The 137,845-nt window shown below is 43.2% G+C and overlaps 1 protein-coding gene across 1 annotated transcript; it reads right to left on the bottom strand.

Moving 5' to 3' along the window:
* Positions 1 to 17,136: 17,136 nt before the first annotated feature.
* On the bottom strand, positions 17,137 to 128,306 carry SHLD1 (shieldin complex subunit 1). The gene is made up of 3 exons (XM_030196301.1): positions 128,248 to 128,306; positions 124,010 to 124,193; positions 17,137 to 18,044 (listed from the first exon to the last, which is right to left on the bottom strand). The coding sequence occupies exons 2-3, from the start codon at positions 124,188 to 124,190 to the stop codon at positions 17,509 to 17,511; spliced, it is 717 nt and encodes a 238-aa protein (XP_030052161.1). The 5' UTR covers positions 124,191 to 124,193; positions 128,248 to 128,306; the 3' UTR covers positions 17,137 to 17,508.
* Between the last annotated feature and the right edge of the window lie 9,539 nt (positions 128,307 to 137,845).

The raw sequence follows: 137,845 nt of genomic DNA, 5'->3' as shown, positions 1-137,845 counted from the left end.
ACCTCATCCTGCTCCTCTCATTGAATACAAGAGAGAGAGGGAGAGAGTATTGGCCTCTTTGCTCTGCTTTGTGTTTTTCCTTTGGTTGTTGATGGCCAAGTTTGAGCAGATAGAGCACTAGATCTTCCACATTACCAGTGGCACTTTTCTAACCAGTGTTCCCGCACTGCAACTGACTGAGAGGACCATCATAAAAGGTAATATTGGTTTGCAGAATTATACTATTCCTATGACCAAGACTAAGGATTCTGTACTTTCCTAAATCCAGTATTTTCACTATAAATGACTAAACTACAATTTTCATAGGTATTAACGATTGTTTCTCAAGCTGTGTCATTGATGGTCGAGGTGCCTATTTTGCCTGTTTTAATGCATAGGTCCTCTGAACAAGGGTGAGCTTAAAAAGATGCAAATGTCTACTGACTGATACAAAGATTTTTTTAAATATGGATTGGGGGATAGGGGTATAAAAACAGAGAATAGCAAAATAATAAAAGTCTCCAATATGTGTTGACTACAAATATATGTTTTTTTTTTAAACCCACACACCTTTCTCTATCATATTGTTACACAGAATAATTACAAATCCTTGGGTGAAGTCTCTTCTTATAGGCAGTTAATAAATCCCAATAAATAAATATCAATTCTTACAGATAAGTCAAAGCTAAATAAAGTTCAGAAATAATCCTAGTACCATCATCTAGCCAGTATGATCACCTAGTTACTTTCAGAAATGTAACCATATAGTGTGTACATTTACTTGCTATTCAACCCACATTTAGTAAATAGGCCTCGCAGACAATAATGGGAACCGCAGTACATTTCACACATAAAAGTAACCAGAGAAAAACCACAAAAGTGGAGAAACTGGATCCACTAAGATTAGAGAAATAAGAGACAAAAGAGTAGCATAATCAAACCGACACCCCCCCCCCCCCCAAAAAAAAAAAAAACAGGGAGATGAACAATAAAAAATGATACTTTATCATGTTCTTCTGTTCGGCAACTTTGCTTGACTTGTTTCACGAGCTTCATTTGGTTTCCTCGTCTACGTAGCTCCATTCATTGGCTTTTGCTACATACAGACTCCTGAGGCAGGCATTTTTCACCGGGGCACGGCTCTGTGTCGAGTCTTTTATTACCGATAAAGTATCATTTTTTACTGTTTATCTCCCTGGTTTTTTGGGGGGTGTCGTGTTGATCACACATAACAGTAACACATGTTAAAGTGCAATAACACACATTAATGCTGTAACCTAGGTTCCTAACTCTCATCCGTAGCAGGCATGTTAAGGCTATTTGTTGGATTATTTATCTTCCTTTCCAAGAGATACTCAAAGCAGCTTACAGGAGCCTTAGAACTGCCCAGTTTTCTGGATTTACATATCTGGAGAAGATGCTAATGCTTTTCATTTTCCAGGCATCCAGGCAGACTCCTTTCCCAACCACAAAAGTACATGCATTGGTTTAATTATGGATTTGTTTAAAAGCCTGCCTTTCAAAGGGAATCAACAATTAAAAGCTGAATTTTCCCCCAGGTGAAACAAATATCTTTTGCCCTATCAGTTTTCTACAGCCCTAGTAAGCTCTAAAATAACCAAATGGCCTCTTTCAGGAGAAAGTTTTCCACGAAATGCACTTAGCACACAGGTTAACAAGATTGCAGCTGTTGGTTCATCCAAGTTAATTGTATTATGTTTTCATTCTGCTGTTGGTATAAGCACTGCAGCATTGAGCAAGATCCACATCTCATCCCAGACCTCCCTATATTACTTTAGTAAACAATTCCTTCTAATTGTGTTATGGACACATTATTGGTGCATGTGCTCAGTTCTGAGCCCTTAGTAAAACAAAGACCTTGCTTACCAGAAAACATTCACTGCAATCCAATTCTTTTCAGAATTAATGATTGAAATTTAGGGGACATGCTGGAACACACAAGTCCTAGACAGTTATTGAGATCTCAACTCTGCAAAACTGAAATCATCATGGGTAAACAAACATTTCTGGAAGGGAAATCTGGATCCATACTATCTATCAGTATTTGTTTATGCTGGTTGTACAGCTGTGCCCTTAAGAACATGTGCTAAATATGGATTGACCCTCATTTGCAATGATATGGGAAACATATCCTGTGTCGTCGTATGTCACTGTCAAAATGCACACTATTTGCAAAAAGGGCACCCATCGCACATTCGCAAACTATTGTGTATGTGTAAAACACTGTCCGTGGGCCAGATTCTATATATGGCACCTAAACAAATCTGCACGGTAAAGATTTCTGCCTAAATGTATTCTATAAGTGACGCCTAAATTTAGGCACAGTAAATAGAATATGCTTAGGTGGAAATCCTAGAACCTAAAACAATGCATGTCCATTTAGGCTAATGAAAACATGGCCTAAAAATCCCTGTGTGTACATTTACACGCACTGGACCATATTCTATAATTGCATGCAGAAATTTTAGAATGCCCATTTCCTGGCCTATAACCATGCCCCTTTTGAACTGCATGCTTTAGAATTTAGGCGCAGTTCATTACAGAAAACGTTTAGCGAGTTGTGCACGTAAATTCTAATGTTTGCAAATTAGTGCTCATTATTGCTTAAGTGCTCTTATCAATGCTGATTAGCTTGTTAAGCCAATTAAGTTACCTGCATTGTTATAGAATACACTTAGATTTTAGCACGGAACGCTAAGTGCACAGATTGTGCACTCAATGATTTTGCTCCTATGAGAAACAAGAAGAAATAAAACATGGAAATGACATGGGCATTGATAAGCAATGAACATTTTCTGGGTGCCCACCCCTAGTGCTAAAACAGGAGAAACTCTCTTTTCTTCCTGCAAGCATCAATTTCAACTCTCCCCTCTTCCCTTCCTAGATGATGATATGGACTATGACACCTGATGATATAGATTTTAACCTGACTATATAATTATGCAGTCCTTTTCCATTTAAGACTCACATGATGCCTGACTTAGGAATGGTCTGGTAGCGCTATACAAATGCTAATAATAATAATGGTTTTGTTAAGGATTGGAATTTCTTAGGTTCTCTATTCATCATTTTATGTCAAAGCACTATGCTGCTCTACAATTCTTTATTCACCTACAAACTGACCAGGGTTGTCAAAATGTGACTTGTTTGACAGACGTGTGATAAATGCAAGCCTGTAACAAGTTCTAACACTTTTGTTCAGGAGACATGCTTTTCACTGAAAAGAAGCATTGCGATTTATTGTCTGTCGCACCTAGCCAAAAATTTTCTATCTGCATGGTTTAGCAGCGTCCTTAATAACAGCATTCACAAAATGCACACAGTTTATGAGAGAATTTGCATCTTGGGCTTCTAGTAACATTTTCAAATTCCTTGACCTGTTGTCTCTTGGTTTATAAAAAAGCACCAGGGGCTGTTCTCTTATTATTGTTTGTTCTCTTATTATCGTGTGCTTTTACCCTCCCTTCTTCTGTTGTCTCTTGGTTTAATATCATCTTCAGGACGCCTCAGCTTCAATTATCTCCTTTTCACAGCTAGGGATAAAATGTTTATTTAGAGTATTTATCTTCACTGTTGTGCTTCTAGTAGCAAGGGGAACATCCTTCATCTTATTTTTCTGATTAACATTATGCTGGGCAAGTCTTTCAACATGCACTACTTATATCTTGAAGAGAGGAGTACTGACAAAGTGATATAGGGATTATAATACCCACCATTTCTGAAGTAATAGAGGGCCTGGTATGCAAAGCCATTTATCTGTATAACGACAGCTGGCTGTTCCTGGATATTCAGTGCCACTATGCCCCCTGATTCTATAATCTTAGTGTTTAGATGTAAGTAGCAGTTTCACACTAAGATTACAGAATACTAGCACTTATGCACATGAATGTGGTAATTCACAAACTTAAGTGCTATGTGTGCACAGCAATATACTAAGGGCGCAGCCAGACTTCGGCAGGAGGGGGGTCCAGAGCCTGAGGTGAGGGGGCACATTTTAGCCCCCCTGGCGCCGCCGCCGCCCCCCCCCCCATTTTTAACCCCTCTCCATTTTTACCTCCCCGCCGCCACCACCACCTTTGACCCCCCCAGCGCCAACCCTTTTGACCCTCTCTTCCCGCCGCCGCTAACCCTCCCCCGCCGCCACCGTTGGGTACCTTTGCTGGCAGGGGTCCCCAACCCCTCCCAGCCGAAGTCCTCTTCTCCAGCAAGGCCACGTTGCTGATCTGCAAGGGCAGGCTTCTGTTTCTGTGAGTCTGACGTCCTGCCCTTGCAGATCAGCAATGTGGCCACGTCGGAGAAGTGGACTTCGGCTGGCGGGGGTTGGGGCCCCCGCCAGCAAAGGTACCCGACGGCGGTGGTGGAGCAGGGTTAGCGGCAGCGGGAGGGGGGAGGTCGAAGGGGTTGGCAGCAGGGGGGCCAGGGCCAAATCCACAGGGGCCCAAATAGCTACGCCTCTGCAATATACGTAAACCACTTTGATTGTAACCACATAAAATCAGTATATCAAGTCCCACCCTCTTTCCTATACTATAATGTGAGCGCACGTTACATAGGGTTAGATTTAGTAAATGGAGCTCACAAAAGTGCTGAAAAAAATTGGCGCTCAATGCTATTCTATAAGGGCACTCAAAGATGAGCACCCATTAGAATAGCATTGAGGGTGCCAGGACTTACGCCTGCTGAAACCAGGTGTAATTCCTGGTGCCCAATTTGGGTGCTATGGCCACCGGTATTCTATAACACTGCGTGCAAATTTTAGGAATGCCCCTGAATATGCACCTCCCATGGCCATGCCCCATTTCTGGTTGCATGCTATGGGATTTGGGTGCACATTGTTATAGAATAGTGCATAGCAAAATGTGCACAAATTCAAATCGGTGCCAGTTAGCACCCAATTATTGGCACTCATTGGCTTGTTAGTCAATATAGTTGGGCATTGTAGAAGTACTTAGGTGGGCAGAAAATTACTAAGTAGCAATTATTCTGGACTCGTTTACTAGGAATATGACAGTACTTCTTATAAATGAAAGGAATAATGCCAAAATGGAAATATATTATTTATTATAAAAATAACAATATGGCAAAATGCAAAGCAAGTTACAAAAATATACTTGTGCATTACAAAATAATGATTATTGCACCATCAGATATATGAATATATATAAGTACATAAGTATTGCCACACTGGGACAGACCAAATGTCCATCAAGTCCAGCATTGTTTCCAACAGTGGCCAATCCAGGTCACAAATACCTGGCAAGATCTCAATACATTTTACACTGCTTATTCCAGAAATAACCAGTGGATTTTCCCCAAGTCAATTTAATAATGGTCTACAGACTTTTCCTTTAGGAAGCTGGCCAGACCTTTTTTAAACCCAGCTAAGCTAAGCGCCTTTACCACATTCTCTGGCAACGAATTCCAGAGTTTAATTACACGTTGAGTGAAGAAACATTTTCTTTGAGTTATACTAAATTTACTACTTTGTAGCTTCATCACATGCCCCCTAGTCCTAGTATTTTTGGAAACAGTAAACAAATGAGTCACGTCTACCCGTTCCACTCCACTCATTATTTTATAGACCTCTATAGGCGCATGTTTTGGGCGCGCACAGATCCATTTTCAAGCACACCTGTAAAAAAGGTCTTTTTAAAAATTTTGCCGAAAATGAACGTGCAGCAAAATTAAAATCGGCGCGCGTCTATTTTGGGCCTGAAACTTACCACCAGCCATTGACTTAATGGTAAGCTCTCTTGTGTTAACCGTGCAGTAGGCCAGCGTTACCGCCCGATTTTCACCGCACGCCAGAAAATAAAATATATTTTCTGGCACACGTAGTGGACACGCATCAAAAATGAAATTACCGCATGGGCCACATGGCAGCCGTGCAGTAACTACTACTACTTAACATTTCTAAAGCGCTACTAGGGTTACGCAGCGCTGTACAATTTAACATGGAAGGCCAGTCCCTGCTCAAGGAGCTTACAATCTAAAAAATTGACGTGCGTTGGGCATGCATAGGCACCTACATGGCTTGCTCTTTGAAGGATTTAATACTTAAAACAGTGTTTTTAGTAGCCATTGCTTCAGCTCGGAGTGTGTCAGAGTTGCAGTCTTTCTTGTAGATCTCCATTTTTGGAATTCTCTAAGGAGTGGTCATTCTGCGTCCGGTTCCTTCCTTTCTGCCTAAGGTCTTGTCACGATTTCTTGTCTCTGTCTTTAGTTTTCCCAGTTTTAGGTTCGTCTTCAGGTTCTGAGGATCTACGCTGTTTAACGGTGTTTGGATGTCAGGTTATTTTAATATTTCTCTTGACACCTTTTGTGTTTGCTACAAAGGTTGACTTGATCAATGGACCCACAGCAGGGAAAGAGTGGATGCTTTAAGTTCTTTCTCTAATAAAGGCAAGAAAGGACATACACCTATTTGATCAGTGATGAAATGTTTTCAAATGGTATACTGCAACTTTAAGTGACATCTTCAGCACAAATCATTCTCTGCTAGTCTAAATAGAATGTTTGACTGGTGCTCATCATTAGGATATTTTGTCTTGGCCTTTAAGTATTTTTCTAAGGAAGGCCACCCTCTGTCCAGTGGGGGAAAAAACTTTGATAATACCTACAGCTACTATTAGTTTTATATGGATCATAATTGTGTAAAAATTACAATTGCATGAAATTAAGGGTCCAGTCTTGATTGTCTGTAAACCATGTCCACTGCAAAGTATCTTATGATGTAGTTTGTGTAACATCTTTAAAAAAATAATAGCCATCACTTACTATAACTATTTCTTCTGAAGCCAGACTTCTTTGTGTTAGAATACTTCAGTTAGTAAGGTGTAGCAATTGTTTTTGGGGAAAACCGCTATGGTAAATACAAATCAAGGTCAGGAATACATATAAAGTAGCGCATATGTGTTTATCTTGTTGGGCAGACTGGATGGACCGTACAGGTCTTTTTCTGCCGTCACCTACTATGTTAATATTTAGTAAAAGGGCCCCTTTGTATTCTATAATGGAATCTGGACACCCAGATACCCCTATAGAATTGTGACTTTGAATATCCTTACAGACTGCCTCAGTGCCTATCTGGCTTAAGTTAGGACAAAAATTGTTGTTCTAACTTTATCTGGCGAGCCATCTAGATAATGGTTTGAATGTTGCTGCTCTCCAAATAACAGAAGCACTCTCCCCTCTTCATGGCTATTTAGATAGCAGTGCTGAATATCCATGAATATTTTAATGCTACAGTCAACTTTTAAAACAAACGCCAGCTGTGGGGTTTATATATCAACCTGGTAGCTCTTAAAAGAGCAAAGCAGGTTTACTCAGATATATTTCTACCTATCACTGTTATCTGAAAAAGAGAAATAGTAGATTTTCTAGCAGCATTCTGACCGATGGATTTTCTTTCTTCTCTCATTAATCAAGTAAAGTGCATGCAGGTACTTACATAGATTCACTCCTAGATGTTGCTACATCTTGGTTTCTGAAACCCAGGGCTTTTTTTGAGGGGGTACTGAGTACCGGCACCTTTTCCATTGTCTGCTAAAATTGACCCATGGTCCCCAAGTTTTAATGAAAGAGCTAAACTCTACACACCAATTCTGCCTTGTCATAGATTCTGTGACTGGTTGCAGGGGGCCTGGCTATTGTAGGATGGGTCCCTCAGTGATCACTCCACCCTGAATGGTGGCCTGGCATTTGAGTACCGGCACCTTTTTTGCTAGAAAATATGCGCTGCTGAAACCACACTGGTCTCTCCATCGGATCTTCACTGTGACAGCAGGACAAGGTGGGCAGACTTTATATTCAAAGAAGTCCACTTTTCTGTACTGTACATTGCTCATATTACAACAGTATAATCAGCAGATGATGTGTGGGAAAGGGCGTAGGGAAGAGAATGAGAAGGAAAATGCTAAAATGACAGAAGAGAAGTTGACAACTGAGAAATGACACATTAAAAGGAGAGAGTTTACTAAAAGGCAGCTATGAGGCTTCTGTTCTGTAGGCATAGTGTTCAGAGTCCAAGAGGTATTAAAGAGAAATGGAGGAGGAAGAAAATGTAACTACAGGGAAAGGGAAAGCTGAAGGGGCAGTGCTATGAAAAGAAAAAAGGCTTTGCAAATTGAAGTAATTTGAGCTATCAATCCTGTGCATCAAACTGCTATGTGCAAATTTTAAATGTTTTCAATGTTGTGCACTGTTTTGATTCCATTGTTTTAAGTATTTCAGTTTCCTCATTTTCCCCTGTGTATTTGCAAAAATTTCTATTAATATCGACAAGGGGCTGGTGTGTACATGTGGCTGCAGGGTTTTGCATTGCTTGCTGCTGCATGCCACAGGGATCTGTACTGGGATCAGTGCTATTTAACACATTTATAAATGATCTGGAAATTGGAACGACAAGTGAGGTAATTACATTTTCAGATGACACAAAACTATTCAAAGTTGTTAAAACACATGCAGACTGTGAAAAATTGCAGGAAGACTTTAGAAAATTGGAAGACTGGGCATCCAAATGGCAGATGAAATTTAATGTGGACATATGGAAAGTGATGCACATTGAGAAGAATCGAATCATAGCTACCTGATGCTAAGGGAGTCAGCACCCAAGAAAAAGATCTAGGTGTCTTTGTAGACAATATGTTGAAATCTTCTGCCCAGTGTGTGGCGGAAGCCAAAAATGCAAACAGGATGCTAGGAATTATTAGAAAAGGGATGGTAAATAAGACCAAGAATACCATAACGCCTCTGCATCACTCCATGGTGCAACTTCACCTACAGTATTGCATTCAATTCTGGTCACCGTATCACAAAAAAGATATAGCGGAATTAGAAAAGGTTCAAAGAAGAGTGACCAAAAGGATAAAGGGGATGGAACTCCTCCCATATGAGGAAAGGCTAAAGAGATTAGGGCTTTTCAGCCTGGAAAAGAGATGGCTGAGGGGAAATATGATTAAGGTCTACAAAATCCTGAGAAGTGAAAAATGTGTAGAAGTGAATCAATTTTTTACTCTTTCAAAAAATACAAAGACTAGAGGCCACTCAATGAAGTTACATGGAAATACTTTTAAAACAAATAGGAAAAACTATTTTTTCACTTGACAAATAGTTAAGCTCTGGAACTTATTGCCGGAGGATGTGATAACAGCAATTAGCATATCTGGGTTTAAAAAAAGGTTTGGACAAGTTCCTGGAGGAAAAGTCCATAGTCTGCTATTCAGACAGACATGGGGAATCCACTGCTTGCCCTGGGATTGGTAACATGGAATGTTACTAATTGGGTTTCTGCCAGGTGCTTGTGACCTGGATTGTCCACTGATGGAAACAGGATACTGGGCGAGATGAACCATTGGTCTGACCCAGTATGGCTATTCTTATGAATTTTTTCTTGGGCGCCTTGATCCTATTAAACCAACATAAGAACATACAATTTGCCTTCCAGCTCATGTGCAGGAAATTTGCTGAAGATGGACTGCATTATTCTAACAGGCACCTTTTCCCAATCAGAAGTGACAAAGAGCAGTCTAAAGATACTGGGCCAATATTCGACCAGTGGGAGTCAGCCCGCATAAGTGCCGCGGTCGGCGCTGACCCTGGATATTCAATGCCGAGCCATTTCCAGTGACTGGAATTGAATATCTAATTTCATTTTTGGCTGCCGGAATTTAACTGATTAAGCTAATATTCAGTGCTAACTGGTTAGGTTCCTAATGGTTAAAGATATAGGATTGCTATTTATGCAGTTCTATTTAATCACTAAACCCAATGCTGACTATCAGCGTTAACTGGCTATATCATGCAATACAACCGGTTAACCACTATGCACTAACTGCAAATATTCAGCAGTAATAATCAGCTACCTCCTGCTGGCTTAGTGGTTTGCTGGCTAAACACTATCTAACTGGCCAGGAGCCATTCCTGGCCAGTTAAATAGCACTGAATATTGGGGGGGAATGTAATAGCAGACCATATTTGTGTTAGATCCTGATTTCCTTATGTCTGCCTTAGTCTTAAAGGTTTGAACTACTTTTTACATTTTCTCTGCTAGACTGAATTTATTTACACTGCATTCTCTTTGTAATACCTGTACCATCACGTCCTGTTCTATCAACAATTCTCTACAGTCAGGCTGGAGAGTATTGCTCAGTGTGTAACTGATGTAACTCCAGACCAAAAGCTGTATGTTCTCCTCTTATTCCTCCTCAGTCATTCTTATCCAGTCTGATTACTTCCCAGTTCTTCAGGAAATAAAGAGCTGAAACTAGAGATGATTACGCCTCTCTACAGATCACTGGTGAGACCTTAGGAATATAGGAGAGAAGGAGGTAGGATATGATTCATTTTTTAGGCATATTTCACACAAGTGATAGCATCTGTTGTGGAGGGTCTATCTGGATGCATAGTTTTGTCTGTGCTTGTATGCATGCAAAAAGGGAGGAGAAACTCAGTGCAAATAGGATGGCAGGGAAATCAAACCCCATCACCAAAATAGAAGCCCTTGTGGCACCAAAAGAAAAAGGAAAGGGCCGCCTCTTGTGGTGGGTCTCATCAGGGATCTTAAGTCCTGCTGGAATGTGGAACAGATGGGACCCAAACCCTGATGGCTGAAGAGGAGGAGGAGGGCTGAACCATGGCATTGCAACAGCAGCAACTGCCACTGAGCTCTCCACTCCCTGGCAGCAGAAGAGGAGGGCTACAGCTGCAGTATTTACAGCGGCAGACACTGCTACCAGGGACCCCCAACAGTTATGGCAAAACAACAGAGGTGGCATAGCCACTGGTATGAGGGACCCAACTTCTTGCAGCAGAGTGTGGAGAGGAAAGCGGGGAAGAGAGACTGGGGGGTGAGAACAGAGGAGTGCAGGGAGGGTGGGGTAGGGAAGAGGAGAGAGAATGTAGGGAATGAGAAGGGGTGAACAGAGGTAGTGAGGGAAGAGGATGGCGAGCAGAGAGTGGGAGGGGATAGAGAATAGAGATAAGAATGGGAGGGAGGGGATAGAAAATGGGGTAGAGAGTGGAAGAGGGATGGGGAGAAGGAACAAGAGAGCATGAAAGGGAGAGGAATAGGTGACACAGTATAAGGAGCACGGAGAAAGAATGCAAGGTGGTGGGCGGTAGAGGAAATAGATGTGAAGAACACAGGGAGGAGTGCCTGGGGGAAGGGGAACAGCAAACCTATATGCTCACCCATATACACTCCTCCCCGACACATGCACACCCACCCAGCCACCGCACAATCCTACCCCAAAACTCCAAACACACTCAAAATAGGCATATCCCCCCAACACAAACATCCCTAAAGACAGATACAAATATACACAATACCATCCATACTGCCCCATATAACCCCACATAGTCACGTAGCCCCTGCTGATCTACTAAGACACACTTTACCTTGTCTTTTCCCTACCAAGTCCCACCAACATGCGTTAGCTTTCCATCATGGTAGTGGAGGAGTGGCCTAGTGGTTAGGGTGGTGGAATTTGGTCCTGAGGAACTGAGTTCGATTCCCACTTCAGGCACAGGCAGCTCCTTGTGACTCTGAGCAAGTCACTTAACCCTCCATTGCCTCATGTAAGCCGCATTGAGCCTGCCATGAGTGGGAAAGTGCGGGGTACAAATGAAATAAAATAAATAAAATCATTCATTCCCTATAAGATATTGGAAAATTGTATCTCAGTAGGTGGGATTCACAGCAGCTTGAAGACCTCATCTTCACAAGGCCAATTCACACTATAGCGTTTCTGGAAAGAATGCATCCAGCCCCCAAATTGCTGCTTTGTATTTCTCTTCACAGAAACACACGCCTTTATCTGACTAAAATTTAGTCATCACTCTGGTTAATTGTGCTCAGGAAAAATACAGAGGACTTCTACAGACAATCTTTATTATTAGGATTTATTTACCACCTTTTTGAAGGAATTCATCTTGCATGGTGTAATGTAACATAATAATAATATTATTTAATTACATATCATTCCAATTACATATTACAAAAATACAGTACAAACAATATATTTAAAAACATATGTTGAATTCATAAAACTGGCAGACCCTTCTTGCCACTGTCATACAAAACTAAGCATTATTCAGCTTTCCTAAGTAACCTCATTTTTCCCTGGTAATAGTATAATGTCCTCTTAAGATCAGAGTAAATTTCATCTCCTTTGAACACTAAGCAGTCAACATTTTAAATATTTATCTGGCCAAAACTGGGTGTTAGTGAGGTACATCTATATTGCTAAAAATATGGTCCTCCTAACCTGCTAAATCTGAGCAGTTGAAAACCTCAAGCTATACAAATATAGCTGCGTAACAGAAAGATCGGGTCAGAGGCATTCTTGGGATGGGCTACAAATTATCTGATTAATACAGGGGGTTCTCAATCCAGTCCACAGGACACACTTATCCAATCAGGCTTTCAGCATATCCACAATTAATATGCACAATATAAATTTGCATGCACTACCTCCATTGTATGCAAATCTCTCATGCACAGTCATTGTAGGTACCCTGAAACCGTGACTGGCTAGGTGCGAAAAAAAATGAGTAAAGATTAAAAAATAAACTCTGGATTAACATAATATTCTACTTATGGTTGCTAAATTCAGTCAGGTAGCTCCAAGTTGCATAAATGGCAATTCTAAATTTACTAAGAATATTTAAGTCTCACCGTTTTACACCAGAACTCAAATAATATTGGGTAATAGGAGGAAAGAGCCTAAACCTGGTTTGATCGGTTAAAGACTGGTAGTGTCTCTTTAAATTCTGGGCACCATCTTGGAACAATGTATGCCTATACGGCATGGTGGCTAGGAAGTAATTCCCACAGAAAAGGTAAAGGAATATTTAAAGGCTAATGTGTTTAATGAGTATTTCATGGTTTTCACTGTCAAAATGGATCACTTCTTTTTTTTGTGTGACAGAAAACAGCATATGGTCAATGGCAGCTCCTGAAGAAGCTTATTCTGGTGAAACGGAGATACTCTGTAGAGCTCGAACTGATAAGCTAAGTGCTTTGTAAAGCTATTATATTATAGAGGAATTATAAATTAGTGAAAAGAGAAATTAAAATTAATGCATAAAAATAAAAAATTGAAAATGTATGGAGGAGGAGGTTTTTTAAGACTAGTGATGTTTAAAACAGCTTAACCTGAAATATTCAATTGGCGGATGTTACACTGAAGTCTATTTCCTCCCGTTACCCAATATTATTTGAGTTCTGGTGTAAAACGGTAAGACAAATATTCTTAGTAGTATAGATACAATATAAGTCTCGTTGCTAAGAAGACTGAGTTCTAAATCTACCCATGTAAATTCTGAGTGGGTAGATTTAGCCAGATAGTCAGGTGCACAACTCATTCAGCAGCTTTTTGAATACTGACCCCTAAAATTGAGCAAAACTATTTCTTGATTAAAAAATATAAAATACAGAATTAAGCTTAGGACCAAAATTTGGGCCAGTTTATAGCACCATGTAATAAAATTTGCAGTAAAAACCAGTTTTAGCGTGCAACTCAGTACAGGTTTCATACGTATGATAAAATGGGACTTGACACAATATGCAATAAATTTTATTGAAGAATGCTAAAAAAAACTTACCCCCAATACCATGATCTTGATACTAAGGGTAAAGGGTCATGGATTTGATATACCAGCTTTCTGTGGTACAATCAAAGCAGTTCTACTGTGTAAAATGAGAATTACTTTGCCCAATAAGTAGTACTTAAGTGAAGAGGTGTTACAATTACATTGAGTTCAATGAATACTGCTTAGGTCATTTCTTGAAGAGCACTGATGGGATATGCAATCCCAATGGCATCTTATTTTACATACAGGTGCCATTTTTATTCTGTTTGTAAGCAGGCAGATAAAGTAGTTCCTGTGAAGATGTGAGTACAAGATATGATTGTTCTTTCTTCTTAACCAAATTTGTAGCTATTTGATTATGTTTTATATTTTGCAAGTGAATATAGCCAATTGCATGTTTTTTTGATATGAATATGAACAGAGAACATTAATAGTCCTGAAGAAGCTGCGAGGTGAAATGGCGGCCTCGTTGAGTACTATGATAAGTACTTTCTGTTTCTGGATTCTTAAAATGTCTATCAAGTTGGCTTATCACTTTAGACAATTAATGGCGGATAAATTAAAAATTAAAACATTTAAGGAAGTTATAATAGTTTTTTGGAGGTTTTTGACTGATGAGAATCCAGTATCACTAAACAGCTACTTTTAGTGACCAGTTTGGAATGCCTGATGTCTTTTCCTCCATTTAAAAATACTTAAAAAAATATTTGTAAATGCTTAAGCAAGATTGATTTGTTGGTGTTTCTGCACTTTGTGCCAAGTGGTTTTTATGTTCGATAGCAAAAGCAGTTTACACTTGTTATATGCTATATACTAATATGGATATTAACTTTCAAAAATTACAGACTATGATAACCAGCCTGAAGTGAGTGTGCCAGCTATCAGGAGGATTTCCTCCTGCCAATCCCGAAGTATTTTTCTAACATTCTCTTAGACTTCCACAGTTGGTGTCACAATTGTTGCGGTTGTCCAGGTCTTGCCGTGCCTGAGTAAGTAGAACTGACATTTTAGCCATTGTGTTGTGGCTGAAACGCCGGTTCCACTTACTCAGATGTGGCAAGACCCGGACAACTGCAACAATTATTTCTCTAACATTTATTCCATAATACATATCACTAAGAATCTAGGACATTTCTCTGGCTGGCTGAAGCCAAACAGCTTCCTTCATTCATGCAAAAATATTACAGATCTTTAAAACATTTCATGCAGATAAAAAATATGCTTCTTCACCAAGGCTGGGTACTATAAAGTCTAATATTATTAAAAGTAATATTACATTTACTCAACCTGTTAAAAATGTATTTTTTACTAATTCCAGAGGCTGTTTGTACTGTACAAACTGGTAAAATATTTGTAGATAAAGAACAATTGAGCAGATTCTGAATGGCAGTAGTCACTGGGGGCGTCTTTTACTAAGGCGTGTACATTGTTTTAAGTGCACTCTAAACCTTAGAGATGCCCATAGGAATGCATTGGCATCGCTAACGTTTAGCAAGCTCACAATTTCAGCGTGTGCCAAAAACGTGAGCGCGCCTTAGTAAAAGACCCTCTGCATTTATTAAAATTCCAGCAGCAGCCTTTAAAAATTACATACGTTCAGAATCACTGCAATATTGTTAGTGCACTGAGGAGCCCTTTTACTAAGCTGCGGTAGGGCTACTGTGCAGGTAGCACGTGCCAAATTGGGTATTGGGATGCCTGTGCTCAAATTACAACATAGAAAAAATTAGCTACATCAAGGATGGGTGATTCTCTTTCCTTGATGGCTGCAGGCAGGTCCAATTTTCAGGCTAATCATTATTAGCAAACTAAACATGTTTTCCACTAAAATGTATGAATCATGATGACCCATTATGGATACCTTAAAAACCAAAACTGATTGTTGCTGCCAAGGACAACAGCTTGCCATCCTGATAACAGATATTATAAAAAGCTTTTGGGTGGGAAGAAATTCCAGAACTACAGGCTTCTGAAAGTAGATTAAGCAAACATTTGGAAGATTGTGGGCCCACTAGGGATAGAGAAAGTACCTACATAAAATATATACACAAACTGTTTTGGTTGTATTACAAAAAAGGCGATATATCAAATCCATGACCCTTTACACAGGGATGCAGTGGATCCTGCCTGAAGAAGGATGGGCTAAATGACTTCTAGAAGACACTTTGCTAGATTTTATACTGCAAATCTGGGGTAATTAGGGAAGGAGGTAGAGCAAGAAGGAGGAAATCAAAGTTTATTGCTTCCCTAACCAGGGGAGTGGGACCCCTAGCTCCAAAACAATGAGCTTCAGCAGGTCCTGGACAATCTCCCATCAACATTATGTTGGTAAAATATCCAAAAATAATGATGGGATGGAGAAGAAATGGCACTTCATGTAACAAGGATGCTGCCCCTAGGCAGTTACTCATTTGTTCTATTGGGTAGTTCACCCGAGTTTGATATACTCACTGAAAAATAATTTAACAATCATTTATCCCATGTAAATCAAATCTTGGTTGCCCAATTACAAAATAATTCCTTCTGTGTTCTACCTTGGGGAAGAAAATTTGTTATATCTTTTCCAAATCAAAGGGACAATTTCAAGTCCCTTTAAGAACAACAACAGAATTCTTTTTCATAACAGCTTGATTTTTAGCAAATAGAAGAATCAGTAGTGCCAGGATTTTTTTCCTGTTTGTAGTGAAAAGTTTTTATAGCTCATTGAATGATGCTCAGTTGAGTAAGGAATACATGAAGAAAGACAGTGATTGTGCCAGCTATTAAGTAATGATGACAAAATATCATCTTTCTCTTAAGCTTCAAGTAATGGTGTCATTAAGCAGACTTCCTTGTGTGGTTTTGGAACTTCCTGTAACTTGATTTGAACTACATACAAATGAGATTCTAATAAACTATAGAATCTTCTAGCAGTTAGCAAAGTGAACTACAAGTCAGGAGAAATCCTGGGACCCATTCGTTCAAATTCCAAAACTCACTCTGTCCATCAGCAGCAGTTTTGAGAAAAATAGGTAGGGCTTTTGGACTGAGTTTTGCACAGAGTCATTAAAACATCATGGACTTGGTGAGTTTTGGCACAGCAATAAGCTACACAAAGTGAATCTTGCCTTGATGAACGAAATTAACCGCTTAACACAACACTGATAAAAAGTGGATTGAATGAGTTTTGGTCATGCTCTTCTACACTTGTACTGATTCTCCATGACAGCAGATAAGTAATTTTGGGGCCCTTTTAATAAAATGTGCTAAAATTTTCATTTAACGCAGCTTAATGCAGGAATTTCTCATGCGCATTTGCACTTCCTAAAGGCCATTTTCCTTTTTGTTGTTTGCAGGTTGTGCGTTGATACTGCCATTAGTGTGCGAGACCTGCAAAAACGTAGCGTAAAAGCACTTGGTGTCACCTACACAGGAGGCAGCACGTGCTCCTGCATTAATTCTGTGTTAACTGGTTAACCATGCTAATCATAATGCGCCAGCTGGTTAACACAAACACACACACATTCCCCGCCCATGCCACACCCCTTCCCCCCAAATATTTTTATAAAATTAGTCCCATACTGTTCAGTGCACGAAAACATGCAAAATACAGCACAACACTAACGTATTTATGCAGTAGTCTGTTCTCATGCATTAAGGGCTTAGCGGCTTTAGTAAAAGAGCTCCTTTATCTCCCTGTGTACCTTCTTGCCCATCTACAACTGATTGATTAAAATAGCATTGATCCTTATTCTCTCTCTCTTTTGGAAGCTGTCTTCCTGATCAAAACATTTGTTAGTCAAGATTTTTCATTCCAGATATGGAATGTCCTGGAAGAATAGCAAATGTTAAATTACATTTACATAATGTCTGGAAAGGGTCAATATATAACAATAAATTAGTATTCACAATTCATCTTCGTGTTTAAGAAAAGCCTTAATCATTCTTCATATATTGCTTCCAGAGGAAATGCATGACATCTTCTGACAGTCCAGGGGTTGTTTTTTCTAATACAAAACGTGTGTTGGCTGATGCTGAGAAGTGCAAATTTTTGGAATAAGTTGGAAACACTCCACATCCATCTCGGTTTAAAATAAGCTGGGCCATCTGAAGACTGAGAAGTGTGTATCTATGCCCACCATCCCTTGTGAGGTCTGTAGTTTTACAGGAAAGGTGTTGTGAAATGGTCTTGTAGTCTACATCCCCTTCAGAAGGTTTCGGCTTGCAGAACATCTTGTAGAATGTATCCAGAGATTGTCTAAGGCTCTTGCTATTTCTGCTGACATCTTCATCCCAACATGTTAAAGAATGCCCATTAAAGCTGCTCACACCAGTAGGTTGAAATGTGCCCCCGGTCAAGTATTGGGGTAAATCAGAGTTATTGAGTTCAGTTTTACTCTTCTGCTGATACCCAGGCCAAAATCCTACGTTACCTGCTGAGATGCTTCCTTGAGATACTGGGCTGTCAGTACCTGTAGGAACAAAGAGAATAAAATGATGTTATTATAATTCAGGAATGCAAAAAAAAAAAAAAAAAACCCAGAACCAAAGAATGTACTTACTTCATTGCAGACTTCAAGAACAATAGATCCTACAGAAATGAAAACCAGAGCCTTGAATGAAAACAATCCTTGGCATTTGATTTTCTAGTAGAATTCTAGTGTAAAGTATTTTCAGAGACTCAGCAGGCCAGCTAGACATTTTGTATGCAGGGATGATGGGACAAGAGAGCTGAATCATAGAGTAAAGGATAAAGGATAAAGGGTAATGGATTTGATATACTGCCTTTCTGTGGTACAACCAGAATGGTTTACATATACAACCCTAGATTCAGATTTCCACCTCACAAATAACATGCAAAATTCTCTTCAAGCAAACAAATCCAGATATTGCATAGGAGATAAAAGGAAAAATTATCACTATGCTCTGACAACAATTTCTATTGAGCCTGAAATCACCATCAGCATAAAAACCCTTCCGCTTCTCTATTGAAACCACTTATTGTTGAAAATCCATTAGTTATTTATTTACCTTTTTTTTAGCTAATTGAAAGCCCAGCACTTATCTTTTTAGTGTGAAATATATTTTTTTTCAGCCATTTGCAACCATGTCAACATACAAAATAGTAAAGAACAGATATTATTTCCTGTTAACATTTATTATGCTCTATATAGCTGTTTTATTTATTTATTTATTTATTGCATTTGTACCCCACATTATCTCACCTTTTTGCAGGCTCAATGTGGCAGAAACAATCTACCATTACCTATCCCATCCCCCCTCTCCCCATCGCTGGCTAAGAATGGTTGAAGATATCAGCACCTTTTACATAAAACTAGTATGCAGCTGTCCCATCCTCCTACCTTCCCACCCCCACCCCCTTCACTCCCAAACTGAGGATGCTTAACCAAGTCCAAAAAAAATCTAATTTATGACACATCCAAGTCATTTAACATCACAGAACAGACTCTTTGGGATAGGGTTCCTAAATATTCAAAAACCTCTTCTTCACTATTCGTCCCCTGAGGATAGCTGTCATCTTCTCCATCCTTAAAAGCTCAAATATCTGATTACGCCACTGGGCGATCACGGGCGGGCCTTCCCTGATCCATTGTAACAGTATACAGTGCTTTGAAATTAAGCAGGTCTTTTGCAGAAGGAGCACCGAAAAGGCCACGCCCTCTACTATACCCTCCATATGATCAAGGAGAGATCTATGAGGAAGTGCTGTCCACGTTCTTTCACACATTACGCTTAGATGTGACCATAGAGTCACCCAGAAATTCTGTATTGGAGGGCAGTCCCATATACAATGTCTATAGGAGGCATCTGGTGCAGAACATTTTAAACACATATCCGTGGTAGGATAACCCATTTTCTTAGCTCTATGAGGACGGATATACATTCGTAATAAAAATTTGTAATGTAACTCTCTATATTTTGTACTTTCTATCCATCGATTGCTTAATTTTATACTCAACAGGAGTTGATCCAGGGAATAATTTCCAAAATCCTGGGTCTACTTAGCCACCACCACCATTTCATACGGGTGTTTCCCCAAAACTTATTTTTATAACTGCTAGCATAGCACCCCACCAACCCCCTCGTGACCGCTGGTAAAAGCCAGCACTCATCGAATGAATTCTCTTCAAAATGAATTCTATAATCTTTTATCAGATTACACACATAATGTCGTAACTGCGCATATTAATACCAATGATTAGGGTTAATGTCATATAGTTCTTTATCCGGTAGCATAATAGGTTCATCGTCCTCCAAAAGATCAGACACCCTTTTTAAACCCTTAAGTGTCCACTTCTTATAAACCTTATCAGTCATGCCTGGTTCAAAATCTCCATTACCCATCACCAGCACGTATCTTTTTAAAAAAGACCTTTCTTCAAATTCCTTCTAAATCAAGGCCACATCCAACGACGACCAGTGTTTTGCAAAGCTGCTTCAGGACTCTGTGGACCCAAATTCTTTTTGGTTTACATTTATTATATGCAGATACTTTCCTCTGTCCCTAGTGGGCTCACAATCTAAGGGGCCTTTTTACCAAATGATGGTAAAAGGTGGCCCACAGTGGCGTTGGTGCGTGGGATCGCTATGCACTGAGGCCACCTTTCACCGCTGCGGGTAAAAATGTTTTTTTTTAAAGGGGAAGTAAATGGCTATGTGGTAATTAAAAAATTGCCGCGTGGCCATTTACTTCTGGAGCCCCAATAGGAGGCGGTAAGGGATCCGGTGCACACATATGCACATAAATGCAAATACTCTGCCTAAGCACCATTCTGCAAATATCTACTTAACTTACAAAGTACATATTTACAAGAGGAATGCATATAGGAGCGGAGCCCCGATGATCAATTCCCTGCATGGTTCCGAAACAACAGCCTAAAAATAGCGCTGGAACAGTGCGGGGAATTAACTCCCCAATGATCAATGCTAATAACATGCAAATTTAGGCGCATTATTAGTGCTGATCATCGGAGGGGAAAGTGGAGGAGGATTGTGCAAGGACATGTGCTCAGGCACAATCGTCATGCAGCAATAGCCCCGAACCTGTCAAACATTCAGCTGGAAGTCCATAGGACCCTCCGGACTCCCCCAAAGGCAAGGCCCTGGTGGCCTAGTGCCCCCCAAGCTCCCACAACCCCCTGACCAGCGACACAGGGGGCTTAAGGTCCGGTGGCCCTCCAGCCCCCAACACCTGAGAAGCCCTGCCCAGCGCATCCCAGGATGCACTGGGAAGGGCAAAGCACCGCCGTTTTGGAGGAGGTGCTGGAAGGAGGATGGAGTCCTACTCCCTCCTCCGCTAATACAAGGTATGGGGGGTGGGGGTGAGGGGGCCCACTGGGTCATCAGGGAGCTACTTTTTCTGTCAGGCGGTTAGGGGGCCTAGAGGTCCCCTGGACCTTCAGCCCCCTCCCCCATGCCCTCGTGTTGGGGCGGGGTCAGAGGGCTGTGGCGGGACTAGCCTGGCCACCAGAGCCTCAGTCATTGGGAGATCTGGGGGTCCATTGGACCCCCAGGACTGAGAGTAACAGCCCGGGCTGCCTGGCATAGACGTGGTGGGGGTGGGGGAAGAGCCTTAACCCTAACACCAGCTCCGAGCTAGCATAAGGTTACGGCGTTATTTAGCCCGTACGATCAGAATGCAGTGCTCTGATCATACAGGTGGAATACTGGAGAACTAAAATTAAATATAATTTAAATGAGCTCTGCGGTATTCCCTGCACGCTTGCGTCAGACCCCCTCTGATCATCCATGCTGGGTAAATGCAGGGGCCAGTGGCCTCTAGCGTCCCCATTTACTTTTGATCATTGGGTCCTCAGTTCCTTTGTAGAATAGGTTCCTCCACCCTCAGAGTGCCTAAATGGAGGAAGTCAGTTATAGAACTGCCTCCCCCCCATGTGCTTATAGAAAATAAATATTAAAATATTACTACGTATTCTTCTCTGGATCACATTTTACTAAAGATATCTGCCTTGTTACACTTACACAGACTATATCTATGTATCAGCATTTCATTTTGCACTGGAAAAAATGAAAAGGGTGACAGTTTAATATTTTTTCCTGGCACAAAACTGAGTACAAATACCAATGACATGACAACAAATTCATCATTCAGTACTATGTACAAAATTCAACAATTCCAGTATAGCACAGCTGTTGATGAAAAAGCTATAAAGCAATATCCATTCATCATTAGTGGATATAGGAAATACGTTATCACACTAACTTGGTGCTTCGAAACTTGGTCGAGGATACTGGCCAATATCTCTGTAATGAAGGAGATCTGCTTGACTCCTAATATATGGAAATATATCTCATCTATATTCATCGCAGTTATCATGAAAACCAGCCATGTATCAAAATGAAGCTGTCACACTCCAGTAGCAACAAACACAGAAGCTGTAAGTGTGTGCAGCTGACAAAACAATTAATGAGGGTTTAGGCAGCAGATGGAATTACTAACACCACACTCCAAGGGCAGTATAATACCAGAACTGTACAGAAGACTCCAGAAATGATTCGAAAAACAAGCAAATTAATGAAAACAGAGAGCTTCTCACGCCATTACAGGTTTGTACAGACTGGGTGTGCTCATCTTGAAATCTGATGGGACTGGTCGATAGTCAAAATGATTTAACCCGCCAGAAACGGCTGCTGACCAGAAAAATCGCTTGCTCAGGGCTATTATCACCGCTGAAAATTAGCGGTTAGTGCCTAAAGTAAAAGACGGCTATTTTGGGGGTGTTCTAGGGGCGGAGATGGCACTTAACCAGCCAGGGTGACCGCATAATGGGACTACATAAAACACAGTCCTACCTTTATGCTGTAACCCATGGATGCTTAAGTTCTGAATATCGACTTAAGTAACCATTTGTTAGCTGGTGTCACATAAACTGAATATTCAACGCCAAAGCCTGGACATGGCCTGACATTGATTATCTAAAAATAACGCCTGTGGCGGTCAGCAAAACACTAACTGCCGCTGGCTGAATACTGACCCCAGAATGTCCAATACAGCAGTGTACAGCACTGCATATGTCTAGTAGCGCTATGGAAATGATTAATAGTAGTAAGGTGAGTGCTCTTCTACTCAGAGCCTTTTTAACACCAGAAAATTGTTTTCTTCTGGAATTTGATGCAGCAACCTTCCAAACTTCATTTTCTAACTACTTTGATGGCTACAAGCAAGAATAATAAGCCTGATCAACTCACATTACCTTCCCAGAGCGGGAAGAGGGCTAAACCAGAACGAAGCATGTCGGAAAAAATGGCCGCAAAAACTTTGGAATCTCAACTAGATCTGAACCTTAAAGAAATGTGATTGTTCAAATCTATAATGACTGAACAAGTTGGTTACTAAAGCTCTTTACAATGAAAGTGAATCTGTAAATGACCAATTTGCAGATATTTACATTCATCTGGATTCTTTGGAACTACAATCTCAGGGTTTTGATGAAAAGTTGTCGTACATTGAAAAACACGAGTAGGACATTAGAATGCTGCAAAAAGATCTGGAAGACTTATCCAACAGGAACTGCAGATTTAACATAAGAATTTTAGGATTACTCGAATCTTCGGAAGGCTCTGACCCTATTACAGTTTTAATGGAGTTGCTCCCTAAACTGCTCAATCTTTAGCTCTCTCCTCTTTTGGAATTTGAGATCGCAGACTGAGTTCCTTTCAAGGCCTATACCGTCCGCAAAATTTCCGAGGCCAATTGTTGCAAAACTTCTTAGGTATCAACATACACCGGTTATACTGACAGCAGCTAAAATCTCACCACACTTATTATATCAAGGTAAACTCCTTCTTATTGTCTCCAACCTGGCAAAATCCACCACACTGAGATGCAAAAATTTGCTTCAGCTCCAACAGCCTTTAACAGATATTGGGGCCAAATTTGGACTTCTTTACCCCACCAGAATGAGAATAATCTACAATAACCTCAGCTCAAACTCTTCCTAGAATCACTCAAAATGCAATGCCGCTTTCTCTACTCTTCTCATAAATACAAGAAAGATTGGAACTGCAAGTTTTTTTATAGTACTCTATGCTACTGATTCAGGCATCATGAACGTTCCCATTTTGCTGCGTCTTTTGGGGATTTCTACTTCCCCCAGACATATCTCTCTATAAGGAGAAATTTATTAGAACTACTTCTTGGCTTCTGTTAGCGTGAACACCCACAGAGCGATCTCTCGGACTCCGGTCCAATCTCAGCCACAATTTCCATACTTTCTTTTGTTACTGTTGCATGTAATCCTGCCTATTACACTGGATTACTTTTGTGTTGTTTCTGGGGAACCTGAAATTTATAGGGTTTACTACTCCAATATGTCTATTAATGCTGCTGCTTTATTTTCTATCCAAGCATTATTGTTCCATATATCATGTTACTCTTGTTTTTGTGATTTGTTCATTAATCAATGTCAGATCTTCACATAATAACTTATAATGTTAGTGGGTTAAATCACCCAATTAAGAAAAAGAAAATTTCTAATTACCTGAAATCTTTGCACCCTGATATTATTTTCTTGTAGGAGATTCATTTGTCTCCTAATGAATGTAACAAGCTTTTCATTCCAGGTTTTACTACTGCTTTTCACTCTCCTGTGAATGGAAAGAAAAGAGGGGTTTCCACTCTACTTCATATTTCTTTAAATGCTAAAATTACTAAAACTATATCTGACTCTGATGGTAGATGGTTATTAATATGTGTCAATATTCACTCTGCTGATTATACATTCGTAAATATGTATGCTCCAGAATTTATTAGATCTTTGTATCTGACTATTTTGCAGCATCAATCTGGTTCCTTAATAATTGCTGGTGATTTTAACCAACCTCTTGATATCTACCTGGACCAATTCTCCTCATGTAGTCCCTCTAAATCAAAAGTGCTTCTTGAATTGCTTAATTTACTGTCAAATGCTAACTTGATGCCTGGCATGTTCTCCACCCATCTGATAGAGACCATACTCACTTTTCTTCCCCACATAATACCTATGTTAGATTATTTTCTCATCTCTGCACCTCTTTCCTTCCTATTGTCCTCTGCTATTATACATCTGATTCATGCCAGATCATGCAGCTGTTTCCCTACATCTGCATGTCCACTTGAAACACCAGTCTAAATCATCAAAGAGACGTAATAATGTTATCTTAAATGATAAAGATTATATTACCAATATTGTAGATTTCAGTAAGGAAATTTTTGCTAGAAATGATTCTCCAGACTTATCTCCTACCACTATATGGGAAGCTTACAAAGCATCCCTTCATGATGAAATTATAAGCATGATGACCTGGAAATGCAGGCAGAATTCTATTTAAAAAAAACAAGCATTGGAACAGGATATCAAGCAACTTGAACTTAGCCACATGATGAATCCCCCCACTCCTTCCACATATCATCAAATCCTTAAAGCCTTTATTCTGTATTAGCTGAGGGTCAGTTCATATCGCATGTCTACATGTGCATGACCAAGGTAAATAATTCTGCCAGTACAGTGGTTGTCAACGTTTTTTCTACCATGACATATCAGACGGACAACACTCATGTGTGTGATATATTGCACATGGAAGCATCATAAGAGTGTGTGTGGGGGGGGGGGGAGAGACTTCTAATGACACAGTAGGCCAATCCTCTCTTATACACACTGTCACACATTTGGGTTGCCTCCTACCCTCCTTTATAGCCCCTCTCAGGCTCCCTCCCTCTCCCTTTGAAATCTTCCTGCATCTCCCCCTTTTTAGCTTCTATTACACCTAGCAGTAGCTGCCTGCAGCCATGGGGAGGAATCAGGACCCAAGATTTCTAGCACAATGTAGTGGTGAAACAGTGATAAGATATAGAATCAAAGATTTCAAAGATCCAATTTCTTACTTTGCACTCTTTTCTTTTAGTCAGCAGGCACATGTGGCTTTTATGGAAGATGTGGGATTGTTGTATGTGTTAAATATTTGGTGACATACCTCCCAATTCTTGGCGACACAGTGTATTACAACACCCTGGTTGAGAACCACTATGGGAGCATGTAGTTCCTGTGTAGGAATCTGTAGCAGGAATGCTTGTTCTATCTTCCCAATAATGGGTGTACTGGTGCTCTACAGCCCCATGTAGAATTTACAGTCCTGGGAGTTAGTACCATTATGGTAAGTTTGTTGTATAGGTCCTGAGCATCTTTATGCAGGATTTTGTATTACTGTTCCTAAGATGTCACCATCTTTGTGCTTTGTGGCTGTAAAGTTGAACTAAGCGCTGGGCTATAATTGTGTGCCATGTTTAGGGCCCCCGCTTAATAATTTGATTAAGTGACTTTTTCAAGGTGGTATATTTAACTCCCTGACGGTCATGTGTATCACGTGTCCCCTATGCAAGTGTCATCCATCAGATGTATCCTGATGAAAAACGATAGAGAACCACTACTTTAACTAGATACAGCTCGGCTAAATATTGGAATCAGCATGCCTACACAAAATTCAAGGCGGATCTCAAAATATGGTGCTTTACACAGGACTTTCAATTAAGTCAGTCGGAGTATCTAAGTATGACCACTGACCCACCTGGCTGCATCTGATATAATGACCGTCCAAGTTCTGTCCTTCCTTGTGGGTCTCCTTGTTTTCATTTCCTTCCTGATCCTATACCAAATTTTACTATTGTATATTGCTTTGGAGTGTTGCTGAGGAAAAGGGGTTAATCATATCTTCCAAGAAAATAAATAAATGTTCTAGTCTTGAAGTCCTTTCTGAGGCAATACTCATAAGTTACCAGCAAGTCTTAATTTAGAAACAAAACTGGCTGACATGACAAAGCAATGAGAAATCAGCTATTCTAAGCCTGCAGGAGATAGCAGGATAAATACATTTGATGAAATTAAATCTCTGCTTCCACTACAAAGGTACTTCTCACTGGAGGAAGGTGAATTCTATAGATTACATTCATAAAAATACAAATGAACTAATAGGATATAGTACAGTAGGTCTATCTAGACAAAGAATGAGAGAATTAGTCTTGCAGCAGACGTTGTCTGCTCTCTCTAGTTTAGGTTCATTTGATGTGTTTATTTAATATTCTATTTACACAGTCACAATAACGAAAGCCCTTCCACAATCACAGACAAGCAGATGTCCAATAATACGGCAATTTTAGAACCACACAGAGAAACGCTTTCACATCCACTTTCCTTGTCAATACCCGAGGCCACCATAGTAACAAATGAAAGCTGATGAAAAAGAGCACAGCTATCTTCCTTTAATGATTTGTAAAGTCACAGATCGAGGCTTGATCTAAAGTCAACAAAGCTTGTAATTCCTATAATTCAATCAGTTCTCACTCACCCGTTTGCTTTTTGGCTGTTTCCAATTTCCCTCAAATTATATGTGGATTTGTATAAAGAAAGCTGATACCTGCAGCTACACTGTGTGCCAATAAATTGTATAAGTACTGCCATACTGGGAAAGACCAAAGGTCCATCAAGCCCAGCATCCTGTTTCCAACAGTAGCCAATCCAGGTCACAAATACCTGGCAAGATCCCAAAAAAAGTACAAAACATTTTATACTGCTTATCCCAGAAATAGTGGATTTTCCCCAAGTCCATTTAATAATGGTCTATGGACTTTTCCTTTAGGAAGCCGTCCAAACCCTTTTTAAACTCCGCTAAGCTAACCGCCTTTACCACATTCTCTGGCAACGAATTCCAGAGTTTAATTACACGTTGAGTGAAGAAACATTTTCTCTGATTCATTTTAAATTTACTACATTGTAGCTTCATTGCATGCCCCCTAGTCCTAGTATTTTTGGAAAGCGTAAACAGACGCTTCACATCTACCCATTCAACTCCACTCATTATTTTATAGACCTCTATCATACCTCCCCTCAGCCGCCTTTTCTCCTCATAGGGAAGTCGTCCCATCCCCTTTATCATTTTCGTCGCCCTTCTCTACACCTTTTCTAATTCCACTATATCTTTTTTGACATGCGCCGACCAGAATTGAACACAATATTCAAGGTGCGGTCGCACCATGGAGCGATACAAAGGCACTATAACATCCTCATTTTTGTTTTCCATTCCTTTCCTAATAATACCTAACATTCTATTTGCTTTCTTAGCTGCAGCAGCACACTGAGCAGAAGGTTTCAATGTGTCATCAACTACGACACCTAGATCCCTTTCTTGGTCCGTGACTCCTAACGTGGAACCTTGCATGACGTAGCTATAATTTGGGTTCCTCTTTCCCACATGCATCACTTTGCACTTGCTCACATTAAACGTCATCTGCCATTTAGACGCCCAGTCTCTCTGTCTCGTAAGGTCCTCTTGTAATTTTTCACAATCCTCCCACAATTTAACGACTTTGAATAACTTTGTGTGATTGGGGAAAATTACTTTGGCATCAGCCAGGAGGAACCCTCTTCCACCACCAGTGGTAAAGGTCAACCATAAAATGGACTATTTGTATCAAATGTCTAAAATGACTGCAATTCGAGGTGGACACACTACACAATTCTATAAACAATGGGACAAATATGTCACATGGAGATCTCAAGCTGGGATTGATTTTGGAGGAACATCTGTATACGTCAATTTGAAGACCCCTGAAGAAGGCTTTTTTGGCTGAAACACGGACTGTGTAGGGTCCCAATAAAATTTCCTTGGTGCTCTTACTATCTGTGGTTTCAGTCTGTTCTTTCTGGATTTCTTCCGCTTGATTTGTTGTTTTTTTGTTATTGATTTGGACACCCCCAGGCTGATAGTTACACCAATGTGATGGTTTGGCTGGCTGATATACTTTAAGACTCCTGAATGATGGTCATTGGTTGGATTATATGACTCATAGGCTGGGAAGGGTGGTGAGGGGAGAGGAGGGGATTTGATGATACTGTTAATATTCAGTTGTTGCCATAAATGTATGATATGTGATAGCTATTTGAATTTAAAACTTTAAAAAAAAAAGCGAGGGAGAGGCACGTGGGATCTCTTGGGGAAAGGAGGAGATGGATGGGCTGCCGTCATGTTTTTATGTTTCGGGGTTCAAGCATCACAAGGGGCCCCTCTAGCAAAGATGAATGGTATCATTGAGGCACAGCTTCAGGGAACCTGGCACTGGCTCGACCTACTTCTTCATTTCTGCCCTTGCTTAAGTGTGTCTAGCTTTGGCCCTAACCTGCAGTGATCCCATCCTTCTTCCCACTGTCTTCCTTTAAGTAAGGAATCCAGTGTGTGTGGGGGTGGTGGTAGCGGCAGAGGAAGTGCAATTGCAGGCCTACAAACCATGCCAACTCCCAGGTCCCATGCTGATTTTCTTTCTAGTGAGTGTAGTGTCATCCCTCATGACATGCTTTGAGCTCTGGACTAGCAGTACCTACAGGGCTAGACAAACTGCCTATGTGAAAAACATAGTAACATAGTAGATGACGGCAGAAAAAGACCTGCACGGTCCATCTAGTCTGCCCAACAAGACAAACTCTTATGTGTATACCTTACCTTGATTTGTACCTTCCTTATTCAGGGCACAGACCATACAAGTCTGCCCAGCAGTACTTCCCGCCTCCCAACCACCAGTCCCGCCTCCCATCACCGGCTCTGGCACAGACTGTATAAGTCTGCCCTCCACTATCCTCACCTCCCAACCACCAACCCCTCTTCCCCCCACCTGCTCCACCCAATTTTGGCAAGCTTCTGAAAATCCATTCCTTCTGCACAGGATTCCTTTATGCATATCCCACGCATGTTTGAATTCCGTTACCGTTTTCATCTCCACCACCTCCCGCGGGAGGGCATTCCAAGCATCCACCACCCTCTCTGTGAAAAAATACTTCCTGACATCTTTCCTGAGTCTGCCCCCCTTCAATCTCATTTCATGTTCTCTCGTTCTACCGCCTTCCCACCTCCAGAAAAGATTTGTTTGCGGATTAATACCTTTCAAATATTTGAATGTCTGTATCATATCACCCCTGTTCCTCCTTTCCTCCAGGGTATACATGTTCAGGTCCGCAAGTCTCTCTTCATACGTCTTGGAACGCAAATCCAGTACCATTCTCGTAGCTTTTCTTTGCACCGCTTCCATTTTTTTAACATCCTTCGCAAGGTACGGCCTCCAAAACTGAACACAATACTCCAGGTGGGGCCTCACCAACAACTTGTACAGGGGCATCAACACTTCCTTTCTTCTGCTGATCACACCTCTCTCTATACAGCCTAGCAACCTTCTCGCTACGGCCACCGCCTTGTCACACTGTTTCGTCGCCTTCAGATCCTCAGATACTATCACACCAAGATCCCTCTCCCCCTCAGTACCTATCAGACTCTCACCGCCTAGGTTTGTGTTAATTTTTTTGATCACTGTGATGGTAATGCCAGTTTGCTATTTTGTTTTGCAGTCTACTGTCTTTCTTTTTAAAATATAATATGGTCTAGCTGGAAGAAACTTTACTAACTGTAACAAGGGCCTGCTCAGCTTGGACACTTGATAGCATTTGGACCTCAAAAGCTAAAATGAAGCCTCAGATTAACTACTAGTAACATATAAATATTTTACTATAACAAGAAGTCAATAAAGAAGAGTCAATATTTTTATACACCTCAACCGTATAAATTCATCTTCTTCATTGACTCCTGCTCATACAAGCTGAATCTGAAAAATAAACAAAGATGTTTCTCAAATGTTTGAACCACCTTTCCCCAATGTCAGTTACAGATTATGCAACAATACGAGAAAATTAAGTAATAAACAATTTAAACTAGTCAAGAATAACCAAGCCTTACTATACTTTTGGAACACAGAAGGCTTATTCAACAATTTCTGTTCCAGAGAGATACGGTTTTGCAAGAAAGACTCTCCAGTTAGTGGGTACTAGACAAATGCTCCAGAGTGTACAGCAGAGCTTGACCAATAGAATGCAAGCTTTGGGTCAGAACATACTGCGGAACACATTGTAACATGGTGTCAGAATTATTGATTATGCTGAATCAGATATACCAATATAAAAATGCAGCTTTTAAAAGATGTATTGAAACTGCATTTCAATACCTTCTTTCCCCTTTTTCCTGGGAATTTCTGGTAGCAGGGCTAATCAATTACAAACACTTAACAAAGACAAAAGAGAGAGATATAGCTTCCTTCTCCTCCCACTTGAAGGACTGTTTAACAAAAGCATGACTAAGGTGGGTACCTGAAAGCTCATCCAGACATCTCCGAAAACCAAAGACCCAAGAGACAGAAAGTCTGGAGAACCCAATGACAACAAAGAACTCAGAGGAAAACCATAAACAAAACATTTGCCTGTCATCAGAGGTATACCTGCCCCCTCCCATCAGCTATCAGACAAATGGACGCCAGGACATCTGCAGAAAGGAAAGACTTATAATGTGATCAGTGAACAGACTACAATAACCATAATGCCTTGCAAGTTATCCAGTGCAGACCAGAAAGCAGGTGCTGGGACTCTGTGATCATATCCTCCTGCAAGCTTGCAAGAGTATAAAAGATAGAAGCTGTTCCAGACACAAGCAAATGCTTCCCTTCAACTGCAACACAGATTCTTCTCTGCAGATTCTCTCTTCAGCTGCAACTCAGATCCATTCACTGCAGAAGCCCTGCTCCCTGCTCCAGTGACCACATGGCTCATCACTCTGCTGAACAATAGAACTTTTCCAAAAGACTTTCTCTCAGCTTCAACAATCCTACAACAAAGACTGTTCTGTAAGTTATAACTTTTGATCTAGATTTGCTACTTTACTTAAGCACAGATTATCTGTAAAGATCTCTTAAAAGAACTCTCGTTTATATGATTGCATTAATCATATTGTAACTTAATAAACCTTTTGAATCTAAATATACTAGTAAGAAAGGTCCGTTTCTGAGGCCAATGAAACGGGCGCTAGCAAGGCGCTTTCGTTCCCATCCCCCTCCCCTTGATGCTGGACTTACCCTCCATGCTTCAGGGTGGTCGTAGTCGTGGTCAGCCCGCACCGCCCCAGCCGGCGACCTGCCCCGTGATGTAGAGAGTGGCTGGCTGGCTCCCTCGCTGCCTGTGACGTACAGCCTGCCTGGCTTACTCCCTCCAATCGTCGTCGCGTAGTACATCGATGTATGCCCCGCCCTCGCGTCAAACGTGATGACGTTGAGGGCGGAGCCATGCGATTGGTCAAGTGTCATAGCTCCGCCCTCAATGTCATCACGTTTGACGCGAGGGCAGGGCAAATAGTAATGGGGCTAAATTCCGATCTCTGGCACCTCACAAACCGGAAGTTGCAGCTTCATTAGAACGTTGAGGTAGGCAATTATGTGCAGAAGGGGCATGGCTGTGGGTGGGTCTATCAGTGAGAGTGGTGCATGAGTGACAGTGAGTGGTGAGTGGTGACAGCCTAAGTGCAGGGCTCCAGGGTTTCCCTGCCACAGAGTGAGCTTCAGAATGTTTGAGGTGAGAATTATTAATATAGATAGTGTTCTTGTCCTTTAGACCTGGTAATGCAGGTTAATGCAATCCAATAAATACACTTAATTCCTTTTATTCTTGAATTGTTCTTACCTTGTGGGTAAGTGGTGGAGAAATTTTAGCGAGTGCTCTTAAAATATTCCCCTGCTCTTTGTTCTTAAATATCATATTAGGACTGTGACAATTTTGTAACATTTTTAATGGATATTAAGAACATTTAAATTATATTTTGTAACAACATGTGCACAAATAAAATGGAGTTTTTCCACTGAGAACTCTAAATGTTATAAATAAAACCAAACTCAATCTCTTGATAAAAGGCAGCCCAACACAATGCCTTAAATACTCGTTTAATGTGCTTATATATACTTACATCTGAAACAATATGTTCCACTGTATTTGTATCTGCTGTAATCTCTGTAATTGGCATTTACAAGACCAATATATAGAATGCTGGACCAATCTAAGGGATTCTTTTACTAAGCTGTGGTATAAAGTGGCCTTAACGCAGCCTTACATGAGTTTTTCCCACATACTAAGGCTATTTTTACCACAGCAGTAAAATGACCAATACAGATGCATTAATGATGCCATTAGCACACGGCCATTAAAAAATATTAGCATGTGAGCAATTACCAATACATATTTTGCAGGCAGTATGAGCTCATGCGCTAATCCTGCATTAATCAGCTAGTACATGGTAATGTAATTGTGCTAACTGATTAGCACAGAAACACCCACTCTCTGTTCCCCCAGACACCCCCGCTCCGTGATAAAATAAAAAATATTTTTTAGCATATGATTTACTGTAAGGGCATGCTAGTACTTACTAGCTTAGTAAAAGGGCCCATAATTGTGTAATATTTAAAACTTGAATGACTGTAAGCAAATAAACCTTATCCAGATATGAACATAAATATTGAATATTCCAAAGAGTATAAACAAGATTTTTCAACATAATCTATTTGCTTAAAGTCATAAATGTGTCTAGTCAAACACCCAATACCATTACCGCCTCACTAAGAGTTAAAGGCTCATTTAACTTTTTTCAATCACTCTTTCAATTTACAGTCTCTACACAATTTGACTCTGTTATACAATATATCTTGATATCATCAGCACACACACATTTAATCTGGGCCACTTCAAAAATCTGTGTAAGACTGAATATAAAGATAAAATAGAACTGAACTTTGGGGTACTCCTGATATTAATAACCACAGCTGTGACAAGTCAATTGTCCCAATGGACCTAAATCAGTTTAGGGCCGTGCCCCTAAATCTACTAGCATAAGAAGTGAACGCATTAGCTCAAGATCTTGTGTCACAAGCTGCTAACAGATCTAACAACATAGAAATGCCGTCAAACCTGTATCTAAACTTCTATGAAGATCAACTATCTGCGACGAAAGAGCAGTCTTGGTGCTATGCTCAGCCTGGAACTCAGACTGCCTACTTCCAGAAATTTCTACTACCTGTGCAATGATATTTTCAGTTCTCTTGCCAATAAAAAGCAGATGACAGATAGGTCTAAAAACTCAGCCCATCAGCCACTGAAGAGCCCTTTTTAAAAACTAGATTAACTACTGCTTCTTTAAAGTTACCAGGAAATGTATCTTCCCTGAGGAGTTTAATATAAGTAACAGTAAAGGTACAAATGGTCAAAACTCAGACCCAGCGATGATTGTTTTCTTTCAAACACCACCCGTAGAATTTAATAAAAAACAATATGCATATTTTGGTGTGTGTGTGTGGGGGGGGGGGGGGGGGGAGTTATCAACATGAGCTACTGTTAAGTTGGGTTATTTTAGCACAGGCCCCGTTTTATACAATGAGACCTTGTGCCAAAAAAGCACAACTTGTGGTAAAATAACCTAACTTAACAGTAGCTCGTGCTGATAACTTCCCCCCTTAGAGTTGCTGACTAGATAGATGGCAGCACTGAATATACACAGACACCACTTGCCACTGGTAGCTATACATATAGGTGGCAATTCTGTAAATTAGCACCTCTTTTTTGGTGCTCCAATGTGTCCTGATGCCAATACAAAATACTAGAGCAAACCCACATTGATGCACTCGCTTAAGCCAAGTTAATGGCAGGCATAGGAAGGTGCACTTACATCCATCAATCAACGTGTGCATCTGATAGTATTCTATAAGACGAGCGCATTGATAGGTGACACGCCCATGACCCACCCATGCTCCTCCCACATGTACACCCCCCCTTTTCAATTGTGCACTATTCACATACGCACGAGGTTACAGAATGGAGTTCTGGGAAAGAGCACGCTTATTCTGCTTTAATGCCCGCCAGACATGCCTTATACAGAATTGCTCTCATAGAGGGTAATCTTATAAGGAGCCAACTACTTTTTGGTCCTAACACATGCAAAATATTAGTATAATAGTCATTTACATATGTAAATGACCTCTTACAAAATACCAATTAGAACGAAAGAGGGAAAGCCGGTGCTAGGCAGACTTCTACTCTCAGTGCCCCGATCGAGGCTGAATAGATTTGGATGGGTTGGAGTGGAGCTATTCAGAGGTTTTTGACAACAACTTCAGAAATTTTAGAATAAGGCCAGTGCCGGGCAGATTTCTACGGTCTATGCTCTAAAAATGGCAAGGATAACTTAAGATCAGGTATACATAAGATGTATCACTTCATACCATATGCAATGAGTTTATCTTATTGGACAGCCTGGATGGACCATACAGGTCTTTATCTGCCGTCATCTACTATGTTACTATGAAAGAATGCGCATAAGTTTCATGGTGTATACTTTCATTGTGAATATGCACAGGGGGCTTACCTATACAGACAGAGGCTAATATTGCTGCTATCCTTATAGCTAGGCAAAACACTCATGCTTCACACATGAACTATATAGTGCTGGAATAGCCAGAGGAATTTTTCTTTTCTTTTCTTTAAACTTTATCAATTTCCCAAAATACAAGCAAGCAAAATAGCCAGAGGAAATTTTCAGCAGCATTATTCATACAAAATGCCAATGAAAATTAACGACTAGAGGACTTATACTTTTAGCAGCAACTACAAAGGTATGTTTAAGCAATAACACACAATATTCGCCACTTAATACGTTAACCAATAATAATATTTGCTACATTATCATCATGAATGTTAGTTTAAGTTACTACAGGAAATATAATGAAATGCAAAGCATACAGAATATCTCATTATTATTTAAATTGAATAATGTAGCTTAAGCTGCACTATTCCAGGAAAAATAATATCAACTCAAAACTGGTGTTATTTTTCCTCCCTGGGAACATCAGGGTGCTAACAAAGTGGCCTGATGCTCCCATGGAAAATGTCTTAAAAGGGACTGCCTAAATAAGAAATACAAACTTGGTCTGGCAGACCCCCCTCCTTCTTCTCCTCTCTTCCTCCCAGTAAAGACACCCCCCCTGATGCTAACCTCTCCAAGTCCCATCTGCATCTCACCATCTGCTCCCCACCCCCCATAGGCCCCAACTTGAGCCTACCTAAAGAAAGCATTGGTGGTCCAGGGGAATGGGGCTGGAATGAACTCTGCCAGTGGGTGACCCCTAGTGATAGTCTCAGAGAACTACAGCTAGGTATCAAGCTGCTATATATGGGTGTCTGGATACAGACATATTTATGACTATGAATAAGTAAATAGATTATGTTGTAAAATCTTATCTTTGGAATATTCAACATTTAAATTCATATTTGGATAGGTCTGATTTGCTTAAAGTGGTTCATGTCTAGTCTTTGCTAACACCAATTAGGGAGATTACAGCAGACACAAAATACAGTGGCACATGTTTCAGATGTACATAAGTACATAAGTACATAAGTAGTGCCATACTGGGAAAGACCAAAGGTCCATCTAGCCCAGCATCCTGTCACCGACAGTGGCCAATCCAGGTCAAGGGCACCTGGCACGCTCCCCAAACGTAAAAACATTCCAGACAAGTTATACCTAAAAATGAGGAATTTTTCCAGTCCATTTAATAGCGGTCTATGGACTTGTCCTTTAGGAATCTATCTAACCCCTTTTTAAACTCCGTCAAGCTAACCGCCCGTACCACGTTCTCCGGCAATGAATTCCAGAGTCTAATTACACGTTGGGTGAAGAAAAATTTCTCCGATTCGTTTTAAATTTACCACACTGTAGCTTCAACTCATGCCCTCTAGTCCTAGTATTTTTGGATAGCGTGAACAGTCGCTTCACATCCACCCGATCCATTCCACTCATTATTTTATACACTTCTATCATATCTCCCCTCAGCCGTCTCTTCTCCAAGCTGAAAAGCCCTAGCCTTCTCAGCCTCTCTTCATAGGAAAGTCGTCCCATCCCCACTATCATTTTCGTCGCCCTTCGCTGTACCTTTTCCAATTCTACTATATCTTTTTTGAGATACGGAGACCAGTACTGAACACAATACTCCAGGTGCGGTCGCACCATGGAGCGATACAACGGCATTATAACATCCGCACACCTGGACTCCATACCTTTCCTAATAACACCCAACATTCTATTCGCTTTCCTAGCCGCAGCAGCACACTGAGCAGAAGGTTTCAGCGTATCATCGACGACGACACCCAGATCCCTTTCTTGATCCGTAACTCCTAACGCGGAACCTTGCAAGACGTAGCTATAATTCGGGTTCCTCTTACCCACATGCATCACTTTGCACTTGTCAACATTGAACTTCATCTGCCACTTGCACGCCCATTCTCCCAGTCTCGCAAGGTCCTCCTGTAATCGTTCACATTCCTCCTGCGACTTGACGACCCTGAATAATTTTGTGTCATCGGCGAATTTAATTACCTCACTAGTTATTCCCATCTCTAGGTCATTTATAAATACATTAAAAAGCAACGGACCCAGCACAGACCCCTGCGGGACCCCACTAACTACCCTCCTCCACTGAGAATACTGGCCACGCAATCCTACTCTCTGCTTCCTATCTTTCAACCAGTTCTTAATCCATAATAATACCCTACCTCCGATTCCATGACTCTGCAATTTCTTCAGGAGTCTTTCGTGCGGCACTTTGTCAAACGCCTTCTGAAAATCCAGATATACAATATCAACCGGCTCCCCATTGTCCACATGTTTGCTTACCCCCTCAAAAAATGCATTAGATTGGTGAGGCAAGACTTCCCTTCACTAAATCCGTGCTGACTTTGTCTCATCAGTCCATGTTTTTGTATATGCTCTGCAATTTTATTCTTAATAATAGCCTCCACCATCTTGCCCGGCACCGACGTCAGACTCACCGGTCTATAATTTCCCGGATCTCCTCTGGAACCTTTCTTAAAAATCGGAGTAACATTGGCTACCCTCCAGTCTTCCGGTATTACACTCGATTTTAGGGACAGATTGCATATTTCTAACAGTAGCTCCGCAAGTTCATTTTTTAGTTCTATTAATACTCTGGGATGAATACCATCAGGTCCCGGTGATTTACTACTCTTCAGCTTGCTGAACTGACCCATTACATCCTCCAAGGTTACAGAGAATTTGTTTAGTTTCTCCGACTCCCCCGCTTCAAATATTCTTTCCGGCACCGGTGTCCCCCCCAAATCCTCCTCGGTGAAGACCGAAGCAAAGAATTCATTTAATTTCTCCGCTACGGCTTTGTCCTCCTTGATCGCCCCTTTAACACCATTTTCGTCCAGCGGCCCAACCGACTCTTTGGCCGGTTTCCTGCTTTTAATGTATCTAAAAAAGTTTTTACTATGTATTTTTGCTTCCAACGCTAATTTCTTCTCAAAGTCCTTTTTTGCCCTCCTTATCTCCGCTTTGCATTTGGCTTGGCATTCCTTATGATCTATCCTGTTACTTTCAGTTGGTTCTCTTCTCCACTTTCTGAAGGATTGTTTTTTGGCTCTAATGATTTCCTTTATCTTACTGTTTAGCCACGCCGGCAGACGTTTAGTCTTTTTTCCCTTTTTTCTAATACGTGGAATATATTTGTCCTGAACCTCCAGGATGGTGTTTTTAAACAGCATCCACGCCTGATGCAAGTTTTTTACTCTGCGAGCTGCTCCTTTCAGTCTTTTTTTCACCATTTTTCTCATTTTGTCGTAATCACCTTTTCTATAGTTAAACGCTAGCGTACTTGATTTCCTAGTTTCACTTCCTTCAATGCCAATATCAAAACCGATCATATTATGATCACTGTTATCAAGCGGCCCTCGTATCGTTACCCCCTGCACTAGATCATGAGCACCACTAAGGACTAAGTCTAGTATTTTTCCTTCTCTTGTCGGCTCCTGAACTAGCTGTTCCATGAAGCTGTCCTTGATTTCATCAAGAAATCTTATGTCCCTTGCGTGTACAGATGTTACATTAACCCAGTCTATATGCGGGTAATTGAAATCCCCCATTATTATTGTGTTGCCCAGTTTGTTTGCGTCCCTGATTTCCTTTAACATTTCCGCATCCGTCTGTTCGTCCTGGCCAGGCGGACGGTAGTACACTCCTATCACTATCCTTTTCCCCTTTGCACATGGAATTTCAATCCACAGTGATTCCAAGGAGTGTTTTGCTTCCTGCAGAATTTTCAATCTATTTGATTCAAGGCTCTCGTTAATATACAATGCTACCCCTCCACCAATCCGATTCACCCTATCACTACGATATAATTTGTACCCCGGTATGACAGTGTCCCACTGGTTATCCTCCTTCCACCAGATCTCAGAGATGCCTATTATATCTAATTTTTCATTTAGTGCAATATATTCTAACTCCCCCATCTTATTTCTTAGGCTCCTGGCATTCGCATATAGACATTTCAAACTATGTTTGTTGTTCCTAAGTACATCATGCTTAGTACTTGACAGTATTAATTGGCAATCTTTTGTCTGATTTTTATTGTTATTTAAAGATACCCGATCTACTACAATCTCTTTTGCAACCTCACTATCAGGATACTCTATCTTCCCTGTTATGGTGATATCTTTGAAAGATACCTTATCCCGAACCATGCTCTTTTGAGCGACTGTCGGCCTTCCCCCCATTTCTAGTTTAAAAGCTGCTCTATCTCCTTCTTAAACGCCGATGCCAGCAGCCTGGTCCCACTCTGGTTAAGATGGAGCCCATCCTTTCGGAATAGGCTCCCCCTTCCCCAGAATGTTGCCCAGTTCCTAACAAATCTAAAGCCCTCCTCCCTGCACCATCGTCTCATCCACGCATTGAGACTCTGGAGCTCTGCCTGTCTCTTGGGCCCTGCGCGTGGCACAGGTAGCATTTCAGAAAATGCTACCCTGGAGGATCTGGATTTCAGCTTTCTACCTAAGAGCCTAAATTTTGCTTCCAGAACCTCTCTCCCACATTTTCCTATGTCATTGGTACCCACATGTACCAAGACAGCGGACTCCTCCCCAGCACTATCTAGAATCCTATCTAGGTGACACGTGAGGTCCGCCACCTTCGCACCAGGCAGGCAAGTCACCAGGCGATCCTCACGTCCACCAGCCACCCAGCTATCTATATGCCTAATGATCGAATCACCAAGTACAACAGCTGTCCTAACCTTTCCCTCCCGGGCAACATTTGGAGATATATCCTCGGTGCGAAAGGATAATACATCCCCTGGTGGGCAGGTCCTGGCTACAGGAGTACTTCCTACTTCACCAGGGTGATGCTCTCCTTCTAGGAGACCTCCCTCCTCCAAGGTAGCACAGGGGCTACCTGACTGGAGGTGGGACTTCTCTACAACATCCCTGTAGGTCTCCTCTATGTACCTCTCTGTCTCCCTCAGCTCCATCAAGTCTGCTACTCTAGCCTCAAGGGAACGGACACGTTCTCTGAGAGCTAGGAGCTCTTTGCATCGGGCACACACATATGACACCTCACCAATTGGGAGATAATCATACATGTGACACTCAATGCAAAAGACTGGATAGCACCCCTCTCGCTGCTGTAACAATGGCATTTTGACCTCAGGCATTAGTACCTCAAGACTACTGCTAGGTGTTGCCAGCGCCACTTTGAACTTGGTGCTGGCAGCAGCAGAAGCGACTGGGTATCATTCATGCACCATACCCCGGACCACCAACACTCTCTTTAGGTAGACCTGGATTGGGGCCGGGAGGAGGGCTTGGCATGTCCCTAGGAAATTTGCATTAGCGGCCTAATTCTCTCAGGAAATGGAATAACACAGCTTGCAAGGTTGATCACAACATGCATTATTCCTTCACTACCAAAGTCACTAACTTGTTGTACTGTACTACCTATATGAAATTGGAAGAGATCAAAATTACTGCAAAGTGTAAATGTACTGTACAACCGCAAGTTAGTGACTGCCATAGTACAAGAAGGTGAAGTAAAAATGCCAATTTCTGCAATTCATAAGAGAGATCTGCATGCAATGGAGGCAGTGCATCCAAATCTCTTTCACGAATATTTATTGTGGACATCCTGAAAACTTGACTGGCTGGGATACCTCCAGGACCAGGTTTGGGAACCACTGCCTTAATCCCTCCAGTAGTCATCTGGTTATTTGGGGCAACTTTTGGTCAACGTTTAGTCGTGATTGAAACAGGTCTAGTCAAAAACGTCTTAATTTTGGCCCTAGACATTTTCAGTTTGTTCTATTATTGCAGAAAAATGTCTATCTTTTGGCACCGCCCATGTCCCGCCCAAAACATATCCCCACCGTGCCTTGAAATTTGAACAAACTGTGGAGCAAAACCTCTAAAATCGGGGTGTCAAAAATCACAACTTGGATGTTTTTGAGAGAAAAAAAAAGTCCTTCTGCTACCTTATGACATTTTTAGGACATTTTTTGTTTTGAAAATGAGTTCCATACTCTGGTAAGATACCTGCAGCAAAAATCAAACAACTTGATGGTGACAAAAATTCCCTACATGCAACTGCACCAAGCTAAGGTGAAAAAAAAAACTTGAGAACTCAACAGAAAACTCAACTAGGGTACCAGGAAACTCATGAAAGTGAACCACAAGAAAGCAACAGGACCTATAGCATAAAAAACCTGAAAACATGAAAAATTAGGCATCGAGATGACCATGTGAAAAAAGAGGTCCAATCAGCTCTGCAGAAAAGTTTTGACTGAGGAGGTCCTGCAGCATAATGGCAGGCAGGAACAGGTATATATACATGATGAGCTTATCTAAAGGATTTTATAAAACGTTGTTGCTGGGGTACTGCTTCTCATGCTGAGCTCTGTTAGTGATGTCACCCACACATGAAGATTTTACAGTCCTACTTGTCTTTGGAGAAAATAAATATTTTTTATTATACTCCTCTAAGCCTCCCATCCAACTATAAAGACTCTTCGTCTGTCATTTTCTTTTTCTATAGAAAATGTCCCTCCTTGTATATTCTGCTAAATGTCTACATATTTCTATCATATTCCCCTTTGTACTTCTTTCTTCCAGTAAGAATATTTGGGGTTCCTTAAGGTCTTCATTTCATACCTATAAAATTGCCTTTATTTTCCCAATGAGGACACAGAACAGTTTACATCAAGAACATAAAAATAAGACATTGAAGTCTCAAAAATAGAACAAACCCAACCCCCATTCTCAATACAGTATGACTAGTGTGTTTCACATAACTAGACACAAGGAAATAACTCTTCCTAACCTACAATAAAAGAGTAAGCAAATCACACAAATTATCCAGGAACTACCTTCTAAAACCCCATATCCAGCCCAGGCCACTAATTCTAGTCCTTCTGGTCAATGACAAAGGAGCTCCCAAAGTGCCTATCCTTTTTGGTTCGCCCCTTCAAGAGTGACATATCCCTGTGGCAGGTCTCAACTTTAAAATCAACCCTCTATGTCAGGCTTCAGGGCTATCACAGCCAGCAAGTCCATGTGGGACATTAGTCATTAAGTGAGCTAGACAGTTCAAAAGGAACAAGAAAATGTCCCTCAGCTGGACCCTGCAGCAGTCATCCTCTCAAGTGACATGCTTCTCCTCTCCTCCTGGGTGGGGTCTGTCATGTCTGTTCTTGTGAGCTTTGTGTTGCAAGCCATTTACTGTTTTGATAGCACTTTTCTGAATTCCACCTTTTCAGTATTTTTTTAAAGGTATTGCCTCCAGACATGAACAGTGTACTCCACGTATACCAAGACAATATTATCTCTTTTTTCCTGCTGCTATCTCTCCTTAGATACCTGAGAAAACTGTTAGCTTTCTCTACTGTTTTATTATGCAGGCAGCATTCAGGTCATCCAAGATGATTACTCAGATGTCCCTTGTTTGGCATTTAGCAGTTCTTTTCCTCCTGATTAGTGGCTAATAGGTTTTTGCATCCCAGATACATGATCTATAGTTTTTTTTTGTGTTCTAAGTCCAGCTTCCAAATTCTGGGGTTTTTTTTTTTTTTTTGGGGGGGGGGGGGGGGGGTTTCATTTTTTTAAATATTAGAGTCTGGGTATGAAACAGGAAACAGCTAACTCTACATGATTACAGTCTGTTTGTCAAATACAGTAGCATTGTAAAATCAAAAGTAAACTACTGCACTAAAGGACAGAACAACTTATTGTATTGGATCCATAGCTAGATGGCACTTTTTGCATTACAAATGAAGAAAAACTAATTACACATCTCTTACATGTCTAGAGATTGGTATGATGTTTTCTGGGAGACTGTAGTAATGGGCATTCTGGGGTCTGGGAGCATAATGGTAATCTCTATCTTTAATTCTTCTTCCTATTACAACTGTAAATCCTTGCTATTTGTTCTTAATTAAATTTGTTGTAAACCGCCTTGATGGCTCATCTGTAAGGTGCTATGGGGCTGATTTTCAAAGCACTTAGACCTACAAACTTCTATATGGAACTTTGTAAGTCTAAGTGCTTTGAAAATATGCTTCTACAGTAAATAAATCTGAAACTTGAAATTCATGCTCTGGATATGTGGTTTGTGTGGAGTACAAGAATTAAACTTGATCATTGTTAGTGCTATTTATTTTTTGAATTATGCAGTTCTAGAAATGGACTACTGAGAAGTCCCAGTGATCATTTGTAACAGTCAACTGGGCAAACGTCAACATGATTAGGCCTTGTTCGGGGGTGTTGTGGAGAGGTTGGTCCAGGGTAGGTAGGGGGCGCAGAGGAGTTTCCAGCAGTTAGAGAGCAGGGATGCCTACTGTTCATTTTTAAAATTGTTTCAACGTTGCTGGTTGGGACTATTCAATGGCAGGGGGACAGGTTGAGTGCTCATGGGAGTTTAGGGGTAGATCAGGGCAGGAGGATCTAATATAGCTAGAGGGTGCATTGCTCAGTAGTCAGTCAGGTGTTAGCCTACTACATATTTCCAACCCGCCAACCACAAGTCATTATACTGGCCACATCCCCCACCACCGCCGCTATTGTATTTTGTTCCCTGCTATGCTATTTATTTTGTTACAGCGGTGTATGGGCCAATTATTGCATCCAAAGTCTACAAGTTTTATATTTATGAACTGCCACTAGGGCTTATGAAAGGGAAGTTGCTTCCACCAAAGTACCTTGGCTCAATGGAGTGTCAAGCCTAAAAGGGGGTGCATTCCTTTGCTAGTAGTACGGCAAGGAGTACAACAATGGGTACATGGTCCCTGTGTTTTGAGATGGCTAAGCTAGAGTTGGCTGACCAGCTAGCAACAAAGAGAGGGGGAGCATGGACTATAATGGGAGGTGCATTTAATTCGTAAACCATTGACTTAAGGAGTTTGAGCAATGTTTCATAAGTCTTCAATAAATCTGAGACAGCTTTTTTTCCCATGATGATTTGTCCAATGTGGGGGGGGGGGGGGGGGGGGGGGGGGGGTTGGAGGGGGAGGGGCAGGCAAAGGGTGACATTTGGAGCTCATTAGAGAATCAGGTAGTTCTGATCCCGTGCTGGCCGCCTATGTTATAACAATTTTCCCAAAAGAGATGTAGAACTATTGACAGAACACATGTTTGTCAATTATTTTCTGCTTTCTTATAACTGTCCTAAAGACTAATTACATTTTTCTCTCTGTATATCATCACTCTGTTCAATTCACTCCATTTGAGGCTGAAGGGAAGCTGATGAATAAATGACAAAAATTGTTATTCAAAGCTAGAGCAGTGAGTGCACAGGAAGCATAATAATGGAAATTTCAGTAAGAATCTGATTACATTACAGATTCTTCTGGGTGATTTTGTAAGGGAAGAGAACATTTTTCATTCTATTTCATTTGATTGCCCTCCAAAAAGAGTTCTCTCTCCCTACCCTCCTCTTCTCAACAGGAGGGTAGTGTGTTTACCTGCGTGGATGGTGTCATTGACACCATTTCAGCTTCCTGGACCATGGGATGATTTTCCAAGGGCTGCTGAGCAGAGATGCTGTCTATCTATCAAAGAAGGGAAGAAGTGTCTTAAGCAGCAGACCGGATAATCTACTGAAGAGAGTTTCAGACTAGAATCATTAGGGCTGAATGATAAACACTCCCAGGTAAATAAAAGCACTCAGGTAAGTGGAACAATAAATACCTCTACACAAATCAGAAAAAAGAGCAAAATCTGGAAAGCAGTGTATACTAATACCCGTAATATGGGAAATAAAGTTCTGGATCTAGAGCAGTCATTCCCAACCCAGTCCTCGGGGTACACCTAGAGGGGCATAAACGAACGGGGCACCCAAGTTTTCCTGGGGCCATCCTCGCAGGACGGCTCCATGAAGGGGTGGGGAAACCCGTATTATCGAAATAAAGTGGGCGTCCATCTTTCGGGGATGCCCAAATCTCAACATTTAGGTCGACCTTAGAGATGGTTGACCTAAATGTTGAGGTCGACCTTAGAAATGGCCATCCCCGGTTTTCGGCCACAATGGAAACCGAGGAAGCCCATCTCAAAAACAACCAAATCCAAGCCCTTTGGTCATGGGAGGAGCCAGCATTCGTAGTGTACTGGTCCCCCTGACATGCCAGGACACCAATCGGGCACCCTAGGAGACACTGCAGTGGACTTCACAAATTGCTCCCAGGTGTATAGCTCCCTTACCTTGGGTGCTGAGTCTCCCAACCCCCCCCCCCCCCAAAACCCACTCCCCACAACTGTACACCACTACCATAGCCCTAAGGGGTGAAGGGGGGCACCTACATGTGGGTACAGTGGGTTTCGGGTGGGTTTTGGAGGGCTCACATTTACCACCACAAGTGTAACAGGTGGTGGTGGGGGGGGGGGGGAATGGGCCTGGGTCTGCTTGCCTGAAGTGCACTGCACCCACTAAAACTGCTCTAGGGATCTGCATACTGCTGTCATGGAGCTGGGTATGACATTTGAGGCTGGCATAGAGGATGTCAAAAAGGTTTTTTTAAAGTTTTTTTTTAGGGTGGGAGGGGGTTGGTGACCACTGGGGGAGTAAGGGGAGGTCATCCCCTATTCCCTCTGGTGGTCATCTGGTCAGTTTGGGCACCTTTTCACGGCTTGGTCGCAAGAAAAAATGGACCAAGTAAAGTCGGCCAAGTGCTCGTCAGGGACGCCCTTCTTTTTTCCATTATTGGCCGAGGACGCCCATCTCTTAATGATGCCCCAGTCCCGCTTCGCTACAGTGCTGACACGCCCCCGTGAACTTTGGTCGTCCCGCGACGGAAAGCAGTTGAGGACGCCCAAAATCAGCTTTCGATTATGCCAATTTGGGTGACCCTGAGAGAAGGACGCCCATCTCCCGATTTATGTCAGAAGATGGTCGCCCTTCTCTTTCGAAAATAAGCCTGCTAGTCTCATCGGGTTTTCAGGATATCCACAATGAATATACATGAGTTAGATTTGCATGCAATTGAGGCAATGCATGCAAATTTCTCTCATACATATTCATTGTGGATATCCTGATGGACTTGGTTCAGAGGGTGACTATTAAAACGGTCAGTGGTCTCTGGCATAAAGCATATGGGGATAGACTCAAAGATCTCAATATGTACACTTTGGAAGAAAGATGGGAGAGAGGAGATAGCATAGAAACATGTAAACACCTCTGTGGTATAAATGCACAGGAGGCGAGTCTCTTTGATTTGAAAGGAAGCTCTGTAATGAGGAGGCATAGGGTGAAGGTGAAAGGGGATAGACTCCCCCCTTTCCAGAGGAAATACTTCTGCACAGAAAGTGTGGTGAATTCATGGAACGGCCTCCCAGTGGAAGTGGTGGAGACAAAAACAGTATCTGAATTCAAGGGAGCTTTGGACAAGTACATAAGATCTCTAATGGAGAGGAAGAAATAGCGGATGGCATGGATGGGCAGACTGGATAGGTCATATGGTCTTTATCTGCCTTTGTTTTTCTTTGTTTTTATGTTTGCTTCCTGCATTGGCAAGCTTCTCTCTCACAGTTTACATTCCATGTAGGAATCAACATTTCAGGTGAAGAAAATATCTTGGGACCAGATGCTGACGGATTAGGTGGGAATGTTGGATCACTGACGAGAAAGAGAAAGGTTCTCCACCTGACCCAATTTTCCTTGAGAGAAAATAGCCTTGGGGCTTTTTTTTTAGGATCACCACAATATCAAGTCCCTAATAATAAACACATAATGAGTCATTTCGGAACTATCTGACTCAAAGACAGGTAGGGGGAAATTCCCAACACGTTACCTAAATTTGGGCAATGAGATGCTGTGCACTAAATGCGGATTCTGTATCAGCAATTACTTGTGTAATTGCTGCTATAGGATTCTAGTGTAAGTCTGTATTTATGAGTCTAACTTTAAGCACTTAGGCCATGTCAAAGGCTGGTGTAAATGCTTGTGCATAACTGATAGTACCTAAACCTTAGCACGTAAGTGCCGGACACACCAATGAACTGACCATTCCCCTCCCACTCTACACTCCCTTGCAGTTGTACACTAAGGTTATAGAATATCAACTAACAGCAGTTACATACATAACTGCAAATTATCACCAATTAACTCCAATTATAGCTAGTTATTGATTGCTAATGCCAATTAGTGCCTAATTTAACAAGTTACACTGTATGTAACTGGCAGTATTCTATAACCTAAGCATGCAATTTTGCATGCTAAGTGCAAAAATGGGTGTGAAAGATTATAGAATTAGGAGGATAATGCATAGTATAATGAAGCAATTTTTGCATTAGCCTGATCATCCCTTTAAAAGAAAGTTGAATAGGTTAAATTAGTCCCCTGTAGAAAAAGACAAAGAAATCACACTAAGCATGTGTGGGCTGCAAAGTCAGTATGAACTACTACTACTACTACTTACTACTACTACTTAACATTTCTAGAGCGCTACAAGGGTTACGCAGCGCTGTACAAATTAACGAATAAAGACGGTCCCTGCTCAGAAGAGCTTACAATCTAAAAGACGAAATGTCAAGTTGGGGTAGATGAGATTTCCTGAGAAGAGATGAAGTGATTAGGTGCCGAAGGCGACACTGAAGAGGTGGGCTTTGAGCAATGATTTGAAGATGGGTAGGGAGGGGGCCCGGCGTATGGGCTCAGGGAGTTTGTCCCAAGCATGGGGTGAGGCGAGGCAGAAAGGGCGAAGCCTAGAGTTGGCGGTGGTGGAGAAGGGTACTGAAAGGAGGGATTTGTCTTGAGAGCGGAGGTTACGGGTAGGGACTTAAGGGGAGATGAGGGTAGAGAGGTAAGGAGGGGCTGCAGATCGAGTGCATTTGTAGGTGAGTAGGAGAAGCTTGAACTGTATTCGGTATCTGATCGGAAGCCAGTGAAGTGACTTGAGGAGAGGGGTGATATGAGTATATCGGTTAAGGCGGAAGATAAGACGTGCGGCAGAGTTCTGAATAGACTGAAGGGGGGATAATTGGCTAAGTGGGAGGCCGGTGAGGAGTAGGTTGCAGTAGTCAAGGCGAGAGGTAATGAGAGAGTGGATGAGAGTTCGGGTGGTGTGCTCGGAGAGGAAGGGGCAAATTTTGCTAATGTTATAAAGGAAGAAGCGACAGGTCTTGGCTATCTGCTGGATATGTGCAGAGAAGGAGAGGGAGGAGTCGAAGATGACACCGAGGTTGCAGGCAGATGAGACGGGGACGATGAGGGTGTTATCAACTGAGATAGAGAGTGAAGGGAGAGGAGAAGTGGGTTTGGGTGGGAAAACAATAAGTTCAGTCTTGGCCATGTTCAGTTTCAGGTGGCGGTTGGACATCCAGGCAGCAATGTCGGATAAGCAGGCCGATATCTTGGCCTGGGTTTACGCAGTGATTTCTGGTGTGGAGAGATAAAGCTGGGTGTCGTCAGCATAAAGATGATAAGAGATCAGGGAGCCTAAGGAAGAGGTGTAGATTGAGAAAAGAAGGGTCAGTATGAACTAAAGGCAAGATGTCAAAAATGACTCCCCATAATTCAAGTTAATATAACTCAGTTCTTATATTCTGCTGTTTCCACAGCTGTTACCCAATCAACGCACATTGTAATAAATAATAAGCACATTAATTTCAAAACAAATTAAATATAGAAAAGTAGAAGCAGAGAGAGATAAACCTGCTTGGATCTGTGGTATATAACTTTTTGTAGACAAATTATTCAATTTTCCTATATTAAAATCAATATTCAAACTGCCTCATTTGCATAATTTTTCTAGTGCTTATGTGCACTGTCTCCATAGGAATAAATAGGGAAATCCCAGCTCTCACATAGTAGTTTAAAGAAAAAAATACACTACATTTATTTATTAGTATTTATTTACCACCCTTTTGAAGGAATTCACTCGAGGTGATTTACAATAAGAATAACTCAAACAAAAGGAATACACAATTACAGAAGTAAAAATATTCAAATAACAATACAAAGTATGGCATAGTGTACTACTTACAACAATGTCAACACAAAACATAATAAAATATTTTAATAGACAGCGTAGGCATAGGAGCCAACTTTTCAAAATTATTGGGGGTGCTAAACCTAATGGAAAGTACCTCTCCCTGGACACAGTCAATGACTTTGCTCTATATTGGGGGTGCTCAAGCACCCACAGAGCTGGCTCCTATAAGCGTAGGGTACAAGCAAAGATGGAACATATAGATAGGTAAGAGAGTAAGAGGAGTTAGAAAATAAGGGGACTAAAGAAAGTTGCACATGAGGTCAGAGAGGTGATTAAATATTATCTCAGCTAGGATAGGAGTAGACAAACGTGTCCTTTTGCCATATGTGCAGCCCATGTCACTCCTTGTGTGTGTGACTGACACAAACAAGTTAGTTACTTCTTCCATTAAAGGCCTGGTTGAAGAGCCAAGCTTTCACCTGCTTCCTGAAGTACAGACAGTCTTGTGTTAAGCAGAGCCTTTCAGGGAGTGCATTCCAGAGTGTGGGGGCTACACCGGAGAAGGCTCACTTGCAGAATCACATCGTGTAATGTCTTTTGGAGACGGTGTGATTAGGGATACTCCTTGGGTGGACCTTAGTGTCCTTGGAGGTGTGTAGAGGTGATTTTGTTCTTCAAGTACTCAGGGCCATATTCTAAGGGCCTTGAAGATCAGAGAGTTTAAAATTTAGCCCTGTATTGTACTGAGAGCCAGTGAAGATTTTGCAAAAATGGTGTGATTTGGTTACGTCGCTTGCAACCTTCTATTTGTCTCACTGCAGCATTTTGAATCAATTGGAGCTGGTGCAAACCCTTTGTAGTCAGATCAGTGTAGAGTGCATTACAGTAATTCAGTCTTGATGCTATCATGGCATGCACAACAGGGATAAGATTTGCCTTCTCAATGTAAGGAGAGAGGCAGAGTAGTTGTCGTAGATAGAAGCAGTTCTTGAAGACTGCTTGGATTTGGGGAATCATAAAAAGTGTCAAATCTAACTGTATTCCAAGGTTCCTGACTTGTGATTTGAGAGGGAGTTCATACTTCCCAAAAGAGATTTTGATATCAGTTATGTGTCCACTTGTGTTAGGGACCCAGAGAAGTTCGGTTTTACTTGGGTTCAGACAAAGTTTGCTGTGTTTAGCCCATTCTTGAACTGATATTAGACAGGTATGGTTTATTCAGGGCTATAGGTAAGTTAGGTTTAATGGGTATAAGAGGATGCACATCATCCGCAAAGATGCAGAACCGAGTGTCCATCAACCGAATCAGCTCGGCTAGTGCCTTGAGGTAGATATTGAACAGAATAGGTGACAGTATCAATACTTGTGGTACCTCACAGATCAGTGCCCATGGTGGCGATGAGGTGCTGCCAAACATTATAGACTGATGCCTGGGATCTGAACCAAGCAAGTACTGTTCCACTGATACCTGTTTCTACCACTAGTGCTAGAATGATATCATGATCCACAGTGTCAAAAGCTGCTGAGAAATCTAGCAGTACTAATACCGAGGCAAATCCCCTGTTTCGGTTTCTGTGAAGATAATCTAGTAGGGATACAAGGACTGTTTCTGTTCCATCACATGCCACATTATCTTAGCAAGCTGTAATGCATGAAGAAAGGACTCAAAATATAAAGAGGAGAAAAGTAAGCCCCAACAGTTGATAGCTGCCCCTCATTGCTAGGAACACCCAGAAGTCCAGATGTAGCTGTTTGAGAGATCCAGACTGAGTGTGTGTGTGTATGTGTGTCTTGTCTGTCTGTCAGCAAGTGTCCTTTCATATAATTTCTGGGCCCGATATTCAGCTGGTGGTGATCAATGTTTTGCTGACCGCCACCGGCGTTATCCCCAGTAATTCAATGCTGGGCTATGATCAGGCTCCAGAGTGAATTTCCAGGTATATGGAGCCAGCAAAACCATAACCAGGTTAAGTATGATATTCAGCACTTAACTAGCTATGGTGAACCATATAAAGATAGGATTGCATAAAATCCAGTCCTATTTATGCTGATAAGTGTTGAATATTGGCACTTAACTGGTGAAGTGCCGACTCTGCCCCTGGAATGCCCCCAAAATAGCCAGTTTCACTGTGGATGCTAGCTAGACATTTTCAGTGGCACTGTCTGGTTAAGTACTGCTGAATATGACTGGTTAGCCCTGAACAAGCTATTAAACCAGCTAGGAGATGTTTCTGGTTGGTTAAATTACTTTGAATACTGACCCCTCTGTCTAATATGCCCGTGTTTCCCAAGTCGGTCCTGGAGCATCCCCTTGTCAGTCAGGTTTTCAGGATATCCACAATGAAGTCTCACATACCATATGTAATGAGTTTATCTTGTTGGGCAAACTGGATGGACCGTACAGGTCTTTATCTGCAGTCATCTACTATGTATGTGCATTACTATGTAATATGCACAAGATTGATTTGCATATTTTGTATACATTGTATGCAAATCTCTCTTATGCATATTCATTGCGGATATCCTGAAAACCTGACTGGCAAAGCGGTACACCAGAACCGATTTTGGAAACAATGAAATATACTAATGTGGCCCCTGCTGTGTTCTTTCTTCTTATTTGTGTGTTTCACCTTTTACCATACTGCTTGCTCTCTCCATCAGTTCCTCTGTTGTGCACTATGGCATTGCTTCCTCCCTGTGCTTTGGAAGTACTCTTGTGTGCAGTATTTTTGCTTCAATTTATATAACACTTTTCCAGCAAACACTTAGGGTGGTAAAAATTCAAAAGTAAAAGAATAGAAAGAAAGAAAACCTCAAATATTATAAAAGTACAAAAATAGTAATAAAATATAATACATAAAAATCATGAAATACAACAAAAAAAACTATACATAGTAGATGACGGCAGAAAAAGACCTGCACGGGACATCTAGTCTGCCCAACAAGATAAACTCATATGCGCTACTTCTTGTGTATACCTTACCTTGATTTGTATCTGCCATTTTCAGGACCCAGACCGTAGAAGTCTTGCCCAGCACTAGCCCCACCATCCAAACACCAGCCCCGCCTCCCAATCTCGACTAAGCTTTTGAAGACACAGACCGTAGAAGTCTTGCCCAGCACTAGCCCCATCATCCAAACACCAGCCCCGCCTCCCAATCTCGGTTAAGCTTCTGAGGATCCATTCCTTCTACACAGGATTCCTTTATGTTTATCCCACGCATGCTTGAATTCCGCTACTGTTTTCATCTCCACCACCTCCCGCGGGAGGGCATTCCAAGTATCTACCACTCTCTCCGTGAAAAAGTACTTCCTGACATTTTTCTTGACTCTGCCCCCCTTCACTCTCATATCATGTCCTCTCGTTCTACCGCCTTCCCATCTCCGGAAAAGGTTCATTTGCGGATTAATACCTTTCAAATATTTGAATGTCAGTATCATATCACCCCTGTTTCTCCTTTCCTCCAGGGTATACATGTTCAAGTCAGCAAGTCTCTCTTCATACGTCTTGTAACTTAAATCCCATACCATTCTCGTAGCTTTTCTTTGCACCGCTTCCATTTTTTTTACATCCTTAGCAAGGTACGGCCTCCAGAACTGAACACAATACTCCAGGTGGGGCCTCACCAATGACTTTATACAGGGGCATTAGAACCTCTTTTCTTCTGCTGATCACTCCCCTTTCTATACAGCCTAGCAACCTTCTGGCTACGGCCACCGCCTTGTCACACTGTTTCGTTGCCTTCAGATCCTCAGATACTATCACCCCAAGATCCCTCTCCCCATCCGTAACTATCAGACTCTCCCCGCCTAACACATACTTCTCCCGTGGATTTCTACTCCCTAAGTGCATCACTTTGCATTTCTTCGCATTGAATTTTAATTGCCAAACCTTAGACCATTCTTCTAGTTTCCGCAGATCCTTTTTCATGTTTTCCACTCCCTCCGGGGTGTCCACTCTGTTGCAAATCTTAGTATCGTCCGCAAAAAGGCAAACTTTACCTTCTAACCCTTCGGCAATGTCACTCACAAATATATTGAACAGAATCGGCCCCAGCACCGATCCCTGAGGCACTCCACTACTCACCTTCCCCTCCTCCGAGCGAATTCCATTCACCACCACCCTCTGGTTTCTGTCCGTCAACCAGTTCCTAATCCAGTTCACCACTTCAGGTCCTATCTTCAGCCTGTCCAGTTTATTCAAGAGCCTCCTGTGGGGAACCGTGTCAAAAGCTTTGCTGAAATCTATGTAGATTACGTCCATAGCATGTCCTTCATTCAATTCTCCAGTCACCCAGTCAAAGAATTCAATGAGATTCGTTTGACACGATTTCCCTTTGGTAAAACCATGTTGTTTCGGATCCTGCAACTTATTGGCTTCCAGGAAATTCACTATCCTGTCCTTCAGCATCGCTTCCATTACTTTTCCTATAACCGAAGTGAGGCTTACCAGCCTGTAGTTTCCAGCTTCTTCCCTATCTCCACTTTTGTGAAGAGGGACCACCTCCGCCGTTCTCCAATCGCACAGAACCTCTCCCATCTCCAAGGATTTATTAAACAAATCTTTAAGAGGACCCGCCAGAACCTCTCTGAGCTTCCTCAATATCCTGGGATGGATCCCGTCCGGTCCCATGGCTTTGTCCACCTTTAGGTTTCCTAGTTGTTCATACACATTCTCTTCCGTGAACGGTGCTAAATCCACGCCACTCTCACATGTACTTTTGTCAGTCCATCTTGGTCCTTCTCCAGGATTTTCCTCTGTGAAAACAGAACAAAAGTATCTATTTAGCAAATTTGCCTTTTCTTCATCATTTTCTACATAGCGGTTCGCAGCATCTTTCAGTCTTACAATTCCCTTTTTAGTCATTTTCCTTTCACTAATATACCTGAAGAAATTTTTGTCACCCCTCCTTACCTTTCTAGCCATTTGTTCTTCCGCACGCGCTTTCGCCAGACGTATCTCTCTCTTGGCTTCCTTCAGTTTCATCCGGTATTCCTCTCCGTGTTCCTCTTTTATAGTTTTTCTGTATTTCTGGAACGCCAACTCTTTAGCCTTTATTTTCTCAGCCACTTGCTTGGAGAACCATATCGGTTTCCTTTTTCTCTTGCTTTTATTTACTCTCCTTACATAGAGGTTTGTGGCCCTATTAATAGTTTCTTTCAGCCTGGACCACTGCCCTTCCACTTCTTGTACGTCCTCCCAGCCCATCAGCTCCTTCCTCAGGTATTCCCCCATTTTACTAAAGTCAGCATGCTTGAATTCCAGGACTTTCAGTTTTGAGTGGCCACCCTCCTCTTCAGCCGTCATATCAAACCAAACCTTTTGGTGGTCACTGCTGCCCAGGTGGGCACCCACTCGGATATTTGACACACTATCCCCATTCGTGAGTACCAGATCTAGCGTCGCTTCCTCCCTCATGGGTTCCGTCACCATTTGTCTGAGCAAAGCACTTTGAAAAGCATCCACGATCTCTCTACTTCTTTCCGATTTTGTAGATGGAACCTTCCAATCTACATCTGGCAGATTGAAATCTCCCAACAACAGCACCTCTCTTTTCTTCCCCAACTTTTGAATATCAGCGATTAGATCTTTATCTAGTTCCTCCAATTGTGTCGGGGGTCTGTAGACAACACCCACATGGACAGAGGTTCTATCCTTTCTTTTTAAGGTGATCCATATTGCTTCTTCCTTATGTTAGCAATCTGGAAATTCAACATAAAAGACGTAGTTCAGAAAAGGTCTTTAAACATTAGTTGCAGCTACAACTGAACAGAACTCGCTACAAAACCAACAAATTAGCAGGTCCTTAAATTGTATGAGCATGGAAATACAACAGGGGTCTTTTAGACAGGCAATATAAAAACTGATTTAAAAGGAATTAAACAACACATCCCAATCTTTCTATAGCTTGTTGTACTCTCGAGGAAATACTTTTCCTGAAGTGAGTTTCTCAAGTCTCTTTTTGCCAGCATTACATTCCCATAAACAAACAGTGAACAAGCCGACATCATCATCAGAGAAAACTTTTCACCATCAAGGCCCTAGCATTCAGGAAGGGTCCTGAGCCAGATGGCTATCATTTAATTAAAAAAAACAGATACTCATGTTTCTGTATCTATTTTTGAAGAGATCTTTTCTCATTTTCAGAAGAGAGGATCGATCCCGCTTCTCCTTACTGCTGGATGCTGTCATTACTCTTATCTACAAAAGGGGGACAGATATATCCAATTTGGATTCATAGTCTTTTAACGCAAATATAACAATCTTTGCAAAAATCCTGCAACTCTGACTGAAAAACAATCTGGCTTTTGTTATTTGAAGAAGGACCAAAAATGACATTGATTTTAAAAGGTGATACATATAAGGAAGAAAAACACCTGTAACTGGGAAAAGCTTAGTCTAGTTCTGATGAAGCTGGAAGCCCTAAGGAGCAAGAAAAAAATGCTGGCCAACAAAAAATACAAATACAAATTTTAAAAATTATCCAGCGAAGATGATGATATACAGAAAAGCATTTGAGAACAAATATCTCCTCTTTAAATGTGGCCTGTATGATCTCAGCAGCTTACATCATCATCTCAATTCTTATATTACTCCTATAACAGATACTATGACCTGGAAATAATTCCATTTTGCAACTACATCACATATCTACACAGAAATCACTTTAAAATAACTTTTCTTCCTCATTTTCAAATCAATAGCTATTATTTAATTTCATTATACAGGCTTGGAAAAAAACAGAGGGGAAAGTCTAGCATGAAGCAAAACAACCTGGGGAAAAGCTCTGGGTACTAGAAATAAATTACATTTAAAACTAAAGGCAAATTCTATTAAAAGGAGTGGTTTGTTACAAAAAGACTTTTGGCCATGATAAGTATCAAAGTAAATGACATTACAGTTATAATCGAAGTACTCACTTGTATAATTGTAGAGAAGTGGCAACATTACACTTTCAATTGCCTTTATTGCAGACATAAGCCAAAAACACTGCTTAACTTATCAGAATGAAAAGAGGCAATTAGTTTGCTGTGGATGTACTGGTAAAAGCAGTGCTAGGATATAACCACAGATTTTATCATGCTGTTTTATGAACAGCATCTGAACAATTATTATTTTCAGGGTCCAGGCTTCAGATAATCTTTGCTGAGCAGTTCAGAGAACTGTATCTAATTACCTGTTATATATCACTGTTCTGGTTCCCTATCTGGAACATGTAATACTAATAACTGCTCATATCTGAAAAAGTAAGTTTAATTTCCTTTCTAGAAAGTTTTCAAAACATGTTGAAGATTAGAAAAGCAGATTGATAGACTCTGCTTGAAGATGAGAAATAATATTTTCCCATTTAAGATATTTCATATGTATAATAAAATATTGCTTCTTGGGGACTTCTAATGTCAACAATAGCTACAAAACCATTCAATGAAAAACTTCAGACACTGATTTAGCTACAGTATTTTTAAAATATTCCAAATGCTTCTTATTATCATCAGCTAAATGTCTGAAATCTTAGCCTACTTTTAAATAACACAGGGCTTTTTCCTGCTCTTAACGCCCAAAAGGATTGTCTTTAGGGTAAGTATTACTGTATGATCCAAAACCATGATGCTCCTTTTATTGAAATACATGTAGGACAGAAAAAGTAAACCTACTAACAAAGAAAAATGCTTTGATTCCAGCACAAAAAAAAGAATATATTTGGCAAACCTGTAAAAAAAAAAGAGGGAGGGCTTGCTCGGAAATCTTTGCAAAATGATGCCAAGTTATTAAACTTACATACTAGTTTTCAAAAATCATGCAATGTGAAGAACAGGAGTCACATGATGACTGCGCAGCGAGGGGATGTTGCTTGGGGGAGCTCCTCGTCTCCCACTCATAAAACCCCATCTTTTATAGAGGAAAACCAATTGGATTGTTGTGGTGAAACAGTTTCTCTTTGTGTGTTTGCTCATTGGTGATGGCTGGAGTACCCATTGAAGGTTCAATTTGTGGGCGATGAGTGTAAAAACAAGGTGGCTAGTCTTGGAGTGTGGAAAGCTGACCCCGACCAAGATGACCAAGATGGGGGGGGGGGGGGGGGGCAAATCAGCCAGTTCTTATTATGTCGGATGAAGTGGCAAAATAGTTCACACAGTGTGTCACAGTAGTGCTTGAGGACAAACCTTCGCAGTTTCATACTACCTTTGCAGGACCTGAAAGATTGCTTGGCTACACAAGCTACTAAGATTGCTGATAATACACACTGCATTGAGGTGCAGGAAATGGCCACCGATCAACTTTGAGGACAGCTGAGCACATCTGCTATGGCGTAATGTTGAATTCTCAGATCGCATTGATGAGCAAGAGAATTGTAATCGGAAGAATAACCTTCAGCTCACTGGCCTTCCTGAATCTGTGACAGATAAGGACCTTATGGCTTTATTTCAGTGGGCCTGGTTGGTGAGGTGCTGGCCGCACTGTGGTGGAGCAAGCTCACAGATTGGGACAGCACGTGGCTCAGGGTGCCAGGCCTAAGCCAGTAAATTTTTGGGTCCTGAACTACGCAGACAAGATGGCAATTCTACAAGCCTATCATGCCAGGAAGGGCCTCAAACTGCGCAACTCTAAGGTATTGCTGTTTGAGGATTTCTTTGCAACAGCTGCAGCTCAGTGGAGGGAGTCTGCCCCCTTATTGTTCCCAACTCTTTAACCTTGGGGTGCGGTTTGTACTTCAGTATCCTGCCCAAGCTCGAGTGTTCCATCAAGGTGTGGTGAAGTTTTATTCCACCGTGGCTGATTTGAAATCTTCTCTTGGCACATTGAACCGTCTTAAAGACCCTGTGTGAGTGGTGTTTCCCGTTTCCCCCTGTTGGGGATGAACTGTATCACTTGTTGCTGGGTTGCCCTTTCCTTTTGGAGCCTCTTTGGAGGGGAGTTGTTTCCTGCTAGAGAGGAGCCTTTGTTGTACTCATATGGTACTAACCCTTTCGGGGAATAAAGAACTTGCATATTGTGAGCCCTCCTTTATCTGATACCGTTGTTGCACTTTTAGTGCGAGTTGTGTGGAACCCGGCTGGCTCCTAATGTTGGAATTTGTTTCATCCGATTTGATTCTTTGTTTTGTGTTTTTGAGTTTCCTGTTTTGTTTGTGTAGAGTGGGGGGGGGGGGGGGGGAGATGGGGAGCTGCCTGGGCCTTAGGTTTATGGAGGAGGCACTGTGAATTTGTTGCATATAGGGAGGAAGGGTTGGGGATGAATGTGTGGGTGTGGAAGGGGGAAATGAATGGTGTGCGAGTATGGGATGACTGGTATGGTGTGGGTGGTTGATGTGTTTGGGGTGGGGGTAGGGGTACTGGTGAGCGAGGCCTTGGGGATATGTTACTGTGACTTGGTGCAGGTGATAGGAGGGTTTGGGCTAGGGCCTTCCCACTGGCTTTTCTTCTTTCCTATTTGGGTAGTATGGTATATTGACCTTTTGTTAAGGGTATTTTGAAAGTTTTGTCTTTGAATGTAGATGGGATCCATTCTTCTGTCAAGAGAACTAAAATACTCACATTCCTTAAAAAGAAGTAGGTGGAGGTTGCTTTTCTCTAGGAAACCGATCTATCTGAATTGGAACAGAAAACGTTGCACAGAAATTGGGTGGGGGAGGTTTGGGCCTCTGCTTTTAATGGACGGCAGTGGGGGTGGCTATTCTATTGGGTTGATTTTGTGGCCCATAAGGTCTTGCTGGATGCTCAGGGGTGATATGTAGTTGTGGCAGGGGAGGTTATAGGGGTTAAACTGTTGCTCACTAATATCGACACTCCTAATGTGTATGATCACTCTTTCTTTTCAAAGTTGTTGGAGCTCCTGGGCCAGTTTGAGGGTTATTTTTTATTACTGTGTGGGGACTTCAACGTAGTGGTAAACCCCTTAGTGGATTGTCAACTGTCCCATCCACCTTCTTCTGCTCATTTTAGTAGGGGAGTCAATTTTATGCTTTCACACCTGAACCTCTTGGATGCTTCGCATGTCTTGCATCCTCTGGACTTTGATTTTACTTTTTATCCTTGGGTCCATAATGTGTACTCTAGAATTGATTATTTTTTGGTCTCCGACTCTCTTTTTCATTTTTGGCTTCAGCCGACAATGTTTCCATGGTTCTATCAGACCACTCTGATTTGGAACTGGTTTTTCATTTTAGTGATGTTTGGGCAACCCGTATCTGGCACTTGAATCCTGTGTGGTGCCAAGATCACCACTTTCAACAGTTTGCGGGCAAAGCTTGGCAGGAAGTTTTAGAGGATAATGGTGGGGGCAGGAGGGCTGGAATGAGGGAGCCATGTGTTAATGCCACCAATTTCTGGGAAGCGAGCCATGCTTGGAAGAAGAGGGATGCTTAGTTGCTCGCTCTTACTATCCACTATCAGTCGTTGTATAAGAGGCATATTACCACAGTTAGTGCTGTGGAGAGGGAGGAGCTGACCTCAGTGCAGAGGGTAATTGGACTCTTTGTTGGCTCAGAAAGCTAAGTATAACATCCTCCTCTATAAGTATAAATTATATAAATAGAAGATGAATCACACTGGAAAATTGTTGGCCAACTTGGTTCGGTCGAGTAGAGTGCGGAAATATGTCACTAAAATTCGGAAGGGAGGGACTGTTTTGATGGGTCAAGCCCTTATTAGGCAGGCCTTTTTGGATTTTTATCAGCGTTTGTATAGCTGTGAGGCCTCTAGCAATGCTGCTAGGGAGGAGTTTTTAGTGGGCCTGACTCTCCCACAATTGTCCTTGGCTGAGAGGACCCGCTTAGATCGCCACATTATGATTATGGAAATTAGGCAAGCTATCAGTCATCTGAAAGCTGCTAAGACCCCGGGTCCTGATGGGTTCGGGGTGATTATTATAAGACTAGTAAAAAAGGCCCGTTTCTGACACAAATGAAACGGGCGCTAGCAAGGTTTTCCTCGGAGTGTGTATGTTTGGGAGAGTGTATGTGAGAGTGACTGTTTGAGAGTCAGAGTGAAAGTGTGATTGTGTGAGAGAGTGAGTCTGGGTGTCAGTGTGTTTGTGAGAGAGCGTGTGTGTGAGAATGAGAGTGTGTGCAAGTGTGTATGTGAGAGACAGTGTGAGTGAGAGTGTGTGTGTGTGGGCGAGAGAGAGAGAGTCAGAAAGACATTGTATATGAGAGAGAGAGTGTGACCCGTGCCCTCCCAATCCATGGCCATCCATGTTACTCTGTAACCTGCCCCCTCCATTCATCCCTATCCAGCATTTCCCCTCTGTGCCTGAGGCCTGCCCTGCAATCCATATCCATCCATGCCCATCTGTCCCCTCCATTCATCCCTATCCAGCAATTCCCCTGTCCCTGAGTCCTGCCCTTCCAATCCATGGCCATCCATGCTCCTCTGTCACCTGGCCCCTCCATTTTTCCCTATCCAGCATTTCCCCTCTGTGCCTGAGGCCTGCCCTGCAATCCATATCCATCCATGCCCATCTGTCCCCTCCATTCATCCCTATCCAGCAATTCCCCTGTCCCTGAGTCCTGCCCTTCCAATCCATGCCCATCCATGCTCCTCTGTCACCTGGCCCCTCCATTTTTCCCTATCCAGCATTTCCCCTCTCTGCCTGAGGCCTGCCCTGCAATCCATATCCATCCATGCCCATCTGTCCCCTCCATTCATCCCTATCCAGCAATTCCCCTCTCCCTGAGTCCTGCCCTTCCAATCCATGCCCATCCATGGTCCTCTGTCACCTGGCTCCTCCTTTTTTCCCTATCCAGCATTTCCCCTCTCTGCCTGAGGCCTGTCCTGCAATCCATATCCATCCATGCCCATCTGTGCCCTGTATTCATCCCTATCCAGCAATTTCCCTGTGTCCCTGAGTCCTGCCCTCCCAATCCATGGCCATCCATGCTCCTCTGTCCCCTGCCCCCTCCATTCATCCCTTTGCAGCAATTCCCCTCTCTCCCTGAGCCCTGCCCTTCCAATCCATGGCCATCCATGCTCCTCTGTCCCCTGCCCCCTCCATTCATCCTTTTCCAGCAATTTCCCTCTCTCCCTGAGCCCTGCCCTCCCAATCCATGGCCATCCATGCTCCTGTGTCCCCTGCCGCCTCCATTCATCCTTTTCCAGCAAGTCCCCTCTCTCCCTTCCATGCCCCACCCTCGCATCCATGGCCCCCCCCTTCGCATCCATGTTCCCCCCCTCTTCGCATCCATGGCCCCCCCCTTCGCATCCATGTTCCCCCCCCCCTTCGCATCCATGTTCCCCCCCCCTTCGCATCCGTTTTTTTTGTTTTTCTTCTTTTAAAATGTACCTCCGTGGCGGTTCCGGCAGCGAAGCGTCAGGGAAGTAGGCGGCGCTCCCGACGTGTAGCTGTCCCTTCGCTGTGTTCCGCCTTCTTTTGACGTCATCCTTGACGTCAGAAGAAGGCGGAACACAGCGAAGGGAAGGCTAGACGTCGAGAGCGCCGCCTCCTTCCCTGACGCTTCGCTGCCGAGCGATGCGATTGGTTGAGTGTCATTGCTCCGCCCTCGACGTCATCACGTTTGACGCGTGGGCGGGGCAGACACAATGGGATCTCACCCCCTTCACTTAGAATGTTGGCTAACAGAGGCTTCATTAGAACGTTGGAGGTGCGTTTTATATAGAGAGATGATGGTGGACTTGATAGCAGAGCCCTTGCGAGCTGTTTCAAGAGTTTGTTACCTTGGGCTCTTTGGGTCCCCATCAGAACAGTGCTCATGTTGTTTTGCTTCCCAAACCAGGTAAGGATCCTGAGTTGGTGGTGTCTTATCTACTCATCTCCCTTATTAATCAGGACCTTAAATTGTTAGCATCTGTGTTGGTGTCCAGGCTGAATGAGACCTTTCCCACGTTGATTCATGTGGGTCAAAACGGGTTTGTCCCGGAGTGCTATGTCTCCACTAATGTTCTCCACGCCTTGTTGGTGTTGAAAGGAATGACTGGTGAGGGGGCGGGGGGCTCTAATCAGCTTGAACGCCAAGAAGGCTTTTGATAGGCTTGCATGGGATTTTATGTATTGGGTGTTGGAGAGATATGGGATCGGAGGAACCTTTTTGCAATGGATTAAGGTATTGAACGCAGCTCCTGTAGTGTGATTGCTGGTGAATGGAACAATTACGGAACCTTTTTTGTTGTCAGGGAACTCGACAGGGATGCCCTTTGTCCTCCCTTCTTTTTATTCTAACTTTGGAGGCCCTGGTGATCAAATTGCATGCCGATGCTTCTATTTCTGGCATCTGTCTGGGTGATGCGGAGCAAAAAATCTTTTTGCTGATATGATGCTGCTTTTTCTGGGCAACCCTGTATGCGACTTGAAAGTGGTGATGCAACCACAGATCACTTTGGCATGTTTTCCAGTCTCAAAATAAATTATGATGTCACAAATTCTATGTAAGAACTCTTTCGATAGAAGATGGTTGCCAATGGTGTTACGATGGCCCCGGGGGTTATTATTTATGGATTTATCTCTGTGCTGATGCAAAGTACTTATATAAGTTGAATGTTCTTGATCAGCTGAATAAGATTAAGACCCTCTGTGACCATTGGAAAGATCTTTCTATGTCCCTCTTAGGTTGTATCCTTTATTTAAAATGGTGGCATTGCCTAAGCTCCTTTACCAGCTTCAGATGGTTCCTCTCTTGCTTACCTGCAAGGATGAGGGCTGGTTCAAGAGTATATTGCAACCGTTTCTGTGGCGGGGTAAAGGAGCTTAGATTAGTCTTGCTAAATTAGCACTTCCTTGGGATAAGAGGGCTTGGGCACCCCTGACATTTGTTTATATAATGTAGCCACACATGCGCTGGGTCCATGAGTTATATAATGGCAATCAGAAGTTTTCCCCTCTAAAATTCACAGTGTCCTGACTAATGGATGTGACCCCCTGACCTTGCTTCATGGCAGTGGTAGGGGCGGGTTGCACCTCGGTGTTTCTTTTGTTATCATTCCTCTTTGTCAGGCGTGGAACTGGTGGCTGCATTTTTGGTGTCGCTCCACCAAATTGTCCCCCTTTTTGGCCCTTACTGGGAACCCTGGTTTTGAGCCGGGTCTTGGTCTGACGGGTTTTCAGATTTGGAAGTCACGCGGGTGTGCTCGACTAGGTGACCTTCTTCAGTCTGATTTGGCGACCTGTCCTTCTTTTGCTCAAATTAGTGAAAAACGTCATCTTCCTAAGATGCATTTTTTCTTACACTTGCAGGTGCGTCATTATTCTTTTACATTGCTGGTTAAGGAGGAGAAGGTGGACGACCTTCAAGTCATGAAGGTGGATGAGGACTTTCAGGCCTTGCCACGGCATTTTAACAGTTTGTCGGTGGTATGGAGATGGGCAATTTTATAAGTCAGACACCTTTTTGGATGGGGTAGCTCGGGAGTGGTCTGAGGATCTGGCTTTGGACATTACAGGGCCTGAATTGGTTAAAGTGTTGGTGACAGGTTCTAAATTGCTTGCTAATGCTTATTTTCAGGATACACTCTAAGATTATTCATAGAGCTTATATTACCAGTGTGCATGGCCATCACATGCAATTGTGAATGGATGAGTGTTGTTTGCAGTGCAAGGTGGGGAGGGGAATTTGGATCCATACCTTTTTGGAGTGCCCTCATCTTGAAGAAATTTGGCAGAAGGTTCTTGTTCTTTTGGGGTAATTGGTGGGCATTCATATGGACTGGACTTATGATTTGTTGAAGCTGGGCAGCTGGGAGGATCATTCTTGGGTGCCCACCACCCAAAAACACCCAAAAGTGGAGGAGTGGCCTAGTGGTTAGGGTGGTGGACTTTGGTCCTGGGGAACTGAGGAACTGAGTTCGATTTCCAGCACAGGCAGCTCCTTGTGACTCTGGGCAAGTCACTTAACCCTCTATTGCCTGCCGCATTGAGCCTGCCATGAGTGGGAAAGTGCGGGGTACAAATGTAACAAAAAAAAAAATTATGTCTGCCATTTTTACACTGCATAAACTTATTTTGCAACATTGGACCAATGAAGGGGGAAAGGGGAAAGGGAAATGGGACTTGATATACCGCCTTTCTGAGGTTTTTGCAACTACATTCAAAGTGGTTTACATATATTCAGGTACTTATTTTGTACCAGGGGCAATGAAGGGTTAAGTGACTTGCCCAGAATCACAAGGAGCTGCAGTGGGAATCAAACTCAGTTCCCCAAGATCAAAGTCCACTGCACTAACCACTAGGCTACTCCTCCACTCCCCCGACTTATGAACCCCGGCAGAATCAATTATATCAGGTGGCCGTCTATGGTGTCCAAGAGGTGGTTGTGGATCAAACTATTGTCCCTTACTTCATCTGGTGTATGGGATCTTGATAACAAAGACTCCTGAAGTGTTTTTTAGCCATGGTATATAAGGCCCTGTGTGGCATATTGCTCTTACTTTGTGCACCCTTTATTTATTTACTAGCCGTTGAGCCCGTGAAAACGGGCTACTTTTGGAATGGGAGGGGGGGTTCCGAGCCCCCCCCCCCGAGGTCAGCGCCGCCCCGCCTCCCCTCCACCCGGCCCGAGCAGCACTGTAAACTTACATCATTCAGCACGCAGCAGCAGGCACATCAGCAAAGCTGCCTTCAGGGCGGGCTTCCTTCTCTGCCAGTGTCCCGCCCTCGTGTGACGTAACGTCGGCGAGGGCGGGACAAAGGCAGAGAAGGAAGCCCGACGGCAGCTTTGCTGATGTGCCTGCTGCTGCGTGGTGATGTAGGTTCACAGTGCTCGGGCCAGATGGAGGGGCTGCGGCGACTCCGGCGGAGGGGGGGAGCGGTTCCGACGTCTGCAGCATGCCAGTAGAGACTTCTCTCTCTGTCCCGCCCTCGTCATCATGTATTGACGCGGGGCGGGACAGAGAGGGAAGTCTCTACTGCGCATTTGCAAGTGAGTACGGTCACTCGCCGTTTATATGTTTGATACTTCTTTTTCTTTCCTTGGGTTTCACTCACCTGGGGAGGTGTGTGTGGGGAGTGTGTGCATCTGGGTTCTTGAGGATAAAAATGGATGGCAGGAGGCCTAGGCCTGGTCTCTCTCTCAGATAAGAACCGAGCAGGAGCTGAGTTTTGAGTTTTTATATTACTCTGTACCCTGGAGTATTGCTGCTTTGCTTGTGCTCGTTACGTGTAACATTTTTCTGTCTACTGTGTGGCCTTTTGCTGTTGGTATAAAGTTTTTAAAAAATCATGCATTGCCTAAAAAGTTTTAAATTTGACTGCTTTTTACAGTTTATAAAAATGTTTGTCTTACATTGTATGAATTCTGCAAAACATTCAACACAAAACGTGCAATTTTCAAGTATATACTGCAACTTTTTTTTCAAAATCAATCTAAAGGTTTAGTGTTTCATTTGCACCTCACAAAAGTGTTGGTTATTTGAAAGTACCCGTGAAGCATGGACATTAAGGGGTAAAGTGAAGTTTTTGTAATTATCACATTGCATGGGAGGAAACTGAGGTGATTAAGGTGAAAACAGAATATGGACAACAGTTTGACCACATTTAGTTTTTTTTTTTAAACTCAGGGGCCCTTTTATTAAGCCACGGTAGGCACTAATGTGTGCATGCAGAAAAAGCACTGCCAAGGGACACGCTGAGGCATCCTGTGGTAGTGTGCCAATTAGTACATGCTAATCCCACGCTAAAAAATAGTTTTTATTTTTGGTGCAGGAGGCATGTCTATGGGCAGAAAGTAGGTATGCCCTGCGCTAACCGAGTAGTGGGGTACATTGTCATGCACTGCCCAATTAGTGTGGGATCCCATACCGCTTAGTAAATAGGTGGCGGTAAGGGCTCCCATGATAATGGTCATGCACTAATCGGGAAATTAATGTGTGGCCATTACAGGAAGGAGTCTGCTAATGGAGGAGTGGCCTAGTGGTTAGGGTGGTGGACTGTGGTCCTGGGGAACTGAGTTTGACTCCCACTTCAGGCACAGGCAGCTCCTTGTGACTCTGGGCAAGTCACTTAACCCTCCTTTGCCCCATGTAAGCCGCATTGAGCCTGCCATGAGTGGGAAAGCGCGGGGTACAAATGTAACAAAAAAAATGCAGCCATCACACTAAAAGCGTGCAGTAAACCCATGCACTACAAACGGTACCGGCCACTTTTAACATAATAAGTGACCACAGATGAAAACCTGAATGGTCCATCCAGTCTGCCCAAAAGTTACATTCATTATCAATTCAAGATTAAATCAACAATGAACATGGTATAATATACTTGATTATGGTGACCTTAGTTGATACAGCCAGAGTTGCCATCTAATCATCACTTGGCATGCAAATACACATGCAACACTTTACGTTTTGTTTTTTATACCATTCATTTTCTAATTTGAGATCTTCAGTGTTCATCCCAAGCCTTTTTGAATTCCGCCACAGTTTTTTCTCCACCACCTCACTTGAGAGGGCATTCCAGGCATCAACCACCCTCTCTTTGAGAAAGAATTTTCTAACATTACTCCTGAGTCTACCACTCCGCAACCTCAATTCATGTCCCTAGTTTTACCATTTTCCCTTCTCTGGAAAATATTTGTTTCTATATTAATACCTTTCAAGTACTTAAACGTCTGTATCATATCTTCCCTGTCCCTCCTCTCCTCTAGGGACAGGTCTTCCAGTCTTTTCTCATATACCTTTTGGCGCAAGCGCCATATCATTTTTGACATCTTCCTCTGGACCGCTTCAAGTCTTCTTACATCTTTAGCAAGATACGGCCTCCAAAACTGAACATAATACTCCAGATGGAGCCTCACCAATGACTTGTACAGGGGTATCAACACCTCCTTTCTTCTGCTGGTTACACCTCTCCCTATACAGCCTAGCATCTTTCTGGCTACAGCCACCGCCTTGTCACACTGTTTCATTGCCTTTGTTTGTCTGTTCTGCCTGTCTGGACGAATAAAGAGTCCTGGTGGTTTGTGTGTTGGGTCTGTGAGTGCTTTCTGGAAACTGTGGGACCACTGGGAGTGTGGCTCCGGTAATTTAGAAATCACTGGGGATAAATGGAGAGTGGGAGACTCGCCCAGAGGCTGTTGTGACCTAGTCTGTGGGAGGAGGGTGCTAGTGTAGAGCACAAGCAGCAGGTGCAGGCGGACCTGAGTTGTGCTGCGGATAGACCCTCTAAGTGGCTGTGGGTAACTCCAGATGGGTGGCTAGGCATTTCGTGACAGGAGGACTAGGAGGAGGATATGTTTCCAGGGTTGAAGGATGCTGGGAAATCAGACTGGGAGGTGTCAAGGGGATTGGATCAGGGGAGTGAAACCACGGCAGATCTGTGCACAATTATTTATTTTTATTTGGGCCACACACTGGGTTACCTGCAGTGGTAGATAGTGCAGTGCCAGCACTATCTGGCACTTCATGTGTAACTCGATGCTGTGTGCTGTCTGCCCTGTGTACTAAATGCAGGGCAAATACTGGACACACCGTGCACTTACCGCACAGGCTTTGCAACTAAGGCATGGTAAGTGCAAAACCTTATTAGCATTTTAAAAGACAGCCCACCTAGAGTACCTAATATACTTGCATTATTACGTTTCTCAAATAACTACCCCTGAAATGCGTACACATAGAAGTTCCTACTTGCCAAAATGAACATGATTGGTATGTTCAAGTTTTCTCATACAGGACAAAATTTGCAAAGAGAAGGAAAAAGAAAAAGCACAGTTTAAACACCTGCCTTCCCCTTTGATTTTTTTCATTAGGTAACTGATAGATGAACAGACAAAAAATGTTCTTTTCAGGATCATGTTCTCATGGTTAATGCATATGAATTCTCTGTAACAGTGCCTGGCTTTTTTATTTTAAGAGCTCCAAAACATCCAAACTCTTATCACAGAGAAAGGATTTGAGGCCAACACTCCAAGTGAGAGGGTACATACGGCAGCTTGAGCCCCCTCTCTGCTCTGAGATTAATTATTTAGGAGCTGAAGCACAGGAGGCTCATAACTCAGCAGTCAGGCTTCTGGCTCGATGAAAGATCACTACAGCACTGTGTATTAGGAAACTGGCTCATGCTGCTGCATCATTTTGAAGAAGGAAAACTTCTCCAGTGAGCTGAGAGCACCAAGGACATTGTGTTTCATCTACCAGATTTGCTTATATGGTGTTCATTGATTACAGTATTCGTACTTACCTAAATGATACTATATATTAGTTCTATGTGCAACATGATACCTTTTCCCCAACAGTACTTCTCATATTTCTTTCTTTCTTTCTTTCACTATGTAGATTATAGCAAGATTTTTAATGACAGATTTATTAAAATTAAATATAATTTATGATTTGAGAAAAATGGCAAAAATACAAACTTGGCTAGCATGGAATCCAAAACTATTTAAAAGCAGCTAATCAGGCATGTCTCTCTCTCAATGCCCCCCCCCCCCCCCCACCCAGCCTATCCCCAGTAGTCTCACACTCTCAGTCATGTCTCATCATCCCAACCCATTCCACCATGTCACCCTCTCTCTCAAACTCCAGCACACAGCAGAAGCCTTTTAAGCCTCTCATTCTTCCTTTGAAAATGGATCTTGGCTAGGCAGCAGCTCTCCTAGAGACACATGGCCACTGCTTGTGTCTCCTAGCTAGCCCCAGATGATATCAGTGACAGAGATGTATTTATCTTCATTTTCACCCTTTCTCTCTAACCTGTCGTTGTTCCTCTTCAGCCGGTGTGGGCTTGCCAACTCTACCACTTTTGCACCATTTGTCCACATCAGCTGGCACTCCTTCCTACCTCATCTCCATCACAGGCCCATTCAAGAGCTTCCTCCTCTCCAGTCACATGAACCAATGATGATTCCATTAGTCACACACCAACTCACCAAAACAAATCATTGAACAGTCAACTGAGGCTGCACCAGAGGTCCAGAGGGGCTGCTTACAAGCATAGCATAGAAGAACACTGGTCTACAGAAGGGGTTCTCAACCGAGTCCCCAGGACACACCCAGCCGGTCCAGTTTTCAGGATATACATAAGAGAGATCTGTATGCACTGCCATCATACGTAAATCTCTCTCGTGCATATTTCATTGTGGATATCATGAAAACCTAACTGGATATGTCCCAAGGACTGGGTTCAGAGCCACTGATCTACAGAAATAAACTCCATCAAAAGTAAGTGATGCACGAGGATGAACATAATTGCAATACAGTGGGGGGAGGGGGAAGTTATCAATGTGCGCTACTGTTAAGACATGCTATTTTACCACTAATTCGTGCAATTTTAGCACAGGTCCCATTTTATGCAATGAGACCTAGTTAGTGATAACTGGGGTTAACAGTAACCTACACTGTACATCTATAATCTCATTTTGTTCTTTACAAAACTGCTAGTCAGCGTTCATGTGTGCTGTGTACATGGGAGGCCAATTTTTTAATAGGATACAGCTGGGTTAAAAAAAAAAGTGGGCCAACAGCAGGGATGAGTCAAAGAAAGACAATATGCATGTATATTTGATTTTCAAATATTGTCTATTTTCCCACTTGCTCCACAGGTGAAGCAGGTGCAAAATCTACCAGTATAATTTGTACCACTTACTTTGTAGATCATTTTCAAAAGGAAGCTACCAGGAACCTGGCACTTGTGGGCAGCGAGTAAGAACTACCCCAGTATATGAAGTTGGAATTTCAGGAATATGCACAATGATAGCTAAATTTCTCAAGTCATCAGTTGGTCTTTCTTGCTTCTATTGTTTTGCCCTTCTTTATTACTCTATTTTCTTTACTTCAGTGTATACCTTTTATCATGATATCACGTAACCTGCTTTAAAAATTGTATATCCCAGTGTTTTTCAACCGGTGTGTCGCAGCTGGTCCGCAGGTGAGCCACGGAAGTTGAGGGTCATTTATTAGTAGAGCCAGCTTAATTTGTGCCGGAATGGAGTGTACCTTTTAAAAGTTTCCTTCTCTCTAGCGGTAAATGCCAGCAAGCAGCGATTCATACAGCATGCTTGCGCCAACCTCGGAGCCTTCTCTCGGATGTAGCTTCCTGCTTCCACATAAGTAGGAAGTTACATCAGAGAGAAGGCTCCGGGGTTGGCACAAACAGCCTATATGAATCGCTGCTTGCTGCCGCCAACCTTTGGAGACAAGAAAACTTTTAAAAGGTAGATTGAGGGGAGGAGGTCAGAGACAAGGGAAGATGCCTGGTCAATGGCTGGAGAGGAAACAGGAGGGAGAGATACTGGACTATTTTTGAGGATTGAGGGGGGTGGAAGAGAAGGTAAATGCTGGATTATTTAGTGGGGGGGGGGGGAGAAGGTAAAATGCTAGACCATGTGTGGGGGTGCAGGTGGGGGAGGGAAGAAAGGAAAATGCTGGACCATGTGTGAGTGGCAGGGGAGTAGAAGGTAAAATACTGGACCATTTGAGGAAATGTGCCTTGACAATTTTAAAGCAATGTGTGTCGTGAGACGAAAAAGGCTGAAAATCTGTGTTCCCATTTCATTTTTCACTATCAAGAAACACAAAGACCAAAAATGCAACTGCCAAAACTTGAGGAACTGCCAGCATGGAAAATCACCAGGTGTGGAAACATTGAAAAACACGTTTTCCTAACCATGCAATCTTTACTCTCAATAACTGCTAGATTACTGCCAAGCACATCTTTCTCTTACATAGACCATTCAATATTCCAGTCTTGTACAGATTTTTATTGATTTTGGGTGTCTTCTGAAATTTATACAGAATGTTAAACTGTGGCTTCGAAAAAAATAAGAGATCTCTTTCCTAAATAGAATGCAATTAAGTGAGATTCAAATAACAGTTTTTGGTGGGATACCAAAAGTAGGAAACAAAATGTATTTATTTATGACATTTATATCCCGCCCAAGTAGAACTCAGGTTCAAAGTGGATTACATAACAATTAGAAAAGCATGAACATGTTCAAAATATATTAACAGAAATTAAAATATATCATATAATGTTTGACCAGTAAAACTTGAGTTAGGAACAGATGTAATTAAATACTTAGGGGGTCTTTCACTACATATTAGCTCGCGTTATCTGCAGCAGTGCCCATAGGAATAAAATGGGCGCTGCAGTAGATAATTCAAGCTAAATTTTAGTAAAAGACCCCCTTTAGTGATTTAAGCTACATAATTGATATTTGGAGGAAAAAGGTAAAGGCTAGGATTAACTGGGATAGACAGGAGTAGTGGGAGGTTGAATGAGGTAAAAATTAATTCCATGAGTTTATTTGAGAAGAGTGCTTATTTCCTTAAAGGCTAGACTGAAGAGTTTTCTTCGGAATAACAAATAATTCGGTGCATATGATGGTTTTAGGTAAGGAGTTTCAAATTTTAGTGCCTTGATATGAAAAGTTAACAGTATGCATTGTTTTGTAGGTTACTTTCGGGAAATGTAAGATAAGATATTCTCTAGATCAGTGGTCCCCAAATCTGGTCCTGGAGGCACACCAGCCACTCAGGTTTTCAGGATATCTACAATGAATATTTATGAGATAGCTTTGCATGTAGTGGGTGTAGTGCATGCAAATCTCTCTCATGAATATTCATTGTGGATATCCTGAAAACTTGACTGGCTGGGGTGTTTCCAGGACCAGGTTTGGGAATCACTGCGCTAGATGATTTAGAGCCATTACGTGAGGATAATTCAATGAGGCTGTTCATCTATCATTAGAGTGGTCATTTACTAACAGCATCTCCTAATGCCATTAACACACATTATTTATCGCAGGGCCCATTAAAATGGGTTCGGTCATAAATAATACATATGAAAGATTTTAGCCCACATTGTTAGTACTGCACTCAGGGGTCCTTTTACTATGCTGTGTTAAGCAGTTTTACTGTAGGATGGATGTTAGTACAGACTAATGCTGCATAGCACAAATTCAAGCTAGCTGCTTAACGTGCTGTGTGGTTGTGACAGGGCGAAGCAAAGGCATGGTTGTCTGTGACAGCTAGTGCACGAGTGCCGTCCCCTGATATCTGATCCCCCTCCTGATCCTCTCCCCTCATTTGATGCTGTCCTTTCACACCCCTTGCACAATGGAGGTCCTCTGATCCCCCTACACACACATACAATGAAAGGCTCTCCGATTCTCCCACTTCCAAAGTGAAAAGTTCATCGATCCTCCCCCTCCCACAGTAAAAGTCCCTCCAATCACCCTCCTCAACTAAGACCCTGGCCCCTAAGATAAAGTCTCACTTCCCAGACCCCAAGCCTCCCTCCACTCCCTGATCCCCCGGGACCTATCCAGGGGTGTCTTTGGAGGTTTCATGGTGGCTGTGCAGCAGCTAACCACCTCTGCTGCCACTTGGCTCTGAGCCCGGATCCAAAATTGCCCCCATGAACCCTAGTGGTCATCTCAGGGTACTACATCTTCTCTTTCCCTCCCCACACGCATCCCTCAAAACTGTCATTGGAATGCTTTTCATGTTTCACTTATACATATTTTGATATTGTCATCTTTTGCTCATATCTGTCCTGAAGAAGGTGGCTCTGCCTTTGAAAGCTTATCAAAAATATATTAAGGGCTCCTTTTACAAAGCGGCACTACCAATTAGCGTGGAATGAATGCGAAGAAGCCCATTTAATTCTCATGGGCTTCTTTGCATTCAGCACATGCTAACCGGTAGCGCCGCTTTATAAAAGGAGTCCTAAGTTAATCCAACAACAAAGGTATCATCTTATTTTCCTTTATTACCTTCAACTCAGGATGAGTACTTGGGGTTACATACAGATGTTTGCTAGTAATGGTTAGGTCTAGATAACTTCATTCCACTAATACAAGAGTTACAGTATATTTATAAAACATTTTTAAATAATTTCTTATTTATTACAGTATTCTGTTTCACCCTTGTTAGATTTAATTAAAAAGTCACCTTTAGCAAAATAAAGCACTGTAGAATAGACCACTTGGTATGCCAGAAAGCAGCAAAATGCTCAAAGGTAATTAATTTCTGTGGGAATTACTGTGTTAATTTTCTAATTTCAAGCTCTCTCCAAGACAACAATTGGATAGAAAAGCAATTTTGAAATCGAAGGGAAATTACTGCTAAGTTACAATGCATTAGGAGATGGATCCCACGGGCTCCCCAGCTTGTTTGCTTTCAATACAAGAATATAAAAATGCTTCTGGAAAACAAATATATGTATGAAATGGAAATAAATGTAAAATAAAACTTCTAGATTACTTTTAAAACCCAAATTATGCTATTTTTTTGCATAACAGAAGAGCAGGAGATAAAAATTTACTTATTTAGACGTAACGGATACTACACAGAGAGGATGTGTAGCTTAAGCTCCTGCAGCAGACCTCCTGTTTTACCTGTCCTGGTAAGGATTTGACTCTTCCTCAGTCCTATCTACCCATCTCTCTTCTCTGCTATGAAACTAAATTGTTGGCAAAAATTCTAGCTAATCACCTTTCCCAGGCTCTTGGGATTGTGTGTGTGTGGGGGGGGGGGGGGGGGGGGGGGGGAGGTAGAAGGAAAATTAAAACAAAATAAGGGAAGGTAGTTTTCAAGGACCCCCCCCCCCCAGGGGGGTGGGATAGGAAGGGAATTGTGGGGCAATAGTTTGCATTGTTTTCATTGTTTCTTATAAAAGTGGAGTGAATTGTTTTTGTTATATGTTTGCCGGATCCTACATGAGTTGTGCTATTCACTCAATAAAGAGAATTTTCATAAAGGCAGCTGAAAGCAAGCACAAGGTATTGCAGACAGAAGAGTCCAATTTGGGGGTCCTACATGCTAAATGACAGGTTAACATTCTCTTTGATGAGGAATTAGAATTCTTATATGGGAAATCTGTTCAAAAGACTTATGCCCAGTTGGGGGAAGCAAGCCACAAATCACTTAGACATGCAATAGTATTGGGATAATGGTTACCACCTCAGGTGACATTGAAGCTCAATTCGTAGATTTTTACACAAACATATATGCTTCTGAATTAAGTAATACAGATGACCAAATTCATTTATATTTAGTGCGGTCCCATGAAACAAATTGATGGATAAAGGGCATGATGCATTATACACCAGTATCATGGAAGAGGAGATCAGGAGGGCTATTAATTCCTTATCATTGGGGAAGGCAGCAGGTCCAGATGGGTTTCCTAGTGAGTATTATAAAACTTTTAGGGATGTGCTGGCCTCCCTTTTGACCACGGTCTTTAATGGGGTAATGCAGGGGAAGGTTTTAAGCAAGTTATTATCACTATCATCAAGCCTCCCTCGTGCACTGTTTATCATGTACGCCCATATCTGTGCTCAACACAGATGCCAAGCTGTTAACTAAAATACTTGCAAACTGTTTAAATTAATATCTAACTGCAGTCATTCACAGGGACTAGACAGGTTTTATTACCAGGGCTGTGGAGTCGAACACAAATTTGGGTGGAGTCAGAGTTGGAGTCGAAAAATACTTTGTGTGTCAGTGCATGAGACAGGACCCCAGATGCTGTGATGCCAGGATCGGCACATATTCAGGAAATGATAAAAATTCTCCTACAAGAACTTCCAATCTCAAAAGACATTTGCAGCACTTTCATCCAGAAGTACTCAAAGCTGTGAAAGAGAAAGATGACAGCAAAAGCAAAGAACCAATGTCCAGTACTTCCACCCAGGCAAAGGACCAGAAAACCTAACAGACATCATAAATGCGGTGTTGTACACACTCTGCAGCTGACAATAAGGACATGCTGCTGCTCTGATTGACAGGGTGAGGAATGTAGTTATTGCTGCCAGAAAACCAAGTTGTTTCCATTTTGAAGAGATGTGCCAGAATTGTGGCAATTACTGATCAAGCCATACACTGGGGCAGTATCTACTTAACATCAACTGAGGATGAATTTGATTTTAAAAGATACCTGGATCAGAAGGAGCGTGCAAAGCATCTCTGCATAGAAAAGGATTCCATTGAACCCACAGAGAACAAATTGAGTAAATCTCAACTAAATTTCTCACTTACACTAAAAGTCTTACTCTCATTTCTTCATAATTTATTTCCTCCATGTGCCAATAAAATTATCTGTCTCGCTCCTTTCTATAGTGTCTATCTGCAGCACTTCCCCACCCCATTGGCAGCACAGGCAGGAAGTGTCTCTATCCTAGGCGGCTACAGAAGCTCCCTCCTCTCCCTCCAACCCATCAGACACAGCCAGCCAATAGGCTGCAGCATCACTCTCCTCTCACTAGGCCTACTGGTCAGTCACAACTAGCCAATAGGCTACAGCGGGAGGTGGGAGCAGTAGCTAGGCTACAGATACTTTCCTTCCTCCCTTCCCCTGTAGCATGGAATTTTGTTCATGAATTTATATTTTAAAAAATTGTCAATGTCAAAGAAGCTTTCCATGGTCAGCTGTATTTGATCATTTCACCACCACTCAAGATGGAAAATATTGTGTGTTGTCAGTGTACGACACAGGACCAGATGAAGACAAATGCTGCGATACCAAGATCAGCACATATTCAGGCAATGATAAAAATGCTCCTACAAGAGCTTCCAATCTCACAAGACATTTACTGCACCAATGGTGTACCTACCTACCTCTCGTTTATAGGCACACAACTTTGGAACTCACTACCCAAAGACCTGAAACTCACAGAAAACTACCTACAATTCAGAAGTCTTTCCCCCCTGGACCTGCCTAATCCCACACCACCATACATCACGAAAAGTTAAGAAATAGAAAACAATAATATTAACCTCTCTCACAATATGCTAATATATTAACCTAAGAGTTTATTGTACTTCTGTATTACGTACTAGACTTCTACAAATCTAAATTTTGTAACCGCCTTTTTAGCAATATGTAAACCACATTGCACCTGCCATATGGTGGGAAAATGTGGGATACAAATGCAATAAATAAATAAATAAATAAATATGGCAGTTAGAGGAGATGAGATATTTAGGTATCAAGCTCCTTGCCAAAGTAATTGATCTGTACAAGCTTCATTATCCACTCCTCCTTGATGAGGTCAAGAGATTTAAATTGATGAAGATATTTGGCAAAATCCATTAACACTAGGATGAATGTGCTCAAAATGAATGTAAACCACTGATTTTTTTTTTTCCTTATGTCTTTACCGTGCATTCTCTCAGATATCTTCTTTGACGCCCTTCACAGAGCCTTCTTTCATTTCATTTGGTCAGGATGCAGGCCTAGGGTACAGCTTAAAAATTTAGTTACTGCAAGGGGGTTGGCCTTGCCAAATTATAAAAAAGTATTAATGGGCTGCACGACTTCATAATGTTTATTTTTGGAGCAACACTGGGTGGACCCAGAGGAACAAGTGACCATGATCTGGTCCTGTAGGCTGGCTTCTATTCCCTTCTTAAACTGCAACAAGGCATCTCAGTGGTTCCTAGATCATCAGTCTATAAAAGTATGGAGACAATCTGTCTGCTTTCTGGAGCTCTCTCCCTTATCTTAGATAGTGGGGAATCCTATGTCACACTCCCCCCCTCCCCCCCCCCAGGTTTTGAGAGCCAGACCCGCTTTAGTTGGCTGGAATGGAATGGCTTGACTAAAGTTATGGATTTTATTAAGGACGGGAAATTCTTGAACAGGGAACAAATTATAGAGAAGAGCTCTACTCCACCATATCCGTTTGCCCTTCTCCAGTTGGAATATTTTCTCTCCTCTCACAGACAAGTAGTCACCTGTGCTATAACCAAGACACCCAATACAAGGCCATCACATGGGTCACTTTGTTGGAGGTCGTGTGGGGGTCAGGGTTTTTTTCCAGTGTATGTGGTGTGACCACCCAAAATTAAGTCTTTTTTGGAATCCGTTTGAGATTATATCACCCAGTTCATGGATTAGCCCTTACCTTGCAGTTACTCCTTGGCCTTATTTCATTCATATCAGAAAGAAGAGCTACTTATGCTTGACAGAACTAATTTGGTAGCTATATGATACTGGCAGCAAGGCTACACACACACAAATACTTACAGACTGGTGGTTGAAACTAGACAAAATAACTACAAGGGAGCGATTCCCAGTAATGTCGCGCAGTATGGAGGAAAATTAGCAACATCTCTGGCAGCCGCTTCTTGACAGACTGGAAGCTTTTTAAAAAAAAGACCTCATACTGGACCCTACTTAAAATTATTAAAATAATTATTAGAATTCTTACATTCTCAGTGCTGGATTATTCTGGGTCCCTCCTTAATATTGGATATTCATACTCCCACCTTATCAGCAGTTTGCAAGTAATATCCTTATTTCCTAACAAAGTGCGCTCACACACTCTTATGTATTGCTTCTTTTTCTGATTTCTTTTATTTTATTTATTGCATTTGTATCCCACATTATCCCACCTCTTTGCAGGCTCAATGTGGCTTACAATTCATCATGGATATTGGAAATAGAAGAGAATATCCATTTGGTTTTACAGAGGGTTTGGGGTTACATGGTGGTGATTTCACTGTTAGACTTTATGAGTGTTTGAAGTAATTGGTGCATGGTGGCAATACTTTCAGTTTTGTAAGATATAGGCCAGTGATGGCGAACCTATGGCACGCGTGCCAGAGAGGGCACGCAGAGCCCTCTCCCTTGGCACACGCGCCAGTCGCTGGTCCGCTCCGCCCACTCTCCCTCCCTCCCACCAAGCACCACGCCGCTTGCCCTCGCTGTCTCGCTCTCAAGCTCTGGTCCCACCCTCATGGGAGGGAGGAGAAGGGAAGTGCGCCGAGTGAAGACTACGCTTTTCATTGCCGCTGCCGACGGTGCCTTAACTCGGTACGTTTTTTCAATTGCAGAGGAGGAGGAGGAGGGGGGCCGTGGCGCTGGGAGGGAGGGAGGAAGGACGGGCGAGCTGATGTTTGTTTGGAAGAGGGAGGGAGCGAGGGCAAGCAGCGTGGTGCTTGGTGGGAGGGAGGGAGGTCGGCCTGGTGCTGGGTGGGAGGGAGGTAGGCCTGACGCTGGGTGCTGCTGGATGGGAGGGAGGCCTGATGCTGGGTGCTGCTGCGTGGTGGGAGGGAGGGAGGCCTGATGCTGGGTGCTGCTGGGTGGGTGGGAGGCCTAATGCTTAGTGCTGGGAGGGAGGCCTGGTGTTGGGTGCCGCTGGGTGCTGGGTGGGAGGGAGGGAGGCTTGATGCTGGTTGCTTGGTGGTTGGGAGGGAGGCCTGATGCTGGGTGGGTGGGTGGTTGGGAGGGAGGGAGGCCTAGTGCTGGGTGGGAGGCCTGATGCTGGGTGGGAGGGCAGGGGGGAGAGGAGGGTGGCTGGACATGGGTGGCTGGAGAGGAGGGTGGCTGGAGGGGAGAGGAGGGTTGCTGGACATGGATGGAGGGCCAGAAATGAAAAAAGGAAGAAAGTAAAAAAATAAATGGAGGCAAGAAATAAAGAAGAAATGAGGAAAGTAAAGAAATAAATGGAAAGGAAGCCCTGGAAATGGAGTTAAGAGAACAGATAGAGAGCAGCAGAATCAGCGACTAGGACCAATATGGAAAGAAAAACAAAATCACCAGACAACAAAGGTAGAAAAAAATCATTTTATTTTCATTTTAGTGTTTGGAATATGTCCAATTTGAGAATTTACATCTGCAGTCTTATTTTGCACTGGGTATACTGGAGCTGTAACAACTTACAGAAATGATTTATAATGAAAGAAAATCATGTTGTTTTTTTCTCCTATACTAGTAAAATATTTTCAATGATGTCTGTTTATATGCGCCATGGCTGGTGTAAGGGGGTGTGGCTATCATAGGGGTGGAGTCATATGTGGTGACCCCGCCCATAATGAGTACCGGCACTTTGCGATAAATAATTAGATTTTGGGTTGCTGTTCGGGCACTTGGTCTCTGAAAGGTTCGCCATCACTGATATAGGCGATATGGGTTTTCTTTAGCACAATTTGGCACTTAGATTGTTTAACTGTTTGTGCTACCTGTATATGATGGCCAATGTGCTTACTCTTGATTTGTAATCTAACTTATATCTTCACCTTGCTCTGTATATGTTTTTTTTGAAAAATACAAAAATTTCAAGTTAAAAAAAATTATTTTTTTTTTAAAGGGCTGAGCTCATAGACAAGGAACATTAAAATCAAAGTCCTCTTATGTTGCCAAATGCAGAAACATGTAACATTTGAGAAAAACATTTCCTGCACAGCTTCACAATATATAATCCTAATAAAAGATGATTTGAAATTCCTTCATGCACTGGAAATATTAGCAATCAACATGCACAAGCAGGCATCTGTTTTAATTTGCTCTCCTGTCCCTGAAATCCTCTGCCTGAATACAAAAGTAACTACACAGCTTGACAGTATTCCAGTTCAGTAATGATGAAAATTAGGTCACTAGCTGGATCCTCTCCCTCTGCATTCTTGGGCCCTTTTACTAAGCGGTGGTAAGCCCAAAGCGGGCTTACTGCTCAGCAATCCGGAACTATCGTCGGCCGTAGTTCCACCCCCAGCGTGCGGCATTTCCGGTGCTAGCATAAACATTGGAAAAATATTTCTGTAGGGAGTTACCACCGAGTTAGCAATGGGTGGCAGTAAGTGCTCCCTCCCCCACATGACTACACGATAAGTTCAATCTTACCGCATGGCCACTTCTTTTTCCAGCCTTTTTACCCGCTGCAGTAAAAAGGGCCTCAGCGCACGGCAAAAATGGCTACCGCCACTAGCACAGGGCCCTTTCTCCCGCAGCTTAGTAAATAGGCCCCTCAGTAATTCAGTTAAGGCATTTATATGAGCTCATGTAGCCACTGAAATTTTTCAGATTATTATGCTTTTGATTCAACAAAAAGTTGGTAAATGCAAACAGCTTTCATTAGTAACATTTCACCAGATGCTATAGGAATTTTGTTAAATTATGTATAGTGAATTTTGAAATAATTACTGGAATTAACTCTTGCATGAAAACTTCAAATGCACACAGATAAGAAATCAAACACAACAAAAAGGAAATAAAAGGAATACAACAAACAGAATTTGATCACCCTGTAATGTATTTATCGAAAAGACCCCCACAAAACAAAAATCAAAACTGAAATCACATCACATTCTACTGTTCCCAAACAGAAAAAGGAAAAAAAATGGCAAAGGCAGAAGGTATGCATATTTTGGCCCATATTTTTGGGCAGGCTGGAGGACCAGGCAGGTCTTTATCTGCTGGCATTTACTATGTTAAATAATCAAAAAATGAAAAAAAAAACATTAAGAAGCCTTATATTACTAGCAAGTACTTAAGACCTCCCACCCCAAGCCCAAGTAAACAAAATAAAAAGCTCAAACACCTCTTCTGTAATTGCTGAGGATCATAGAAAGCATACTCAGTGATCCGAAACTTCAGGACACAAGGAAGGAAAATAGTAGCTCCCAAGGAAATTGAAGCAAAATTAAATATGTAAGAGAAGCAGCCTCCAATGTAGCTGGCAGAATGATTCTAAACCTGGAAGAACATCGCAGCACTGCATCGTGAAATGAATCCTTCGGTGGCCTTCTCATACTGTAAAGATACATTTTCCACACCAATTGGTTAAATGTTTCTTCCACTCTAGATGAGGGATCATCCACACGTTAAGGAATTTCAATCAAAAAGAAAAGACAAAAAGCATGTATTTTAATCTCTCCCTCCCTCTCATTCTCCTTCCCTTCAATTCCACCACCAAAATTATAATTAAAGCCTAAAATCAGACACGCTAACCAATAAATACCAATGAATTGCACCAAATGCACAAAATTTAGGGACCCTTTACTAAGCTGCGCTAGTAAGTAGGTTTAGCGTGCCCTAACATGGGACTTTCTGGCACGTGAAGCCCATTTCTAGCGTGGCTGTAAAATAGGCATTTGCTGTGTTGAGTTTCTGGCCTAGTGCTATGTTAGCGCTAGCGCATGCCCATTGTAAAAATTTTAACATAGGAGCACCTGCCAACACCTATTTAGGAGGTGCTAATGAACTCCTGTGTTATAAATAAGTTAATCATTAAGGGCCAGGTTCTATATAAGGCGCCTAAAAAACCCGCTCGATAAACATTTCCGCCTACGCAAATTCTATAAGCGGCACCTAGATTTAGGCGAGAAATGTACAATATGCTTGATATCCCAGCGCCTAAAACGTTGCGTCTCCATTTATACCAATGAAAATGTGGCGTAAATCCCTGCATGTAGATTTACGCGCACTGGGCCATATTCTATAACTATGCACGTACATTTTGGAATTCCCATGAAACATCCATAGCCACGTCTCTTTTGAACTGGGAGCTTTAGAATTTAGGCACAATTCATTACAGAGTACACTTAGTGAGTTGTGCGCATAAATTCTAATTATTACCAATTAGTGCTTATTATTGCTTAAGTGCTGTTATCAATACTGATTAGCTTAAGCCAATTAAGTTACGCGTGCTGTTATAGAATACGCCTGGATTTTTAGGCACGCTATGCAGAATCCGGGGGTTAGTGCATCAGTGATGTTAGTGTGCTAGTTCAATAGCGTTTCTATGAACATTCTCTACCCCTGACAAGCCCCCTCCAAAAAAACATTTTTAAAAATAAATCCTGTGCACTCAGTTTTGCTATCTGTATGCACTAACACAGAAAACTTTAGTGCATCCTGCACTAAGCATGCATTAGCATTCAACATAGCTTACTAAAAGGGCCCCTTAAATAGGTGTTTGGATCATATGTTTTGCTGACCAGATTTGTATGTTCGTGTTGTCCATCACAAAGGTCTCTCTCAAGACCATCAGACTGATTTATTTTGAATATACCAATTCTAAAGATTTAGAAATCCTTTTATTAAGGAGGCTCCTGACGCAGGCCTTTTAGGCTGAAACACAGCATTGTGTCGAGTCTTCGATCAATAAATCTCCCTAAGCACCAGACTGTCCTTTCCGTCTCTGGAGTCCGTGGTCATTCTCCCATGTCTTTCTTCTGTTTGTTTACTGAATAAACACAAAAAACAATTCCCACTTTCCTTAATACTCTCACCTCTTCCCTGACTTGTATCCTCCATTCAGTTGTTGTGCGAGAAGGAAAAAAGCAGCTACATTTATAAATTTATGAACATCTTAGAAAAGAAGCTTTACTTAGAAGCAAAAGCTTAATAACTGATTTAAAGTATACTACCTTTAAATAAAATAGGACTTCAGCTAAGAAATGTTTTAGCTAAACTGGGAAAAGGAGGATTTTTTTCATTATGTTTCGGTACAATGGAGAGATGCTAGAATCTAAGGTATCAACATGTCCACCTGAGGGAGCAGAGACAAGGAAATGTCATCAATTAAATTTCTGTCCACTTTGTCTGTGAGGGAGGCCTGTCTATCACACCAATGTAATTATTTCCTCTTCCCAGATCAACTCACAGTGCCTCTTCCTTACCCTGTAGGCCCTGCAATTTGTGTGGCTTTAATATTATCTTATTTTTTTTTCTCTTTTTCTTTGGAAGTGACAGTCTATTCTAGAATTGGTTTTCTGGGGTTAATATTGCTCTATAGGCCACTGGGAAGTGGTCAGAAGTGTGTTCAGAGCAATATCATTATTCAGTATGCCTTTTCTTTTCATGTTTTATCATTCTAGGAGATTTAAATCAGCACCTAGAAGATATTTCAGAGCCAAATGTTTAAAATTTTCTTCTTTTTTTTTTTGTTTACATTCATTGCAAATATCAGGTCATGAAACTCGAATTACTTATGAGAAGGGTCATACCTTAGATTTTGTTGCTCATTTTCAGCATTTGTTTAAACTTTGATTTAATATCTGGAATGAAATGGTCAACAGTACCATGGACTGATCATTTCTTACTAGATTTTACCCTTTGTTTACCAACCTGTAAAGATCAGAATATGATTCTAGCTCCTTATACTCTCAAATAATACCTATGATGTAATCTTTGCTTACACCCTATACTATTACATTTTTTTTGTAATGCATATTGTGTTGACATTGTAATGCAGTATACTGTGCCATACCTTGCACTGTTATTTTAATATTTTTACTGCTGTAATTATCTATTGCCTATATTTGACTTATTCTTGCTGTACACTGCCTTGAGTAAATTTCTTCAAAGAGGTGGTAAATGAATCTTAATAAATAATAAAGAAAAATATATGACAGAAGGAGGTAGAAACTGATGAATGAGCCAGGAAGCGGGTGAAATCTAATGCATTTTATTATTAAAACCAGAACATTGATATCAAGAGGGCTAGCCACAACTTTCTGTTAATCTGCCAAGATAGGAGGATAAAGAGAAAGAACTGCCATACATTATTATTGTCAGGAAGTCCGAGCAGCCATAGCATGACTGCTGTTGTCATCGTTTCTTTTAGCTAAGAGAGGTCCACCAAAGAAGACAATGCATTTGGCTGTATGTTTCAGAAAAATGATTTTTTTTTTTTTTTTTAATTCCTTAAAAAGCCAGACAACCTGGGAGACAACCTGGGTTTAATTTCTAGGTCAGGTTTTCAGCTCCCTAGTATTGATGAATGCTCCTGTGGCATGTCTAGCTTCATGGAGCTTTTGCTCACATGGTCTCATCTAATGATCATTGTGGTCAAGATAAATTTCATGTCACAGATTAATCTTATTTCTAAATGTCTTACCAGACCATCCTGAATTATTATTTTGGTGGTCATTTTAGAAGCTCTATTCATGATTTAAATGTACACAAACTGGCATTTAGAGATGTATATTAGGACTGCATAGGAGTGGCCTAGTGCTTAGAACACCAGTCTTGACATCCACAGGTGGCTGATTCAAATCCCACTGCTGCTCCTTGCAATCTTGGGCAAGTCACTTAACCCTCCACTGCCTTAGGTACAAACTTTGATTGGGAAATACCCAGTGTACCTGAATGTAACTCACCTTGAGCTACTACTGAAAAGGTGTGAGCAAAATCCAAATAAATAAAATAAAATAAATAATGAATACATGTCTAAATTCTGATTTTGGAAAACCAGGATGCACATCGAAAACTCAAAAACACATGCATTTAGCCAGGGGTGCAGTCTAGGCAGAACAAGGGTGGGCTGAAAGGAAAAAAGTGCATTCCCTATTTCAGATGGAGAATGTACGTTTTAGTCCTGACAGAATTCTATTTAAAAAAAATTTTAAATTCTGTGCAAAAATGTTCAAAATTCTATGCACAAAGTTTGCAAATTCTGCAAAATTCTCCGCACAGAATTTTCAAATTTCTTTTGCAGCCTCTTCCCTCCCACCCACAGCATCCCTCCTTTTTTCAGCCCCCTCCCTCCCACAGCATCCCTCCTTTTTATTTTTACAGCCCCTCCCTCCCTCCAGTCACCCCTGCACTCACTATGAGGTAGGAGAGGAGGAGCTGCAGCAGGAGAACCTCTTCAGGAAAAGGAAAGAATCCCACTCTTTTCTGCCCAGCTGCTGCTGCACTTTTTGAAAAAGCACGGCACCAGCAAGAGAGCAACGGCAGCAGGGCAGGAAAGAGTGAGGTTCTTCCCTGCCCCAGAACAGGCCACTAGACCATCAGGGCATTCAGTGCTCAGGTAGGGCAGCCAGTGGGTGAGCAGGCATTCTGCATAGAAATTGTGAATTGTGCGTGACTGGGGAATTCTGCACAAATTCTACGCTCTGCAGTCATGCAGAATTTCGGCAGGAGTAACATTTATATCCAACAATGTGAACTCAAGGACTTACTCCTTACTCCAAGGACTTACTTGGAGATGTCTAGTTTTTACAAAGTGGCTCATTTTGTGCAGCATTCCACTTTAGGGATTAGGGGGTGGTCTTATTTCCACAGTTTTTTTTTTTTTGTTCCCCTTTAAAAGGAATACGGCAAGTGATATTGGACGCTGACAGACAGCTTTGGAACAAATACCTGTGTATGTTTCTAAAATAGCTGATATAAATAGGTATGTTCTAGCACAAACACATATGTGCTCTGAAACACCAATATAAATGTGTATATGCAGGCACCTAAATGTTAATATTGCTGTTCCAACGCCATTCCTCAGTGTATCTTACAACAGGTTCTATGTCATAAGATCTGGTTCTAAAATACTGGCAGAACTTGACACATCCTGACCTGTGCATCTCAATCATGATTTATACATTCCTTCTTAAATCTGCCTCTTTATGTCTAGAGGAAATGAAGCAGATGTTCTCTGAGGACAGTAGGCCAAGTATTCTCACAGATAGGTGATGTCAACCGACAGTGTTTAGTGCGGACGCTGACTAGCGAGATCAAGAACTTTCTAGCAGTGGCCAACTGCACATGAGCTGGTGCCTTCCTGCTCGATGCATGAGCACAGGTCCCTCAATCATTGTGAAAAGCAAAAGACTTCAACTCCAAAGACAGGTGGGAGAGTATGTGAGAATACTTGGCCTGCTGTCCTTGGAGAACATCTGCTACAGGTGAGTAACGTTACTTTCTCCAAGGACAAGCAGGCTGTTGTATTCTCACAGATGAATATAAGAGTAGCCATACTCGGTCAGACCAATGGTCCATCTAGTCCAGTATCCTGTTACCAACAGTGAGCAAGCCAGGTCACAAGTACCGTGCAGAAACCCAAATCGTGGCAAGATTCCATGCTACGCATCCCAAGGTAAGCAGTTGCTTCCCCATGTCTGTCTCAATAGCAGACTATTGACTTTTCCTCCAGGAACTTGTTCAAGCTTTTTTTAAACCCAGATTTGCTAACTGCTGTTACCACATCCTCTGGCAAAGAGTTCCAGAGCTTAACTATTCGTTGAGTGGAAAAATATTTCCACCTGTTTGTTTTAAAAGTATTTCCATGTAACTTCGAGTGTCCCTTGGTCTTTGTACTTTTAGAACAAGTAAAAAATCGATTTACTTCTACTCATTCTACACCACTCAGGATTTTGTAGACCCCAATCATATCTCCCCTCATCCTCTTTTCCAAGCTGAAGAGCCCTAACCTCTTTAGCCTTTCCTCATACGAGAGGAGCTCCATTCCCTTTATCATTTTGGTTGCTCTTCTTTGAACCTTTTCTATTTCCACTATATCTTTTTTTGACATATGGTGACCAGAACTGAATGCAATACTCGAGGAATTCCTAGCTACCAGGCTCACTTAAAATAACAATGTTAGGACAATAGGGACTCGAAACGTTGAAACCTAAAATTCAATCAACCTGAAACAATTTGCTTACTAGTTGTGGAGGTGCAGCCTGGAACAGAAGAAAACTGGTCAGGGGTGGAAGGAGGTTGGATTTTAGACACCGAAGAAGTCTGCAGGACTGCTTGCCCACATCAACTGTCTTGTCGGGTATCCAGCTCAAGGCAGTAATGAGATGTGAATGGGAGGACAGATGACCATGTTGCACCTTTGCAAAACGCATCTATGGAGGCTGACCTTAAGTAGACTACTGATGTAGCCATGGTTCTGACATTATGAGCCTTGACATGACCCTCTAGAGTCAGCCCAGCCTGGGCATAAGTAAAAGGAGTTGCAATCTGCTAACCAATTGTAAATTGTGCAGTTGCTGATGGCTACCTCCATCCTGTTTGGGTCAAAAGAAACAAAACGTTGGGTGGACTGTCTATGGGCTTTAGTCTGCTCCAGATAGAAGGTTAAGGCTCGCTTGCAATCCAAGATATGCAGTACACTCTCACCAGGATGGGCATATGGTTTTGGTAAAAATGTTGGTAGAATGATTAACTGATTAAGATAGAACTCAGACAGGAACTTAGGGCATGTGCAGAGAACTACTCTATTATAGTGAAACTTAGTGTAAGCTAATAGGGCTAGAAGCTCACTGACCCTGCAAGGTGAAGTGACAATCACCAGAAATACAACTTTCCAGGTCAAATACTTCAGATGACAGGAATCAAGTGGCTCAAAAGGAGCTTTCATCAGCTGGGTGAGGACAGCGTTTAGATTTTGGTCATGTCATGTAATTTATCCCCCCCCCTCCCCGTCCCTCTTCAGTATAGACTCTAAGCCACCTAGCTGTCGCTCTCAATGGATGGGATAGTATTTTCTACAATCCAGCTTCTTGCTGGCCAACTAGCGAAGCTCTGCAGCCTGATCCTGTGGGAGACTATCTGCAAGACTTAGTGTATTGCGGACCAAAGACTGCAAGTAAAGGCTTGTGTAGAGAAGGTAGGACTGAATGTGGGCAAAGAGCATAGAGGCCTGAAAAGCTTCCCTCCGAAATGAGTCCAGGGTCCTGGACTCTCTACTTGGGGGCACCGAGGCATGAGTCCTGGAGCTCCGAGCTTGTTTGAGAGTGGATTTGACCACCAGAGAATGGTGTGGCAGTGGAGTCCTCTCAAATCCAGGAGCCTTTTGGATACAGTACTGCACATCCACCTTCTTAGGTGCAACCTGCACTGAAAGGGAAGATTCCTAGTTCTTCATCATTGCATCCTTAAGGATAGGGTGCAATGGCACAGTGACCCCTTCTTCAGGAAGAGATTCGTAGTCCAGGACAGTTGACATCTCCACCCTGGGCTTTTCCTTCATTTCTAACATAAATGGGATGTCAGAAGCCATATCCCTGATAAAACTGGTGAAAGAGAGATCATCAGATGGAGATTTACATCTCTCTTGAGGTGAGGAGGAATCAAAAGGTATCCCAGAAAACTCCTCCTCCAAGAAGTAATGTGGGTCCTCCTGTGAATCCCATGAGCAATCCCATTCAGACTCTTTACTGTACTAAGGTTGTACTGAACGAGTATTTGCCTACCTCGCTCAGTGAATCCATGTTCATGCCCTGAACAGCACCAAGGTACAGCCCTACTTTCTGACTCCCGGTATGCATTGAGGTTGACACCCTTCTATGTGCCAGCATTGAGGATCTCTGCACCAGCATGAAAGGAGCCTCAGGAAGAACCTGGGTTTGAACCACAGTTGGCTCAAGCACCCTAGATGCCTGAGCGGTTTGCAACTGCAACATTTGCACCAGCTCCTCCCTGAGCATGGCTTGGAACCACTCATTGAAGGAAGGCATCAGTAAAGGTAGGGGAGCTGAAAGAGAGGCAGTCTGAGAAGGTGTCAGTGTTGAACCAGCAGCAGGGACCTAGCTGCTGGGAGACTCGCTCACCGGCACCTCTTCCAAGGAGAGGGAGCGCTCCTCCTGGTGCCAGCACTTCTTCGGTACTGGTGATGCCGATGCCCCAGGACTCCCGGCACTGTGCATCAAGGAGGACCGATGCTTATGCTTCTTGGGCTTCCCCTGATGCATAGCATTGTGGTCCTTCAGTGTCAATGAGGATGACATTGAACCCAGACGTGTCCTCGGTGTTGTGTCTGATGCTGACTGGTCCCGGAGCCTATTCTTAGCAGCCAACGTTGAGAAAGGTGGAGACCTCCTTGATGCCGGTGTACTTCCAGTGGATACTGAAGTCTTGGCAGCGATCAAGGTTGATGCTTCTGGTGCCAATGTCGATGTATCGGCCTTCGAGGAGCCAAAAAGCTTCTCCTATTGAACCTGCTGTGCCCTCTGTGTCCTCAGCTGCATTTGCAAACAGAGATAACATGAGTTAGGCTCATGGTCAGGTCCAAGGCACCTGATGCACCAGTTGTGTGGGTCCATCATGGAAATCACCCGATTACATTGGGCAAACCTCTTGAAGCCACTGGAGGTCCTTCTTGGACATCAAGAAAAGGACTGCGGCCAAATTAAATTCCTCAATTTAGAACCGGAAAAAGGAGCAGCGTTCAAATCAAGATTGGGACTCCAGCCTAAAAAGGGACTAGCAATATGCAAAAATTACAGGAAACTTTAAAGGTCGAAAAACTAAAAGAAATTAAAAGGGAATGTGAAGAAACAGTAAAATAAAGGAAAAAATTATCTGAAAGGAATTGAAAACCTGCACAGGAAGGGACAAGTAAAAAAGCCCAAATCGCACTTGGAGAGAACACAAAGATGCGTACTCCCTGCTCTGCGGTATAACAAAGACTGAGGGGCCAGCACTCGCAAGTGTCAGATGAGAGGGCACCAGCGCATGCACGGTAGGATGCTGCTAGAAAGTTCTTGATTTCACTAGTCCACATCCACACCAGGCTCCGTTGGATGACGTCACCCATCTGTGAAAATACAATGGCCTGCTTGTCCTTGTATTTCTTTTTAGTTTGTTCTCTGATTTTGTTAATATTCTTAACCTTGATATGCCACCACTATTCATATATTGTAGCCTTTTACAGGTTTTGATTATTGCAACTGTATAACTGTCTTAGAAAATGTATTATGTTGCTGAGCAATAATGGCTGATGATATTCCTTCAAAATAATGCAAAGAATAATTTTATAAAATAATTTTATAACACTGTAAAATTACAGACACATATTTCCCCAGCATATCTACTACTACTACTTATCATTTCTATAGCGCTACTAGACGTACGCAGCGCGTACACTTGAACATGAAGAGGCAGCCCCTGCTCAACAGAGCATACCCCCTTCAAAAGCTTTTCTTTTACCTAACAAAAAGGAGATATGAATGTATATAGCAGAATCCTTTTTTGAAAACCGGTCATTGTATACAAAATTATAACAGTATTTATACTGCTGTACATAGATACCTTCCTCTATTTGTAAAAGATGAAAGGCAGAAGTGAGCATGATAGGGTTTCTACACTGGCAGACAGACTACTTACAGAAAAAATCTCTCTCATGGATTAAAGATTTATTGTAAGAGAATGGAGCAGGGGTGATCTATGAATTACAGCACCTCTACTGATAAAATTATACATTTAACTGTACTACCAATATAACATAAAAAGAATTTTGTTGGCAGGCATACATCAAAATGAAGACGGGTGGGATAAGAGAACATTGTATTTGTAAGTCTTTTAAGTCTAATCTTATCCAGACACATCTGATGATTGCTCAGATACTAGTAGTAAACAGATCTTCCATATCATTAAAAACTAGCACTTGAAAAGGAGCCAGAAAACTGCATTCAGATTACATGTCAATTACATCAAAACATCAGGAAAAAAAGCAGTACTATCACAGTAAAGAAACCAATTATAATGCCCAATTGAGACAACTCCATTAGTACTAGCCAAAGAAAAAAATAAAGCAATTTTCAAAGCCATTGCTAAAGGCACAATAGCATTATACTCACTAAGATGGGTTATTAAAATTGCCAACTCCTTATACAGCTAAAAGAACACACACTGTTTCATTACACATACTTTTGCTTGCCTTAAGTACAGGCATTCGCAGGAACAGAGTTATACTGGCAATTTTAACAATGTGTGTTAAGTTTTGTATTTTCAGAAGTATGAATATTTTCTTGAGGAGGAAAAACACACTCGAAAATAAATAAATCAGTAAATAAATAAAGAGGAGATGCTAGCATCTGGAGTTACATACAAAGGGGAAGGAAAAAGAGGGTAAGTTGAATTGCATCACTTGGATAGAAGGTAAGGATGGTTGGTGTGAGAACTCATAGAAACATGTTGAGTAACATGAAGAAAAATATTAGGAATCCTACCTAACAATGGGGCTCATAATCAACAGAAAAAAAAACATGCAAAAAATGGCATCAGGGGCAGATGGACATGTTGCTTACACGATTTGGGTTTCTGCCAGGCACTTGTGACCTGGCTTGGCCATTATTTGGAAAACAGGATACTGGGCTAGATGGACCATTGGTCTGATCCAGTATGGCTACTCTTAAGTTCTTAACATTTAAATCACATAATTAAAAAAAAACAAGTTTAAGTCCGATATTCGCCAAAAGAATAACGTTTTGAGAGTGGATGTTTTTTTTTTTTTTGGGGGGGGGGGGTGTCATGGGCATGAGATGAACAGTATTATGTGATGTACCTTTTTTTCAATAATGGAGAGAAAAACAATTTCCTTGTGCTGGAAAGAAAAATGTCATGATTTTGACCTGCCAAACTTGTCTTTGGACACATCTGTGATTTTGCTGGATTGGAAAGTGGAGAAGTGTAATTGCTGGCTTGTGAAAATGAGTGGACAGTTGCTGAGTGGTCTGTTATTGCCCCAGTCTGAACCTTTTGACCCTCACATTCCTGCTTTGCTTCCTCTGTATCTCACCTCCTGTGTCTCCTCAAAGGAAGAACCTATTCCAAAAGGATGGAACCAGGCTGCTGACACTAACATTTAAAAAGGAGATAGAGCAGCTTGTAGATGCAAGAAAAAAAACACAATTTGAAGTGTCTATATACAAATGCTAGAAGCCTAAAAAATAAGATGGGAGAGCTGGAGTACATAGCACTAAACGAAGAGGTAGATATAATAGGCATCTCAGAGACATGGTGGAAGGAGGACAATCAATGGGACACTGTTTTATCAGAGTACAAATTATATCGCAATGATAAAGTGAATCAGATTGAAGGGGGAGAGGGTTGCGCTAAGAGGGAATTGAGTCAAACATGAAACAGAAGCGTGGAATCTTTGTGGATAGAAATTCCATGTGTGAAGGTGGGATACTGCAAGCCAGGGTTGCGGGTGGGTCTGCACAATAACACAGCCAGACAAAAATGTAAAACTGAAACAAGTGCTTTATTAGCAAAAAAAAAAAAAAAAAAAAAACCTGAGACCTGTGTATATCACAGAGGCCATGGCAAGGTGCAAACCATCTATATTTCTAGTTTTTATTTTAACACAGCTAACTTACTTTTCTTGAGCTGGGAGCTGACCTGGAATTGCAAGACAGCTAGAAATGTATTTTTTTTCTGGTAATTATTACCCTTCTAAGAAATTTGTGGTTTGACATTTGGCCTATGCTAACTTGTGATAAGTTGCTGGTCAGCAACCAACAGTCAGAGACTCCTATGACTAAGGACACCTGCAGTATCCAGATAAACAATCAAAAGGAGAAGTGGGTGTGGGTGAAATTGTAGCTTCAGCAAGAGGGTGGGGGCATTAGCATAGTGACTATGCATAACAAGGACATAGGCCAAACCATTATCTAATGAAAAGTTATTCTTATATGACAGGCCTTAAATTGTCCATGCAATGAGGGAATAAATGAGAAGATGGAAGATAGTAGAAAGTGCTTGAATAGGATTCACCATAAAAGGAAATAGAATGTTCTGGAAAGATGCATATTTATTAGGTAGGAAGGGTAATTAAGATAATAAAGAAAGGAAGAAAAAGGTGTATAAGAGGAAATGAGGATGAAGAGCCTCAGTGCACCTACACTAGCAGGTGGACATATTGACAGCTCCCAGGGAAAACTCTGTTTGTATATTTGCTACATATTATACTCTATTGGGGTTTTTATTTTCTTTAATATCTGAATTGCTTATTGGCTTCTTTGAATAAACATTTATTAAGTCTAATACTTATTTGGTAGCCAGTTTTTCTTGTCTGGGGTTCTGCCTGTCTCTGAGGCAAGGACCGGAATGCACCTGTTACGTCAAAGGGTCAGGAACACAAGGTGAAAAGTCTCTTTGGTTTAGCAAACACAGTCTTAACCAGGGCCCAACCCCAGTTTGAGGCTGTTAGCTGCCATGCCCCAAACACAGCCTGTAAGTTTTTCTCTTTTTCTCTCTGAGATCCAGGTCTGGCTCCAGCCAGACCCCAGAGCAAGGCTTACAAGTCTCAAATCAAAAGTTGGCTAACTCAGCCAAGTCACGGTTGACAGACATAGGTTGTAGAGGCACCTGCCTGGTGCTTCGGTTCTTCCTTCCCTGGGCCTCCTTAACCCCAACCTTTTATACTTCCTGGTTCCTGCACCTTCAGCTCTACCCCTCCTGTCTCACTTCCTCCCTGGGCAGAACTAATGGTTTTAAGGTGGCTCAGGCTGAGTGCCAATCCTTAAGGGTGAGGGGCAGTGTTCTGTATACCCCCTCACATACCCTTCCCCTCAGCTCAACCCTACCTGGTTAAGCACCTGCCATATCAGGATCTGCATCCCGAGACCAAAAAAAAAAAAAAAATCAGCATTTGCATAGTCTCGGCCCACTAGCTAAAGGGTGGAGCCTAAGGAACCAGTGCATGATATGTGCATTTGTATCTTTATGTTGTGCCATCCACATGCTCAACCGCTTGTGGAGCCAGTACATAAAAGAAACATTTATATACTGGCCATGTAATTGTTTTTTTTTTTAACATAATATTTTATTCTAATTTCTCCTTTATATTAATTCTTTTCAGCTACTGTTGTTGCAATTCCTCTAACACTTGGGAGCAACCTGTGTTCAAAACAGCAACAACTGACCTTACTGAATGCTCCAGACTGGTTGCAATAGAACAAGACAAGATTCAATAAGATACCACTTTTACAGTATCTTCTGTGATACTCTTCCTAGCACAACTGTTGGAAAAATTTGGGGAAAATGCAAATGAACAGCTTAATGAATTTTTAAAACAACTTAAATTAGTATTGTAATTGCTTTGTGCTAGGCATTCATTTATCATTTATTTTGAATGTGAGAGTGTGAGTGGTTTACAATATTAAAATGTAATTATACAGACAGAAAAAGAAAAAAAGTTATATCATTACAACAGTAAACAGAAGAGGAAAAGAAACAATACTCTCAGCTGTCTCAGATCCGCCAGATACCTCATGCCGAAGAAGTTTCAGCTGAGCTATCAGTAAAAAGCTGATAAGAAAGGTCTTAAAACCCTATTTCAATTTTGCCAAGGATGTTTCCAGTTATACATAACTGGGAATGAGTTCCAAAACAGTGATGCTGTTACACCAAAAGGTGAAATTATGCCTTACCTGCTGATAATTTTCTTTCCTTTAGTAGCAGCAGATGAATCCAAGAACTGGTGGTTTGTGTCCATCTACCAGCAGGTGGAGATAGAGATTACAAAGCTGAAGGCAGTGATACCAGACGGCCAGCTCCTCCTTCACCTCAGTACATGTCTCATCACCAAGCAGAATCAGACAAGAAACCAGGAAGCCTTCCTCACCAACCATACAAAACAGAAACTTGTCAGTCTGACTTAAAGAGAAACCACAACTGTGATGGAGTCCTCTTCAGTGGATTCTGTTCTCTTTCCTCTTCTCCTTTTTTTTGGAAACTAAAGACCAGAACAAGAACAGATAGGCAAAACAAGCGCGGCTGACAAAGGGCGGGATCCTGGATTCATCTGCTGCTACTACTAAAGGAAAGAAAATTATCAGCAGGTAAGGCATAATTTTACCTTCCTTAGCGTATGTAGCAGATGAATCCAAGAACTGGTGAGATGTACCAAAGTAATCCCTAAGTAGGGTGGGAAGTTGCCACTCCCCGAGACAGAACCAACACTGGAAAGGCAGAATCTGAATAGTGAAAGCACACCCGTTCCGCCCAAGAAGTAGATAGCAAACTCGTGAAACGGCCTGGAATGCCACCGGCAGGATGCAACCTTTCCAAAAAATCCACAAATTATCTGCAATCCAACGAGAAAAAAATCAGATCAGACCAGAGGCTGCTGTCTCACAGCAAGAACTAGCGACAAAGACAAAGAGAAGATCTGAATGCTGAAAAACATGCAACATCTGCAAATACCGGAGAGCCCTCTGAACATCCAGAAGACGAAGTGCCGTGTACTCCGTGTGAAAATCCCCCTCCCAAAAGAAGGGAAGAAAGAGAGGCTGAAAAAGAAAAGCCAAACCACAGCTAGAAAAGAAAGAAGGAACCGAAAGCAAGGTCACTCCAGATTCAGCAAATTGCAGAAAAAACAGCTCGGAATGGCTGCACTAAAAATTCAGACACTCTGTGTGCCGAAGAATTAGCGACCAAAAACACTGCTTGTAAGTTCCTAAGCGAAGCATTCTGCAAAGGAACAAAAGGAGTCCGAAGCAATGCTCGGCAGACAAGGAGCCCCAAGCTAGACTCAGAGAATACGAACGAGGTTTCAGGGAGAAGATCGGAGGAGCAAAGCACTCTCCAAGAAATGCACCACCTCCGAGTGCAAGGCCAGGCCCTTCTGCAACCCATCCTGCAGAAAGAACTCAATTGCTGAGAAACAGACGTCCACAATGAAGACCAAGCATGGGCCGCAACCAGCCTCAAAAAATCCTCAACACCTGAGAATATGCGGCTGCAGTGGACCGTGGACCACATACAAGATCGCAACAGAACAGTAACCATAGCGTCCAAAGAACTCTGTTCCTCAGAGTCGAGCTCTCAAAACACCAGGCCGTAAGACCAAAGCGAGAGGGATCATCCACTCAGGAGCAGACCCAGAACGAAGAGCCCGGAGTCAAACGGATCCAAAACGAAGGCATCACCAGGAGCCTCACTATAGCCACATACCAAGGACGCCATGGTTAATCCGGAGCTACCAGAATGACTCGACCCCGGTGGACAGCGATCTGAAAAGAACTCGGCCACAAAGAGGCCACGGAGGAAACACTATAGAAGAACGTCCTCCAGCCAAGGATGCAATAGAACAACCAGCCCTGCCAAATCACCCTCTCTCCAATGACAGAAGAAAGAAGGCACCTGGGCATCCAGCCGGGACGCCATCAGATCTACCTACGGAGCTCTCTACCTGAGGCCATGTTGGAGAAGCACTGGTGCGGAATAACCATTCTGCCGAGACCAGAAGATGGCAGAAAAGAGAACTCACTGTAGGAAAAGCCCGCAAAGTGGGCCGCGTAGAAATGGAACACAAGGTCCTTTGCCCATTCCATGGGGGTGACACGCCCTGATGGCCACAGTCTGACTCCGAGTCCCACTCTGTTGAAGAAGCAGCCACTGCCTCATCTTCTCCAACGGCAGAAGCATCGCCTAGCCCGCAACGTGTCCTGAGGTGCCTGAAGACAAACAGCACCAAAAGCAGATCCAGGCGGGAGATTCGCTACACCGTCCCCTGTGCCATCCACCACCCCGGAGAAGGAAGGAGGAGGCAAAGGGCTTTCCAGTCCGAGAGACTTGCATCCGTGACCACCACCATCCATTGCGGAGGCGCCAAGGCATCCCTTCCACAGGGAGAAATTGCGAAGCCACCAGTTCATGTGCTGGCATACCGAGAGCAGCCACGGAAAACACTGCTGACACTCCTGGAACACAGGAGACCACCCGTCAAGAAGCAAGAGCTGTAGATGTTGTCTATGATGTTGTCAGAAGAGACTGAGACAGGGAACAAGCCAGAAAACTCCAAAGGCTGAACTAAAAATGAACTGTTAGCTCCCCTACCAGACTTACATAGTAACATAGTAGATGACGGCAGAAAAAGACCTGCACGGTCCATCCAGTCTGCCCAAGAAGATAAATTCATATGTGCTACTTTTTTTATTTGTACTGTCCTCTTCAGTGCACAGACCGTATAAGTCTAGCCAGCCCTATCCCCGCCTCTCAACCACCAACCCCGCCTCCCAACCACCAGCTCTGGCACAGACCGTATAAGTCTGCCCAGCACTATCCCTGCCACCCACCACCGGCTCTGGCACAGGCCATATAAGTCTGCCCAGCACTATCTCCGCCTCCCAACCACCAACCCCGCCTCCCAACCACCAGCTCTGGCACAGACCGTATAAGTCTGCCCAGCACTATTCCTGCCACCCACCACCGGCTCTGGCACAGACCGTATAAGTCTGCCCAGCACTATCCCCGCCGCCCAACCACCAGCCCCGGCACAGACCGTATAAGTCTGCCCAGCACTAGTCCCGCCTCCCAACCACCAGCCCCAGCACAGACCGTATATGTCTGCCAACACTAGCCCCGCCTCCCAACCACCAGCTCTGCCACCCATTCTAGGCTAAGCTCTTGAGGATCCCTTCCTTCTGCAAAGGATTCCTTTATGTTTATCCCACGCATGTTTGAATTCCATTACCGTTTTCATCTCCACCACCTCCCGCGGGAGGGCATTCCAAGCATCCACCACCCTCTCCATGAAAAAATACTTCCTGACATTCTTCTTGAGTCTGCCCCCCTTCAATCTCATTTCATGCCCTCTCGTTCTACCGCCTTCCCATCTCCAGAAAAGGTTCGTTTGCGGATTAATACCTTTCAAATATTTGAACATCTGTATCATATCACCCCTGTTCCTCCTTTCCTCCAGGGTATACATGTTCAGGTCCGCAAGTCTCTCCTCATACGTCTTGTAACGCAAATCCCATACCATCCTCGTAGCTTTTCTTTGCACCGCTTCAATTCTTTTTACATCCTTAGCAAGATACGGCCTCCAAAACTGAACACAATACTCCAGGTGGGGCCTCACCAACGACTTGTACAGGGGCATCAACACCTCTTTTCTTCTGCTGGTCACACCTCTCTCTATACAGCCTAGTAACCTTCTAGCTACAGCCACCGCCTTGTCACACTGTTTCATCGCCTTCAGATCCTCAGATACTATCACCCCAAGATCCCTCTCCCCATCCGTACCTAGCAGACTCTCACCGCCTAACACATACGCCTCTCTTGGATTTCTACTCCCTAAGTGCATCACTTTGCATTTCTTCGCATTGAATTTTAATTGCCAAACCTTAGACCATTCTTCTAGCTTTTTCAAATCCTTTTTCATGTTTTCCACTCCCTCCGGGGTGTCCACTGTGTTACAAATCTTAGTATCATCCGCAAATAGGCAAACTTTACCTTCTAACCCTTCGGCAATGTCACTCACAAATATATTGAACAGAATCGGCCCCAGCACCGATCCCTGAGGCACTCCACTACTCATCTTTCCCTCCTCCGAGCGAACTCCATTCACCACCACCACTTCTGCAACATATAGGCATACAGAGCAGCAGAATGAACTTGGGGGGGGGGGGGGGGAGGTCAGAAATCCCCTGCCCCAAAGAAGCCTCCAGTGGCTGACGTGCATCACGAAAATAACAAGACACATCGCAGGACATTCAGATTCCTTCAGGAAAACTTAGTCCTCTAGAACCCATCTGCCTGAGATGGGCATAAAAACTCCCCCAATCATGAAAAGGGCTACTGAGGCCAAGCTCTCTTAAGAAGAAAGGTTCAAATTAAGGGTCCCAGAGCAGAGGAGATCCTGCTCAAAAGATATAGAAACAGCTTAAAGTAATTCTGTTCTTTCCTTCGATGTCCTTGCATAGTGGAGGCAGTTTGAGAAGAATTTGTGCCACTGCCCCAGCTACATGCAAACAGTTTCTGACTCAACAGTAATTTTGGTAAAGGAAACCAAAGGCTGGAGAAAATAAAGGGGAATCCCCTGGACCAGCAGTCTCTAATGGAAAACAAGGTCCTTTAGGAGAAGCCGCCCCTCCCCCCTGCCCACATCTATCTACTACTTCTATCTACTTATCATTTCTATAGTGATACAAGTCATACGTAGCGCTGTACACCATATCAAGGCCGCAGGGCGGGAAAGGATCAGAGCTGATATCAGGAGAAAAGAGAGGGCCACGCCAGCAAAAAGGCACGTGTTCCCGCCATTTTAGCGCGGGAAAAGGCTGCTCGGGGAAGGGGAAATTCAGCACTTCCCAGTGTTCAAACACGCCACCACACAGAATCCCGCTGTGCATCTGCTACCGCAGCGGGAACAGCTTTCAAATGCCAGCGTCACCCATATTAAAGTACGGTACCCCCGTGCCGAAAGAGAAAGGCAGGGACTCACCGAACAGCAGATGTCTCCAGAGGAGAAGCAGAGTCCCACAGACGCAGCAGCCTGCTGCCTAACCAGCACACAGAATGAAAGCACAGCACTAAGACAGGGAAACCCTGTACTGCCCGGTCCTTTCAGAAATCTTGTTTCTTCTGTTTTGTTTTAACACCAAATGAAGGCAAAGGAGCTCTCTTGGTTTTGTTTTGGGTTTTTTTTACTGGTGAGGAAGGCTAGAGCTCTAAAGACTGGGAGGCAAAGGGGGAAAGGGTGAAGCAGGGACCCAGAAGTCTGAGTATGCCCCCAAAGTCGGCACCACCAGCCAGACACCCCTAAACTCAACTGGCCCACAGGACCCAGGAGTATCCCCAACAGACAAATCCAGGAGCTGCTGAAGCGCCGTCCACCACCTGCTGGAGATAGAGATGTACTGAGGTGAAGGAGGAGCTGGCCATCTGGTACCACTGCCTTCAGCTTATCTCTACCTACTAGTAGATGAACACAACCCACCAGTTCTTGGATTCATCTGCTGCATACGCTAAGAAAGTAAAACTTTTCATTGAATCTAAGTGAATAATTCTACATGAAGGACTGTCAACAAAGTTTTGTGAGAAGAGAAGACCTTAAGATTCCGGCTGGAGCATATGGAATAAACAGATGGGACAGAAACAAAGGGTGATCCGAGTGATTAATTAACCACTTGCCATATTTCTTTTAACCTAGTGGTTCCCAAACTGTGGATCACTATTCCAAATAGGGTCACATCATCATTGAGATGTTGTCACTGACACAGGTCCTAGTGGAGGACCAGGGGAAGGGAGAGGAACCCTGTCTAGTATTGGCAGTCAGTATGGGCCCTGAATGTTCACAGATTCTGTCTCCTCCTCCTCTGGCTTCCAGTTAGATTAAAAACCCATCCAGAGTATCGGGGTGAGCACCTGATGCATGGGACCCTGTATAAACTGCTAAAATTGTTGCCACCCATGCTTTGGTTAAGTTGGGTGAGGAAGAAGTAGAAGTAGATCTCTTTTATTCTGTTTTATCTGGGGTCATGTGAAATTTGAAGTGTTAAAATTGGGCTAGTCAGGAATCATAGCCTTCAGACTAGCTGGTGATCTGGAGTAAGCCAATGCCACAGAAAAGAACACTGCGTCAGATAGCTTCCAAGATCATATATCTCTAGGCATCAGAGATTAGTTGTCACTCAGGAATGGTTGCTGAGGAGGCTGTTGGCTGAAACCCAAAGGCTAATCAGTCCACTTGCAATTGAGCTTCCTGTAGGGGGAGGAGTTCTAGCCAAATCTCTCTGCTCCAAATTTATCCATTACCTGCTCTCTGGCTCCAGTTTCAGAATACTTTCAGCCTTTCTTCCAGCTTTGTGACCTGTCTGTTGATGTCCTGGTTAGCCTTCAACAAAGGCACAGAAGGGCATAACACACATGGAGTATGTACAGTCACCAAAGGCATACAGGGCTACGTGCAAGTTCCAGGGCTATGCCTCTATCTAGCTCAGTACAAGCTTCAATAGTTCTTTTACAATTCTTGCTGGTTGTAAGCTTCAGATCTGTCTCTATACAGTTGAGTGCAACTCCTGATTCTGGGTGCTTCCCAGTTCATTCCTGGCCCAACCTGAGAGCCCATAACAAGGGCCTGACCCAGTGCTGAGCCTTATAAGTATCTTGAAGGCACAGACCCATATATGCCTGACAAAAACATGCAGCTGAATGAACTCCTAATTGTCACACTGGCTGTGGAAAAACAGACCTTCCACCAACGAGCCCAGTAACAACCAGCAACTACCATTCCCCTGCTTTAACCAAGTCACTACTAATACATCTACTTACCCTGCCACTGGCAGAGAGATCTGATAGCAAACCAGGACATTTCTAGAGGTTCATCAACCAGTGCTGCGTACAGTTTGTGATGTATCTCCAAGAGTTATCTAATGATAACATCAAGGAAGAATGGGTACTAAACTCACTTACAGCAGAAGTATTAAACTTGGCAACCCCATTACTAGAATATAACAGCTCCCTACTGAGGAATTGGGGACACTTTCCAATAAATTTTCCACAGTAAGTTGGCTGCACCAAATTTATCACATTTTAGTGTAGAGGATAAACACTAACTCAACTAATTAATTCTCTTACATAATTTAAATACACAGCCACATTAAAATTTACTATGACTGCAATTAATGTACTACATTTAGAACAGATTTTCACCTGCACAAAATCATGTATGTATAAGGCAAACTGTAGACATGTTGACACTTAGCACACTTTAGTGCATAAGCCCCTTAACACAGATATGATTTACAGCAAACACATTTCTAAAACCAGAAGATGTGAAATGAAACTGTAAGGAGGTAAACTTGAAGGCAACATTAGGGAATACTTTTTATGGAAAGGGTGATAGATTTCCCTTCCCGTGAAGGTGGTGGGGACAAATAACAGTGAGGGCATTCAAAAAGGTATGGGATAAACACTGAGGATTCTTATGTAGCAAAAGGATAGAATCAAAGCAAAATTTAAATAACGTTCATATATCAAAACAAAAAAAAGCCTTGAGGAGTATAACACACATGCAGTAGCAGGTACAGCCCTCAAGAAAGGCCTAGAGGAGTATAACACTCATGAAGCAGTAAGTACAGCCCTCGAGAAAGGCATAGATGGCTATAACATGCATGGAACAGCCTAGAGGGGCAGCAGGTATAGCCCTAAACAATGACACAGGAGTATAACCTGCATGGAATGGAAGATTAAACACCAAACAAAGGCATAAAGGGGGTAACCTGCACAGAGCAGTAGGTACAACTCTAGCCACCTTACTGGGTCAGCTTGATAGACCATACTGATCTTTAACTGCTGTCATTTACTATGTGACCCTGGAAACCAGGTAATTACAAATGTACAGCATTCCCATCAACCTAAGGAAATTTGAGAAGGAAAAGAAGTGAAAGAACAGAAAATAAATGGAAAAATAAAAGTGATAAATCAAATTCAATTAAGAATGTAAAATATATATATTTCAATACTTAAAAAAAAATCACAATGGACATCACTGACTGCAAACAGACAACAAAATGTCCACCTACCATAGTTCCCTTCAAATCCCAATTTAATTGTTGATGCTTTTTTCGATTTCTACTGTTTTCAAAACTCCATTTTACTTCACTTATTTTTTATTTACTCTGTTTCTCCCCCCTCCTCCCAACCTCACCCAAATGGGTTAGTTCCTCATTATTGTTTATAACTGTGCAGCTGAACGACCACAAACTGTTGCTATATGAGAAGCTGCATATGTTCTGAGGCTGAATAATCATGATGTATTTCTATTTGAATACCAATAAAATTTCAACTTGTAAGAAAAGGAAGGACCAAAATATGTCCATCTATTCTGCATATTAAAATTCCCAATGTATTCCAAGAGAGTCAAGAAAGCACATAGCTTTCATAATATTTATTTTCTTTATCTGGTCTAAATATAAACAAGCTTTTCCATTGCTAAAATATCCCAAACCATTACAGCATGTGCAGTTTGATTTTATCTAGGTCCCCCACAGTGAACCAAACAAATGTGCTGTCAACCTATACTCCTAAAAAATGTACTTAACCAAGCTCAAGCTCTAGTTGGGTGTCTCATTTTGGTTGAGGGAGGCAAGAAAGTAGTCACAGGTGGCTCATGTTCTATTTCATAACATTGTTCAAGATGCTTTGAAGAAATATATTATGCCCAGGGGAGCCACAACAAAGAACACAAAGTACCACAGAAACAAAGAGGGCACAACAGTCTTGAAAACAGAACCTTAGATGTTTCCCTTTTATTTTCAAGTAAAATGCCCAAAGTTACACAAACCAACGACATTTTAGCAGTGTCAACACTGAAGTACTGCTGTAGTTATATGTGTGGCTGGTGCAGCCGCATAGCGCACAAAGGAAGCTGGGGCACTAAACTTGCACATCATCCATTAGCTTTCCTTGCTGGCGTGATGCAAGTGGGCGAGGTACAAGCGTTTCGGGCATGTCACACATGGGGCGTTTCCAGATTATGACGCTTCTGCACTGAAACTCTGTTTAGAATTACTCAAGGATCATTTTAATTTTCTGATCTGTCATAGATTGACTTCATAGGTGATAATATTAACATTCAAGAACTCAATGATTACATGATTAACAGATAATGCGAATGATCGTCAAGAAAGTGAACAGTGAAAGAAGAGGTGTTAGGAATGATGTGAGAAGATAGAGGAGTACCAGAATACAAAGTTGTGTACACTAGGGTGAGAACTTTAAATCTTATTCTGTAGGCAACCGGCAGCAAATGATATCGTTTTAATAAGGGAGAGACACGGTCAAGGTGACTTGATGACAAAAGAATCTTGATAGCCAGGTTCTGAACAGACTGTAATCTTCGTAAAAGAGACAGAGAGACCAGCCTAGGCAATGTTACAATAGCTGAGTGCAATTTGATTTGGGATGAGTGATGGATTGTACGGAATTGCCTAAGGGTGAAAAAACAGGATTTCATCAAAGCAGCTACCTGAGGTTCGAAAATCAATCTGCTGTTAATTATAATTCCAAGATATTTTAAGTGAGAAACCAATATAAGAGGACTGTCACAGAGAAGTGGAGATCTACTAGGAATAGAGAAATGGCCAGTTATCCAGCAACTGACCATTTTAGAGTGGCTGTGCACTAGAAGGTTATCGGATAGCCACTGGGAAATCTTAAGTAACTATAATTGTAGAGCAGAGATATGAAGGGCCAGGGGGTCAGTGTAATATTTTTTATTTTATTTAGATTTTATTCACACCTTTTCAGTAGTAGCTCAAGGCGAGTTACATTCAGGTACACTGGGAGGGGCATAATCGAACGGAAACGCCTATCTCCATGGGCGTTTATCTCCGAGAACGGGTCTGTGAAGGGGTGGGCCGAACCGTATTTTCGAAAAAATGGACGTTTTTGAGCTGGGCGTTTGTTTTTTTTAGCGATAATGGAAACTAAAAACGCCCAGCTCAAAAACGTCCTAATCCGAGCCATTTGGTCGTGGGAGGGGCCACGATTCGTAGTACACTCGCCCCCCTGATATGCCAGGACACCAACTGGGCACCCTAGGTCAGTGCGGTGGACTTCAGAAAAAGCTCCCACATGCATAGCTCCCTTACCACGGGTGCTGAGCTCCCAACCCCCTCCCCCCAAAACCCACTACCCACAAATGTATAACACTACCATAGCTCTTAGGGGTGAAGGGGGCACCTACATGTGGGTACAGTGGGTTTTGGAGGCCTCCCATTTACCAGCACAAGTGTTACAGGTTGGGGGGGGGATGGGCCTGGGGCCACCTGGCTGAAGTGCACTGCGGTACCCAACAAAAGTGCTCCAGGGACCTGCATACACGCAGGCCTCTAGGACTGGTTGCTGCTATATAACATTGGCACACCAGTTGACACCTGAAGACTAATCTCTCCAAAAATGTCCTTTATTGGAATAACCGCCTTTACTCACAGTTAACTGCAGATCAGAGGTTGTGCCCCACTGGCAACGAGTCTCCCTGGTACTGAGATGAGCAGTAGGTCAGAGCTGGCAGAATGCTGTACAATGCCCTCTTTCAGCCATATTCAAAGGAAGAACTAAGTTCTGTAACGTGGCTAACACAGGGAACTAAAACTGGCTTACAAAAATGGCCACTACCGCATCGACTACAACAGGAAACACAACAGGGCACACTCTGACCCAGTAGGCAGGGAGAAAAGCACCATGGGAGAAGAGCCTACCAACTACCAACATCGTGAGACTGTAACACAAGCTAATAAAATCACGGATCCCAATACCCTACACCCACCACAATGCAATGCTGATGTGACCCTGTACTGCATCCGAGAGCCACATCTGACCCAGGGAAAGGCTGTGACAGGATCGAACACATTCTGCTGTCATGGAGGTGGGTACAGCATTTGAGGCTGGCATACAGGCTGGAAAAAAAGTTTTTAAAGTGGGGTTTTTTTGGTGGGAGGGGGTTAGTGACCACTGGGGGAGTCCGGGGAGGTCATCCCCGATTCCCTCCAGTGGTCATCTGGGCAGTTGGAGCACTTTTTTGGGACTTGTTCGTGAAAAAAAAGGGTCCAAAAAAAGTGACCCAAAATCGCGGTCAAAACGCCTTTTTTTTCGATTATCAGCTAAAGACGCCCATCTCTCCTCTGCTGATAACCACGCCCCAGTTCTACCTCCTACATGCCCCCATCAACTTTATTCGTTTCCGCGACGGAGTGCAGTTGGAAACGCCGCCAAAATCAGCTTTCGATTATACCGATTTGGGCGCCTTTGCAAGACAAACGTCTATCTCCCGATTTAGGTCGCACTATAGGCGTTTTTCTCTTTCGAAAATAAGCTGGTGGGTATTTTCCTGTCCCTGGGGGGGGGCTCAGCAGACAATCTTGGCATAGCCACTCCTTTCTCACTTTGGCAATCTCTATCCCTCCAAAGCAAATGCAACCTAGTATGGCTGTATTCCATTCATGGATTCACTGAACCATATCTCTGTAATAGTGACAATATCTAAGTCCTCCCTAACACTGGGACTTGCAGATCTGCAATTTTATTCTTCATGCTGTGGGTATTTGGACTAATTGTTTTTCCAGCTGCTTTGATCTGCGTTTAGCCTTTTGCCTTCTTTCTCCTCTACTCTGTAATAGATGAGCGAGTTACCAGGATGGTTTCCTTGATCATGCTCTCCATTGTCTTCATCCTTTTGCTGGGGGTGCTACCTCCTCTGTCTAACCACCTAGTAACACACTGCCTGAACTTCTCACTTAGAATTTTTCTTTCTGCCACAGAAAGGCAACTGGAAAAAATAAATAAAACCCTCCCACTTCTCTTATAGCGTGCTATTCCATTCAGTGGAAGGATGACCCCTAGGGGTCACTGCAACCATTTTGGATGACAGCACCAGACCAGGCAACAGTTGAAAAGGATCACTACCAGGTATCACCTACGCATTAATGAAGACCCCCCTCCCCCGGGTAGGTCTAGTGGTGAGGGTGGATTTTGATATTGAGGGTTTCATGATTGTGATAGGGGTGGGAACTGGCATCTGTGACTGAGGGGGCATCAGGATTGTATCGGGGGAGGGGCGTGGGGAACCAGCATTTGTGACTGGAGGTGTTGGGACTGTGATTAGGGGAGGCAGAGAAAATGGAAGTGGGTGGTGCACCACCATGGCAGACCTTTATTTAATTTATATTGGTCCCACACCATGCTACATGAAGTGTCTGATAGCGCAGCAGCACACATGCCATCTGGCCCTGCAAGCAGTATGGTGCTTGTACTGTGTTACTGTGTAGCAAAGGCAGGGCAAATTCAGGGTACATTTTTACTGCACATACTTTGCACTTATCACACATTGATTTTAGTGTTAAACCTGTGGTAAGTGAAAAACTTTCCGCAGCTTGACAAAAGGGACTCTGAATTCGTAGATTGACACTTTCCAAACTGCGGGTCATGACCCCGAATGGGGTCACAAACTCTGCATTTGCAGTTGTAGCTATGAAAGAAAAAAAAAAAAAGCCATGTCATTAGTCTGGGCAGGGACGCTACAGTAGGTTGAACGCAGACTTGATGGGAGGCAGAGGACTACAACAGCTTAGCGACTGATTTTATATAAGGTCCTGGAGCAGTGGCACAAATAGGGCTGTGGGGTGGCACTCTCGTTCCCCTGTTTAAAATGGATCGTGGTCACATAACCATTAGGAAGCTCTGGTATACAGAGTTTTCCTGTTTCTCAATTAATGTTTTGCATTTTAATGTTCAGGAGGAGAAATTCACTCACTCCACTGCCCCCACTAATGAGGACTGGTTTATCTTTCCCTCATCTTATCCTGACTTTTTTACATCTTGACATTTCTGCATCATAAAAACAAGTGTGTTTGCTCTGGTAAGATTTTAGTAAACTAGTTTTCATCCCAGCCCACCTATGCTTTAGTCCAGCAAACCTTCCTTCCAGTAGGCATAATGCATCACACTCCAAAGTTGTGGAATATAGATGTAATGTGAACTCTGTCTGAATATGTTCTATTAAGTCACCCAACAATTATATTTACTAGTCATCAGTGTTTATATCAGTCACCCTAATGATAACTGAATCAATCAAATAAAGGCAATCCTCATGAAGAGAGATCACGTTGCCAACTATATACATATGACCCAAAATGCCTTCCTACAATAGAATGAAGTTCAACTTCTTTCCTTCTAGATGTTGGCAACGTTGAGCAGTAGAGGGCAGCAGAAACCAAACTATGGCCTTCATCCACCATAGGCTGTTAACATCAGGCCACAAAAGGTAAAATTATGTATAATCATACCTGATAATTTTCTTTCCATTAATCATAGCTGATCAATCCATAGACTGGTGGGTTGTGTCCATCTACCAGCAGGTGGAGATAGAGAGCAAACTTTTGCCTCCCTATATGTGGTCATGTGCTGCCGGAAACTCCTCAGTATGTCGATATCAAAGCTCCATCCGCAGGACTCAGCACTTAGAGAATTACACCCACGAAGGGACACTCTGCCCAGCTCACCACCGCCGAAACGGGGGAGGGGAATTAACCCAGCTCATCCCCACACAAGTGGGGGAGGGGAATCCGTCCAGCTCATCCCCGCGGAGCGGGGGAGGGACACCACACCCGCCGATGCGGGGGGATCTGGCTTATCCTGCAACCGCAACCGCGGGAGGAGCTGACTGACCCTAACACCGCCGAAGCGGGAGGGGTACAAAGCTGCCCTACAGCCGCACGAAGCGGGAGGGAGTGCCGGCAGAATTTATGTCTCAATCCAGCCCCGTAAAACGGAGGGGAGAGGAATGCAGCAGCTCACTGTAACACAAACTCGTCTCAACTCTTGAAGAATCCAAGTGAAAGAACTTGAACACGAAGTCTTTCTGAAATAACTGAAGACTAAACTTGAACCTGAAATGCAACCAGAATAAAAACAGATATCTGGGAGGGGCTATGGATTGATCAGCTATGATTAATGGAAAGAAAATTATCAGGTATGATTATACATAATTTTACCTTCCATATCATCAAGCTGATCAATCCATAGACTGGTGGGATGTACCGAAGCAGTACTCACCCAGGGCGGGACATTGAAATCCCTGACCTCAACACTGAAGCTCCAAACCGGGCCTCCGCCCGTGCAGCCACAGTCAAACGGTAATGCTTGGAGAATGTATGAGCCGAAGCCCAAGTTGCCGCCTTGCATATCTCTTCCAAGGAGACGGATCCGGCCTCTGCCATCGAGGCCGCCTGAGCTCTCGTGGAGTGAGCCTTCAGCTGGATAGGCGGCACCTTCCCCGCGGCCACATAAGCCGCTGCAATGGCTTCCTTGACCCATCTTGCCACTGTAGGCTTAGCAGCCTGCAGACCCTTACGAGGACCTGCAAACAGGACAAACAGATGATCCGATTTCCGGAAATCATTGGTCACTTCCAAGTATCTGAAGATGACTCGTCTCACATCCAGATATTTAAGAGCAGAGTACTCCTCTGGGTAGTCCTCCCTACGAAAGGAAGGGAGACAGAGCTGCTGATTCACATGGAAGCGAGAAACAATCTTGGGCAGGAAGGAAGGCACTGTGCGAATAGTCACTCCTGCCTCAGTGAACTGCAGAAAAGGCTCTCGACATGAGAGCGCCTGGAGCTCGGAAACTCTTCTGGCTGAAGTGATAGCCACCAAAAAGACTGCTTTCAACGTCAGGTCTTTCAGAGATGCCCTCGACAAGGGTTCAAAAGGCGGCTTCTGCAATGCTCTTAGCACCAGGTTGAGATTCCACGCAGGCACCACTGAGTGCAGAGGAGGGCGCAGGTGATTAACTCCCTTGAGAAAGCGCACCACATCTGGCTGTGAAGCCAGGGAAGCACCCTTCAGGCGGCCCCTGAAGCAAGCCAGAGCCGCTACCTGGACTTTAAGGGAACTGAGTGACGGGCCTTTCTCCAGACCTTCTTGCAGGAACGCCAACACTGAAGAAATTGGAGCAGTGAAGGGAGAAAGTGAGCCTGCTTCACACCATGCTGCAAAGATACGCCAAGCCCTGGCGTAAGCAGTAGAAGTAGAGCGTTTCCTCGCTCTCAGCATAGTGGCGATGACCTTGTCTGAGAAGCCCTTCTTCCTCAGACGCTGCCGCTCAATAGCCAGGCCGTAAGACCAAAGGGAGAGGGATCCTCCATCACCACGGGACCCTGATGTAACCGGCCCTGCTCCACTGACAGCCGCAGAGGATCGTCGACTGAGAGCCTGATCAAGTCCGCATACCAGGGACGTCTGGGCCAATCCAGACCCACCAGGATTACCCTGCCGGGATGCTTTGCCACCCGGTCTAGCACCCTGCCCAACATGGGCCAGGGCGGGAACACATAGAGGAGCTCTTGTGTCGGCCACTGTTGGAGAAGAGCATCTACTCCCAGGGATCGAGGGTCCCGTCCTCTGCTGAAAAAGCGCGGCACTTGGCAATTGGCCGATGACGCCATCAGATCTAGGCTCGGCTGGCCCCAGCGCTTCGTGATGTCCAAGAACGCCTGAGCAGATAGTTGCCACTCTCCGGGCTCCAAGGTATGGCGACTGAGAAAGTCCGCCTTGACATTCATGACTCCGGCAATGTGGGCCGCTGAAAGCTGCTCCAGGTTCGCTTCCGCTCACTGGCAAAGACTCATAGCCTCCTTGGCTAGAGGGGCGCTCTTGGTACCTCCCTGGCGGTTGATATAGGCCACAGCCGTGGCATTGTCCGACAGGACCCGTACAGGCTACAACACCAGTACCGGGATGAACTCCAATAACACCAACCGAATGGCTCTGAGTTCCAGGAGGTTGATAGACCACTTGCCTCTGCAGGAGACTAGAGCCCCTGCGCTGTCCTTCCCAAGCAGTGGGCTCCCCAGCCCATCAAAGAGGCGTCTGTCGTGACGACAATCCACTCCGGGGTCACCAGAGGCAATCCTGCAGACAACTTGTCTGTCTGCGTCCACCAGCTCAGCGCCTTGCGCACTGCTGGGTCCACGGGAAGGCGCACAGCATAATCCTCCGACATCGGAGTCCAGCGCAGCAGCAGAGATAGCTGTAGTGGTCTCATATGAGCCCTGGCCCAGGGCACTACTTCCATCGTGGCCGTCATAGAGCCCAACAGCTGCACGTAGTCCCAAGCCCGAATAGGAGAGGCTACTAGGAACTAGTCCACCTGAGCCTGAAGCTTGACAATCCGATTGTCTGGCAAGAACACTCTGCCCACTTGGGTGTCGAATCGAACTCCCAGATACTCCAGGGACTGAGTCGGGCGCAGCTGGCTCTTCTTCCAGTTGATGATCCATCCCAGGGAGCTCACAAGAGCAACTACCCGGTCCATAGCTTTGCCGCACTCTGCATAAGAGGGGGCTCGGATCAACCAGTCGTCCAGATAAGGATGGACTTGTACTCCTTCCTTTAGCAGGAAGGCCGCTATGACCCCCATTACTTTGGAAAAGGTCCGCGGAGCAGTAGCCAACCCGAAAGGGAGGGCTCTGAACTGGAAGTGTCGTCTCAGGACTGTAAAACGCAGAAAGCGCTGGAGAGGAGGCCAGATGGGAATATGCAGGTACGCTTCCTTGATGTCCAAGGAAGCCAAGAACTCTCCTGCCTTAACTGCCGCTATAACAGAGCGGAGAGTCTCCATGCGAAAGTGCCTCACTTTCCAGGCCCGATTGACCCCTTTGAGGTCGAGGATAGGCCGGACAGAACCTCCTTTCTTTGGAACCACAAAGTAAATGGAGTAACGTCCCTTGCCAATCTGATTTTTTGGCACCGGAACGACCGCACCCAGGCGGATCAGGTTGTCCAAGGTCTGCTGCACTGCCACAGCTTGACCGGAGACTTGCAGGGAGAGAGTACAAACCCGTCTCTTAAGGGTTGGCAGAACTCTAGCTTGTAGCCGTCTCTGATGACTTCCAGCACCCACGCGTCTGAAGTTATAGAGGTCCACTCGCCCAGAAACGAGGACAGCCGTCCTCCAATCTGCACTGGGACGTGGACCAAGGCCCCGTCATTGGGTACGAGACCCTGGGGGAGGACCGGAGGGAGCACCTCCGGGACGGCGGTCTCTGCGAAAGGAATGCTGCTTGGGGGAGAAATTCCTCTTGAAGGAAGAGGGGGCAGAGGAACCCGACTTGCCCGGGCGGTACCGACGGGCTTCCAGCAACCGTCCTCTGGAGGTACCGGGACGAGTACTAGCCCGAGCCCTGACCTCTGGTAATTTCTTGCCCTTAGACGTGCCGAGATCGGTCACGATTTTGTCCAGCTCGACCCCAAAGAGCAGCTTGCCTTTAAAAGGCAATCTAGCCAGGCGGGATTTAGAGGCGTGGTCAGCAGACCAATGTTTCAGCCAAAGCCACCGCCGCGCAGAGACTGTCTGAGCCATGCCTTTAGCTGAGGCTCTCAAGACATCATACAGCAAGTCTGCCAAATAGGCTAAGCCCGATTCCAGGGCCGGCCAATCAGCCCTCAAGGAAAGATCCGAGGGGGAAGCCCGCTGCACCATAGTCAGGCACGCCCTGGCCACATAGGAGTCGCAAACTGAGGCCTGCAAACTTAAAGCAGCTGCCTCAAAGGACGACCTTAAGGCCGCCTCCAATCTTCTGTCTTGGGCGTCCTTTAGGGCCGTGCCACCTTCCACCGGCAACGCCGTTTTCTTAGTCACCGCAGTGATTAAAGAATCCACGGTAGGCCACAGATAGGCCTCACGTTCACTCACAGCCAAAGGATAGAGGCGGGACATAGCCCTAGCCACTTTAAGGCTCGTTTCCGGGACATCCCATTGAGCCGCAATTAAGGAGTGCATGGCATCATGCACGTGGAAGGATCTAGGCGGGCGCTTCGTCCCCAGCATAATGGCAGAGCCAACAGGGGCTGAGGGAGAGACGTCCTCCGGAGAGGAAATCTTCAAAGTGTCCATGGCCTGTAAAAACAGGTTGGGCAAATCCTCTGGGCTAAAAAGCCGCGCTGCAGAGGGGTCATCCGCTCCATCCGAGCGGGGATCTATCTCCTCCAAGGAATCCGCAAAGGACCGTTGGGAGACCTCAGACACGCTGCCCTCATCTACATCGGAGGAGACAAAGTCCTCCAAGGCCTGGAAATCAACCCGAGGGCGTTTACCTCTGGGAACCTCAACCTCTTTATCAGAAGAGGGAGCAGGGGCAGCGTTATGCATGAGGAAAGCCTGATGCAGCAGCAAAACAAACTCGGGGGAGAAACCCCCCAGACTGTGCACTTCCGCAGCCTGGGCAACAGCCCTAGACGCACTCTCAACCGGCGCTCGCAATAGCGGGGGAGAGACATGCTGCGCATCCAAAATGGCGTCCGGCGCGAAACTCCGCGAAGGAGCCGCGCGGGAAGAACGGCGCTTAACTTTAGCCGCTTGTGCCGTCGCCCAAATTAAGGGCGTTCATGGCATTAATGTCTCCAACCTCAAGGGCGGCCCACGAAGAAGCCGTCCGAGCCGCGTGGCCGGCCAAGATGGCGGAGGCGAGGAGCGGGGGATGGGCGTTTATGGCGGGAAAAAACCACCACGCCGGAGGAACGACCGGGACATTCATCGGCCACTAAACTGTCACCCATCAAGGGCGAATCAGGTTGTAAAACCCCCGCATCCCCTCTAGAAGCGCTCCAGCGATCCGGGGAGCGCCCTTTGCGCCCTCGCCCTCCGACGCCATATGCCACGAGGAGAAGAATCGGGGAACCCCCTGCCCGCTATAAAAAGGTAAAATTACCTGCTTGCCGCTCCGAGCTGTAACGAACTGGTGTCCCAGTGAGTAGCTGCAATGAACGTTTAAAGAAACGTCGAATTAAACGCCTTTAAAGACGTTTAAAATTTTTTTTTTTTTTTTTTTTTTTAAACGGAGCCAGCGGGAGGGGGGAGAAAAGGAGGGACCTGGCACCACCAGGTTTGCACTTGCTCAAAAGAGCCCTCAACCCCAGGCCTCAACAAAACCTAAGGATTAGGCTTGGAGGCCTAGCCAGAGCTGCTGCTGTGTGTGACCACCACCTGCTGAGATAGAGAACATACTGGGGAGTTTCCAGCAGCACATGACCACATATAGGGAGGCAAAAGTTTGCTCTCTATCTCCACCTGCTGGTAGATGGACACAACCCACCAGTCTATGGATTGATCAGCTTGATGATATGGAAGATGTTATTTGTTGAGTATTTTTTTTATATTGTGAATGTTCTATAAAGTAACCTGCTTTGAATTTAAAATGGGATATAAATCCATGAAATAAATAAAATAAAAATAAAATGTTATCTTATTGTGGAGTGAAGGAGTGGCCTAGTGGTTAGAACACCAGTCTTGACATCCAGTGGTGGTTCAAATCCCACTGCTGATCCTTGTGATCTTGAGCAAGTCACTTAACCCTCCATTACCTCAGGTACAATCTTAGATTGTGAGGCCTCTAGGGACAGCGAAATACCCAGTGTTCCTGAATGTAACTCACCTTGAGCTACTACTGAAAAAGGTGGGAGCAAAATCGAAATAAATAAATTAGGATTCATTTATCATCATCCTGAAGAAATTCACCCACAACAGTGGACTTAAAAATGCACTGTAATGATTACTTTCAAATATTTTTTCCATTCTAAATAGGATATTCTAAGGCTGAAATTTATTTTATCTTTATTAAAGAGATATTATTATACATTTAGTATTGGGGTTTACCAGGTCTCTTTCGATGTTTGTCTCAATATAGTTTATTAAAAAATACATATTCACATAAGAACATAAGTGTTGCCCTACTGGGTCAGACCAAGAGTCCATCTAACCTAGTATTCTGCTTCCAACAGTGGCAAGTCCAGGTCACAAGTACCTGGCTGAATCCCAAAAAGTGATAAGATTCTATGTTTGTAAACTCCAGGAAAGCAGTGGCTTTCTCCAGGTCTACCTTAATAATTAATTATGGACTTTTCCTCCAGGAATTTGCCCAAACCTTTTTTTAAACCCAGCTACATTAACTGTTTTTTTCCACTTACTCCAGCAATGGAGTTCCACAGCTTAAACTATACGTTGAGTGAAAGTAACTTCAAGAGGGTTCCCCAGACTCAAACCCGTCCTGGGGGAAACCCCAGCCAGTCACGTTTTCAGGATATCCACAATGAATATTTATGAGAGAGATTTGCATGTATCTCCTCCAGTGCATGCAGAGTTCAGAGGATTTTCACCATTGGCTCTGTGTACATTTCTGAATGTAACCCTAAATAGAATCCGAGAACTTAATACTTTTTTCACATTCCCGCCAACGATGCTCCAGTGACCCAGGTCTCTCACATCCTCTCCAACAACTCCCATTGACAGTACCCAAAAGTGTTCATCTAATGAATTAGGCAATCATTTCTCCCAAGCTTTTTGATAATTAATAATGGTTGGATGAGCTACGAAACCCAGATCTTTTTATCAGATGAATTTTAAAGAAGGGCTTTGAGATTAATAGCTTCCCTAGATAAATTTGTTTTCACATCTGAATGTTGTAGGAAGTCTCTAATTTGAAAATATTGAATAAAAGGAATTTTAATATGTGAGTTCCTGCATCTATTGGAGCGATATAACTACATGTGGAGGGAACCAAATTTATACACTAACCCATGCCCAAAGATTCCATCCACCCCCTTAATGGTCTCATACAGTTAATAAAGGCATGTAATCTCTCAGTGTACTCATAGGATTAAGAGTGCCAGAAACTCCTTGCACATTCTTAAGTGTCTTCTCAAATCTAGCATAAGGGCCCCAGAAAAGGGTGAGTCTTAATGCCACACTTCAGTCTACTATTCTTAGTAACATCTACTATAAGGCAAGCAAAAATGGAGTTGAGAGTCAAAAATGCTCATTAAATCTAAACCCAATGGATGTGTCAATCCCTATGGTCTTTTAGAGCTTTAAGTACTGCAGCTTTGTAGGAATGCAACAAATCCGAGAACCGCTCCTCTACTCTGAGAGGGAAATTTAAATTGTTTTATAGACAGACAATCTAGGTCTCTTCCTATTCCAAATAAAGGAATGCAACACCTTGTCCCAAGCTACAGAATAACTTTGTGGGATTGCTATAGGTAATTGGGAGAATAAAAATATGAAAGGAGAACCATCACTTTCACCACTGCTGCTCTTCTCCACCATGCAAGCAATGACACCACCCATCCAATTGCTTTCAAACAATATCTACCATCAGGAAATAATTTAGTTTAAATAGATCCCCCAAATTATCTGCTAGTCTTATACCTAAATATCAAACCCTTTAGTAGCAATCTTAAAAAAGAAGAAATGTTCAGGCATATCTATTTTACTTAAACAAGATGGCCTCTGTCTTATTTTTGTTCATCTTATAACCAAAGTATCTTGAGAAATTCTCCATTTCTTCTAATAGTGAGAGGAGAGCATCCTTGAGGTTATTGACAACAAACAGGTAACATAGTAATACTTTATATGTATATCCGAGTTTGATTTGTCCCTGCCTTTCTCAGAGCACAGACTGTAGAAGTCCGCCCTGCACTGGTTTTATTCTCCAAATACCGACGTCGCCACCCAATGTCCGCTAAGATTCCATAGATCCATTCCTTTCTGTTGTTTAGTTTCAATAAAAATTATTTAAACATAAAATAAGCATAATGTATATGCCTGTGTAACTTCACGGACTAGATGTCATAAAATTAACTTCACTGAAAATTTACTTGGGAAAAGAAGACGCAGAGATTTGCACCTGCTCTTTGTGTGGGTAATTTTTCCATCGAATCTGATGTGCATATTTATTTATTTATTGCATTTGTATCCCACATTTTCCCACCTATTTGCAGGCTCAATGTGTATCATCTGCATATAAAAGAACCTTGTGCTGTTCATCGCAGACCCACATGATCCTGCTGCGAGACAGGGCAAGCTAACAGTTCGAGAACCATTGCAAAAAGCAACAGCGACATGGGGCACCCCTGCCTAACCCCCCTACGCAGAGAGAAAGCCTATAATGGAAGACCATTAATTATGATCTTACTGTTGGGTGGCAGCATTATACGTATGCTCAATGTACCAAACTTTTCTCCCAACCCCATTTTCTCCAAAACGTTAAACAAGATGTTCCATTCTACTCCATTGGAGGCTTTCTCTGCATCCACCACTACATGCATTGCTTTAATCTTTTTCTTTTTAATATGTTCAGTTGGGTCCACCACCCATGTTATCTCCCAGCAATCTACTTTAAAAAATCCCTGTCTGATCCCAGTGTGTTAAGCTAGGTAATATTTTCTCCAATCGGTGGGCCAAAGTTTTGGCAAAATTTTCATATCAGTATTCAGTAAGGCTAGGGGCCTGTAGATAGCACAGGCCATATCAGGTTTCCCAGGTTTATATAAAAAATACCACATGTGTATTGTGCATTAGCTCCCCTGTTTACTAAGCCACACTAGCGGCTGCTGTGCAGCAACACCGACAAAGCCCACTCAAAGTGAATGGGCTGTGTTGGCATTAGCACACTGACAGCTTAGTAAACAGGTGGGTAGGTTTGGAAGAGAATAACCCTCTAAGACTTTATTTTAAAAAATAAACTTTGCAAGAAAAGGGGAAACTTGCCCAGCTATTCCTTTATAAAATTTTGCAGTTAAATGAATAGCACCAAAATTCACACTATCCGGTTAAGCCTGGTTGAAAATACACCTGTCTCAAAGTTAACCATCTAAAGCTCATCTGCATATTTTCAAAAGCCAGAGTTAACTGGATTTCTCAGCAAATATCCTGTTAAAGAAAACTGGATAAAGAATTGTGGGGCCAATATGATCTTGGGTACAGAGGCTCTGATTTGAACTCCAAGTGCAGATGTTCTGTCACCTCTTTTGCTCATTTTTGTGATGGGTAAGAAGAGGAAAGGTAAAAACAAAGTCCTCCATGGGCAGAACAGCTCCCCGGCAACCCAGAAGAAGTGGTGAACAGAGCAATTGGGCAGTGTTGGAGCGGACGCTGAACCTTTTGCTGCTTCGTCCCCTGCCATTGAAAGTTTGGGACCTGAGTTGCAATCAGGGGGTTTGGCTATGTGAGGAATTTGAAAAGTCTGCAAACCAGTTTAACCTGGTGAAGAAACCTGCTGTTGTGACACTGGACTCACTGTGGGAAGCAATTTAGGGCGAGTACTTCTCTATCAAATGTAGTAATTCAGTTGGTGACTGAATCCATGATTACTATGCGGGCACAAAGCAAAACAGGCTCAAGTCTGAGACTCTCAGGGGCATTTTCAAAAAAGAAGGGCGCCCATCTTCCAACACAAATTGGGAGATGGGCGTCCTTCTCTCAGGGTCGCCCAAATCAGCATAATCAAAAGCCGATTTTGGGCATCCTCAACTGCTTCCCGTCGTGGGGACGACCAAAGTTCACGGGGGCGTGTCGGCACCATAGCGAAGGCAGGACTGGGGTGTGATTAAGAGATGGGCGTTCTCTGCCGATAATGGAAAAAAGAAGAGCGTCCCCGACGAGCAGCTGGTCGACTTTACTTGGTCCATTTTTTTTCACGACCAAGCCTCAAAAAGGTGCCCAAACTGACCAGATGACCACCGGAGGGAATTGGAGATCACCTCCCCTTACTCCCCCTGTGGTCACGAACCTCCTCTTACCCTAAAAAAAAAATTTTTTTTTTAATTTTTTTGCCAGCCTCAAATGTCATACCCAGCTCCCTGATAGCAGTATGCAAGTTCCTGGAGCAGTTTTAGTGGGTGCAGTGCACTTCAGGCAGGCGGACCCAGGCCCATCCCCCCCCCACCTGTTTCTGTTTCTAGAGGGCTCACAATCTAAGTTTTTGTACCTGGGGCAATGAAGGGTTAAGTCATTTGTCCACGGTCACAAGAAGCTGCAGTGGGAATTGAACCCAGGTCGCCAGGATTAAAGCTCACTGTACTTACCATTACCATAATAGTAGCACTAATTTCGATGATTCAAACTACATGATCCCTACCTAAGAACAGGCAACACTACAAATATTACACCAATATACCTACTACTAGTAAAGCAGAAATGGGATTGCAATAAGAGCTCTACACAGAAATGACATGCAAACAGAATACCACACCTTGGTCACACATAAAACCCGACAAACCCTCCCTAAATACAGAACAAAGGATCACAAATTAGAAATAGAAATAGGAAGAGAAATATTGACCCGGGAACCCCAAGAAGTCAAAGTAGGCATGTACCACAACACAGAAGAAATAAAAACAGAAATGCATTTCCTCTTGTACTGAACAAAATACAAAGACATCAGTGATGCACATTTCGCAAAGCTAACATATTCCACCCAATAAATTCAAAATAAAATAATTGTTTCTACCTTAGTTGTCTCGGCATGTTATCCTTCCAAGCAGATTGGTCCCAGTTTCTCTTTTCTGATCTGTTTCTAACAGGTGCTATTTATCCTTTCTCCACTTTTCTCCCGTCTTCTCCAATTCCTCAATACATCTATCTTTGACATGTTTCCTCTTTCTTCCATTTCTGTCTGTTCACTCGAATTTCACCCTCTCACTCTTCAGTCCACTTATGTTTCACTTACCTATCAACTTTCCATCTCCTCTCTCACTCTCTAGCTCCGAATCATTCACTGTGAAAAAGCTTTAGTGAAACCTGCGGCACATGAAACGGATCTTGCCATATGGAATATGTGAACGTGTGTATTGAGACATAATGTAATATGATAGTCAAAGCTGTCAAGGGTCACGTGATGCTACCTAGCTTAGCAGATGTCCATCAGCACACCTCCACACCTGGGTAGGAAGATGAGACAGGGCTGTCCGTTCTCCCCGCTACTCTTTGTTTTAACACTAGAACCCCTAGCTGCAAAAATACACCGGGACACAAATTTGGAGGGTATAGTGGTAGGCCATAAGAAATACCGCATTAATGATTTTGCAGGTGACATGTTGTTATTTATCAAAAAGGCTTCCATCACACTTACATTTGTCATGAATATCATGCAGGACTTTGGGTCCTTTGCAGGGTTACAAATTAACTTTGGGAAATCCGAGCCTTTGCCCATTACTCAGCCCTGTGCATGTAGGAATCTTGGTGGCCTCCCTCTGTCTTGAGTGAAGACGGGGATCAAATATTTGGGAGTGTATAAGCGGGTGGATTATGACTCGTTTTATCGAAAAAAATGTAACATAGACATTAGACAGTGTGAAACAGCTCTGTGCTACATGGAATGATCTCCTGGTTAATTTTTTAGGTAGGTTGGTTTAATCAAGATGATCGTCTTGCTGAAATTAATATACCCATTACAGATGCTATCCCTGTGGATGCAAAGAAATAAGGAGAGGTTGTATAGAAGCATTAGTCAGCACCTTCATCTGACACTCAAGAAGATCTAGGATTGTTTTCTTTAAGATCACTCATGGCAGGGCATAGGAGGGTGTGTGGTTATCGGACCTATAGTTGTACAATGTGGCAACATTATTATGGTGAATCCACAAGATGCACTCTCAGGACAGCACTTTTGCTCCCCCAGACTTTTGGCAAAGTTGGTGCGAACAGTTTGATGTCTTCTCTGTTCTGGAGATAAGGGACAGAATAGATTTAAGTTATCAGTAGGCAAAGTCTGGTCCTGGGGGCGATGCACTACTGGGGATGCAAAGGGGGCAAACCCATTCCTATCGTTGGTGTGCAACCCTGGTTTCCTGGCTGGCATGGGCTCAGGTGCCTTCAGGAGGTAGAGGAGCGGAGATGCCATTACCTGGGCCACTTGTAGACCTTGGGTGGGGAAGTCTCTCCCTCTTTTGATCAGATCTGGCATGCATGAGCTATCCCAAACAACCAACTGTTCCATTTTTTCCAGGTATGGGATTATCTTCTTTCCCTGGACAGGAAGCCATCCGCTAAATCTAGTTTCACATATTTGGACCAGATTTTTATGGCCATCCCAACCACCTTGAATAGACTGTATCAGTGGTACCAACTAGCCAGAGATAGAAGTAGGATACCTAGAACCCCTAGCTAAAATGTGGGAAACCAACATGGCTGAGGAAATTTCATTTGAACACCTACAGGAGATATCTGAGGAACTGCCCACGATCACAACTAATGCAGCCCTGCAGGATATACAGTATAAAATACTACAGAGAGTTTACATCATGAGACAGAAGGGTAAGAGAATGGGGCTCTGAGAGGATGACACTTGTATCAAGTGTTAAGACCTCAGTAGGTTTTTTTTTTCTCCACTCATTTTTGGAATGTCCAGCCCTGGCCACTTTATGGTCTCAGGTCCTAAAGGTCATTGAGAACATTATACAAAGCTCCTTTAATTGGTCTTATTCAATGCTGTTATTGGGCAGTGAGGCATTGTTACGAAGAGTGGGGCTAAATGATGCACAGTGCAAATTTGTACTACTGTTTGTTTTGCTTGTCAAGAAGTATATTTGACAGTCATGGGCCGATTCAGAGGGTCACCAGTTGGCACATTTTCAAAGCACTTAGCCTTCCAAAGTTCCATAGAAACCTATGGAACTTTGGAAGGCTAAGTGCTTTGAAAATATGCCTCCTGCAGGTGAACCTCTGGTCATGAAATGGTGGCATGGATCCTTATCCAGTTCAAGATGTCCATATCGTTGCAGAGACTTGGAAAAGATACCTTACTCTGACTGCATCCCAGAGCGTTGGAGACACGGATACTACTTGAGTCCGAGGCACCCGCTTATGTTGGGGATTATGGGGAGAGAGATGGGGATCTGTTTTGTTTTGATTTGTTTGCCTTAGGTTTTGTTTGTTTGCGTACTTTGTAAAATGTTCGGGGAGGGTGATTTGTTTCTGCACTGCATCACTTCTTTGTGGCGATGTGCATCATGCATTTTGTAAATATGTTTCTTTCCTAATGTGATTTGTGCTAATAATGCTCTTCCTTAGTATGAGTGTGCCCCTGCTCTAAACCAATAAAGATATTCTAAAAAAAAGAAAAAGAAAAAAGGTAGTCAAAGCTGTCAAAGGCATTCAAATAGTGAAATATCTGCAAACAAAACATACATCAGTTGTTTTGTGTACAAACAAGAAAGATACATTAAAAAGGAGACGCCCCGACCTACATGCTAGATCTCGTGGACCTTCCACCCAGAAATGCTAAACGATCCTCTCATTCCTTTCTTAACCTACACTTCCCCAGCTGCAAAGGGGTCAAATACACACTAACACATACGTCCAGCTTCTCCTACGAGTACTGTGGAGTGCATTACCAACTCACTCGAAAACGATCAACGAATTAACTAACTTCCGCAAAGATTTGAAAACCTCTCTCTTTAATAAAGCTTACCACGAGAACCAATAATGACTAGAACTCAACCCCTACACTTCTTTATCCAGATCGTCTCACTGTATAGCTACACAACCTAATCCTCTTATCTTTGTTTATCCTTTGTAACACCAATTGTATTTCTTCTCTGTTACAGCGATGCCATAACAGATCTCTGTAAGGCACATTGAGCCTGCAAATAGGTGGGAAAATGTGGGATACAAGTGCAATAAATAAATAAATAAATATTGAGGCTCATTTTCAAAGCATATAGACCAGTCTACGTGCTTTGAAAATACGCTTCATTTATTTGATATATTTTCATTTGATGTTCTTAACCCATGTGATTCTTTTTAATGTATGGTGACTTTTACAAATATTTGTAAGCAATAATTTTATAGTTCTTTTATATGTATGTTCTACATATATGGCACATATACATTTGTTTTTCATATCTAAAGTTTGGGTTATTATAAAAATATTCTAAAAGTTATATACCTTTACGTATGTCTTATGTTTATGCTTGTTTTTGTAATCATTCACTTCTATTCTTTTTATTAATGTATTTGTTTTTTGGACTCCTGCTGCAGGCAATATAGCCAAAACACAGCCCGTGTCGAGTCCACCAAGCGGTCTTGAATTCGTTTATGATATTCATGTGAGCTGGTGCCAATATAAGAACTTCTTACTACTACTACTACTTAACATTTCTAGAGTGCTACTAGGGTTACGCAGCGCTGTACAATTTAACAAAGAGAGACAGTCCCTGCTCAAAGAGCTTACAATCTAATAGACAAGTGAACGGTCGGTCCGATAGGGGCAGTCAAATTGGGGCAGTCTGGATTCACTGAACGGTAAGGGTTAGGTGCCGAACGCAGCATTGAAGAGGTGGGCTTTAAGCAAAGACTTGAAGACGGGCAGGGAGGGGGCTTGGCGTAAGGGTTCAGGAAGGTTGTTCCAAGCATAGGGTGAGGCGAGGCAGAATGAGCGGAGCCTGGAGTTGGTGGTGGTGGAGAAGGGTACTGAGAGGAGGGATTTATACTGTGAACGGAGGTTACGGGCGGGAACGTAAGGGGAGATGAGGGTAGAAAGATAGTGAGGGGCAGCAGACTGAGTGCATTTTTAGGTAAGAAGGAGAAGCTTGAATTGAATGCGGTATCTGATCGGAAGCCAGTGAAGTGACCTGAGGAGAGGGGTGATATGAGTATATCGGTTCTGGCGGAATATGAGACGTGCAGCAGAGTTCTGAACAGACTGAAGGGGGGATAGATGGCTAAGTGGGAGGCCGGTGAGGAGTAAGTTGCAGTAGTCCAGGCGAGAGGTAATGAGAGCGTGGACGAGAGTTCGGGTGGTGTGTTCAGAGAGGAAAGGGCGAATTTTGCTGATGTTAAAGAGGAAGAAGCGACAGGTCTTGGCTATCTGCTGGATATGCGCAGAGAAGGAGAGAGAGGAGTCAAAGATGACTCCGAGGTTGTGGGCAGATGCGACGGGGAGGATGAGGGTGTTATCAACTGAGATAGAAAGTGGAGGAAGAGGAGAAGTGGGTTTTGGTGGAAAGACGATAAGCTCAGTCTTGGACATGCTCAGTTTCAGGTGGCGGTTGGACATCCAGGCAGCAATGTCGGATAAGCAGGCCGATACCTTTGCCTGGGTCTCCGCGGTGATGTCTGGTGTGGAGAGATACAGTTGGGTGTCATCAGCATAGAGATGATACTGGAAACCATGAGATGAGATCAGGGAGCCCAGGGAAGAGGTGTAGATTGAGAAGAGAAGGGGTCCAAGGACCGATCCCTGGGGAACACCAAAACATAAGGGGATGGGGGTGGAGGAAGATCCATGAGAGTGAACTTTGAAGGTGCGGTGAGAGAGATAGGAGGAGAACCAGGAGAGGACAGAGCCCTGGAACCCAAATGAGGACAGTGTGGCAAGAAGTAAGTCATGATTGACAGTGTCAAAAGCGGCGGATAGATCCAGGAGGATGAGGATGGAGTAGTGGCCTCTGGATTTGGCAAGGAACAGGTCATTACAGACTTTAGAGAGTGCTGTTTCTGTCGAGTGAAGAGGGCGAAAACCGGATTGAAGCGGATCGAGGATGGCATGAGAGGAGAGAAAATCAAGGCAGCGGCTGTGGACTGCGCGCTCAAGTGTCTTGGAGAGGAAGGGTAGGAGGGAGATGGGGCGGTAGTTGGAGGGACAGGTAGGGTCTAGTGATGGTTTTTTGAGGAGTGGCGTGACTTTGAAGACATCTTTGGCTGCACTCTGGTTTCTTTGGTCATCTCCACTGGGAGGGGGGGGGGGTTCGGGGGGGGGGGCTAATTGTGCTTCTAGATGTGGAAGATTGACCCTCATCTTTAGCCTGTTCACCATTTGGAGTATCATACTATCAGTGGGGCAGTAGCAGAACTAATCTGGTGGATTACCACCTAGAAACAGCTGATCTTACCATAGCCTGACCAACTATGTAGTCAATATCCATTTATGTTGGCCTATTATCATCATCATCATCATCTTCACTTTTATTCTTTTTTGTACACAGTGACGATAAGTTTATAATAGCCCACCTAACCTCTGTGGCAAATATACAGGTAAATTACATCAATTTAATTAAAAAAAAACAAAGTGTGCATTTATTTCCCCTGTGAAAATTACCCCACAAAAGTATTGCCTCTCTTTTATGCACATAACTGCTTTAAATCACCCCAACACATGTTGCCAAATCCAGAGACCACTGAAACCAAGAAGTGTGCTTCTAATTTGTTTACCAGTCTCAAATTGCCCCAGAGTTGATCAGTGTACAGATCAGGAAACAACAAACAGTCCGATGCAGGACAAATACCCAGCCAACAAAAACCAGTACAAGTATGGATTTCCCAAGATTTATTAATGAAACACAAAGACGACCAGAGCACCTATAATTCAACATCCCTTCTAGTCTTGGCAAAACCACACAGAAACGTTGCATAACTTGGCTTTGATAGATAAAACACACATTGGACAGATATGTCTGGGCACAAGTGCTTAGATGGCCCTAATGCTGACAGTTGCCAAAACATGGCTGTGCTGGGTCTTTGTGTTTCATTAGTAAATCTTGGGAAAGCCATGTTGCTTGTACTGGTTTTTGTTGGCCACACCTATGGTGTATAATCAAGCCTCTCAGATTTTATACTGCAGTAGAGTCAATAAAACTGTTTTGCAAATGCTGAAGGAAACCTATGAAAATCAAATGCAAACAAATTAAAAAAAAAAAAAAGAGAGAGTCAAATTCAAGAGTGCATCTTTAATCAAAACCTCCACAGGGATAAAAATGATAATGAGGCTTATTTTCAAAGCACTTAGCCTCCCAAAGTTCCATAGAAACATATGGAACTTAGCCTCCCAAAGTGCTTTGAAAATATGCCTCAATGCCATCCAATGTCAAATGGAAACCTCCTCAAGGTTAAAGATGAAAAATCATCCAACACAAAATGGAAATATTCAAATATTAAGTAGCGAGCCTAGCTGATGAGCATAGACTTAAGGAAGACTTCACACAGCCATGTTTCAGCTGGTATGCCTATGTCTCAAATGCTCAAATACATACAACAGATCATGCAGCAATGTCCTTTACAAATATCTTAAGCCTTACCTGATCCTACTGTCAATGATGCTGAAGAAAGGGACGTATAGTATTGCACAGAATTGTCATTAAGCCCGTCATCATCACCTGGTTTCTGAAGAATGCTCATTAGATCATATGAAGAAGGAAAGTCCACCAAACTGTTAGATTCTTCTGACATCTGGCATTGTGCGAGTTCATTTGCTTCCATTTCCTACCATAAGTAGGTCAGACAATTAGTGGTGTGTTTGAGAATGTATTTTATTTAAGGAAAACATTCAAGCACTAGCAATATATCCAGGCTGCTGAAGATCTTTATAGCTACTGAAACAAAGGGGCCCTTTTACTAAGCTATGTTAGATGCTAATACGCACCTAATGCAGCAAAAATGGCCTAATGCAAGACATGCTAAAGCATTCTGCATTAGTTCTGCCATTTGCAAGCTATTTATTTTTTTGTATTTTGTGGGGGGGGGGGGGGGGGAAGGGGCGTGTCAGGAGTGGAGAATGGGTGGGGATGTGCTAACTAGTCAGTGTGTCCATAATGCGGGAGCCCTTAGCACCTCCTAATTAGAAGGTGGTAAGTGCTCCTGTGGTAATTTTTTTAAAAGGCTGCATGTCACTGTGGTGGAGGAAGACTTTAAGTTAACCCTTATTTTATGCTGGGTTGGTAATAGGGAAGGGAAGGAGGGTATTCTTCTTTTTGTCTGTTGGCCTTGTGGGGTTATAAGAACCCAGGCCTCACAAGGATCAGTTGCGTTGCTTGGGTATTGTTGTGGTTGGGAAGGTGATTTGTTGGGGGATGAGGGGAAGGATTTTGTTGACAGGCTTAACATAGGTTTTGGGAGAAATGGATTGATGTATGCAGTTTTCGGTAATCTGCTTTCCCTTCTCAATACTGTATGTGTGTCTCTATTTTATGATACGCCATACTTGTAGTTTATTTATTTATTTGTTACATTTGCATCCCACATCTTCCCACCTATTTGTAGGCTCAATGTGGCTTACATAGTACCGGAGAGGCATTTGCTGACTCCGGTGTGAACAAATACAAAGTGATGTTGTGGTAGGTAAAGTTTGTGTGGCACAGCCACATTAGGGAATCGTACAGCGGAAGAGTTGTGTTATGTTTAATAATACAAGTAGGGGGAAGAGGATTGGGGGGTGGGAAGAGAGAAGATTTGTTGTATTGAGCACTGGTAGTACTTGGTTGATGTATAATTCTTACTTCTTACCATACGGTTGTATCATGGAGTCTATAATCTGGGGGGGGGGGGGTATTTTGATACAAGTATGGAAGGCATCTGTTGGATGTTTTGGGAGATTACCAAAGTGTTTCAACTAAACAGATGTGTGCATAAACTTGGGAGTGGGGCTTAAAAAGTTTGGTTGGGAAGGGGAGAAATTGTTAAACTTTGAGGGATTCTAACACCTTGTGTTTTGTTTAGTAAGTTTTGCTCTCCAGTTTGTTATAGGTGGAGCTTGTTGGCTATGTTTAATATGCTGGGTCATCAATAAAAATTGTTGAAACATAAAAGGTCATCAATAAAGAATTTCAATTGTCCCAGTCTTGAAGGCCCAGTGTTGCTTTTTTTGTTTGAAACATAAAAGATCACATGCTAATGCTAACATTAGAACTCAACTATACATTCTAGAAATAGAAAAAAGTGCTTTTTGATGGCTGTGCTAGAAGTGGGCTTAGTGTATGGGAAAGGTCTGTGTAAAGATGTGTGCTAAACCCATTTCTTAGCGCAGCTTAGTAAAAGAGCGCCAAAATGAGAAATAATCCAAAACTTATTATAAAATCAAATGGAAATGAATTTCGGAGCAGGTATTCAAAAAGGCAAGCTAAACGAAAAAGGGATATCAGCCTTTTGCTGAACCAGACACAATGAAGAAATGGAACATATAAATGCATTCTCTGTTCAAGGCAAACAAAAAATGAATCAGAAAATAAAATAATACAGGGGGGTCTTTTACTAAGCCACAGTAGCGTTTTTAGCTCGCATACTGAAGATGAAAGCCCAATCCAAGTGGACTAGAATTACCCAGCAATTGGAGAACACCAGGTCCTAGAGAACTGGGGAGAATAAAAGGGACCAGAGACACAGATGAAGCGACAGTATTTAATCAATGCAGTACAATTATAAAAATACAAAAATTATCTCAGTTGTCTGTTTGATTATGCAGCCTACTTTCTGAAAGGCTTTCCTTCTGGAGGTTTAAATCAAAATTGTTAACCTTTAAATTTAAAACTGAATTGTATATTTTGCCTAAAGAGAATAGAAAACTGAAATATATTCCCTCTGCTCAGGGGAGTAACAATATCAGCCCTTTAAGCTGTGATTTTGCCCTTGCTTAGCTGCGAGTCTGATCTCAACATATTGCTTAACTACTTTAAAAGTATGATTGAATTAATTTATACTGCTATCATCTGGTAAGACAAGGGATATAACAAGTCAGTGATTTGCATGTAGATGCTTTATTTACAGAATATATTTAGAAAGTCTGCGAGCTGTTGGAACCACCACTTCTGAATCCGGTCAAAATTATCTGGAAATGATCCCATTACTGACAAAAAAAAACAACAAACTGTAGTCTACTTTAAGGTAAATTCCTAACTTTGTGCAAATTACCATCTGCAATTAGGGCTAGAAAAACTTCTCAGCTTTCACCCACTAGTCTACTATGGTGCTCATTTTCAAAGCACTTGGAGACGTATTTTCAAAGCGCTTAGACAAAGTTACATAAGGGCTCATTTTTGAAAGAGAAAAACATCCAAAAAAGTGTCATAAAGTACTAGTTCTTCTCAAAATGTCCAAATCGGTATGCAATTTGTCTGCAGTGTGACCAAATCACAAGGGGGCATGTCGGAGGCAGCTCCTAACACTTGAACATTTTATAGACATAACAGAACGAAAACGTCTAGGGCTGAAACTTCAATGTTTTGGTCTAAACCTGTTTTTACATCAAATAAGGCACAGAAAGATGCCCTAAATGACTACTGGAGAGAATCAGGGATAACCCCCCACACACACACACAAACACCCCCCAAAGATGGGATTAAAAATATTATATAACAGCCTCTATGACAGCTTCAGATGTTATAGCCAGGTCTATCAGAGCAGTAAGCAGATCCCTGTAGTGCAGTGATCAATGAAATACACTACTGCGATAAGGACCTAGGTCCATATCCTACTCTACCTGTTACACTTGTGGTAGAAAGTGTGAGCCCTCCCAAACTCCCCCAAAACCTAGTGTACCCACATATAGGTGATGTCTTCACTCATAAAGGCTATTGTAGTGGTGTATAGTAGGTTTTTGGTGGGTTTTGGAGGGCTCAACATACAGTATAAGGGGGTAGTGGTGAGATGTGTACCTGGGAGCTTTTACATGAAGTCCACTGCAGTGCCCCCTAGGGTGTCCCATTACTCGCCTAGGATGTCTGTGTGGCTAGTCCATTAAGAATACTGGCTCCTCTTACATCACAATGGCTTCATTTTCTACCTTTTCCACTTGGACAGGTTTTTTTAAAACAATTTTTCAAAAATGGCCCAAAAAGATAAACACAGAGAACATGAAAACATCTTGCATGCAGCCATTTTAGAAAAAAAAGACAGACATTTTGCTGTTTTGAAAATGGCCATATTTCCTATTCTGATTTGAAAAGTTTAGCACAAAATGTCCAAAGGCCAACTTAGACATCATACTGAAAATGACCCTCATAGTAATTTATGTAACTTTGTAAGCCTATGTGTTTTGAAAATTAGCTTCTATCTCACTTGTTTGACTGCAGACTAATTAGATCCCAGAACCCATAATTCAGGAAAATATTCCTATGCAAGATTACAACACTCAACATAGAATTTCCACATGGAAACTATTGATAATTAGTTTTTCAGTAACCCAAACTTTCTGTACAAGCTCTTCCGAAGTAGAAAGCTGATTAACATTGTATGTCACAAGCCTTATGGTATGATTTTCTTCTAATTAGAAGATCCTCTCTAAGAAAAAAATACCTTCAACCAAAGAGCGGATCTTTCTGCCAGTTCTTTTCGTAAAGTTATTTAACAAAAAGAACCCAGCGATTTCCCTTCAGTAAATCAGTGATACTGCATGATTTTAATTCTGATATTTTGAAGAATCATTCAAATCCAGCTACAGACAGTACGTTTAAAAATCGAAAATTAGAATCCTCAAGAACGGAAGTCCTTAAAAACAGTACGCACTTTCACATATCAATTAAACATAAACAAACCCGCCGCTAACCTGATGCCAAATGCCAGCGATACAACCAGTGCGCTTTAACAGTCCACAACACAAGCAGAAACACAAAGCAAACCAGGAAGTATCACTAGCCAATCAACTCCACTCACTCATTAACCTGGCAGGAAGTGTATGAGACGATCAATCGGGAGTCAGTTAACATATCTATGGCATGGCAAGGAGGTTGGACGAAAACAGGACAGGAGCTAAGATGACGTCAAACAATTGACGCCACTTATGTTAGTCTCAGTTTCCCCTTGCCCTGTGCAGCCGTCGTCCCAGTACACTCAAAACAAAGCAAACAAATCTATGAGCTCCTGCATCCACGTTGTCGTTCTTTATTGTTGCGGGCGGGCGGGCGGGTGGTGGTGTCGTCGTCGTCGTTTTCGGCGAGGGGGAGGGGGGGTTAAAGTAGTTGGCGCTTGGAGGTGGTGGTGATGTTGGCGGCGGGCGGGGGATGGTGGTGGTATCGTCGTCGTCGTCTTCAGCGGGGGGGGGGGGGGGAGGTGGCTAAAATGTGCCCCCTCACCTTGCTCTGGCCCCCCCTACCGTTGAAGTTCAGATACGCCCCTGAAATTTATTGTTGGTAGTATTTTTATAAAATCTCACTTATATGTTCAAACATGCCATCTTGAACAGCATATGAATGTACGTATAATAACGGTAGGTAGCGCAGGGACGTAGCCAGACTTCCGTGGGAGGGGGGGTCCAGAGCTCGAGGGGAGGGGACACATTTTACCCCCCCCCCCCGGTGCCCCCCCCCCCCCCCCCCGGCGCCATTGCCGCCCCCCGTCTCTGCCAACCCCCCTCCCGCCGCGAACCCGCCCCCGCCGCCGCCTACCTTCGGTTTTGCTGTCGGGGGAGCCCAATCCCCGCCAGCCGACGTCCTCTCCGACCGTTCTGCTGCTCAGAAAAGTCTTCTTCCTTCAACAGTTGCATGCTGACATCCTGCACGTACATGCAACTGTTGAAGGAAGAAGACTTTTCTGAGCAGCAGAACGGTCGGAGAGGACGTCAGCTGGCGGGGATTGGGCTTCCCCGCCAGCAAAACCAAAAGGTAGGCGGCGGCGGGGCGGGTTCGCCGGGAGGGGGGTCCCGACTGAAATCTACAGGGGCCCAGGAACCCTCAGGCCCCACGTAGCTACGCCACTGAGGTAGAGTTTTTGATGCAGCTTTTAACTCCTAGCCCTTATTCACTTGTTCAGAACCCTTATTTTATCATCCTCACTTTAATATTCCCTTATCTCTTATTTGTCCTGTTTGTCTGTCCTAATTAGATTGTAAGCTCTGTCAAGCAGGGACTGTCGCTTCATGTTCAAGTGTACAGTGCTGCGTAGGTCTAGTAGCGCTATAGAAATGATAAGTAGTAGTAGTAATTTATTATAAAGTATAAATTTATGTCATTTGAAGGGGCTGGTTATAGGGACACTCTACCACGTGTTATATTCATGCAGAGATTTTTTTTTCTCTCCTGGTAAAGGGCCACTAAAACAGACATCATGTTATAAGAATCAGATGGCCAACATTTACGCCTGTGCAGGGCTTTTTTTGTGCCGGTACGCACCGGTACGGCGTACCGACACCTTTTTTCAGTGGCGTAGTTAGGTGGGGTGAAACAGCTGTTTAGAAAAAATGGCGCCTATGCGCCTTGTACCAATAAATATTTTTTTCAGCTCCTTCCCTCCCGATCTTTTCCAGTCTCTAAGTTCTGCCCGTCTCTCTCGTCCGCGTGGTCACTTTTTAATTCCCTGAAGCCTTCTCCCTCCTGCGCAGCACCGCACCGGTGACTCACAGTCAGACTTCTGCCAGCGTCGGGGCCTCTCCTCAGGCACATCCCACCTCTGCGGAAAACAGGAAGTTGTAATAGAGGAGAGGCCTCGACGCTGGCAGAAGGCTGACTGTGAATCGCTGGTGCTGCACAGGAGAGAGAAGGCTTCAGGGAAGTAAAAAGTGACCACGTGGACGGGAGAGACGGGCAGAAGAGAAGGTGAAAGATGCAATGCTCGGGGGGGGGGGGTGGCTGGAGGCTAGAGAAGGGATAAAGCTGCCCATGGGGGAGCTGGAGAAGGGAGAAAGCTGCCCAGGGAGGTTTAATTGTCCGGAGTGGAAGTGAGTCTATCTAGTCCACTTTAACAAGGGAGCTAATTTGGGTAATCTGGCTCCACCTCCCCCCCCCCCCCCCCCCCGGTCATTGCCGTTCAGTTCAAAGCAAGTAAACTTATGATCTGCTGCGTACAAGTAGTACTTTATTGTTGGCAAGGGCAGGGGAGAGGGGAGACATGCTGGACATGGATGGGAGGGGAGGGGAGGGCAGGGGAGAGAGGAGAATCGCTGGACATGGATGGGAGGGGAGGGCAGGGGAGAGAGGAGAATCGCTAGACATGGAGGGGAGGGCAGGGGAGAGAGGAGACATACTGGACATGAATGGGAGGGAAGGTCAGGGAAGAGAGATTCGCTGTACATGGATGGAAAGGGAGGGCAGGGGAGAGGAGAATCATTGGACATGGATGATAGTGGAGGGAAGGGGTGAGAGGAGAATCGCTGGACATGGATGGCAGGGGAGGACAGGGGACAGAGAAGAATCACTGGACATGGGAGGGGAGGGCAGGGGAGAGAGGAGACATGCTGGACATGGATGGAGGGGAGGGAAGACAGGAAGGAGATGCACATGGATGGCAGGGGAGGACAGGGGACAGAGAAGAATCACTGGACATGGGAGGGGAGGGCAGGGGAGAGAGGAGATATGCTGGACATGGATGGAGGGGAGGGAAGACAGGAAGGAGATGCACATGGATGGGAGAGGAGGGCAGGAAAGAGAGGAGAAATGCTGGAAACGGATGGAGAAGAGAGCAGGAGACATGGATGGATGGAGGGGTTTGGGGGGAGAGAGGAGAAATGCTGAACTGGATGGAGGAGAGGGGAGGGAGAATTATTGCTTTATATGAATACAGGGGAGGGAAGAGAGGAAAAGTGCTGGATATGGATGGAGGGGAGGAAAGAAAAAAGAAGAAGATGCACATGGATGAAGATGAGGGAAAGGGAAGAGAGGAGAATAACTGCACATGGATGGAGATGAGGGAAAGGGAAGAGAGGAGAAAAACTGCACATGGATGGAGAAAATAGGCAAAAGCTGGTTCCACATTATACCTCCTCCAGTCAATTCCACGGAGGAGGACACAGCTTTTACTTATGGATGTAGGGCAAGAAATGAAGAAGAAAGGAGAAAAGTAAAGAAATAAATGGAAAGGAAGCCCTGGAAACGGAGTTAAGAGAACAGATAGCAGCAGAATCAGAGACTGTGACCAATATGGATAGAAAAACAGTCACCAGACAACAAAGGTAGAAAAAATCTTTTTATTTTCATTTTAGTGTTTGGAATATGTCCAATTTGAGAATTTACATCTGCTGTCTTATTTTGCACTGGGTATACTGGAGCTGTAACAGCTTACAGAAATGATTTATAATGAAAAAAATCACGTTATTTTTTTCTCCTATACTAGTATAATATTTTCAGTGATGTCTGTTTATATGCGCTATGGCTGGTGTAAGGGGTGTGACCAACATGGGTGTGGCTATCATAGGGGTGGAGACATATGCGGTGACCCCGCCCATAATGAGTACTGGCGCCTTTTTTTCTACAAAAAAACCACTGCGCCTGTGTTTACAAATGCGCACTTTAGGCACTTTAGCATTTTTAATGTGCATCCAACACTAAGGTACCTATAGGAATGTATTGGTGCGTTAGCGTTTAACACATCTTAACTTTAAAGACGTGTTAAAAACGCTAACATGCCTTAGTAAACATACACCTTAGCATTTGTATCTATTTATTTACTTATTTGTGACATTTATATCCCACATTAAACATGAATTAGGTTGAAACCTGGGAGCATTTAAAATCTTTTTTTTTCCTGTGCCATTGTTTTGTGGACTGCAATGGTATATTTTAAAAATACACTTGATATTTTTTATTACTACTATTTAAAAGACATATATTGGAATAATAAGGGCAGAACTACCTTCTTGCAGAAGTCCAGAGTCAGTGTAAATGTGCCAACATTGTCCAGTTCAGCACACTATGAGCCTCCAAGTTGATACAAACCCCCAGTGGTGTGCTGGAGCAGGCTCTCACGGGCTCGCGAGAGCCGTTTGTTAAATTTTGAAGAATTTTGGGAGCCGGTTGTTAAAGTAGGCCCTCCATGGCTACTTTAACCACTGGGTCTCAAAATGTGGGCTCTGGCCGCCACCTCAATTCTCTTTTACTTTGCTGGTGGGGATGCTGAGCTTCATCAGCCAAGTGAATAGACTGCTGCTGCTCCCCGCTCCTGATTTCCAGCTCTGAGCAGCAGGCTGGGACTTCTCCTGCATGTGCAAAAAGTCCCAGCTTGCTGCTCAGAGCCAGAAACAAGCAGTGGGGTGTGGTGGCAGTCCATAGTATGCCTACTATATAAGGTGGAGAGAGAGGGGCATGCGTTGTCCCCCCAGTCCACCCATGCCCGGCCCCCCCAAATTGCAGGGCTGGCTATGCCCAGAGAGAGAGAGAGAGAGCCCGTTCTTAAAAATTTACCAGCACACCCCTGCAAACCCCCCAGTTTACTAAAGTTTAGCTCGAGTTATCTGCCCTGCCCTGCTGCAGATAACTCGAGCTAAGCTTTAGTAACAACCCCCAAAGTTAATTATATTCAGTAGAAAATAAATCTGTTGGCTCAGACTGCTTGCTATGTGAATATGTGAATGTGTGTGTGAATAAATAAAGAAATATTCCATCACTGTTTCATTATTGCTACCAGCTATTACATATTAAGGGCCCTGTTTACAAAGGTGCGCTAGCATTTTTAGCATGCGCTAACTGTGTAGATGCCCATAATATTCTGGGTGTCTACACAGTTGTTACGTCCCTCACCTGCCGTGCGGGCCGCACAGCGGGCTTGTCTTTGGTCACGTTCCCGGTAGCAGTGGCCGGCCGTGTTTGGTCCGGTCTCGATGGCCAGCAATGCTTTGGGGTCTTGGTGGCCAGTCTCGTTGGCCGGCCGTTCTGGTACAGTTCTGATGGCTGGCCATCCGCTTCGGCCCTGTAGCCGGCCACACGGGCTGTCGGCATCTTTGGGGTGGAGCTTCCTTCCAGCACGGGTTCTTCCCTGTGCCTGATTGGGCAGGATCGGCTGCTTCCCACTGTCGCTCCACCCCTCTTCAGTGGCCACCAACCTGGATTGCTCTTTCCAGCTGACGAAGGTTCGACCGATGAGGGGACTATTTAAGAACAGCTGTCGCCTTCAGTCTTCGCTTCTGCTTCTATTGCTATAGAGGTTCTGGCGCTCGAGGTCATGTGTTCTACTGTCTACTTTCCTGCTTACCCTGGCTACCGGATTGAACTTGACTACCCGCTGTGTTGCTGCCTGCCTTGACCCTCGAATTGAACTTGACTACCCGCTGTGTTGCTGCCGGCCTTGACCCTCGGATTGAACTTGACTACCCGCTGTCTTGCTGCCTGCCTGCCTGCCTTGACCATTGGACTGTTCCTGACTATCCCTGCTTTGCCGCCGGCCAGATCCTTGGAGTGAACTTCACTACGCTCTTCTCAGCTGTTGCCCCAACTTGTGGATTGGACTAGGTTAGTCCCATCGCTACCGCCCGCTGGGTCGGAGGTGGCCCAACCCCATTTGTATCCTGAAGCCCTGGTGGCCACCTGCACCTGGGTGCTCAACTCCTGGGGAACGGTGGTCGCTCCCCAGGTGAAGCTAGGGGTTGTCCGGCTGCCTGACTGAGTGCGGTGCTGCTGTTCATCCACCATGCTCAGTCGTGGCACAAGGGCTCACTACCCAAGTCCTAACAATAGTTAGCGTGCACTAATTTTTAGCATGTGCTAAAAACTCTAGCACGCCTTTGTAAACAGGGCCCTAAGGGCATTTGCTTTAAACTTTGTTTTAATTTGTTTAACCAGTCCTTACATGGCCATGAATTTGCTTTTTTAAACCCAAAGGTGAATCCTAAGGGTGGTGGAACAATTAGGTATACACTGTGTTGTTTCTGACTTTACTTGTTTTGGACTGCTTTGGGTCCTACTGATCTGTACATCTGCAGTCTGGAATTTTGGAAGATGGAAATGAGGAGATAAAAAACAAATTTTGGGTGTACTCCGTGGAAGCTGTTATTTACTTTTGCAGTGTGTGTATGGATGCCTGTTCAGGTGTGTGCATGTGATAATGTTTGAATAACTGTCTATACTTATGGCTATGATTTTTGAACATGCGGCATCATTAAAGGTCAAACTTTTAAATGCCCAGTTGGGTATATATGCTAATCTCAACTTAGTTAAATGTTTCAGACATATATCCATCTATTTGCTCCTATGATATAACTGAATTCTATTATTCTGTCTCACTGTATTTTCAAATGTAAGCTACATTGAACCCGACTTTGCTTGGGATAATGTGTGATATAAATGTTTAAAAAAAAAAAAAATCCTTTATCCTCCACCTTTTAAGACACTGCCTATCCAGCTGGATGGTGATGGCACAAGGAAAGCAAGTTTGGTCCAGTGCCGACTATCTCAAAATAACTTGTTCCTTAGCTGGGCTCTAGTATTACCTTACTGAAAAGGCGACCAAACCATGCCTCTGTGGTTATGGTCTACTGATAACTTAAACTATTAACTGGCTATCTTTAAAGGATTATATAAACTTTGGATGAATGACTAGGGACACAAACATGCACTTATTTATTCAATATCACAATTCCTCATGTACAGCCACAAAACAACCTTTTAGAACGTGTGAGAAATGTGTAAATATATTGCTTTTTCATTTAACATAGTTGCAAAGACAGAATATAGTTTAGGCCCTCACTATATTTGTGTAAGGTCCTTTCTAGCAGAGATCACCACATTACAGCTTTAACAAAGGAATTGTGTTTTTCTGTGTTACTCTAAAGAGACCTGTGCAAAGTGTTACGGAGCTGAGACAGGAAGGGGAGAAGGAGGGGGTGTAAAAAGCCCAAACTGCTGAGACACAGGAAAAGCTTCAAAGACAGGCCTTAGAACTAAGATAAGTAACTAGGCACATGATTGAACATCTGCGAGAGAGAACTAACTATACACAAAGGGAGCAGAAGGAAGGCAGTGGGAGGGGGAGCTATGGGGGAAGTGAAACATTCCATGTGCCTGCTAAGCAGAGTTCTCATAGGAAGTCTGGAGATAAGAACTAACAAAGGACAAAGGCTCATGCTTGCCATGGAAAGTTTTAGAGGGCTATCATATGATAATTAGCAATGATGCAGTGGGGGGGGGGGGGGGGGGGAGTAAATGTGATCGGTGTCCAATGAGAAACTTAGGGGCAGACAAAGAAGAAAAGACTATATAAACCTTCAAACCTTACAGAACTGTGTGTCTGCTTGCTTTCAGAGACACCCATCCTTGCACGAGTGTATTTTTGGAAATAATAAACTAATTAAGACTTTTTTCACCAATCTGATTTCTAAGTCCTTTTTTGGTATCAGTTCTCAGGTTATCTGGGAATTGTTTATAACAGGTGGATAGTGTTCACAATGAGCTCATTTTATTATAGACCAGATAGAAGAGAGAAGAGTTTTCAGTTTTGGCACTGTATAAGTCATCATAAGAACAAAATATAAGAAAGCCAATGGACTGCATTAGGAGGTTATAGCCCATCTAGTTATTTTTAAACAAAAGAGATCTACATGAAACAAAATATTTATTTTTATTTTGACGTATTTATTTATTTATTTACAACATTTGTATCCCACATTTTCCCACCTATTTGCAGGCTCAATGTGGCTTACATATTTCCGTAATGGTGATTACCAGTTCCGGAAAAAAAAAGAAATACATAGTTAAGATAGAGGAGACAGAGAGGAGCATAATCGAACGCGAACGCCCATCTCCATGGGCATCTACCTCCGAGGATGGGTACATGAAGGGGCGGGCCAGACCATGTACATCTTGTTAATTGGCAATTAGGGTGCGTTATTATGGTAAGCTTTCTTGAATAAATTGGTCTTCAATAGTTTATGGAAATTAATTATGTCATGGGTTGTTTTTATGGTTTTTGGTAGTTCATTCCAGATTTGCGTGGCTATGTAGGAGAAACTAGATGCATATGTTAGTTTATATTTTAAAACCACTTATAAAACCACTTGTCCCTGAAATATGTTCAAAACAGAATAATCCATTTGTTTATCTAAATTATAAACTTCTACAAAACAGATGAAGATGTGAATCCATGTGCCCCAATGAAAGGAGAGTTTAATTTTACTTCCATTTAATTTCTGTATATTCCATTTTTGTAACACCAGACTTCCCAAGGCAGATTACAACAACAGTTAAGATGAACAAATCAGAAAACACTGAAATTTGGCCATCTGTATTGTATAGAATAATATAGGAAAATGAGCACAAAATACAGAGTTTCCATATCATCAAGCTGATCAATCCATAGACTGGTGGGTTGTGTCCATCTACCAGCAGGTGGAGATAGAGAGCAAACTTTTGCCTCCCTATATGTGGTCATGTGCTGCCGGAAACTCCTCAGTATGTTCTCTATCTCAGCAGGTGGTGGTCACACACAGCAGCAGCTCTGGCTAGGCCTCCAAGCCTAATCCTTAGGTTTTGTTGAGGCCTGGGGTTGAGGGCTCTTTTGAGCAAGTGCAAACCTGGTGGTGCCAGGTCCCTCCTTTTCTCCCCCCTCCCGCTGGCTCCGTTTAAAAAAAAAAAAAAAAAATATTTTTAAACGTCTTTAAAGGCGTTTAATTCGACGTTTCTTTAAACGTTCATTGCAGCTACTCACTGGGACACCAGTTCGTTACAGCTCGGAGCGGCAAGCAGGTAATTTTACCTTTTTATAGCGGGCAGGGGGTTCCCCGATTCTTCTCCTCGTGGCAATGGCGTCGGAGGGCGAGGGCGCAAAGGGTCGCTCCCCGGATCGCTGGAGCGCTTCTAGAGGGGATGCGGGGGTTTTACAACCTGATTCGCCCTTGATGGGTGATAGTTTAGTGACCGATGAATGTCCCGGTCGTTCCTCCGGCGTGGCGGTTTTTTTCCCGCCATAAACGCCCATCCCCCGCTCCTCGCCTCCGCCATCTTGGCCGGCCACGCGGCTCGGACGGCTTCTTCGGGGCCGCCCTTGAGGTTGGAGACATTAATGCCATGAACGCCCTTAATTTGGGCGACGGCACAAAAGCGGCTAAAGTTAAGCGCCGTTCTTCCCGCGCGGCTCCTTCACGGAGTTTCGCGCCGGACGCCATTTTGGATGCGCAGCATGTCTCTCCCCCGCTATTGCGAGCGCCGGTTGAGAGTGCGTCTAGGGCTGTTGCCCAGGCTGCGGAAGTGCACAGTCTGGGGGGTTTCTCCCCCGAGTTTGTTTTGCTGCTGCATCAGGCTTTCCTCATGCAAAACGCTGCCCCTGCTCCCTCTTCTGATAAAGAGGTTGAGGTTCCCAGAGGTAAACGCCCTCGGGTTGATTTCCAGGCCTTGGAGGACTTTTGTCTCCTCCGATGTAGATGAGGGCAGCGTGTCTGAGGTCTCCCAACGATCCTTTGCGGATTCCTTGGAGGAGATAGATCCCCGCTCGGCTGGAGCGGATGACCC

The sequence above is a fragment of the Microcaecilia unicolor genome, chromosome 3, assembly GCF_901765095.1.
Source record: "Microcaecilia unicolor chromosome 3, aMicUni1.1, whole genome shotgun sequence".
In the NCBI taxonomy this organism is placed as follows: domain Eukaryota; kingdom Metazoa; phylum Chordata; class Amphibia; order Gymnophiona; family Siphonopidae; genus Microcaecilia; species Microcaecilia unicolor.
Note: the sequence above shows the minus strand (reverse complement) of the source record. Positions and strands in the feature narration are given on the sequence as shown.

Coding starts and splice junctions, on each gene's coding strand:
- SHLD1 (XM_030196301.1), bottom strand. CDS start 124,190: ATGGAAGCAAATGAACTCGCACAATGCCAGATGTCAGAAGAATCTAAC. Junction 18,045..124,009: donor ATCATTGACAGTAGGATCAG/GTAAGGCTTAAG, acceptor TTGTTCCTACAG/GTACTGACAGCCCAGTATCT.